At 39.0% G+C, this 144,179-nt stretch overlaps 7 protein-coding genes across 12 annotated transcripts in view; 4 read left to right on the top strand and 3 right to left on the bottom strand.

Moving 5' to 3' along the window:
- Positions 1 to 1,215: 1,215 nt before the first annotated feature.
- Positions 1,216 to 2,358, top strand: LOC307251602 (gonadotropin subunit beta-1-like; the record flags this gene model as incomplete). The annotated part of the gene is made up of 2 exons (XM_080028977.1): positions 1,216 to 1,374; positions 2,155 to 2,358. 2 exons carry the CDS (start codon positions 1,216 to 1,218, stop codon positions 2,356 to 2,358), a joined length of 363 nt encoding a protein of 120 aa, XP_079885103.1.
- A 4,374-nt stretch (positions 2,359 to 6,732) lies between these two features.
- On the bottom strand, positions 6,733 to 10,678 carry arl14ep (ADP-ribosylation factor-like 14 effector protein). The gene is made up of 5 exons (XM_080033901.1): positions 10,519 to 10,678; positions 9,232 to 9,427; positions 8,066 to 8,197; positions 7,579 to 7,619; positions 6,733 to 7,192 (listed from the first exon to the last, which is right to left on the bottom strand). The coding sequence occupies exons 1-5, from the start codon at positions 10,587 to 10,589 to the stop codon at positions 6,964 to 6,966; spliced, it is 669 nt and encodes a 222-aa protein (XP_079890027.1). The 5' UTR covers positions 10,590 to 10,678; the 3' UTR covers positions 6,733 to 6,963.
- A 2,093-nt stretch (positions 10,679 to 12,771) lies between these two features.
- On the top strand, positions 12,772 to 27,357 carry nr1h3 (nuclear receptor subfamily 1, group H, member 3). 3 transcript variants are annotated; one of them, XM_080028034.1, is made up of 11 exons: positions 12,772 to 12,869; positions 18,146 to 18,307; positions 20,465 to 20,547; positions 20,933 to 21,169; positions 22,169 to 22,435; positions 23,091 to 23,296; positions 23,929 to 24,108; positions 24,418 to 24,517; positions 24,913 to 25,026; positions 25,214 to 25,308; positions 25,673 to 27,357. In XM_080028034.1, the coding sequence occupies exons 3-11, from the start codon at positions 20,505 to 20,507 to the stop codon at positions 25,817 to 25,819; spliced, it is 1,389 nt and encodes a 462-aa protein (XP_079884160.1). In that variant the 5' UTR covers positions 12,772 to 12,869; positions 18,146 to 18,307; positions 20,465 to 20,504; the 3' UTR covers positions 25,820 to 27,357. The 3 variants fall into 3 exon arrangements, with proteins under 3 accessions (XP_079884160.1, XP_079884158.1, XP_079884159.1); XM_080028032.1 differs by having other exon boundaries at positions 18,146 to 18,302; positions 25,673 to 27,356; XM_080028033.1 differs by having other exon boundaries at positions 12,790 to 12,878; positions 18,146 to 18,302; positions 25,673 to 27,356.
- A 4,469-nt stretch (positions 27,358 to 31,826) lies between these two features.
- madd (MAP-kinase activating death domain) lies at positions 31,827 to 78,260 on the top strand. 4 transcript variants are annotated; one of them, XM_080027427.1, is made up of 34 exons: positions 31,827 to 32,097; positions 38,009 to 38,219; positions 39,009 to 39,650; positions 42,667 to 42,970; positions 44,559 to 44,690; positions 45,167 to 45,280; positions 45,587 to 45,667; positions 47,123 to 47,179; positions 48,012 to 48,184; positions 48,318 to 48,553; positions 48,659 to 48,815; positions 48,944 to 49,047; positions 49,133 to 49,338; positions 49,549 to 49,685; positions 50,382 to 50,521; positions 51,129 to 51,230; positions 58,279 to 58,387; positions 59,971 to 60,157; positions 61,030 to 61,180; positions 61,546 to 61,749; positions 65,109 to 65,212; positions 65,451 to 65,534; positions 65,758 to 65,916; positions 67,003 to 67,138; positions 69,741 to 69,861; positions 70,023 to 70,128; positions 70,245 to 70,355; positions 70,446 to 70,553; positions 70,748 to 70,912; positions 71,011 to 71,083; positions 71,212 to 71,318; positions 74,169 to 74,238; positions 76,524 to 76,570; positions 77,566 to 78,260. In XM_080027427.1, the coding sequence occupies exons 2-34, from the start codon at positions 38,161 to 38,163 to the stop codon at positions 77,674 to 77,676; spliced, it is 4,797 nt and encodes a 1,598-aa protein (XP_079883553.1). In that variant the 5' UTR covers positions 31,827 to 32,097; positions 38,009 to 38,160; the 3' UTR covers positions 77,677 to 78,260. The 4 variants fall into 4 exon arrangements, with proteins under 4 accessions (XP_079883553.1, XP_079883551.1, XP_079883552.1 ...); XM_080027425.1 differs by having other exon boundaries at positions 49,549 to 49,802; XM_080027426.1 differs by lacking the exon at positions 47,123 to 47,179 and having other exon boundaries at positions 49,549 to 49,802.
- Positions 78,261 to 81,489: 3,229 nt separating this feature from the next.
- bbox1 (butyrobetaine (gamma), 2-oxoglutarate dioxygenase (gamma-butyrobetaine hydroxylase) 1) lies at positions 81,490 to 100,690 on the bottom strand (the record flags this gene model as incomplete). Its single annotated transcript, XM_080028966.1, has 8 exons — positions 100,609 to 100,690; positions 99,183 to 99,649; positions 98,207 to 98,321; positions 85,375 to 85,573; positions 84,413 to 84,518; positions 83,242 to 83,438; positions 82,710 to 82,876; positions 81,490 to 81,650 (listed from the first exon to the last, which is right to left on the bottom strand). The coding sequence occupies exons 2-8, from the start codon at positions 99,591 to 99,593 to the stop codon at positions 81,490 to 81,492; spliced, it is 1,356 nt and encodes a 451-aa protein (XP_079885092.1). The 5' UTR covers positions 99,594 to 99,649; positions 100,609 to 100,690.
- A 2,997-nt stretch (positions 100,691 to 103,687) lies between these two features.
- On the bottom strand, positions 103,688 to 106,679 carry fibinb (fin bud initiation factor b). The gene has a single exon (XM_080026531.1). The coding sequence runs from the start codon at positions 106,247 to 106,249 to the stop codon at positions 105,623 to 105,625; it is 627 nt and encodes a 208-aa protein (XP_079882657.1). The 5' UTR covers positions 106,250 to 106,679; the 3' UTR covers positions 103,688 to 105,622.
- Positions 106,680 to 136,204: 29,525 nt separating this feature from the next.
- LOC307261544 (uncharacterized protein) overlaps positions 136,205 to 144,179 on the top strand; it is a 13,358-nt gene continuing 5,383 nt past the window's right edge. The window contains exons 1-2 of the mRNA XM_080042113.1: positions 136,205 to 136,304; positions 141,056 to 141,931. Coding sequence (XP_079898239.1) covers positions 141,076 to 141,931 — 856 coding nt within the window. The 5' untranslated portion in view covers positions 136,205 to 136,304; positions 141,056 to 141,075. The remainder of the gene's footprint in view (positions 136,305 to 141,055; positions 141,932 to 144,179) is intronic.

Here is a 144,179-nt window from a genome sequence, read left to right as displayed (position 1 = left end):
ACCAATGCTTGATTATTTTCCATCTATGTTCCATCTAATTATGATTATTATTACATGGTCTGTGATCACCTCTATAGTCCAAACAAGATTTCTACAGATAACGACCCACTCCTCCACATCCTCGGTAGGAAAGGCCTTGAGAGGCGAGCCATCTCCGAACTGTTGAGGGAAAAGTAGCACCGAGCCCAAGGCTGAATAGATCAAAAGGATTAATGAGCAGCACTATTTAACTAACAGTGAGGACAGTGTCAGGTCAGAAGCTGCTACAGATGTTTAGCGAGTAACAGAAGAAACCAAGACGTGCAACTGAGGTTCGAAGCAACAGCAGAACTCTACAGGTACATTTTCATTTCATTCAACAAATTGTATTAATATTCTGCCATAATGTTTAAGTAATATATTGAGATGATATATAGACTTATGCTACTGAGTAGAACCTTTAACAGATGTTACAAGTAGAAAAATAATAATGAGTTGAAGCACTCCCTGTAACGAATTTGATCCTGTCATATCAAGTTAAAAAAAAAAAAATGTATATCTTGGTTTAGCCCATGCCGGTAATTTTAATTTCTAATTTCTATCAGGGGTTGGTAGATGTGAGGATGAAAGTCTGCATAGAGGCACAATAAGTCTAACGTGTTAATTTGGCTAATATTGAGGAAGCTGTGGTAATATTAAGGTTTACTTATATTTTAAGATAAATATTTGCTTAATTGAGGTATCATGTAATTATCATAGTGTACTTTATATATTTGTAATCGGTTTAAAATGTGTGTATCAAATATGATACAGTAAGTAGTAGCCTATTCATTTTTTATAATTCCGAAATTATCATTAATGTTTTTGAATGTTGTTTACATTTCTCATACTGTACATTTGAAACAGTTTTTGGATCAAATTATATCTTCTCTATTATATGTTTAATTAAAGTCTATATTCTAATATACAGCACACACACTTCTACCACTACTATTTGTACTGTAATGTACTTTTATAAACATAATTAAAAATATTTGAATTATGTTTCAAGGAAAAATTTAAAGAACTTAAGTGAAACATAAATATCCTTTAGCATTCAAACCACCAACAAACAAACCTCTGCATGACTTAATGCAACTTATGTTGGAAAAAAGTCACTTTAAACCAGTGTTTGAAGTATCAGATGTGATATGTGACGCCCTCTTGTGGCAGCGTCTGTGCTGCACCCAGCAGAGGATGCAGCTGGTTGTCGTGGCAGCAGTGATGGCGCTGGTGGGGGCTGGGCATGGCTGCAACTTCGGCTGTCATCTGACCAAAATCAGCATCGCCATGGAGATGTGTGGCAGCACCGAGCTCATATACACCACCGGATGTGAAGGACAGTGCTACCACGAGGTAACCGACAATTAAACAGTTGATCCACTAATTTGCAAAGAAACTAGTTATTAAATATGTCTGATAAATGTAGGGGAAAAAGTATGCTTTATTTCCTTATGATAATAAAGTACAAATAAAGTAAATTTTCACTACTTGTATGCATAAATATATTGAGCTAAACTCCAGTGTATGAAGTTGTCACCTATAAATGTGGCTATCAAATCAAATCAAATCAATTTTATTTTTATAGCCCAGAATCACAAATTTGCATTTGCCTCAGTGGGCTTCACATTGCATACAATAAAACAAAGTCAAACAGTATGACATAATATAAAAATGAAAATAGTGTGGATGCACGAGGACTTCAGATGCTGAGGGCGGACCAGATCCTCGCCGTCTCGTCTCCACCAGAGAAAACTGGAGGAGGACAGACAAAAGGCTATAGTTTTCAGACAACCTCATTGATTACTTATGTCAAACAAGCTTGAGGGAGTTTTTCCATTGAATCGATTACTCTAAGTTTAGCTTAATATTTGTTTTTATATCAAAATAACTCTAACTTTGTCAAAATCTAACCTTTTTGACATAGACTTTAGGTTTGCTGTTGCGTTTACAAACCAAACTGATGTAAACAAACTTTTGCAGATTTAGATTTGGTCAAGTAACTCAACATTCTCCCTAATTCAAGATCTTGTTCTTTCTAGTTATGTTTTGTCAGATTCTCATGAGAGGGACTGGATTAGTTGCATTTATGAACATGTTTATTTTAACACTGTAATCTGTTTGTGTTTATGACAGGACCCTGTCTACATCGGCTATGATGACTGGGCTGAACAGAGGATCTGTAATGGGGACTGGACCTACGAGGTGAAACACATTGAAGGATGTCCGGAGGGCGTCACTGTCCCTGTAGCTAGAAGCTGTGAGTGCTCGGCCTGTTACGCAGGAAGCACGCACTGCGGGCGCCTTACCGGACACCCAGGTCTCTGCCCTTCTAAATAAACCTCTTTACCTAATATCTCACTTGGTTGTCTTGGTACTAGAATAAACCTGGTATGACTTGAGTTTCTGGGTTGTCAATTATTCTTTCATTGGTTTATATAGTTTTATACAAGGACGTGGCCATGGATTGGACATTAGTGGTGTGGGGGGGGGGGGTCTCCCTCTAGAAGAAATGTATATTTAAAAAAAAAATCAATTCACAAAGGCACCCTAAATGTAACAATAATAATGATTACATCAACAGCTGATGGAACATTAACCCCTTAGACAAACCATACGCAAAAATGCACTAAACAACTGGAACAAGTTCTTATATTTATGATTAAATTTGATAATAATTATTTAGTTATTCGACGTTATGTGCTTGTCTTATTATAGCATTTTTTTCTTTTTATCTTCTATATCAATTTTTTTTGCATATTTGAATGTTGGAGGATATGTCTCCCCTCAATGTATATTATAAAATGGGCCTTGGTTTATTTAATTCAAATCAATTTGTATTCTTACAGCACATTTCGTCCTGGTCCAACCTGCAGCTGTTAACGCCTCTGTCACAGCAAAGTATTATAAGTCGTGCAGAAGACACTGTAGCAGTGAGATGGCAGAGTGAGCATAACCTTCTGAGACATTAAATTGTCCTTACCCGAGCCGCTGACCCTTTACATTCCATAATCCTGCCATTTTAAGTTTTCAGGCTGAGAACCGGAGCTCATCCCCAATGAAAACCTAGATATGTAGTGTGTATCCAAAAAAGTTCCACCAAAGTGTCTGCGGATCAGTGGCTCTCTTTAGTAGGCCGGACTAAATTTAGAAACCGCTCACTAAGCAAAATCTTTCTCTCATCAGAACTCTTACAAAGCATAACATTGTAATTGTAGCAGATACAATAAGGGAGATAATGAAACAGCAAATAATTATATTTAACATGTTTTACTTTTTGTGGCAATGGTTTTATTTTATGCATTAGATGTTAGTTCTACTTCTAGACAGTTTATAAGATACACTATCATATTGTGACTGCTGCAATATGCTATTTCGCAAAATAGAATATGTTGTCTTTGGATATTGTACCAGAAGCCAAAGATGAAATATATTTTGTTTTGGGATGGGATATGGGATGGGATGGGATACTTAGTGGCATGTGACATATACAATCAAATTAAATCAATTCAAATCTGCATTGCTGTCAACTAATTATTAGAAATTCAGGCTAACAGTGTAATGTGTTGTCAGCATTAGTGTGGTGAAGTAAACTCATTGAGAAAATCCTCATGGGAAGATTTATTTTTAGGATTTAATGTTTTGCTCCGAGGCAGTGATGACCCTGGTGTGAGGGAGTGGGAAAAAGGAAAAGAGCAGATCTATGTTGGAATAGTTATTTTGTATTGCCTCAGCCTGTACTGAAACATAAAAGCTGAAATACATTGAAAAAAAAGGTAGAAAACGGACACTGCTGTGATAGTTTATTCACTTTTGAAGGCCTGGAAATGTATTTATGTATATTTTAATGTTTCTTCTTCTTCTCATAAACGGCTACTTTAGCAATTCAGTATTGTATTTTCACAACATATGGGAAACTCACAAGAGAAAGATAGAAGAAAAAATGCTCGTAATAAAGCTGAAGTGAATTAGATATTCTGACGTTTAGTCCTCGATAGCTCCAAGCTCCCTCCAGAGACAAGTGTTGTTTTCCTACTCAGAGAAGTACCCCTTTTAAATGAGGAAACTGAACCTAAAATAGGTCAATTGGCCCTATATATTCCGTCTCAAAAATACCATCTGTATCAGTGTTGTTTCTTAGAAATCAGTGTATAATTGTACTGTTAAGTCTAATCTTGAATGTTTTTTATGTATGTAACTGTAGAACCCTTATATCAATATTCCATCCAGCCAGTAGTGTGAGGTTCAAAGCCATGGTGACCGAACAAGTGAGGCGATCGATTAAAGAAAATGCGGGGAAAAAAGCAATAAGATGTGGGATGATTGCAGAAATATTATTTTTGAACTTTGAGGCAGTATTGATGCAGTTTCAGAAAGGAAATATATGAGAAATGTTTTCAGCTTTTATTCCGGAGGCCAAGGGTAAAGTTACTATAGACGAGATACAGCAATGACCAGCCTTTCGGGCGAAGCTGACCTATGTCACTTGCAGTGGTTGAGTACAAGCTGGCATGTACGGACGTTCAAACTGTGGCCTGAAGGTAGTGTGTGTGAGTCTGCTGCTATTTTAGCCTGTGTGGAATCACGACATCAACATCTTTTACATCAATACCAGCACCCTGAGGCCCACACGCAGCAGAGGGGGGAAAACAGAGGATAAATGTGACATGAAGGAATGGTGATAAAGCCGCTCTCAGCAATGATGTAGGCTAGGCCTTGTTCAACTCTAGAAACATGGCAAATAGAAGGGCACACACTTCCACCACAGCGGAATAGTTCCCCAAAGACATCATTTCTACCACTTACTTTCAACCGCTTTGGTAAAATTTAATTAGTTGATCTCAAACCGTAGAGCTAAACCTGGCTATCGATCTCTGTTTTCGCTGATGTTCCACAGGGGAGAACAATGACAGGAATCCCATGCCTAACTTAAAATCAACCCCCTAATTAATTGTTCTTTGGCCAGAGAACAATTTTTTTAAGGAAGTTCAAACAAATTTTTGGATTTCTGCCTATCTCTAAATAGAGAGCAGTTAACATAAATGTGGTCTCGTCAGCCTTAATGTTTGATAAATGGCTTGAATGATGAATCTATTGTCAAAATTGTGGTAATTCAATTAGCCTATGATTACTTTAAATTAATTGATTTCATGGCCACCCAACCAATAGTTGTATTAGTGGCAGTTCTAGCTTCTGCAGTGCCCTGTGCGAACCACCCTTCAGCTGGTAATAATTGGAACTCACAAACACAGTATATGAAGAAAAAAAAATTGCTTTCTGAGCAAAATGTCTGGAGGCTACATTCAACACAACGTACTGTATTTCTATCAGCAGGTGCAAAATGAATTTTCCCACTGAGAATTGTTTTGAACTTTACCTTAACTTTGACTTAATAAGCTTAATTTATATGTAGCCCTTTGATGACCAACTATAAAATGAAGACACTGGCAATGCAAAACATTGCAAAAGATATAACAGAACAGCAGGCCTACATTTAACACAACATGATTCCAGTGATGTGATGTTATGCTGACGGCACACCATTTAACAAAACAGCAGGACTCACATTTAATTAGCATGCCCTTGAATAACACAAATATTTATCATTGTAATTTTTCAGGCTTTGCTGATGTTGTAGCCTGGACAAAAGCTGATTATATGGAGACAGAGCAACCTTGGATGTGTTAATATGACATATTACTGTCTGAGGCAACTCTTTCTTTTGCTAAAGTGATGAACTGCTGTTTCATGCTGCTCAGTGTGTATCTGTGAGTATGTGTGTATGTGAGTGTGTGTGTGGGGTGGGGGGGGGGGGTCCTCCTGTGTATCCTGTGACCTCATTGAAACAGAAAATAATTACATTTTAATTTAATAGATGGATTACTGAGAAGCATCACAGACACATGAATTAATGTCTTAAAATGTCAAAAGGCCTCTGCATAACATGGTGCTTTTGTATTGCTCACATAATGGAGTTATTCAGAAAAGGATTACGCTCCCCTAGACCACTGCTTATGACATTGGACAGATATAGAGTGGGACACAAGGTTTACTTCTGACCTTCCAACCATTTGCTATTTTTTGTCCCCCTCACAGAGGAGCGCATATTCTGACTAATTGAACTATGTCGTACACAGCAACTACGGATGCAGAACTGGCCATTAAAACAAGAACAATCTTCCTGAACAGTTTCCTTACACAGACAGACAGACTGCGCAATAGCTGCCCTTCCTGACTCTGCTGCTATTTTCACATCCAGGACTCTCATATAATTGTCACTTTAAATGCGATGTTAACATACATATCCAAATGTCTCTTTTAATCCGTCATTGGACACTTTAACAGTTGTTTTGACTGACTCGGGCATATGTTTACTCATGAGGTGCTATTTATTGCCCTGCACAGTTTTGCTGTTTGGTAAGAATGAATAAAGACAAAACATTATGTGTATCTTTGAATGACCTATAGCTGAAAGGTTTTCTTGTGTATGCAAGTCTTTCTCTCATTCGTAAATGTCACACGATTAAACCAACTGATTATACAGAAACCGTTGATTCTGAACAACAACAGCTCGAATTCAGCAACTCATTGGGACAAACTGGAATTTGGGATTTGGACATGAAAAATTCCGGATACTGTATGTTAATAATACCTCTGCATCACATCAACAACGAAGATATTAAGAAAGTAGTTTATTAACACTAAAGGGCACAAACAATATCTTTACTGAAGAACACAACAGAAAATTACTTTTAAGAAAACAGGAACAAAAAGCATATTTTTCTGCCATGGTCAGTAGCTTCGCAGAACTTAAAAAATATCAGATAAAAATGTGAGAAAAACAAAAACACTTCAAATGGTATGAACCGTCAGACTTACAGGGCGAGTTTTGATTCCAAGACTCCCTCAGGAACCATGAATGAAAATTTTAAGAGTCACTGCCAACTAAATAGCAAACTTGTTCCGGATGATTTCTCCTCCTTCCACCTCCACCTGCTCGTAAAGCCACTTCCGGTCACAGCGGCACTCCACTCCGCACTTGCGTGAGCCGCATTCGCGGCAAGGGTAGAAGCAGCCCATACAGTCCACATCCAGACAGTCACACAAGTCTTTGCTGTTTGAGAGCAGCTTGCCTTTGCTGTCGTAAACTCTGCTCTTGGGTCCCGGCGTCTGTCTGTGGGCACCACAATAAAGACGATAGAATGATCACTGCCACTCATTAACTCTCTGTATACATTTACCTATTTCATCATAAACCACTGTCTGGCAATGAAAATACATATGAAGATACACATCACAATCTACTTTATAACCCCAGATTATTATTATTTTTTTGTCCACAAGCAAATATTGTGATGAATTCAGAAGAAGCTACGTTTTCACTTGTTCCATAACAAACCTGACAAGGGCCTGAGTGAAATCAGGGATGGGCTACATAATAAAAAGAGCTGTACAGTGTTTCAAATGGGCCTCATCAAATCACTGAGTGACAAAGATTAAGAAATGAAAACAAAGTAAGACATTTTTATCTTTCGATTCAATCCACACATATCGTCTCACCTGTCAGACATCTGTTTTCCTCCGCGCCCTCCTCGTCCACCCTGTGATCAAATAAATATCCTTAGTGGTTTCTGGGCAGATTAGTCTACTTTTTCTTAAAGAACATAATGTGACTACTGGACTTTGCTTTAACCACAGTCACTACTAATATTACTATTGTTAGTAGAAATAGTTGGAAACCATCAGCAGCATGCAGTTTTGGTTGGAACAATTGTAAATCACAATGGATTTTAAATTATGTAATTTTTTTTCAGCCTCAATTTGTGTAACAATTGTGACACTGATAAAAGTTAAGGATGTAAATGATTATTTACAGTTTTTAGCCCATTTACTACTTGAGATATCTTTCAAATACGAATGTTCAGTAATGTAGATCCAATTTACAAGTTAATGAGCTATCATCAAGTTCAGAACACTGGTGTGATACTTTTAAAAAGATAAACACAACATGATCTACCCACAATACAGCCAACATTAAACTACTCACCCTAGTGCCTCCTCTTCTGTCTCTGCGTAGTAGACCTGCGGCCTCTTTCGCTCTGTCTCTGTCGGCTTGTGTTCCCACTGGATTCGCGAAGGTCGTCTCCTTTGGTGGCACTCCTCTTTTACGAAGTTCAATCTAAGGGGTTGTGATAGAAAAATAGATTTGATATAATCAAATAAACAATCAATATATATATATATATATATTAACTGATAATTTTATGAGATTAACTAAAATTATACCATTGATCTAAATGTTCCTTCACAGATACAAAAACAGGGAAGATAGAGAGGCTCACAGTGAATCACATGTGGGAGAAATTACACCTCGGACAAGAGGAGTAACATTCTTAGCAGAAGGGAGAGAGTTGTGTATCTGCTAACAAAGGAATACTTGTTAAAACCTGAATCATCTGACTCATAGATATAGATACTTCCAAGGCCTCTGAGCTTAGCAAGTCACGGACCTTTGCAACATTTACGGCAAGAAATTTACGGCAAGATAAGAAGAATTCCTGGGACAAGAGGAGGACGCAAGACGCAAACTAATATATTTTCATTTAACTTTTATTTATCCTCGAGAGACCAATTGAGGGGTGGCCCTCATTTACAATGACGTCGAGTTCAAACAAATTCAAAGGAAAAACAACAATACATAAACAATATTCAATGCAAATACATCAAATACACAACAACAGGTGAAGAAAAAAAAACAATTGAAACATTTACACTGTGGTGAAGAGTGGCAGCAATTAAAATTAAATGGGTGAAAGTACAATATAGCCTAATTAAAACCGTTACAGGTAGAGTTTGGCAGATTTAAGATAGTTTGTTTAAATTGGTTAAAGGATATGAAGGTATTTAGTTTAATTTGATATAACTGAGCATCTGTAACCAAGCTCGCTCTCTCACTTTCTCTGAACGATGATGTGATCACATCATCTTGCCTTGTCATTTTACTTAAATAAACTAAGGCCTTGGTTCTGAATTGTTAACATTTTTTCATGGTATTTTTTCCTTCATACATACGGCTAAAGAACACGTTTTTATGTTATTAGTTGGCATGATTATTTATTAAACATGAAAACCAGAACAGGATTACCTTGTTTGGACTCCTAACAAATTGTGAGATACAGAGTAGGCCTACGTATTGTATAGTGAACCTCATACCTTTGACGAATCATGTCCCTGGGTGAATATGGTGGGCACTGCATCCTCCCGAAGAAACTGTTTGCCTTTGTAGTCTCTAAAGCAGTCGGTCCTGAAATGCTCCGAGCAGAGGCATGTGTTGGCGGTCGGGATGAAGTTTTTCATCCCCAGACTGTTCACCCATTTGTTGGCGAGTTGAGGTTTGCTGAGTGGGAACCTGACACACATGAGAGGGAGGAGACCGTTACAAAACAGACAGAAGGTGCAGGTATTTAGCCATCATCAAAACAAACGGTCATTGTAAACTTTCTGTCAAAGCAGAAAGTAAAGTATTTTGTGCAGCTGGATGTAGTTATAAGTCATGCTTTATCAGATATATAAAGTTTTGGAAAGCTGCGTTAGTATATTTATATTTGGGAAGTAAAAGTTAATTGATCTATGAGTGGATAGAGGAGAAGTGAGAAAGTGGTAGGGATTTAAGTAAGGGATAATGTATAGCCAACAGGTCACTATTGAGAAATAAAAAACAACAATGTGAACAGGAGATCGAAACACAGAGGACTGGAGGGATCTTGTCCTATATCAATTACATTTGAATTCCAAAATTACAATATAAATATACAAACGGTGATCCCAAGCTTTAAATAGGTGATAAAGCATGACTTCCTTCCCTATAACTGCGTCCATCTGCACAAAATACTTTTTTACTTGCTTTGACAGAAAGTTTACAAAATTCCTTACTTCAGCTACTATTTTTGTTCCTCTTGTTTTGTTTGTTTTTTTATCTTTAATTTTGATGTTCAAAACTAATAATAGAATCCCTCATTCATAAGGTTATTTATTAAATGCTTTACAAATCTGTAAATAATGCACATTTTTTCTGTATGATGGAAAAATTAAACTATCTGAAGCATAAACTAAAGCACCACATTGACTTGGCTCGTCTTGTTTTCCGTTATCTTGTTATTAATGATATACGATTAGGTTTTTTTATTGTCTTTTATTACTCATCTATGATTCCATCATGAGTATTATTTTACCTTGGCGAGCTTCAGCAAACCAATAACAATTCGAAGGTAACATTAGCTCTGCTGCAGCTCTTATAATAGGTCCATGGCTGCACCACGTTAAGCTATAACAGGATCATGTGAAGCAGCCAATCATGAATTAAGCATATTTTGTTTGTTTAGCGTTATCATAAAACTTGCGTTTATCATGAGTATATTTTATCAGTTAACATAATTCAAAATCAAAGTTATGCCAAAAATGAATTCACCACCAAGCCGGTGAAAAGTAAACGTTACGTACCTGTAAAATCTGATTTCCGACCCTTTGACAAACTTGTTGTTGCACGCGATTGCCGCACATATAACGGGCATGGTGTCCACCTTCTCGAAACAGTGAAATTATGCAGAAAACTGCCCAAAAAGTGCAGGAAAAGGGGACACGAGAGGTTTGTGATTGTTTTTGTGCCTCTTCTTCCTCGGCGAAGATAAAAATGCCGCTCTGTCTACTTCAACTTCCTGTTTTGCCTCGGGAGATGCTGCCCTCAAGCGGTGGCTCAGTGAAGTGACAAGAAAATAGGTGTAATATATTTCTCTGTGAAAGTGAACTGTAGGTATGTGAACAGCTCTACAGATATAGCCTATGTCAGAGATATAAACAACGTTATATAAAACATTATTGAATACTTCCTCTATGACTGATGGTATGAATATGACAACAATTAGAGTATTTTGTCCAAATAATATGTGTCTCCTGGATAAAACAGACAGTTTGACTGTTTTTAAATGTATTTATCAAGTATAATGTATACACTAATGGCTGTAATTTTCAGTAAATCCAAAAAATAAAAGTTTCCCAACTAGGGCAAACTGAGGGTAAATAGTGACAACATACTCCCCGTTTTTATTGTATGCTATGTGGGCGATACAAAAATAAATGCAACAGCGCTAACTATGATAATGTATTTTTTAGTTTCTGCAGGTAATGGTTATTTGGGTAAAACATATGATACCTAGGGGGCAAAGTGATTTTTTGGACATGGGCTGTTGTAAAAGGTTGTTCACCAGAAATTATATATAGGACCTTCAAGGATCACAACCTGGTGGAAAACCTGGTCAACTACCTGCTTGAAAGCTACAGGGGGCCGAAATAGAAACTCGGAACCACGGTTTAATGTGAGGGTAAGATTGAATTTTTTTAACTTATAGATATCATCGTGAAACTTTGCCAGTTGATTACTGACATTAAAACAATGATGTTTTGTATTGAAGTTTTAAAAAAAATGTTTGAATATATATGCAAATGTAGCATATTTCACAAATTATGCACAGATTTGCTGATCTTTAAAAACCAAAAATCTAGATATTGGCTAAAGCAAGAGTTGAAATCTTTATTAAATTTTGACTTTATATAAGTGTGTTAAGTTTCTACATAAGAAACTTCCTCTGTGAGAAATGGTGTGACAATTCTGGTTTGATAGTGTGTGAATAAACGTGATTTGATAGTTTTTTTCATTACTCTGACCCAGAAATCTCAACCTCTAAATCACTTGCATCAACTAAACTTTCCATAATCATTCTTAGCACTATTCTGTAGGTTATTGAAGAAGGAATTTTTCATATGTTGTTCATAGCCTGATTTATGAGACATTTTCTTCTTCATAACATGCCATAATGCATTTTTAAGACCTGTACATAGTATTTTTTGATTTAAAAAATTCAAAAAGGCTGTGTAAAAAAATCCTTCTTTAATAACATTCAGAATAGTGCTGAGAATGATTATGGAAAGTTTAGTTGACGTAAGTGATTTAGAAGTTGAGATTTTTGGGTCAAAGTAGTGAAAAAAACTATCAAATCATGTCAATCTAACCACTATCAAACCAGAATTATCACACCATTTCACAGAGGAAGTTTGTTATGTAGAAACTTAAAACACTTATGTAATGTCAAAATGCAATAAAGATTTTAACTCTGGCTTCATCCAATATCTAGATTTTTGGTTTTTAAAGATGTGCAAATGTGTGCATAATTTGTGAAATATGACAAATTTGCATATATATTCAAACATTTAAAAAAAAAACTTCAATACAAAAAATCATTGTTTTAAAGCCAGTAATCAACTGGCAACGTTTCATTATGATATCTATAAGTACAAAAAAAAGTTTTACCCTCGCATTAACCCTAACCATGGTTCCGATTTTCTATTTCGGCCCCCTGTAGCTTTCCAGCAGGTAGTTGACCAGGTTGTCCACCCAGGTTGTGATCCTTGAAGGTCCCAGATATAATTTCTGGTGAACAACCTTTTACAACAGCCAATGTCTGTTTTCCAAAACAAGAGGGTTTTGCCCCCTGGGTATGAAGCATTTTCTGATCATTGCCACTTGATTGGAGAATATTGTTTTGACTAGAATAGTGGGTCAGGTGTGAACCCTGGTGCCTGTGAGACCAAACACTGGGCCATAAACCACCTCTCTTCCCTCCTGCGCAGCCAGCTTGAGCTCGCGGGGCTGCTCAGTCACATGACATAACTCCGCTGGTTAGCGAGCTAACATGCTAATATGCTAGCTCCGGTTGTCAAAGCCGCTGTCAACAGCCACATACGGACGGAGTAGCCGACCCCTCACTAAACTAGTCGCAAAGCCCGTGAATTCCCTGGCAAGTCAAGTAATGTTGCTCCTTTGTGTCATGTTTGTGGTGTCCGTGATGTGAAGTTAGCTCAGTCAGCTATGTTGAACTTGTTTTAAGGGAGTTTCTGTCGAGCGCGGAGGTGTTAGGCTAACGTAAACCATACTGGCCTTGTTTGGTTTGGATTCGCTATTAAGCTAATCTCACCAAAACGTCTTGTTTTCATATGTATAATGGCAATGTTTAAAATCTAATGAGTTAACAAATAACGCAGATGAGCTATTGTTGTCAGCTGATGTTTACACGCTTAACTTGTAGCTATATGTATTTATTTTCATCCCAGTTCACTGACCGTAAGGCTAGTTAACATTGACTAGCACTAGCTAACTCACTTGGCTAAGGTTAGCAGTAAGTCTTTGGTAAAAACAAGAAAAACAACCACGTTAACACTGTGTTCTTTGTAGTGGTGACTTGCTCTTTCAGGTGTATGCATAACTCCATTGCGAAATAACACTGACGTCAACTCTCAGTGGACAACCACAACTAGATAACTAGCTTCACCAAAGCTAATTTAGCTTGACAAAGGCTGACACAGTTTTGTTTTATATCTCTCCCGTTGATAAGCATGCCTGGTTATAATGTTTTTGGTTTTAACTTAGAGCCCCCAAACATGAATGGTTTTACAGTTAGTCATTGGTGTGGGCGACTGCAGACTTGACACTTTGGCACCTGTTGGAATGATTTACATGTTTATAATTTTTAATAGTTTGGTGAACTAACATGCAGTGTTGGGGAAGCTATACTTTGAAAGCATTGCTTTGCAAATTACCGATTAATTCACACTGGAACATGTTGAACCACAGCAAAGCTACCCTAGGGAGAAATGGCAAACTTACTACTTAAAGGCCTACTCCACCGGTTTGAATATGAAGGTGTATTGAATTCTGAGATCCTATGTAGTATAAATGTGCGAAAAAAATTGAAATCGGTTCATCCTAGCCTGAGAAAAGGCAGAAAGTGTGTTTTTTTTAACCCTATATTTCTCTTTCTCGTGACATCACAGAAAGAGAAATATAGGGTTTAAAAAAAACTTACTTTGTAAATATTACTGTGATGTCTTTTACTGTGACATCACAGTGATATTTACAAAGTACGTTTTTTTTAACCATATATTTCTCTTTCTGTGATTTTTGCACATTTATACTACATAGGATCTCAGAATTCAATACACCTTCATATTCAAACTGGTGAAGTAGGCCTTTAACATTTGTGGTTAAAACTTTGTAAAAAATGATAAAATTAACAATGTACATGTGAATATAATACAAAAAGAGTGTATTGCAGGAACTGTAAAACATTTTTAATGACCTTTTGTTGATGAATAACAAAATAAAACTACAAAAAGATTCAAAACAATAATTTAAATATATTCACAGGTGAGTTGAGCTGAAAATTAAACATGAGGATGAAAGATAAAAGGGGACAGGACTTGTCAATGGGTTCAATTAGAGAAGCAACAGTCAAATACAAATGCATGCCTTTTTCTTTTATGGCCCAAACATGTTAGTAGTTTCAGTAGTCAACTAAACAAAAGACGGCATACAAGTAATTTAACTACTTGAATCACTACGCAGATATGAATGCAGTTGAACTATCGGTATGCTACTGGTAAACTGCTAGTGAAATTACATGGAGTTCACTACTCCCCAACACTGCTAACATAATACCCAGATTAACAGCACCCAACGTTGAAGGTGCTGTAAGCGGAATGGTTCTTTTAGCTAACTTCCTGTCAGTTACTGCAGTTAGCGGTCCCCTCGCTCGTCCCTACGTCACCACATTAATGCACTGCGGTCTTAAAGCAGCAAGTTATCTAGCATCATCTCAGATCCATAAGTGTGATAAAACGTGATAAAAACCATCAAAACAGACATTGGGAAGGATTTTTACCTGCTCCGCCATTGTAGGTGCATACACAGAACCCATCTGTTGCTCTGGCGTGCACCAGCAGTGAGACCATGGAGTGTATATACTATAGGGGAGAGTTGCCTAAGTTGTGCCGGTGGGGAAGTTGTGCCACCCCTTTTTTCTAGAAAACCATAGAAGAAATTGGAAATGTGACCACATATTTAAGAAGAGCCATCCATTTAACTCATCCTGTAAAGTAGGGAGAAACATGGAATAAGATATAAGCACATTTAAGCTCAAAAAACAGTTTTTTGCCTTTCAAAGTAAAATTTCCATGATCAAGGTTTTTTGTTTATTGTGTCTGAACAATTATAAACACGTTTGAAAACATTTGACACATGTTTTAGTGCTTTAGTATGTTACACTTTGTGTCTATATAGTGAGCACAATGTCATCCCTAAACTGCTGCATCATGCTTATTATCCAAAATTATGTGGTTGGGGTGATTTGTGCCAAAGGGCCAAGGTGAGTTATAAGTAAGTAAGTAAAATGTATTTATAAAACCACATTTATAACAGTTTGCGCTTTCCAAAGTGCTGAACATAGTGCATTCAGTAGGTAAAAAATTAAGGTAAAATAACAATAACCAAAATAAAAGTCATAAAGCCCAGACACCCACATATAAACAAAGATAGTAGTGCTGAGGTAAGATAGTTAATGGGGAGGAAACACCAGGGTGTACATACGGGTTTTGAGCCTTGATTTAAAGGCAGAAATGTAGCTAGTGCAAAGTACATTTCTGAGAGTTGTGCCAGTGGCATGGCTGTATACGCTGGTCACCAAAAGAAAGTGATTGTCTACAGTAGCTCAGAAGAGAGTGACATCTCCATTCCACTTAACGCCACCACTGATGAGTTCAGATGGCCAGAAAGATGGCCAGAAAGATGATGATGGTGACTTTGTCATTTTGAGCTTTTGCAGGTAAAACCATTAGATCTGCTAGGCCTTGTTTAAGAAAATTGTCTTCAATCTTTGTAAAATATTTACTTTATTTATAAAAATTTCGGGATACTCCAATAAGTTTATTTGCCGAGTACATGCAAAGCAGCTGACTGAGAGATCAGCTTTATGAAACGCGCACATTATGTAAGTGATCACTGATTTAACACTTATATTAACATAAATAAACCTCTTACTTCACCTTTAACCTGAGCAGAATGTCTGTAGACAGGAGAAGTGAAAACATCTGGGTGGGTCTGCTAGAAGTAGTGCCGCTGCTTGTACTTCTTCTTCCCTTCATTGTGTTGGTGGGAACTTTGATCAATTTCAGAGCTTAAAAGCACTGACTCTTTGCTTTCCCACCAAGTTGTTGCTGAGTGTGGCAGTCCATTTTTGCTTCACCGGAGAGAGTGACATCCGTTGTAACTCTGAGACTTTGAACATTGGAGTTTTCCCATTCAGACATGCTGACTTTATTTGTGCACTAACGTTGGGTAACTGACTGTGAGAAGCATTTATGAACACAGCTTTGTCACTATCACTCTGTAACCCACCAACATGGTCGCTCAGGGGATTCGGGACATTGTTTTGCTATAAGGAGATCAACTGAAAAACATTTTAATTATTCTAACCACAAATCTGCCAATTATGTTCAGAATTGATCCTCTAAAATAGTTATATATGACCATTATAATATCCCAAAGCATATGTTTAGCTTTTTTGGTCCAACCAGTATTTTGAAACCCAAAGGTCTCTGGTTAACATTTATCATATTTTAATTAGAGTGATAGACTGTCAGAATGATTGACTTATTGATTAATACTAATAGATGATATGTTTTAGCTAAAATACATCAAATCAATAGCTCTATTTAGTATTAACGCTCTCTTGTCTAATTTGGGGTGTCAGCAGCAAGATATTTTAAAATCCAGTTGAATTATATTTAAGTCACAAACTGGTCAGGTATTCTTAAGGTAGATGCAACTGTAGTGTTGATATAATACTTATAATACTTGAATTTGTTAGAATCAGAAAGTTATAATATCTTAACCAGGTCCTTTTGTGGTTGAGTCTTGTGGCTTTGTGCAAGTAGATTTTTTTCTGTTCGTGTGAGGTAGAAAAAAGGTGTAAAATATTATAAATAATTTTGGTTTTATTCAGCACTTTATTGATTTTATTTGGTGCTTTCGTTGAAATTTTGGTAGTCTATGAAAACATGGAACTGGCCAAAGGTGACTAGCTGATAAGATCAAGGGACATTGGACTTGAACACGGGGATCGCGGCGGGGATGGCATGAGTTCACAGGCAGAGCAGAAATGTTTCATAACCAAAGAATGTAAATTCACCCAATAAAAGTTGATGCCTTTTTATTACCGGACCTATTGTCTGTAATTCAGATTTGAGAGCTTTTTCTATCAAAAGTCAAATACACCTAGACTTATGATCTACTATGCTGCTGCTTACATGAGTTTCAAAAGAAAGGCTTTGAGTGGTTACATCCTTTTTACAAGGATAGCATTCTGTGGGCCACAATATTGGTTCTATTTGAAAAGAACTAGAGAAAAGATGAGATCATCTTTACTCAGGTGTCTGCTGTTGAAAATGGAATACATTTGGCACTTACTAACTTGAATGAAAATGTAAAAAAAAAAACGAATAATGTAATAGAATGCCCTGACTGATATTGTAATATCAGGGTCTCCAGATAATATAATACATGTTATTATTAAACACATACATTATTAAGTAACACAGGTAAAGTTGGAACACGTGTTGACTAAATGGATGTTATTGAGGGTTTGTTAACAGGCGATAAAACACAAAATGGAGTAAATAAACAAAGCATTAAATAATGATAAAATAAGTTTGGGGAAGAAATGTTCAACCTGAAAGTCTCATAAATTCCTAATAATGTAAAAAGTTGTTTGACATTATCTGGAAAATGCTACAATATCAGTTGGGACATTTAATTATTATGTTTTAGGGCTTTATTAAATTTTCAATCAAATTTAAAGAAAGTGATTCTGGATAGTATTCGTTGTCAAAAATCCACTGTTAATACACATCCTAGACTCTATTGGTATGTAAACAAAGGGTAAAATAACACATTCTCCAGAACCAAATTAATAGAATGTTCAAAAGTTATTACATTTTCTGAAATTATTTTACGTTATATGGTCCCACAAGGCTGTTAGAGTAAAATGGGCTGCTTAGTGCTTATTAAATACTTAAAAAGGAAAATGCTGCCAGGATATCAAAGCCATGAACATGACCAATAGTAACCTCTTGTGTTCCCTCCCTCCCTCCCTCCTCTCTGTCTCTGTCTGTGTTTTCCCTCCCGTCTCCCATTGGGTATTGTAAAGTGACTCGTCTTCTTTCTACTCTCTCTCTCTTCCAGATATCGAGCCATTTAAACCTCCACTCAAAAAGCCTCAGGGGTTTTTGGCCTCCTGAAGGCTCACCAGGTAAGCAATTTGTCCATCTGCCCTGAGATACTGACAGACTGAGGTTGTGGACAAGATGGATAGGCGATAAAGAAGACATCCACTTCAGAGGTAAGGTCAGTCCAACACTGTGCCTGTAATGGAGTCAGTGTGGCAGATCAATTTAAGTTAAATGAGGCTTTGTATGACAATGTTGTGACAAATAAATCTAGTGTATTATTGAGAAAGTCCCATCAGAATGTATTTACATGTGTTATACAGTCTAAACTTCTATAAAACAAACTTAAAGCCAAAAAGATGTCATCATGAATTAATTCTCATATGTGAATGATTTTATCTTGGGACTGATGTAGCGATAAGCGCTTTACTGGTTTACTAAGGTAATTACAAGCTTATCATTGGGGCTTGGAAAATTATTGTTTTGTTTTTTTTTCAAAATGGTTTTCACTTTATTTTCTGCTTAACATAATTTGACGGGAGGCCACATAGTCAAGAAGATGTTTTTACTGAACCAAGTTTACTGAACAGTTGCTTTCGTTAAATAGTTTATAATGGGAGTTCTATTGGGTCCTTTTACCCCATGTTTTAATGACGTAAAAGCGACATCACGAACAGTTACATAAAACAAACTTGTCTTTGGCGCCCTTCCACACACACTCACACTTGACGCACCGCCAGACTCTGATTGAGCTTACTGTCCAGTGTCCACTGTTGCAATGTTATAGCCAAATAGTGCTTCTGACATATTATTGAGAGAGAAAGAGACTGTGCAATACGTTCTCTTTTTACCAAATAAAGAAGTATAGTTTAATGCATGCATCAAACCGGGAGGGTGTTAACATTTCTGGGGTGTCCTCCTTGTAGGCTGGTTAAAAATAGCCAAAAGTCATGCATGTGGGTCTGCTGAATCAGTTTCCTGAAATGCATCCATATATGACACATGACAAACTTTCATTTCTGCTTTTTCAGCCAGCTGGCTTTCCTGTACACGCATGTATGACAGGATGCAAGCTTGATATTCAAGACTTGTAACATTTTTAGATCTTTCTAAGAATGACATTATGCGGTTTATGATCATAAAAACTACCCTGCCGTTGATGTCACATTACCACATCCTTGTTTTGAATGTGTACACAGGCTACAAAGGAATACGTTTTTACCTTCATACCATTTCTACCTTCCCACGTCTGCTTTAATATGTAGATTTGTTACTGGTAACATAACTCTGAAGCCTTGGGAAACACAAGTGTCCCTCTGTGAAATGAATACAAGTTTAAATTGAACTCAGAATTAAGTCGTATAGTACAGCTTGACATGAATCTGAGTCTCACACTCTGAAGTATGTCATTCATTTATTCAATTATAATCTTTATTTTAAAACAAATTTGAGGAACTGTTTATGAAACAGTCTCATATTTCCTCTGTAGATTATAAAGGACCTGTAACAGTAAAAAACCATCAGGCACGGGTCCAACAGACACCAACATACACCAATAAGAATATAGATAACATTGCAATGCAAATAAAGTTGCTAAAAGAACAGAGCGAGTCAATCTAGTAAAACAACAATGGTTAGAAGTGAAATAGGATGCAGTATAACACATGAGGTCAGCACAGTGAGGAAAAACAAATTTTCTGAGTTTTCCTAGTTCGGTAAAAACAGCAGGCCCATGCAATATAATCCAATCATTGGAGCGAGTCATTAAGGACACATATTAAAAGAAAACAATTAGGTCACATGAGGGAGGAAAGGGACAGTGACGGCCTTATAATTAAATAGTACATTTAGTATAGTATATAAGTAAATAGTCTCTCTTCGTCAGACAATATTTGATGACTGACTATTTGAAAAGACGCAGACTGTCTGAAACAAAGTTATTTGACAAAGTTGTGTCTCTTGTCTCATACTAAGCTGAAACCATTTTCCTATAAAAAAAAAGTTCATGAGCAGGCTTTGACCAGGCCTTCTATTTTCTAGATTTAAAGTTTGGGTGAGATAGTTGACTGACCTGAATTAAGCCCCCTGTTAAAGCAAGCACCTTGAAGAACTGCCCTTGAGCTAGACACGGAGTCCCTGTCCTAATCAAGGGAGGTCTTGTATAGATGGATTTCCCTGGAGGGGGATGCAGTCAGAAATGTTGCTTCAGAGAATTTCCTTTTCATTTTGAGGAATGTTTTTTTTTATTATAATTCTAACATTGCCCTCTTAATTGAATATTAATTGTCCGAAAGAATAATAAATAAATAAATATGATTTATATGTTTATGCACAGGTGCACGTTGATTTCGTAATGACAAGCTGCTGTGCAGAAGATGTCCACGCTTTCTGTGACTGATATCCCAGATGTTGGTCATGGTAAGAGGAACCACTTCTGTATTTTTCCACTGTTTAGAGATCAACTGGACAGGGTTCATTTCCTTAAAGAACTCTTTTTTTTTTTGCAATGCCACAAAGTTATATTGTTGTTGTTTTATTACTCTGTTTATTACTCTATTATGTTGTTTCCTAAAACAAAAACATTTTGATTTACAATAATATCGAGATCATGCATGGGTGTCTTTTTAATCAGTTTTTTTTAATTGCGCTTATGTGTCACAAGACTGCTTTGTTTTCTACAGCCTAAAAGAATGGTCTCAGCAGAAATGTTTGGAAGCTAAACATCTCTTTTGAACACATGGCACACGGTGGTTGCTTGTTGTGAGTTGTTTTGAATGTGATTGTGACTGTCTCCTCCTGTCAGATGAGAGAAAGGTGTTTGACGGGGCATCTGAGCTGCAGCTGGACTGCATGGTTGAGGAAGGCAGTGGAACAATGAAGCCTGACGTCCTGCTGTCGCTGGCTGACCTCTCTCAGCCAGACGACTTCCCCGTCCCCCCTAACAATGGCCCCTCACTCACTGAGATCAGCAGCCCTCTGCCCATAGAGCCCGGTGACATTAAGCTGGATCCAGCTGCAGGGGACACATCTGCCAGTGGAGGTGAGTGAAGATGCACTAATTAGCTGTAATGTTTCACACTTTAAACTTGAATGCTCCTTGCATTGAAATACTTAAAATGTTAACCAAAGAAAAGTGAATTAAATACAAGAAGAATGTGTGCTGTTTTTTGTTATTATTGAGGGAGTCCAAAGTTGTGAATCTGTGTAAATCAAAAACAATTCATAAAACACATTGTGCACGTTTTGTAAATGTTGCTGCTAGTAACTACCATTAGTCATTCTTGAGCAAAACAGGACATCACTGAGTTTGCAAAATGCAGTGACATGGAGATATTAGCTGTGTGTGTCTCTAGTGTGGTTCCTAAAGGACATGTGTGTTGTAATTGGACTGGTTTGACAAGTTCCCACGAGACTGACCAGTATTTGTTTTTGCTAAACCCTCCTAATTGCAGACATGACATGCCCATAGTTGCCCTTTTTTAATGCAACAATTGCGACACATAAATTAAATACCTCACTTGAATAAGTATTTCATATTGATTTTTTTATAGTTATACACACTGAAGTAGTAGTTAATATCGTACAACCAGTACGATTCTATCCATTAATCCTGCTATTATGTGTTTATGAAACGTCTGTATAATAGAGAGGTAGCTTTTTGTTTTTATGCACCAAATATCTGGAATAAACTCCCAGAGGACTTGAGGTCTGCTGCAACCTTCAGCTCTTTTAAATCAAATCTGAAGACTGCCTGTATTTGTTCTATGTTTTTGCGATCTCTAAATATGCGATTTCTAATGTCTCATCTTAATGTATTTTTGTTTCTGTCTCTGTAAAGCACTTTGAGTGTCCTTGTGTCTGAATTGTGCTATATACCGGTAAATAAACTTGCCTTGCCTATAATAACAGGGTTGAGAAGTATTAGAAACCAAATGCAGCACACATCAAATAAGTTGCTGCCTCGAAATTTCCTGGACTGAAACTGTTTAAGGTGTTTATTGTGATTTTCCACATCGTCTTCTTTTTCATATGTGTGTAGATGGCCAGCCAGTGAAGAGGAAGAAGGGACCTGCTCCCAAGATGCTTGGCAATGAGGTGTGCAGTGTATGTGGTGACAAGGCCTCTGGTTTCCATTACAACGTGTTGAGCTGCGAGGGCTGCAAGGGCTTCTTCCGACGCAGCGTCATTAAAAGTGCCCAGTACTCCTGCAAGAACAACGGACGATGTGAAATGGACATGTACATGCGCCGCAAGTGCCAACAGTGCCGCCTGCGCAAGTGTCGGGAGGCGGGCATGCTGGAGCAGTGTGAGTGTCTGTTTGTCAAATGTTGATTCCACTGCAATTTGGCGTGTGGGTTTGCAACCTGAGTGAAATTCATGACAATGACATGTAACATCTTGTTAAGGCTAGACACTGAAGGTGAATATGGTGGTAAACATGTTAACTTACAGACATCATTGTGAATCTTTGCCAGTTGATCACTTAAATTAAGACAAAAATTAAGGTTTTTTTTATTAGTTTTTTTCAGAAATTTTTGAATAAATTTGCAAATTTGGCAGTATATAAATAATTTAGTGGAAATTTGCATCTCTTTAAAAAAAACTAAAATCCAGATTGTGGATAAAGCCAAAGTTAAAATCTTTGTTCAATTTTTGTAACATATTATTGTCCAAAGTTTTTACCGAACAGATTTTGGATAAAGCCTTTCTTCCATTTTATAAATCAACGTACATGAAAATAAATCCGACAATTAACAACTTTTGACGACTTTCAAGTGCTAAAAATTATCGAAGTTTAGTTGATGTGAGTGCCTTTCGAAGTAGGTAAAATACTTTAATTGTATTTATTCTAGTATTAGAGAAGCAAAATACCCAGAAATCAAAAAATGTACATGTGATTGAAAAAACAATGTTTTGGCCTGCAGTGTCTGGCATTGATGTCCCTCCTCTTTGCCCTGTAGGCGTTCTCTCTGAGGAACAGATCAGACGGAAGAAGATGAAGAAGCAGCATGAGGATGACACAGCGCACCCGTCCACAGTGGTGACCCCCACCCTGCTGCCGGAGCCAGCCCCACTGGATCCACAGCAGCAGGACATGATAGAGAAGCTGGTGTCCATGCAGAAGCAATGCAACAAGAGGTCCTTTCTAGACCGACCCAAAGTGACTGTAAGTGAATGTCTCAGAGGAGAGGTTGTTTTTGACCAGTTATCTGTCTTTTGTGTAATGTTACCCACATTGTGTCATTGAGTTTTTGTCAACACCCTCTTATTGCTAAAATGTTAAGGTGTTGTCAGCAATTCTGGAGAATGTTCCTTGACAAAATCACCTCTATTCAACTTCTGTGAATATCTCTTGACGACCCGCTATCTGTCCGTACTGTGTGTTCGCTGATAAAAATCCAGTGCTAATACAAAGCTTAAGCTCTGTAAACGGGCATTTTGTTTGCTACGGTTGGCCCCTTTGCTTTGTTCAAACTGTTTGGTCGGTGGCGGTTGTAACAATTAACTGAGACAATAAAATTAGGTTTACCTAAAAAAAAAAAAAAAATGCTAATAAAAGAGCTGTATTTATTCTGTGTATGGCAACACTGCTATGGAGACTTATTGTAGTCATTGTGCGACTGCTGTTGTGTGCAGGTACCATCAGTTTCTGTTCAAAGTGTTCTTGATTTGAACATCTCTGTTGTCCACGGTTGACCTACAATATGCTGTGTCTGCTGCTTTGACAATATCAGGCGAAGGTTGATTCAGTGTGTGTGTGTGTGTGTGTGTGTGTGTTTTGTGTTTTCCATCCAACAGCCCTGGCCACACAGTCAGGACTTGCAGAACCGAGAGGTGCGTCAGCAGAGGTTTGCCCACTTCACTGAGCTAGCAATCATGTCAGTCCAGGAGATTGTGGATTTTGCTAAACAGCTTCCTGGTTTCCTGGAGCTCACAAGGGAGGACCAGATTGCCCTACTCAAGACGTCTACCATTGAGGTTTGTCATCATCTGCTATTAGATAACGATTTTTGTAGCGGCGGCTTTAGCACCTTCCTGAATATGTTACAATTGAACAGAATGCATGAACTTCCTAGAGGAAAGAACAATTAACTTGTATTACAAAATAAGGTAGTAATGTCATGTTCTTTGCTGTTCAAGCATAAATCGGTAGACAGAAAGTATACATTCTACTCCTCAGTTGCTACCCGCATCAATTTATTTGAATATTTCCTCCTATCCGCTTGCCTTACTATGGCTGTATATTAATTATTATTCAGCTAAAAAAAAATTGTTCCTCTTCCTCAGATTATGCTGCTGGAGACATCTCGGCGGTACAACCCTGCTATCGATAGCATAACATTTCTGAAGGATTTCAGCTATAATAAGGAGGACTTCGCCAAAGCAGGTGCATTTGCTCATTTCTGCCTGTCAAATTTTTGTGGAAGATATTAATAACACTTAAGCTGTCTGTTTTCCACCCGTCTTACATGCTGTTTAAAAAAAGCTTTGCTTTAACCAAAACATGCCGTAGCTATTGTAACAACTAGACAGCAACCATTCGATAATTCCATCTATGAAATGCGTAAACGCTGTGTATTCTGTGGGAATGTAACCATTCTGACAAAAGGGTATGTTTGATATGTAATTTATATAGAAAGATATTGCCCTCGTTGGGCTAACTTTCAATGTTTACAGTAATTACAAAAGCCCACAGTGTTTTAATGCATTACATTTCGTTCTTTTAAACAACAATTTGTTTTTTCCTTATCCCTCTCTGTTTCTCAACTCTGTCCTCCTCAGGGCTTCAGTTTGAGTTCATTAACCCCATCTTTGAGTTTTCAAAAGGAATGAATGACCTGCATTTGGACGAGGCCGAATATGCCCTGCTCATCGCTATCAACATCTTTTCTGCAGGTCGGAATTCATAAACTAAATAACTGTAGAAAATCTTAATCATACAGTGGAAATGTTCTTTGGTCTAAAACTGTCTGTGTAAAAAACAAATGGGTTGTTTTGTGTGTTTTTTTCACAAATCTTGAATCACAAAATATATCTGATAATTAAAGAAACTGACATTTTCTTTGTTTTGTAAACTGTTAAGACCGGCCGAATGTGCAGGATCATGAATTGGTGGAGCGGCTGCAGCAGCCCTATGTGGACGCACTGCGCTCTTACATCATGATAAAGAGACCAAATGTAAGTGCCAAGCTGTTGACGTAACCTCTTCTCTTTTGACCGACGGTATGTCAGCATAACCTGGTTGTCGTCATCACAACAAGGACATTGGGTCAGGGCTGAGGTTACATTTTTTTTGTTCAGACCTGTTTTGTACCAAGAACAGTTGTGTGCTAGATTAGAAAGGCAATTAGGATAAACAGTTTTTACTCTTAACGCTTTTAATTGTAAGCCTCCAAAATCTATCTTTATTTTTTGTTTAACTGAAAACAGGGCTACCGTTGAACATTATTTGTCATTGCAGAAGCGGTGTAGGGCAGAAGTTATTCTCTCCTAGTAGTAGTTTTTATAATTGTTTGTAATTTTGTCTCAATGCTTTCTTTAGGATCACTTGATGTTTCCCCGTATGCTGATGAAGCTGGTGAGCCTTCGTACACTAAGTAGCGTCCACTCGGAGCAGGTTTTTGCCCTTCGTCTTCAGGACAAGAAGCTTCCTCCCCTGCTCTCTGAGATCTGGGACGTCAACGAATGACTTTAAAAGGCTTGATACACACAGAACATCAAGCAGGAACACTGACTCCGGTCTGTCCATTTGGTCGGGGATTGGTTACAGCATTGAGATTTGTTCTGGTGGGAGGCGGGCTTCACTGCCCTTTGCGGTCAAACAGACTGCTTAACGTTTTTTTGTTCATGAGGAAAAAACATGGACACCTAGTTTTTTTTCTGGAGCCTTTTCTTGTACTTCTTATTGTGTAGATGCTGACTTGATTATGGCGATATTAAATACCAGCATCAGGCTCTCTAGTCAGTTATCTTTTGATTTTGATATTTGTTGAGTTATTATGATCTGTAGTGCAGTTCTATACTCATCTTCTAACAATTATAATCGAAAAACTCTGAGCAGGTTTTGGCTGTGGCTGTCTCAAACATGGGGATACCAGCTTACCATTCAGCTGAAATTTTGCAGACGTGCAATAGGTGGAAAAGGATACAGAGTTGGGCATGAGCAGTACCATATCTGCTGTTGACTTTATTGATGTTAGGATAACATGGTAGGCCATCTGGTTGGTGTTGATTGTGTTCCTTTTTGGGGTAAGTGCAGAAATCAAAAGGTTGGTGTAGTCGCTCAGGTAAAGTAATGTGAAGTAGACCTCTGTGAACTGGAGGCTTCTTTGATTTCTATTTGGTTTACTTTAGTGTTCTTCCAAGTGCATAAGGGACCCTTTTGGTCATTTGTAGATGCCCATTAACTTTAATGTAAATTGTATATTTATTTTCACAAGAAAAATGTATAGAGCGCACACAGGAAAATAATCCACAAGATAATACAATCACAAACTAACAGAAAAGAAGGTAAACCTCAGCAGGTGACTGTCCCCTCATTTACAGGTGATGCGACTAAATCTTTCTCTTTTCTTTTCTTTTCTACGCAGAGCACTGGTACCTTGAAATAGGTTGTACTAACGTGTCTTCAAATTCCATTTAAAGATGAAATAATTCTTAAAAAAAGGAAGTCAAACTGTTATTTCTATGACCCTCCTTTTGAAATTAATACTGATCCATTCTGACAATATTGTATAAATCAAAATACAAAGGAATGCCTCTATAAACACATTTTTTGTCATTGTATGTATGGTAGTATGAACGGCTTTATTCATTTCATTTCAATTTTTTTTTTAATCTGAAGCATTTATGGGTAAAATAAATGCATGAGAAACATACATTTAGTTTGAAAAGGAAAGATAAAATTGCACAGCTTTTTATTTTTGATAATATACTGTGTGACTGATACTGAGGCCAAGATGTAAAGCAAAATATCCGGTTGAAAACTGGCATGATTTAAAGGTCTACCATGGTCTTGAGTATCTCCCTTGAACTGGTACTCAACGCTAATAGCTTTAACTGGTCGCTAAAAACTGTACCAAAATCTATGTTCACAGGGAGCAGAGAACAATGGAAAATGAGTGGAAACATAACATTTTCATGTTAAAATAAACTTGATAACACATACTTAAATGTTTATGTTCATTCTCTGTTTCCCATGCATTCTACTATTAAGTGTAAACTTGAAATGCGTAAACAGATGATAAAGGATTGTCAAAGAAAAAGAATAATTGTGAATTTTATTCTCTCTGTGTTAGACTTCCATAACCATAAATGTAGTTTGCTATTTTAGCTTTTCAATACTATGAGACACAAGTCAACACAACAGATAATTAATTGAAGTGCCTTCTACCATTTTCAGCTAGAATTGCTTATGTTTTTAATTAATACAATTGCATTTATTGGCTAACATGTTACAGCTAAGATGGGATATTTATTCTTCACAGTAACACAAGAACACATACAGTAACTCAAACTAATAATTATGATAACAAACAGGCAGCGTTTTGATCTTATCCAATTCAGGCAATGTTTTCCAAAAGCACTTGATGATGGAAATTATGTTTTAATAATATGACTTTCAATGCTACAATTGCAGTGGGACTGTTTTTTTTTAATTGATTCATGCTTTTTGTTTAAATCAATGATCCATTGTGTATTTTAAGACCTTTTGACGGCACAGACATTTTTGACCAATAGTGATGGATGGCTTCGTTATATTTAAGTGGCTTGCCGTTTGCCATGTATACAGTGAGCCAACATGCACAAGCAGCTAAATGGGATTTGGCCATCATTAATGAGATTATGTAGCCTACACCTCTTCTTTTCCTACTTGGACATGTTAAAATGCCTTCAGTGAAGAAAATATTACAATACTTATACCGCTCAAAATAACGGTAAAACCATGAATTGGAAAGTTAAATCATGAGGCTGTATTTGTAATTCAATTCAGTTCTATGACAAAAAATTGATTTTGTTAATTAAATTACTAATTTTAGCGGTGGACCATAATTTACTTTCTGCATTTGCATCTTTCACCTATAACCCGAGAGATATGACTGATTAAAGAGAATGTAAATGGACAAAATGCAGCTAGCTCCACCTATTGGTTGTTGGAATTACTACAAACAAATGGATGTTTTTCCCCTTCCGCATTATTCATTGTATTAAAGGTGAAGTAAGCGATTTATTTATGTTAATATAAGTGTTACATCGCTCTTTATTCATACAGTGATCACTTACATAGTGATCACTGCTGCTCTGCATGTAATCGGGGATCCCGAAATGAATATCCAATCACAAGAGAGAAGGCTACAAACCAACACCCGTCTCACTGCCGGTGCACGTGCAGAGCAACAGACGGGTGAATGCATAGACATTATAATGTCTATGGGTGAATGTATGCGCCTACAATGGCGGAGCAGGTAAAAATCCTTCCCACAATCTGTTTTGATGGTTTTTATCATGTTTTTTTTATTTTTTTTTATTATCACACTTACTTATCTGAGAAGGTGCTAGATAACTCACTGTTGAAGACCGCAGTGCATTAATGTGGGGACGAGGGAGCGGACTGCTAACTGCAGTCAGTGACAGGAAGTTAGCTAAACTGACCATTCCGCTTACTGAACCTTTAACAGTGGTAGAGTGTGTTCTTGAGCCTGGAGAATCATCACAGCAACATAAAGTGTTTTCTTCCTCTCCCCAGCAGCACCAGATGTTTGTTTTCTGTGCACTCCAGTTCTGTTGAAGAGTTAAAAGTGTAATCCCCATCTCTAGCTGCATTGTGTTGCATTGCTTATCTGAAAGTTGCCTGAATTGAATGTCAAACATGATATCCATAGCGCTTAAAGTATAAAAGCAAAATTTCCTCAGGCACAGCTCATTCAGCAGGAACACAAAAAGACAAAAATCAATGATGTCCTGGCATTTTGCTGGCTGTGAGGATTGTGTCCAGCTATTTGCCTTCCCTCTCAAAAGTTGAGATAATTGAAGCATGTTTTTGTTATTGAATTTCTTACATCCTTCTAACCCTTTGGTAATGTATTTTATGGTTTTCTCTCAGACAGATGGATGGATATTAAAAACAGGTGTGGGAGTGTGCGGCTTTTTTCAAACTATATAGCCTACCAGTGTTTTTTCAGTTGGCTATGCAAAACTTTCTTGGCCCAACCAAGCCCAAGTTGAATTCTCTGGCAATTTATGGATAGATGTTTTCATAGTGTGCTGTACTAATGAGCAGAATGCATATGTTGTTAGCTCTTAAATCTTTGATTAATGGTGAATGTCATGGTAATGCTATAGGTATCAAGCTTAACTTTAATGTACATACAGTCCCCTCCATAAGTATCGGAACAGTGAGGCCAATTCCTTTATTTTTGCTGTAGACTGGAAACATTTGGGTTTGACACCAACATATGAATATGAGACAATAAGGTCAACATTACAGCTTTCATTTCCAGGTATTCACATCTGGATCTGATACACAACTGAGAAGATAGCATTATTTGTAAAGGAACACCACATTTTTAGGTGAGCAAAAGTATTGGAACAGATAGACTTAAAATAAATTAAAGTGAATAAGACTTAATATTTTGTTGCAAAGCCTTCACTTGCAACAACTGCATCAAGCCTGTGACCCATTGACATCACAAAACTTTTGAATCCTCCTTTTTGATGCTTTTCCAGGCTTTCACCGCAGCCTTATTCAGTTGCAGTTTGTTTACTCTCTTCAGTCTCCTCTTTAGCAGGTAAAGTGCTTGCTCTTTAGGGTTTAGGTCTGGAGATTGACTTGACCAGTCTAAAACCTTCCATTTATTGACCCTGATTAACTCCTTTGTTTTTTTTGCAGTGTGTTTTGGGTCATTATCTTGCTGCATTATGAAGGATCTTCCAATCAGTTTGGTTGCATCTTTCTTTGGCAGACAAAATGTTTGTGTAAACTTCTGAGTTCATTTAGCTGTTGCCATCATGTGTTACATCATCAATGAAGATTAATGAGCCCATCCGAGAAGAAGCCATGCAAGCCTAAGCCATGACATTGCCTCCACCGTGTTTCACAGATGAGCTTGTATGCTTGGGGTCATGAGCAGATCCTTTCTTTCTCCAAACTTTAGCCTTTCCATCACTTTGGTAAAGGTTCATCTTGACAACAACACAGTAACACATGATGACAGCAGCAAAATTAACTTAGAAGTCTACAGAAACATTCTGTTTGCCAATTTAAAGAAATATGCAACCGAACTGATTGGAAAATCCTTCATCATGCAGCAAGGTATTGACCCTAAAAAACTGCAAAAACAACAAAGGAGTTCATCAGGGGCAAGAAATAAGTTTTAGACTGGCCAAGTCAATCTCCAGACTTAAACCCTATAGAGCATGCATTTCTACCTGCTAAAGAGGAGACCGAAGGGTGTAACCCCCCAAAACAAACAGCAACTGAATGAGGCTGCGGTAAAGGCCTGGAAAATCATCACAAAAGAAGAATGCAAAAGTTTTGTTATGTCAATGGGTCACAGGCTTGATGCAGTTATTGCAAGTGAAGGATTTGCAACAAAATATTAAGTCTTATTCACTTTAATTTACTTTAAGTCTATCTGTTCCAATACTTTTGCTCAACTAAAAATGTGGTGTTCCTTTACAAAAAATGCTATCTTCTCAGTTGTGTATCAGATCCAGATGTAAATACCTGGAAATGAAAGCTTAAATGTTGATCTATTGTCTCATATTCATATTTTGGTGTCGAACCCAAATGTTTCCAGTCTACAGCAAAAATAAAGGAATTGGCCTCACTGTTCCGATACTTATGGAGGGGACTGTATGTACTTGTCAACTCTGATCTCATTTAATTAATGCCTTCAAAGGGTGACACTGTAAACAAAAATGTACAGAAATGCGAACCTATTTTAGTACAGTAGCCTTTTAAATTAAAGCTATGCTGTAGTGGTGATATATGTTTGGAATCAGACTCTTTTTTACTGGTGACATGTTTGATGTATGAATCAGGTCATTTATGTCATAATCGGTGTTATTGCCACTGCCAGCCAGGAATATAGGAATTGCTCTAAGGAATTTGCTGTGGTCAGACCATGCACTCATTGAACATAGAATGAACATAAACCTAAATAATATAAGTTACAATAATTAAAGTTTAGCCTACAATAAGATAATCTAAGAGAGAAATGTGCTATATTGTCTATTTACAAAATAGGAGCTATAGTTTTGCATGAATAAGATCATAGACCCTTTACCAAATGTGTCTTACAGTGTCTTAAGTGAATAGAAGTGTTAATAAATAATAATAATAATAAAAGGTAGTATTGATATTTAATTTGGCCAGAGCTTATTTTCCTTCCAGTCATTTGATCAGTCATAAATTCACAGTTCTGGGGTGGTGGGACCGTGGGGGTAGCTCTCAGGTGCTCAAAAAAGCTTTGCTCGGCACTGTCAGGCGACAGAAAAGACCATTAAATACCGCAACCAGCAGTTAATATTGATTGAGTTTACTACAACCAACACCACAGCCAGAACGTTAGTCCCTGTAGGCAGCTGTTTTTCGTGAGGGCTTGTCTGTCGCTCGCTTCCGTTAGCTCTGGCTGGCTGGCTCTCAGTATGCGGAACTCCCTTCTGACGGTGGATGATGAGGAGGATGTTGTGAAGGCAGGTTGTAACTGACCGAGCAGGGAGGCGGACACCACACTCTCGCATAATTTTATTATGCTGTGAACCAGCCACAAGAACTAGCAAGCATTTTCAGTCTTTCGACGTACCCTAATGATAGATTGTAACCTAGGTGAAAACAAGGCTGTATAGAGACGGACACCGCTTCCTCCCTCATTCTGTGACCGAGCACGGAGCTCTCCACCCGGGCCGTCATCAGCAGCTGGCTCCGGGGCGTACGGTTAGCGGCTAACTGGCTAATGTTAGCAGGTGAGCATGTCCTTCACTCAATGTGTGTTTTACCAAAACCACCCCATTGGCTGGTTGCAGTATGTTCTCACGTTTGTTTTGATTTCGCCACTGTTTTGTCATGTTTGAAATGTCACTATTTATGAGAAAAAAATTGGTCAAGCTACTGTTAGCAGCTAGCTAGTTTAGCTCGATAGCTAATAATCCATCCGTGACGTAGGTAACCATGAAACTAGCAGTGTGGAGGTGAAAGGATGCAGAGCAAGGGCCTGACAGCTTGTCATTTATTATATCATACAATATACTTGAATTCAAAATATTGTATTATATTATATAATAAAATATAATATAATATATGGACAACACAGTAGGCGTTGGTAGTGCCTTATTACAGTGCTTATAATGTTATCCTCTCCTCAGTATGTCGTTACTGTAATCTCCAATTATCCTGTTAGGTAGTAAAATTCACCTCGTAACCAACGGTAGCGCATGTGGGATTTGTCCGTAACTACACCCACTCCCTTGGCATCGCGTGTCATTGAAAGTCATCACATCGTTTTGCATTTAAAAAACAGCATCCGACACGACACCACTGATGAGATGAAGAAGTAGCTAGGTTTAACGCTAAATAGATTGAATGACAATGACATTTGGGGTAAAAATCAGAAGGTTGAGAAACAAGGCACTGTAGACATAATTAATTTGCCATTCTGGTGGTAAATATCCTAAAACATTCTGTATTTTAATATGTATTTTAATAGATGCTACACCATATATATTTTAAATCAGGTATTTTCCAAATGATCAGATAGAGTGTAGTAGGCAGCCATAGATGTTGCAGACTTGTTTCATATTTATTACTTATGAAGACGAGATCATGTCAGTTTTATTAATCCTGAAGTAAGATTCATGTTGGATGTCAAAGCCCCAGCACGATTAACAATGACACATGTTTACAAGGAACAAACATGTCCCCTACCATGCACTGCAGTTACCCAGCTGTGGGTCAAGATATCCGGTGTGATCTTTATAATGCAATCCATTTTTAGACAAATGTACTGTTTTATAATTTTATTTATTTTTTAAACAAGGGTGACACTGTAAACAAAAATGTACAGAAATGCGAACCTATTTTAGTACAGTAGCCTTTTAAATGACAAGGTCATTGTTGTTACATACAACACATTAAGCTGAGTTCCTTTTATGTCACTCAAGAGAAAACAATTTTTTTTTCCATAGCTAAGGAGCTACTTACCTACCCAACTACCACTGTTACAAGTCATGAAGAGGGGATCCGTAGGAGTGAATGGACCTTTTTTCAAAACATATAAATACATTTCCTATTGTACAAACAACAGACAAGGGAAAACTGTATGTGCTTTAGTTATGTGCATCAACAATGGGGATTACAGACTGGACAAGGTCTAGAAACCTGTGTGTACGCATCCTCGCTTAAACTGAATTTAATCAGTGTTTGCTGTTAGTTCACTGTGTCTGGCAACAAATGCTGTCCATGTTGGAAGCCTGTGAATCATCTCCATCTCCTCTCTTATATAACCAGTGAGTGAGTGAGTGAGTGGTGCTGCCTGCAGAACACTCTGACTAGGTCTGTCTATTACTAACCTAAATCATGATTTTGCTTTGAAGTTTACACTTGTTGTTGTGGTTTCGTTTATCTCTTTTTATTTATTTTTATTTAATATAATTTTTTTTAGGCAGCGAAACAAGGTTCAAAACCAGGTTCACTCATTTAATACATGAGTGAAGTGGTGTCGTCCTTCCATCCTTATCTAAAAATAATGTTGTGGTGGTTCTGTGTCTTTGTGCAGGATGACTCTGCCTCCAGCTCTGCTGCTTCAATGATATAGCCATTTTGGCCTTGCACCAGGAAGCAGACATACTCGCGAGACGGGCACGTTGACTTGATTCATTGTCTGGTCTTGATGGTTTTGGCTGATAAAAAGGGTTACATCTGTATTCTGCATATGCCTAGACATCACTGTTGAAATTATTTTCCTCCTTTGTCACTTGTCATTGCTGTGAGGAAGGTTCACATTTTTACGACTCTCCAACAGCATCAGAGTTGTGCCATGTATTTAGAAATAGGATTGTGTAAAGAACTTGTTTTGAAAATGTATTGTTTCAACAAAAGGGTTTGTATTTTTACTAATCTCTCAATGCAGATAAAACTCATAAAGTTAAGTGACAGTTAACTTTGGTCTACTTGTCCATTGAAATTAAGAAGCGAGGAGACTATCACGCCTGCACCTTATTTGAATAATTTTACAAAATGTGATAAGGGCTTACTCAACAAAACATGTTTCAGCCCACTATGCAGTGCTGTTGCAACCGTTTCTTCTTATGGCACTGCACACATCATACACTATTGCGTGTGTGACCTGCTTAAATTCTTCAGAAACATGGTACGATGGTATCCAGTAACTTAGGTAGCAATGTTTTGATATAAATGTGTCAGTGACACTGATAGTGTTTTTAGCATTTCCTATTTGGGATCTGTGTGGTAATTAATTGAATTTTCACCATTTTACCATCATGCTCCCTCTAGATTAGTCTACTTCAGATTTGGCTTATGTCCCTCTGTGAATGGCTCCTCTACTCCGATTGGGCTTATTAAGAGATAATTAGACCCATAATGCATCTGAAAGCCCTCTATGATTAAGTCACCCCTAGTGTCCGTTTGCCAGAGCTGAGTCACTCACAGGCTGATGATAGCCTGTGATGTGCCTTCATGACTTGCATGCAGCTTATTTGTACCAAATAATCAATGTAGATAACAATAACACAGTCTCTTTATTTCTGCTGTTATCATTTTCAACAATATAAACAAACCATTTTGTGTAAGGTGGCTTCTTTTTTTTTAACAAGAGGCTTTTTATGGGTCAATTATCTCTTTATAATGTGTACAGTTGAAGCTGTAACTGACTTTTGGCAAGTCAGTAATTGAAAATGAAACTCCAAAAAACATTGAGAGTTTACCAAACCACAATATCTGTTGAGCTTTTTTTAGATGAGCTGCCTCTGAAATCTGCCCAACAGACATTGACACCATAATGGAAACGTGACACTGCAACTGGACAACAATGTCCGATAGACCTACATTTAGAAGCATTTCACATTACAGCACTGAAACATACACCTGTGAAAAAATAGATTATTCATTATTTATTACTTTTTTTTATGTCAAGATAATTATAAATCGTAATTCTTATTGGCTTTTTAGTGGCTCCTTGAATTAATTAAATTCAAAAATAAGCAAATAAAAATCTAGATTTAGGCCAATGCAGACTTCTGTCTTATCTAAATTATTAAAACTTATTCTAAACTTATGACACATCTTCAAGTAGAAAGCACGGTCTAGTCCTTTTCCCCCACATAAAACCATGTGGTATGGCGTGTATATGAACCTCTGCCTAAATTAAAGCTCCATTAGCTTATCAGTACAGTGATAACAGCCTTTAAAAGACAGGGAATACTGCTCTTGGGTACAGTGTTTGTGTTTCAGGGTGGAGTTTCTGAAAGTTGCATTGGAGTAAATGCTGTTGACCATGGCATGACACTCCTGCTACTGTATTTTCTTTGTCACCGGATATGATGTAGTTGCGTATTTGGGCTTGTCCTTTCAGAAATGTTTCAACACATCCCACTTAGCAGTTTTGATGTTGTACCTTAGAATGAAATGGCAGGAACTTTTTTGTACAGATGCCATTTTCTAACATCAATTACCAATCGGGTTGAAATCTGAAAGAGACACAGTTAAAAAAAAAAATTCCCTCTCATTGTAGTTCCTTGTCATGAAAATGTTTGCATTGTTGCCCTTTTGAGGCTATTTATATCGTTGTGTCCGGTGTCAGACTACACGATATCAGCCCCGATTAAGCTTGATTTCGTTTTTGTAGGGCATCCTGTCGTGTTGGGAAGGACGATCAATTGTTTTATGTGTAGTGCGATATAGTGAACGACAACCACTTCTCAGAAAAGACTAGACTTTAAACACAATGGTATTAACTTTAGTTACTGTAACTGATAGATGTAAATGAAACGAGTTTAGTTTCATCCTGATACCCAACCTCCTTTTGTGTTTGTGTGTGTGTGTGTGTGTGTGTGTGTGTGTGTGTGTGTGTGTGTGTGTGTGTGTGTGTGTGTGTGTGTGTGTGTGTGTGTGTGTGTGTGTGTGTGTGTGTGTGTGTGTGTGTGTGTGTGTGTGTGTGTGTGTGTGTGTGTGTGTGTGTGTGTGTGTGTGTGTGTGTGTGTGTGTGTGTGTGTGTGTGTGTGTGTGTGTGTGTGTGTGTGTGTGTGTGTGTGTATGTGACGGGGAGGAATGGCAAGCAAGCTCATTGTGCATAAGTAATGTATCACATTGCAGCTACTAGCATAAGATGAAATATCTGTGAAATGTTTTCCTGTAAAATTATCAGCATTAATCTGTTAAGGGTTCAGCCTAGCATAATCCCCAACCTCTCCCTTTTGGTTTGTTTGTTTTTTTAATTGGTTTGCTGCTTATGCATTCACATCTTACTATTTACAGGACAACTACCAGAGCTTTGTTCCTTAGAGATGATAAAGCACCTGTGTTGTTGGTAAAGCTATTTTGGACTGTTTCACATATCTATTTATTTATACCCATTTGTAAAATGATTTAGCCCTGAAATGTTTATAATTTGATAAACAGTATCTTGTTGCATCCCTACTGTCTGGAATGGAGCTCTTAGTGGCTCCAGGAATGAATGGAGAAGAAGAATGAATGAATGAATGAATGAATTAATTAATAAATGTATTTAAGAAATATCAAAAATACCACTAAAAAATAAATAAAAAGTTAAAAAATAAGCAGATAAAATAAAAAGCATGTTTAGGAAGCACGCAGGAAGAAGTATAAACTTAAAGGGGAATAGCAATATGTAGAGGTGCTGGTTGAGTTTCCTGCTATTAACTAGTCAGTCAAAGTTCTGTAAGGGCCATAGTTCAAGCAATGAAGGGTGCTTATTCCACAAAGGCCTTTAAGCTACTTAAATCAGCAAACCTCCACTTATTAGGGCCTTATCCTCCAACACAAACAACCAGCAAACACATATGTCATAACAGAAAAATGAATGCCAAAACATTACTTATAGGAATTTACACAAATTACCATGCATTTTTTTAGTTCACTGTTGGAGGAATACTTTTATTGCTTGGGGGAAAACACTGTACACAGTAGATACTAATGTAGTCTTGTCACGTCTTACAACTGTTGTACTCCCTAGCTTTGTCTTGTTATCTGCCATGTACTCTGTCTGGTAGAGATGATGGTCACACAATGGGAGTATTGTATGCCAGTTTGATATATTAAAGTTAATTTCTTTTATTTCATGTAAAATACAGATATGTCATTGCAGTGACATTTCCAGCAGGGCTACACTACAGTTTGATACCAAGAAAACACATTTCAAGTTAAATATTGATGTCATGTTCAAGGGCTTCTTCAAAGATGTATTTATTTTACAAATTATTTACAAATCAATTGTAGAAGAAGAAAATATTTCCAGTTTCTTGACTGGCAAGAGCCTTAGTTAACCAGAATTCAATGCAAGTACATTGTGTATCTTTGCTGATCTGCCATTCCAGTTTGTGAATAAAAGCCACTTCCTTGAGGGGTTATTCAATTTAATGACCTTTATTTCAACTCGTGAGACAATGAGGTTGCCCTAATTTACAGGGACAACATATCAACCTGCACGTCAAGCTAATATCATGTGGCTGGTGGTCAGTGTTATGCATTGGAACAGATTTCTTTAGAATGCAACCACATTGTTACTCAATTCAGTAGTTTATTGGTTATTTGTGGTCAAATAAACTTATAAAATACCTACAAATTAATTAATTCCTATTCAGAAAATGTTATATAATTATAATATTTTTGTGTCTTTTAAAGGTTTGACTCTACTGAACCACCACAATGATACCCAAGGAGCTGTGTTTCAACTTTAAACCTGAACATTCCCAGTTGTGATGGAAAGGCAACACTGAATCAAGAGGGAAAATAAATCCTGAATGCCGTGACGTACAGGACGCGCACAATCCAAGATGGAGAAAAAGAAACCGTGCCCTCGCCTCCTCGACTACTTGGTGGTGGTCGGAGCAAGGTAATGTTTATTTTATTTCTCTGAAAATTAATTGAAAGTTTAGTCGAGGGAGGGAATTTTATATTTTTTTTTAGTGACAAGAAGAAGTCTTTAATTACTATGATGCCTTGTGTTGCTGCTATAAACAGTTTTGTTTATGTGTTCCAGCAGAAAAATGCAGGGTTTTGTCGCAATAAATGTATGTCCCAGCCAGGTATACTGCATAGCACAGCACAAGCCAACATCAACACCCACAACTACAACATAAAATGCTGTATGTGAATGTACACTCCCACATGGTTTTGCTTTCATAACGAAGAATAGTAGCACATTGTTTCAAGCACATTAGCCCAAGGGGAAACGGATGATTCACATGAACACAGTGAAATTCTAGAACTGGCCAGTCTGCCCCTGTGTTTGGAGTAAGCAACTGTGTATCTCTACTTGAACACTTAAGGATTTAAGAGTTATGCTTAGGGGCCATGCCAGATTTGTTCTGAAATGGGATGAGTTTTATTCAACCTACCCTGACCAGATTTTCCAAAATGCTCGTCATGGATTTGATTGTGTTGCAATATCAAGTGATAGGGCTTTGATTCCTCCCTTATGAAAAGTTATCTCATCATTTAATGAATCTTTCGAATGGAATTTTAAAACGGTGTTCATACACAAAGGGGAAATTTGATTTGGAGAAACATCGGGTACGAGTTGTAAAACCATATAAAACTAATGACGTGTGCAGCCACTCCAGCAATATAACCTCTGTTGCCGCTTCATAAACTAAACAAATGTTTCCATCTCCCATACCAGGCAACCAAGCAGTGACAATGTGGCCCAGACTCCTCAGCTTCTGCGCCGCTACCCTCTGGAGGACCACCATGACTTCCCTCTCCCGCCTGACGTGGTGTTCTTCTGCCAACCAGAGGGCTGCCTCAGTATACGCCAGCGCAGGGTCAGCCTCCGCGACGACTCCTCCTTCGTCTTCACTCTGACCGACAAAGACTCTGGAACCACACGCTACGGCATCTGCGTCAACTTCTACCGCTCCTTTCAGAAAGGAGGACATCACCGTACCCGCGGGGACAAGAGCGCTCACGCAGAGTCCGCAGCACACGCGGCAGAGACAGGAAGTGAAGGGTCTGATGGCAGCGGAGGAGGCCCACCCTCCACGTTAACTGTACCTAACAATGGAGAGTCAGCGCCTACGGCCTCCGGAGACCAGACTGGACAGGCAGGGGCCGAGCAAAACGCCGGCAAGTCCCCGCAGCACAGACGCAGCGCTGCTAAGATGGCCGCCAGGAACCGCAACAGCACGCTGACCTCGCTGTGCATACTCAGCCACTACCCCTTCTTCTCCACCTTCAGGGAATGCTTATATATTCTCAAGAGGCTGGTGGACTGCTGCAGTCAGAGGCTAACTCAAAGAGCTGGGCTTCCTCGTGCCACCCAGAGGTGAGGCTTTAGATTTGAAAACCTATTTGTTGCTATTATTGCTTATTATTCATTACTTTGGTGTACCAGATTTAGGTCAATTTAAGTGAAGAAAGAAGTTTGATACCACATTAAAACTGATGTTATATTATTGTGGCCCCTGCACATAACTCATCTGGTTTTTATGTGGTATTATTGAACTTCTCAGCCCCATAATCACAACAAACATACTCTTAACCTACTTAAATCTGGTTGATTGCTATTTATTTGCACATTAGTGCTTGCTAGATGATGAACAATAATTGCTTTTGACACTCCATGGCCTTTGAGCTGTTTGTTGTGCCACACGTAGGCCAAATGTCAACTTTTGTTCACAGGATCTCATAATTTCACTGGCACATCGCCATATTACATGGAACCTCTGTTTTAATGAACCCTTGGCATTTCCTTTCAAACATCCAGTTTAAGTCTTTGACTCAATGCGTACAAAGTTTATCACATCTTGTTCAAAGCAATAGCCCCATAATTAACCTATGCTGGTTAGTTATGCAAGAACATCAGGTAAATCCAGCTTGTGCTATATAAACTGTCTTCATCATCTCTAAACTGTTGAATAACATCAGTACATTCAAGCTGATGTTGCTCAAACAGTTGGATCAGTTTTACAGTTTTTCTTCAGTTAAAACATTTAAAAAGACAGAAATCGCTTACATTTGTTGCTTTTTGGTGTGTTCTTCAATGCCTACTAGCTTTCTCTCTCTCCATCTGCTCCTGTCATTGTCCACCTGTTGTGTATATATTTGTGATGCTGGATTAACACAATAGCCTTTGTCTGTGACTCCATGCAGTCTGCAGGCCATCTGCATCTTGTTTCGTTTTCACAATACCTTTATGCTATCATACTCCACCTTCATGTTAAAAATTGGCAGCCACATGCTCTATTGTAGATTTAAAAGGTTTTCTTTTGAATGATTTGTATTACAGCAAATATTGATTTCATCTAGTATTTCAGGTTCAGCTGAAGTACTGAGAAAGATAATAGAGGTGTACCCAACAATGGTGCTGATGAGAGTAGATAAGATTCTTTATTATCATTGTACGAAACATACAACAAAATAGGTTTAGTTGTAATGCCAAATTCTTTGTTCATACTCAAGGTGCTTCTAGTCTGTGCACCCAGTATTTTCTGGTTATTCTGTTGCTATGGGAGACAGAGTAGATTGCAATTTTGACACAGTGATAATTAAGCTGTCACTTCACTCTGGCGAAGTATGATTGTTTGTCATCCAAGATGCACATATTTTCTCCAGTCATCAATTTCTAGCTGTAGAAGCGGTGCATATTTTAACCCTTTATAACATTAGGGGATTGTAGGAATGTTAATCCTTCACAGTTTATCTCATACCTTGACGTTTTGAACATATTGGATTCACATATCATCAGTAGATAGATGATGTGTGTGTTTTTCTGACGACCCTGAAATGGCTATTCAAGCCAAAGGCTGAGCAGATCCATGAGAATATTTCTTCCCGACATTGTTTGTTAAAATGTGGTGTGGCAATGACAGAGAAGGAGGAGAGAGCTCTGGCGTAATGGCTGCGAGGGAGGCTCTGACAGATTGAGGTCTCGGGCTGCCTTAGGGTAGCAGCTGCAGTCGGTGGGAGGGCTCTAAAGGACTAATGATTTATCTCCCACCCTGCCACACACACACACACACACACACTCACACACTCACACACGCACACTGAAGGGGCTTAATGGCACCTTGTGTTTGTAGAGTGGAGGGTTTTCACATCAATATTTCGTCAATTGCTGAAGTGCCTCTCCTGTGTTCTCTATCTCATTTGCTCATCGTATTAGTGATTTCCGTGGGTGTTTGCAGATGCTTCATTGTAGATGTTTGCAGCAATGAAATTAGTAGGGCTGGCCCGAATTATTCGAATATCCAAGTATTCGTTTGTTAAATTAGTATTCGGAGCTCAATTCAGTATTCAGATTTATTTTTTATTTTTTGCAAAAGTAGCTCAAACTGCAACAGATTGTTAGCAAATAATATTTAGATACACAAGTTATACAAAAACTGTAAAATACAAATTAGACGTTAATTTATAATATATTATTGAATTATTTTAACTTTGACCGCTGACCTTTCAAAGCGCTACTGGTGATATCAGCTGTAGGCTGCTATTGCCCATCATCAACAGTGACTTGCTTGTATCATGGGAATACGCGGTCAATAATGGATATAATATGGACACAGAAGAATTTCAATATTGGATCTTCGTATGGATTTATAAATCCCCGAAAAGATGCATGTTACGGGATGAATTGAAAAGCTCCTGTAAGGGTTACGATGGCACAGAGGACAGCTGATTTGGAACAGAACAACAGCTGTTCGCTACGACAGGGAAAAGTAAGGAACTCCGACTTTATTACCGTTAGAAAGTTATTAAAGCATCATCAGACCACGCAGCTTGTTGTTTCGGCTCACACACTCTGTTTCAGTGAGTACATTGGGATTATTAATGTTGGTTTTGATGGTGTGATTTTTAGAACGAGTATTCGAATACTCGCTTGGAAAATCCAACGAATATTCGAAGCCTGTGAAATGAAATTCGTGCCAGCCCTAGAAATTAGTTAATCATTTAGCCTCATCACTTGTGTACCAAAAATGAATGTTGACACTGACAGACATATTAGTATTAGATGTTTTACATGTTTAAATATTTTTTCTCAAAATATATCGAGGCTTATAAGAGTCACTTAATTTGTCACTGAAGTAGCTTGAAACATGTCACACATAAATGAGATAGGCATTACGTCTTGACATTTGTTTGACATTTTATGGATCAACAATGAATGAAATAGAATATATAATGAAAATAATAATTTAAGGTTGAGTCAGTGATTCTGTAGAACGTTTGTAGACAAAATTACTTTGTCAAGATCAGTAATTATGCAAGTTGTACCTTTTTAATGTAAAGGAAATATTGATGTATACAGTGAGAATTAACACTCTTGTTTACGTGCTTCCCAGGGACACCATGTGGCGTGTGTTCACTGGAGCGCTGTCTGTTGAAGAGAAAGGCAGCCAGCTGCTGGCTGACCTGAGGGAGATAGAGTCCTGGGTGTATCGGTTGCTGCGCTCACCGGTACCAGTGGCGGGTCAGAGGCGTGTGGATGTGGAGGTCCTACCCCATGAACTCAAACGGCCACTCACCTTCGCCCTGCCTGACAACTCCCGCTTCTCCATGGTGGACTTCCCCCTGCACCTGCCCCTAGAGCTGCTGGGGGTGGACGCCTGTCTGCAGGTCCTCAGCTGTATCCTGCTAGAGCACAAGGTAATAAGGCCTACAGCAGTGAGCTCAGAATACCACGCTCATCAATCATCGCTTGGACATGTCACTTTGTTTTCCTTTTGTAGTTTTAAAGACCAGAAGGAAATGTCTTGTGTGGTTGTCTTCAACTGCTACCAAATCACATTCTGGATTTTATTAAAGATCAGACTGATTGTTTCAAGAAGATCAAGCAAATCTATATTTAAAGAGACTTTGAGGAACTTTTAAATGATTATGTGTCAACAGTCAAATGTTCTCTGATGAATATAAATTACCTGTTGCAGCAAACGAGACCATCGTTGAAAAGAATGCTTTTGTTATATAGTTATTATTAATACCTTTGCTTGGGTATGATTTCCCACAAACTTAGATAAATCGATTCACAGAAGGCATACAAGAACACCCCTGAATGGTACTAAATCAAAGTTTACTTCCATCATCATACCATTATTAATCCGACACGTTCGCATATAAATACATGACCTCATTGTAATGCATCCTGCATGGCTCTTTCACTTGCTTCCTTAACAAATGCACACAAAGCCGGCACGCTCTAGCAAAGATCCTTAAGACAGCAGGCGCTGGTGTCGTAACATCTCTACCACTTTTGGCCCAAAGGGCCGCTATAATCAACAAAAACTGAAAGTTCCTCATTGCTACTTTATAGTAGTGCAGCTGTGTGTCCCAGCCTGGACAAAGAGGTTTTTCAAAGACCTTGTGAGAAATGCCCTGAGTGACCTTGATCGGACATTTTGTACTAGATGTAGGATCACTGAAGCCCTGTTACTGCACTGTGGACAAAGCATGATGGGTAAAGAGAAGTCTGTATGACTGAAAAAAAGACATTTAATCTCTGTCTCTCCTATCTCCTTCGACACTAGGAACACTAGTAGGGATGTAATATAAATCCTTGTTCGGTGCTGGTGTAGTGTTCTCTTGTGTGTTGTTCTTGATTTAAAGTGTCATTGGTACACGGGTTCTTTGAAATAAGTGTTTTTTACTTTTGACTTGGAACTGCAGATTTATTGAAATGTTTTTTTTTCCGATTGTCTGTCCACGTGCAGTAATGAATGAGCTTTTTCTTTGCAGCCCCCTCACCCTTTTTCCTCCTCCATTGTAAATTTATCTCAACTAGTTTGAAACGCTGACATATTGTATTCATTCATTTTGGTTATTTGAAAATGAATTCAGTGTATCATTAAATTCAGTCAGGCTGAACTAAATGCTGCTGTAAGCTTTCATGGTAAATTTATTTCAAGGATTTTGTGCTACCAAATGAATCTTAAATAACAGATTATAACTAATTCAAGTAAAATTGGGGTGTTCACACAATAACATTTCAGACAAAAAGAGGATGGATAATAGAATATGAATAAATCGGACAAATAATTGTGAGAAAAAGCACCAGAGCAAGAAGTCTTGGTGACTTCTAAGTATGACTGGATGAACATAACAAGGCAATGAAAGCCATCAAAATGTACTGTATAGTGAAATACACAGTAATTGACAAGTGTGAAAGGTTTTCCTTATAAAACACATTGATGTTGTGTTTTTTCAGTCATTTTTCATGTGTCTTTCTTTCTTTCCTCAGGTCATCCTACAATCCAGAGATTACAATGCTTTGTCTATGAGCGTCATGGCCTTTGTGGCCATGATCTACCCTCTGGAGTACATGTTCCCTGTCATCCCCTTACTGCCAACATGCATGGCCTCTGCTGAACAGGTAAAACGCGTCATTTGTTCTAGACACATTTCAAAAAGGTTGTTTTCTTTTTGTGTGTTTTCAAATTTAGAAGGGCTGCACAGTTTGGAAAAAAGATATCTAATTGGGAATATTGTGACTGATATTGCAATTTACGATATGATTAGCCATATTAGACAGAATGATTACTTTACATTATTATTCTCATTTGTATTGAAAAACATATTAAAATTATTATGGTGTAATTTTGTGGGAATCTGTGTAGACTGGACAACTCATGCAGTATGCCAATACGTAATTTAAAATGCTATTTTGACATATTTAGTCTTAAACAAATATGCACTTTCCTGCGATGTGAAAATTGCAGTAGGTCATATTACGATTTCGAATTAATTTAGATACATTTGCCGTCCTAAAATGTAGGCTTTAATTGCAAATGCTGTCCTTCGGGGTTACATGGAATTGTGAGTGACTTGTATGTTTTCTTCTCCCCACAGCTCCTTCTTGCCCCCACTCCTTACATCATAGGTGTACCGGCCAGCTTCTTCCTCTACAAAGCAGGTTTCAAAATACCAGACGATCTGTGGCTTGTTGACCTTGACAGCAGCAAGGTCAGTTCATCAACATGGCGTTCTCTTCCTCCTTCCAAACCAGTTTCTTCTGTTTTCATGTTCTGTTTCATGTTTGAATGTCCAGATTATTCTAATAAGTTATTTCTACTGGGCTGGGCATGCTAATGCATGACACAATAATAAAATATTCAATCAATCAATCTACTTATTACATTTTAAAAGGATTTTTAAAAACCCGGGCAATAATGTAATGTACATTATGGTCAAACAGTTATTTTTAATACCTTCATTGCTGCTACCTACTGAATTTTCTAATCTACTTTCAATTGTTGTATTTGTCTACAGGTTACAGCCCCCACCAATGCAGAGATTCTTCCACCTCTTCCAGAGCCTGAAGCACTCGAGCTTAAGAAACATCTGAAACAGGTACTGCAACTGATTTGTCCGATAACTCCTTTCATTTTCTGATTCTGGTGCATTATGGCAACCCAAAACCAGTGGGCCCAATGGCACATATGACGCAGGTTCTGCTACGGAGCGCCTTGTTAGTTAATTCACTCTTCAATACATGTTAACCTTCTCTTTCAGCAGTGTGAAGAATAGGCTTCCTTCTCCCACAGAGTTGTATGTATTGTAGATGAATGTGCGAGCATTGGAAATGAGTTTTGAAGTGCACTAACGTACATAAATGTTTTTCTTTCTTTTTTTTTCTGTTCTTGTTGCATGCTCTAGCTCTTGGAGGTAAAACCAGATCCTAGGTCCCTGCTCCCCAAACTAAACCTTTAGTGATGCTGTACTGGTAGTAAATACATTGCTCCCCCTAACCCAATTATCTAACCCAAAGTCAGAATCTGGTTCTGATTCATGCCGTGTGTGTGTGTGTGATTAGCAACTCTCTCCCCCGTGTGCAGACGTGTGACTCGAGAGGCTGTTGAGTAGGAGTGTGAGAAACCCTCAGTTTAGCGGTTGCGTGTTTGGAAACAAGCACACAATATTGAAACTAACTGTGAATGGAGATAATGTCACTGAGGACGGCTTAACTGATTATCTGAAGACTGTGATACCAAAGCAGAGTGCTGCTGATGTGAGAGCCGCTGAAAATACTTGCACTTAACACTGGATAACTCAAATGAATTAGTCTCCAATCAGGGACTGATTTATTTACTTTTTACCAAAATGATTGCATTTTTTTCCCTGAACAATTAGACAAGGCTTTTGTTTTTCCGCAGGTGCTTGATTGTGCAAGTATTTTATCTATGTTACTGAAAAGATCTGTTTTTGTTTCTGTCACTCACCACAACTCCATTGTGACCACTGGTTTGTCCCAGTTGGTCACCATGGATATCCTTCATGTGTCTTTGAGTGTCTGGATTGTGTAGTTGAAGTCTGGTTATGTTTTGTCTGTGTTTCTCACTGTCTTCCCCTGTTAAGCATAAAATCATCTCTTATATCCTTTTCTTTGTCTTCACTTTCACCAAGTCTTGCCAATTCTCTCTACACACACACTCCATTCACCTTTTCAAATTGAACACAAATGTATCTTTTCTTATCTCCTTTCTTCAGAGAATTTAATTTGAAATGGTCCTGATAACACGTCAAGACATCTTTGATTGCCCAAAGGAATCAGAAATAGCATCAGCATTTTTTTCATGAAGATCTATATGAATCAAGTTCGGCTATAAACCATATATCTAATATATTCATATTTGCTGTCAGCAAAAAAAAAGAAAAGACAAATAGGGAAGTTCTGTTGAAAGGAGACAAAGAAAAGAAACGGAAAGGGCAATGGTTGTGACCCTTCCATCATGTGCTGTGTCCAGTGTCAGTCACGAAGTAATCACCCCAGGCCTTCATGTGATTCTCCCCGCATCTCTTTCCTAGTGTCTGGTTAGGTTGACCGTGATCACCCAAAAGCAGATCTTCTCCTCTGAGCATAAGGTTACCGATTTCTCCTCCTGTGGAATGTGTAATGCCCCTGCACGGATATATCTCTTCTCTCTCACATTATTTTGCTTGTCACTACTACTGGTCTCCTACTCTTCGGGACGTGGATAAATAAATGCATAACAGTGCCACAGAATGTTGCAGACCAGTTTTTTGATACACTGCTTAGCTCTGGCTTTAGCATGACTGAATGTGCGCGCATCTATCTTGGCATCAGTGAGTTTTCCTTTAACCAAAACAACGATACGATGAAGCTTATCCCTTTGACAAATTTAACATTCATCCAGACCCAGCAACTAAATGTTCCATTATGCTAAGCTAAACACTGACACTTCAGTCTGCAGCAGTTTCTTCAAAGCAAACCATGCATAGTGACTTACTTCCCTTGTGCCCTTCCTATCCAAAGCGACACACCCACTACAGGCATCAACATGCAAAAAGCTGACCCTGCGCCTCAGTATTTGTTAAAGAGTCAAATTAAATTGGACCCTATAGTTTATGATCTCTTAACACACTTGATCATACAGTACTACTAGGTAGCAGAGATGCTTGGTAGTAAGAAGGATCAATAGTATTTTATTATAAAATAATTCTAATATTTCATTGGATCATCCCATAAAATCCCCCTTCAACCATTTCCATTTTGTAGTCCCTTTGGCCCCAATTGTTTCCCCTAATGTTAAGTTAATATAGCATTAGGTGTATACATTTATATTTTTACCAAAATGTTGATGCCAATCGTGGGAGTGGTCCATCACAGCACTGTTTTATTGTATGCCGATCCACTGTTATGTGTGTAATTTGTGTGACTTGTCACCTGTTGTAGGCCTTGGCCAGTATGAGTTTGAACACGCAGCCCATTCTGAACCTGGAGAAGTTCCAGGAAGGTAACGAGATGCCCCTGCTCCCACCGGGCCGAGACAAAGCTTCGCCGTCCTCCACAGAGTTCAACCCGCTCATTTACGGCAATGACGTTGATTCGGTGGATGTAGCCACCAGGTAACCTTCTTTCCACTGTCCATTTGTCTGAAAAGGGGGGGAAAATTACAAAAGTATAATTATTAGAGATACTGCTTATCTCAGCCACACACAGTAACTTATAACTAACTTAACATATGCTATTCTCTTAAAGGGTTGCCATGGTACGGTTCTTCAACTCCCCAAATGTTCTCCAGGGGTTCCAGATGCACACTCGCACATTGCGGCTCTTCCCCCGGCCTGTGGTGGCTTTTCAGTCATCCTCTTTCCTTCAATCTCGGCCACGACGCTCTAGTTTTGCAGATAAACTCTCTCACACCCAGGCGGTGGAATACTACGGGGAATGGGCTCTCAATCCTACCAACCTTGCCTTTCAGAGGATACATAACAGTAAGGCACATTAAAGATGATAGCGGTCTGTATCTGGTAAAATATGCATTATGGAAAATGTGTTAAAGTGTTATAAAGATTAAACTCTGCACGCTTTCGTTTCAGATATGTTTGACCCCTCTTTAATCGGAGACAAGCCTAAGTGGTACGCCCACCAGCTCCAGCCTGTGTCCTATCGAGTGTATGATGGAAGCTCCCAGCTAGTGGAAGCCATGGCTGGTCCCTTGGAGGAAGAGGCCAACGATTCTGACCCCACGGACAGGTAAGAAAGAACAACTTTTCAGTGTAACAGTCCAATTTATTCTTCTTAGTTTAGTACTTGGTTTATTTAAGTTGTTGCTGTAGATATTTGTTTAGTCAGCTCTTAGAAATGCATTTTATGTGTTGCAGTGGTAGTGACAGTGAGGGATGCGATGACTCCAGCTCATCCTATTCCTCTCTTGGAGACCTTGTGAGCGAGATGATCCAAGGAGACATCCAGGGAGACACACCAAGTAAGACCTTGTTTCATAACAAGATAGGCATTGATCATACTTGCACCGTTTCCTTCCTTATAATTTTTTTACCTTGATGTCCTAGGCTTGGACCCGCCTACCCACGCTGCACTGGGCGACGCTAGTGAGGTGGAGATTCAAGACTTCGAGGACTTTAAGGAAGTCCGGGGCTCTGAGGGTCCACCGAGCGGGGACGCACCTGCAGAACCCACTGATGGACAACCTCTCCGTTCAAGCTCCAGCACTACGGCAAGCTCTAGTCCCAACACTGTCATCCAGGGAGTCAACCAGGTGTGTGATCATTCCAATTAAAGCTTAATTTCCCTTTTGGAATCTATTTTTCTTCCTTGTCTTCTTTTTCCTTTTTAAGAAACTAAATGTCATAAGAATAATTGATATGACCATGAATATTAACATGAAATGAAGCAGAATAATATTTAATTGGTCATATTAAGAGCAAATTTACACAGTTCCCATTAATCTGTGTGTTCATTTTTCCAGGAGCAGGTGGAAATACCTGAAATTGAAGCATCAGCAGGTGCCGCTTTACAGAACCCTGTCCCTGCTTTGGGCAGCCAGCCCTTCCTCAGACCTGCAGCCGATGCTGGCCTAGTGGAGCACAGCAACAAAAAGCAGGAGTATGATAACCCATACTTTGAACCCCAGTACGGCTTCCCCACAGAAGATGACCCTGATGCAGAAGAGCAAGTGGAGTCATACACCCCTCGATTCAACCAGAACCTCAATGGCAACAAGTGTGTTAAACTTGTTCATAACTTGAATGACCGCATTATCATCATTCAAATGGGCTCTCTGACCAACCATGCAATGTTCTTCTGTGCTCTATCCAAATCCAGCATGTCAAATCAATCTCTTCATTCATGGTGGTCTTGAATCTTTGGTGGTGTTATGTCATGAGATGGTGTGAATGCTTGACAGTTTCCCATTTTGTATGCATGTGTTCCTGTTTTCCTGTATTAGTAAGAAGTAGTAGTAAGAAATGTGTTTCAGTCCATGAAAGCAAAGCAGAGTACATTCATTGCAGGCATAGCAATAGAACATTGATCATAAAGGTGTGGGCTCAAGCCGAGGCTTATAATGCCTACCCTATGAACATTCAATTTAAATATTAAAACAAAAACAGTCTCAGAACCTGACTTAAAAAAACATGGAACTATAGTTCATACAATTTAAAAAAAACATTAAATGAAAAACTTACATAAATGATAGAATATAGTTTGGATTATAGTTATACTATTATTATTATATGGCAGACTTTATACTTACTATACGTTTATGTATTATATTTGTATATGTCGTGTTTGTCTCTTTAGGTTACAGCGTCCTTTACGTCCTAGTAGCCTGAGGCTTCCAGGAGAGTCTGACGGGGAGGGAGACTCCCGGAACAGCTCGCCAAACTCCACCATCTCCAATAACAGCAATGATGGATTTGGAGGACTCATGTCTTTTGCCAGTAAGCATATTTGAATTTCATTGGGTTTCTTTCAAGCTAGGCCCAAAATGTAAATCATTTCAAAGAAGGCTGATGTATGTGGGCGATGATGAATTTGAAAAGCCAAAACCAATAGCACTTGTCAGATCTAGTTCACCCATTCTTAAATACTTATAACCTTGTGTAAGCTAGAACATGCACCCTCACAAATTCAAAAAGGCATTCGTATGCAGGGTGTACATGATGTTGCCTTGTCACAGTGAACTTTCTGTTTTGTCTAGAGAACAAAATGAGTTGGTTTTCTCTTAAGCAAAACACTGCCATTGCATTGAACAGAATTAATGGATACTATTATAAACACAAACTATTTGATGTTGTGTTATTTTATTCTTAAAAGTACCTACAGTACATCTGTTTTCTATAATAACAGTAGATTAATGTGTAGCGTCGTGAAAGCGGTCATTCATAATGAACAACAAACAATTGCCACCCCATTTAGCAGATTCCCTAAGCTCTGTTAAGAGGTTTAGCATCTTTAAGCACATTGTAATGTTTTTTTGGCCCGCAATTGTACTGTTTTGGTTCTGTTTTCTGTTATCTGATTATATTATTATCACTCCCACCCCAGGCAATCTTTACAAGAACCACGGCACCAGCTTCAGTCTGTCCAATATTGCTATTCCCAACAAGGCAGCAAGGGAGAAAGCAACGCCTTTCCCCAGTCTCAAAGGTAAGAGCTAACCTGACTATGTTTTGATGTGTTTGATGATTATCTTATTGTCTGTACCAGTTGTTCAGGGGCAAAAATAAACATTATTATAACATTTCTTGGTCATACTGGTACAATAGGGAGAGTTTACCAAAACAATAAAAAGGTTTAGTGTCAACATTTTTGTTTTTCTAAACCACTCATGTATAATTTTACAAAGTCACTGGCTTCATGTTTGCATTATATATGTATATGTTTATACCATTCTTATAATAAACAAGCCCTGACTTTTCATTGATATGTCTAAGGCCAGCATTGCTTTCCCACAAAAAATAAACCATTACTATTTTATACTAGTCCAAACAGGCAGGCGTTTTTCTTCTTAGTGTTCTTTTTTAAATAATTTGACTTTTCTTCTTTGCCTTTTTGTTTTGTTTTTGTTTTGTAAATTAATTTTTGCTTTAAAAGAATATTTCACTATTGATATTGAGGAGGAAATGGATCAAGCAGGTTTGTAGAGCTCTTTTTATAGCCTGACTTTCTTCCTGCTGGTTTGCCAGACAGATATGGCACTATTTTAAAGGAGAATATTGAGGATATATCAAAAAAGGTTTTTCTCTCAAGAGTAACAGGAAAATCCATCTTAAAAATCACTTCACGGTTGTTGCTGCCACCATGGTCTTGCACGTTTTGCTCCTCATTTGCGGGGATGATCAAGTATTTCTCATGTGAATGTTTTCTTAGCCTATATTCAACTATACCTCAGCCTTTGTATTTGACTTTTTTCACAGTACTTGTAACTGATTAAGCATGTTTGAAGTAGTTCATATAAACTTTGTTACAAAGCCACGGATCATTTAAAGCGGATAAATGTGGCATGGCAGGTTTCAATCTTTGTCCCAGCAAACAGAGAATGAGTAAACAATCCAAGCCTTCTGCAGCAGTATATGGTTTTATGGATTTATGATCAGAAGATATGAGATTACGTGCAGTCACACATGAATGGAAACCTAAACATAACACAATGAATTCAACGGCACTGGCAGCTGGTGCTCATATTCAGATTTTTTTTATAGAGTCTTAACTGAGATAGTAAATTATGTTTACAACACACACGCCTTTCCTGAAGTTATACTAACTGAAATTGCCTGTGGGAATAGAGTTATCAAACCTGACAAATTATATTTTTTTAAGTTGAATTGGCTCGTATGAATTATGTTTAGGCTGGATTTTCACTTTAATTGAGATAAAAACCAGATGCAGCATGGTAATGTAACTCAATAGCTCCACTCCATGTGGAATAGCTGCCATGGAAAATGTTCTGTTGATTATTGTGTGTTTTGTCTTTGTTGTTCAGATTCCCCTGACAGCCCGGGTATGTTATGTCTGGTGTGATAGTTTGTTCTAGCCCCCTGACTAGGCATTTCTTTGTACTTGAAGTGACCTATACCTATCTTACACCCTGTTTCTCAGCATAGGCCTAAGATAGAAGACACACCTTTTAATGTGGTTCATGTTTATCCATGCCTTCCCCTTTATTCCTTTGCCATTCTGCTGTGTGTGACTGGTGGGAGTCTTTTTGATGCGCTATGATGCACACATTCATAGCCTAGAGATTTCTTCTGTTATTGGTGTGGCATCTGCACAAGAATGATTCTCAGTCCTCAATAAAGTGCATTTACCTAGTTAATGTCTGGATGTAGTTATATCTAAGTTCTTTTAACCTTGCTTGCTTGTTTGATGAATTTCCATTGATGAGTGTTTCCATAGGCTTTTGAGGTCGATCACTATTTTAACAATAGCATTGAAGACTCTTTTATTATTATTTTATGTCCTAATGAAGTTTTAATGTGCATTATTATTATTATTACATCATGCAAAAACAAGTAAATCAACTCCATCCATTGGTCTAGGTTTACATTTTCATTGTCCAACTGGACTGTTCATCATTATACACATCGTTCAGGCACTGATGTATATGAAACAGAGTATGAGCTATACACAGCTCCTACTCAGTAGACTAATGTCATTAGTCATCTTATCGAACACTTTCAGAGGTGATGCCATGCCATCATCAGAACATGTTGTCTCCTTATCTTTTCTGTCTGCCCTTTCCTCATTTACTTTTTATATTCTTTTTTTGGAGCATGTCTGTAGTGTTATGGGTTGATGTTCAGACTGGTTGTGTCTGGGTCGGTGTCCCTCTCTCTGTTCTTCTTTTCGTGGGACTAATTCTGGGTTTTGTTGTGCAGTATTTGGGCTAAATTCTCTAATGGAGATAATTACAGAGGCCGGCCCGGGGAACGGAGAAGGTGGGTTCTGCCCTTTTATTGAGTTAGCTGCATGTTTCTCCAAGCCAGTCAACTACATCTCCCAGCATCCCTCTCTGTCTATCCTAATCTCAGTCATCGTTTGTGTCATCAAAGATCCAGTGCAGCATTGAGTCTGTTGTCTTACCTCGCCACCATCCATAGTGACTAACTGTTATTTCACTCCATAGTATTTATGATTTTATTCATTGAACTAGCTCTATCACAAACAATTTTCAAAGGATTTATAAGAAAAGAATACCTAAATAAAATATTCACAGGAATAAGTTCAACGGTATACTGCAAGGAATGGCCTCAAGGAAACAAATGAGGCACAAGACAAAATATGTATGAGGTACAATTTAAGAATGGAATAGACTAAGCTAATCTACTCATTCATTGTTTTCTTGTCCCTCTGCTCCCGTGCTCTATGGGATTAATGGGGGTTGGGCCCAAACAAACTAACACAGTAGAAATATGGGAATTTTGAATGTAAGTGGGGAAAACGTTTTCTTTAACTTTCAGTTAACTAAGTTCATGCTTTTACAATTTTTTTTTATATAGTTTTGGCTAGATAGTGTGTATGTCACTTAAAGTACAACCTGGCAGATAAATTCAATTTCATCAATGTGCCAACTGAGGCCAAGAACGATCTGCCGATGTTGCAGATTGGCATATTTAACAGGTTTTCAAACTTTTTTTGCAAGCTGCCCTTTTTGCTGACCCAGACCTGGGAATCAGATTGGTTTGACTACCCTCTCCCTTGCTACTCAGGTTGACACATCAATGACCCCTAGGATCAAGTGCCATTTAAAAATACTGCTGTCTCAAAGTTTCCCCCATTGATAAACTGCAACTAAAAAGTATAAAATCACAGTTAAAAGCTGTGGTCTGTCCAAGACCTGCAAATATTGATAATGGCCTCAAGTCTATCCAACTTTTTCATTTAACCCAAAACATTTCTGGGCATACTAATGTTACACAAATCCAAAAGTTTTCTCCAGCATCTCTGTGCAGTAATGTTTATCATACCGAAGAGCCTTTGTATTTCAAATGCTGTTTTTATCGAAATGACTCCTAGATTAAATTTAAAGAACAGCTTTGCAGTGTTGGTTTCCAAGCCTTCTGCTTGTGTTATTGTATGTTTTGGAAGAATACACCCAATTTCTGATACCCCTTGACAGAAACCATCATGAACAATGAGTCCCCGCTTTTAAATTACACTGACAATAAAGCAGCCTAGAGCCTATAATTATACAGTATTTGTCGGACCAGAACGCTCTCTGTCTCTGAGAATGTGCTCCTCCTCTATCCTTTCATGCCTTAGAAACAGACTCAGTGTGATGAAAATGAGATATTGTCAGCTTGAGTCACTTTGAGACTTTTCTCTGTATTTGTGGTCTTTGTCTATCTCAGGACAGATTTACTTAATGCAGTGTAGATCTTAGTGTGGATCAGTTCAGTTGTGAGTTGCTGTAGTTGGATCAACCCTTAAAATGTTTTATGATTTATAGTATTGCAATGAATGTGAAATGGTCTTCAGAAAATTGCGGGCACTTGATGCAGTTAAACATGCTACATTAAAATACGATATTTGGTTGCAAAAACAATATTGTGATGATGTCACACATCCAATATGTTTTATTGTACATGTTTCCTCCAACTTTGAATCATCCTTTACCCGATAAGGCTTGACCAATTGAGCTCCAGATTGGTTATTGTTCAAAGTGCTGTCTGAGGAGGTTCACGTCATTTGTTTGAGTACCTGAAATTCATAGCTGTTGGACTATTGGTTGGAATTTCGGCAGGTCAGAAATGTTGGTTGGCAGTTTGAGCACCTCAACTGATAATTTTCCCTCATGGTTGCCACACCATTACAAACTGTAGTGAGCTTGTTTCCATATAACTGGAGAAGTATTTTGCATGCGTGATATATCGGTGCTATCAAACTTCAGTACAGACACTGTATTGTCTGCATCTCAGAGCTATCTTGCAGCTGCATATTTTTCTTTTATCTTTTTACTTTCTGTTCATAGAAACACACAGAGATATGTTGCATTTCTCCCCTCTTGTCAACATTTTTGAAGATGCTTATTTATCCATGGACATAACTTGCTTGGGGTTCCTAGTTTATATTCAGTGTTTGCAACCCATGCCGTGGCCAGTCAACTGATCCGTACATTGAGAATGTAGAAGATGCATATTCAGACTGTGCAGAAAGGCTGATAAGAACGTGCTATGTGTACTTACCCTCCCAGCTTGAGACAGAATTATACCATTCTCATCAGGGGAATGTATTATGTCCTGATATGATGTCCTTTGAATAATAGCAGTGCTAAAAATCTAAGAGACAAAGAACAAACTTCTGCAACAAGATATACAGTGGAGGAAATAAGTATTTGATCCCTCACTGATTTTGTAAGTTTGCCCACTTACAATGAAATGAACGGTCTATAAATGTAATGCTAGGTTTATTTTAACAGTGATAGACAGAATATCAAAAAGAAAATTCAGAAAATCACATAAAAAAGATAGAAATTATTTTGCATTTCATTGATAACACAATGATTTGATCCCCTATCAAAACATTGCTTAGTACTTGGTGGAGAAACCCTTGTTGGCAAGTGCAGAGGTCAGACGTGTCTTGTAGTTGATGACGAGGTTTGCACACATCTCAGGAGGATATTTGGACCACTCCTCTTTGCAGATCCTCTCCTAATCTTTAAGGTTTTGAGGCTGTCACTTGAGCTTCAGTTCCCTCCACAGATCTATTGGATTAAGGTCCGGAGACTGGCTAGGCCACTCCATGACCTTAATGTGCTTCTTCTTGAGCCACTCCTTTGTTGCCTTTGCTGTATTTTTAGGGTCATTGACGTGCTTGAAGACCCATCCACGACCCATTTTTACGGACGTGGCTGAGCGAAAGAGGTTGTCACCTAGTATTTCATGGTACATGGCCCCATCCATAGTTCCCTCGATGCAGTGAAGTCCAACTGTCCACTTAGAAGAGAAACACCCCCAAAGCATAATGCTTCAACCTCCATGCTTGACTGTGGGGATGGTGTTCTTGGGGTCATAGTCAGAACTCCTCTTCATCCAAGCATGGCGAGTCACTATGATACCAAAGAACTTGATTTTGTTTTAATCTGACCACATCACCTTCTCCCAAGCATTCTCTGAGTCGTTAAGGTGTTCATTGGCAAACTTCAGACGGTTCCCTTCTTGAGCAGGGGGACCTTTCGGGCACTACATGGTTTCAATCCATTACTGCATAGTGTGTTACCAATGGTTTTCTTGGTGACTGTGGTCCCAGCTGCCTTGGGATCATAAACAAGCTCCTCCCGTGTAGATCTGGGCTGATCCCTCACCTTTCTCATGATCATTGATTCCCCACAAGGGGAGATCTTGCATGGAGCCCCAGATCGAGGGAGATTGATGGTTATTTTGTGTTTCTTTTATTTTCAAATAATCGCACCTACAGTTGTCTCCTTCTCACCCAGCTCCTCGCCAATGGTCTTATAGTCTATTCTGGCCTTGCGCAGGTCTACAATCTTGTCCCTGATGTCCTTAGACAGCTCTTTGGTCTTGCCCATGATGGAGATGTTGGAGTTTGATTTATTGACTCTGTGGACAGGTGTCTTTTTATACAGGTAACAAGTTGAGACAGGTGTGTTTTATAGAGGAAACTAGTTGAGATTAGGAACACTTTTTTTTAAAGTACGAGAACTAATCTGTGGGAGCCAGAATTCTTTATAATTGGTAGGGGATCAAATACTTTTTTCACTCAATGAAATGCAAAATAATTTATATCTTTTTTTTTTATGTGATTTTCTGGATTTTCTTTTTGATATTCTGTCTAACACTGTTAAAATAAACCTAGCTTTAAAATTATAGACCGCTCATTTCTTTGTAAGTGGGCACATTTACAAAATCAGTGAGGGATCAAATACTTATTTCCTCCACTGTAACACTAATTATTCACCAGTTACACCACATCACATGCTGCAATGGTTTGGACTTGGGTCATGTCCCATTGTAATTTATTCAGTCGAGTCAATTAAATGAGAAACAAAATACACTTGCCTAATATTTTAAGCCTCTATATTATAAATATAATATAATGATCAAATGATTGAGCCACCCAACACAACAATGTATAACAATTAGTGCAGCTCCTTTACCTTGCCATCTACACATTCCTTAATTTTATTTTCATGCATGTCATCATTGATCTCTGTACACACTATCCTCTGTCTGACCTTACATCTCTATGCTGCTAATGTGTGATGCCACCAAGAGCACTATTTGGACTCCTGTGTATGTGCGCGTGCGCGTGTCTCTCTGTCTGTATGTCTGTCTGTCTGTCTGTCTGTCTGTCTGTCTGTCTGTGTACCATGTCTGTGTTTGGTTTGTCCTTCACCTTTCTTGATGTAATAATAGACTAGGAGCTCCATTAATTTGTCTGTTCAGCAGTAGATAACCTTCAGTAGATTCAAGGTGTGTCCCTCCTATCCACAAATGATGCAAACTGCTTTTTTTTCTATTTAATGTGGGAGCTTTAAAAAAAAAAAAAGAAGTTTGAAGGATGTCTCCTGTCCTGGTTTACAGTTCCTAGTGAGCAGTTGCCTCTGTGTGTGCCCAGTCCACTTCTACTGAGTGCTCCTCTGTCTAGTGACCTAGTAGTTTGCAGTGTTTGTTTTGTTATTTTGTTTTTTTTTATCTGTGGTTCTGAAACCTCATTGCTTTGGTTCTTCTTCCAGGCGCACGTGCACCTCGAGCACTTGTGGACCAGAAGTCATCAGTAATCAAACACAGTCCAACAGTAAAGAGAGAACCGCCTTCTCCGCAGGGTCGAATCAACAACACAAGGTGAGGAATTCTTTCAAATGTAAAAGATCAGTCAACATGGCTACATGAAGGATAATAGCATATTGTCAAAACATAGATTTAATTTAATTATACTATATCTGTTGCAAATGTTAAAAACACTGTCAGTATCAAGTGTATGAAGGTACAGTTGTTGCATAATCTTTATTTTATTTGACAGGGATAGGGAATTGTTCTCATTTGTTATTATTTACCGTACTTTTCGGCCTACAAGCCGCGACTTTTTCCCCGTTTTTCGACCCTGTTATTACACAGCACAGTATATATTCTGTAGCTACTGGGGATGGGCGTTAGTAATCGAGTACTCGAGTACTCCTCGTTTCAAATGATCTCGATTGGTGGATGAGGAAAATCGTTTTTTGTTTTTTTTAGTGTTTGTAGCCTTTAGGCCGGCCGGCGGGCCGCCCCTATTTTAAAATGTTATATACGTGTACAAAACGGCACAAAACGGATATAAAGTTTAACAAAATTAAATATTTTGATCCAAGTTAAATAAACTAAGCGTTGTGTCAAACAGACACCTCCGTGCAGCGCAGCCAGTGTGTGGTCTCCACAGCACCGCGGAGCTGAATGCGGTGCTGGAAAACTTGGAAAGAAGCCAGGCTGACTTCGGGCACATTCGAGCAAACGACATTTAAGAAGCCTTTATTATGGAATATAGGATTGAGATTCAAAAGCCGACGGTGTAACGTTCCGTTAACGAGGAATTAGTCGCGGTAATTAGTCACGGACAGGAGTGAGCATTACGTGGTTGGATATACTAGCCTACTACTTCTACTGCTTTGGTGAGTTATTTAGCCTATCTATGTGTTTAAATTGTAGGACAATAATTTTATTGTATTTGCTGCCCTTCTTATTTTAAATGTCTATTTTGAATGTTAGCCAACTACAGCCCATGCTTTTTTTCTCTCTCTTTTTTCTCTCTCCACCGCAGACCTACTTGATCGGTTTAAATTGTGGCCCGCTTATTTAATTACTTTCAGTTAGGAAAATGTGTTTTAAACTTGTGGAAAATAAATCCTTAATATCATATGGCAACTGTGACTGTTTGACATAAGCATTGAGCGCTTTATTGCGGTCAACCGTTGTTCTGTAGACATATGCGTTGCGTCCTAAAAATAGAAAAAAGTTTAACGAGGAATCGATTGATCCTCGAGGATTGCAAGCGATCACACGAGTAGCGAAAACACTCGTGCCCATCCCTAATAGCTACTATTGCACAAAATGGTAACACTTACGTACGTTATGCAAATATGCAACTTGTTTGTTGAAATGTGGGAGCTTCCTCAAGCAGCCATCTCTTTCCCGACAATCCCCTCTGTGCACGAACTCTTACATATGGTAATTAAACATTATAACACCTGCGGCTTATTGTCCAGTGCGGCATATAGTACGGAAAGTACGGTACACAAATACACGTCAGTTCCTGCAACTGCTTAAATGGGCTACTGAAACACATGACTATTTTCTACTACTATTTTACACGTTAGTTATTCACCATATCCACCTCCATGCAAGTGGTGTTTATTTACTTGAATGTGACTGAAATGATTGTTATTCTTCAGTGAGAACCAGCAGTTCTTGAAGGAAGTCGTGCAGAGTGTTCTGGATGGTCAGGGAGTCGGCTGGCTCAACATGAAGAAAGTGCGCCGCCTGCTGGAGAACGAGCAGCTCCGTGTGTTTGTGCTGAGTAAGCTGAACAGAGCCATCCAGTCGGAGGAAGATGCCAGACAAGAGATAATACGTGATGTGGTGAGATACTTGTTTCTGCCCTCCCCACCTTCAACGGATGTGCTAAGACATACTCAATATTCCTTATAATATGAAAAGCTTGAATATAATAGTGTAGTGAGTGCCATAGATCAGTGGTTTTCAAACTGTGGGGCCGCGGGGTTATGGCAGGGGGGGCGCGGATGAATATGAATAGTTTGTGTTTTTTATATTAAGATCACGGCATAGCTGGACAAGAGTTCTTCTGCTTCGTTCCTCTCACTGCATTTAAATGCATTCATTATATTACAGAGAAATAGGTCTCGTTAAAGAAAAAGAGCACCAAGCCCAACCCAGAGGACCCTGCATACATTTTTATTTTTTATTTTAAATTAATATTTTTATGGGAAATCCATGTGTCTTTCTTCAATAGCGTCTAATTCATCAGACCCGGAGGGGCTCCGCTGAAATTTGTTCTCTGAGGGGGGGCTCACTCTCTCACACTTTGAAAACCCCTGCCAAAGAGTGTGTCAATTTAGTCGGAATGTGCATACAATTATGTTTTGCAGGTGTAGTTTTCTTGATGATAAACATATAAACCACACCATCACAAATTTCTCTGAGGACATTTAAATCCGTGTAACATCACACCCTTTATCCTTTATACCATGGGGCTTGCAGTGTCCTGCTTGTATTTTTCTGTCGTGGTGAAATCATTATAAACTTTTTTTTATTTATTTTTTACACAATATTTTTTTGACATTTTGTATGCTTTATTGATAGTGAGAAGAGACAGAGGTGAAATGGGGCAGAGAGGGGAGTGACATGCAGAGAACGACCGCGGGGGGGACGCCCTACCAACTGAGCTAAGGGCGCCCAAGTCATTATAAACTTTATCACTGTTTTGTTTCCAGGAGGTGAGCAGAAAGGTGTACAAAGGCATGCTGGACATCTTGAAGTGCACCGTTTCCAGTCTGGAGCACTCGTACACTAACGCCGGCCTGGGAGGAATGGCCAGTGTCTTCAGCCTTTTGGAAATAGCACGCACACACTATCAAACCAAAGGTACATTCCATACGTTTGGCTCAGGAATGCTTCAATTTAACGCTTGATTGCTTAATTTATGGAAACTAAATTAAAAGAACATATGTTTTTTTTTATGACTGTGCTACTAACTCTTGTCCTTGTCTTAGCATTGTTTGTTTTATATTAAGCTTTAAGCGGCATGCTAGACGTCGACTCACTAAAACATTAACCTGTAATTGTTAAGTTTAGATCATTTTACTCCTTGGTCTAACACTGTTAATCCTCTTCCACTTCAAACCTCCAAGTTTTTTCTTTTTCTGCAAATTTCAAATATTTTATTTTTTCTGCAATTTTCTTCAACTCTGTCTTTGGCCCCCCCACCCTTAATTTTGATAACTTGGTAGACCCAGAAAAACGCAAGCGAAGCCCCACAGACAGTGCTGGCAGCCCGGGGAGTAAAGAGAGCCCTACTGGTCGCATGGAGATGGCCAGACCTCAAGGCCTTCTGAATGTTCCCCACCTGCAGCTGCCGCACCACCCAACCAGCAAAGGAGCCCGCCCCTTTGATTCCCGGAGTCTAAACGAGGAGAACTTTATTGCCTCGATTGGTGTGTACACCACTCCAGCCCCGGTTGCATGTGCACTGTTAGATCCCCCTACCCCCGTGCCCTACAAGCTCATCACCCTTAATACCCAGTACCCCTCCTCCCCCCTGCTACAACCCTACAACCATCTCAAAGAAAGATCCCCTCACCTGTCCCGAAAGATTCTTACAGGTGTTCTAATATTCCACACACTTTGATCGGAAATACTGGTGATTATTGCTGAAATCAATTTCGTTTATATTTTTTTATAATTCCACTAATTTGATCAAATTCTTTAGTGGTAATGATTTTCAAAATAAGAATGTATTTTAAACTCTAAATTCAGAATTCAGCCCTGGTTAAAATTGTCCTATTGTGGATGTAGATTCACCTTGAAAAGTGTCTGGAATATTTCCCTGTGTTCCCCAGGCTGGACTGCGTGTGTTTGTCTCCCCTTCCTTAAACATCTGTGCTCGTTTGCCTCTTCTCTGGAGTTCTGTTGTAAGCCTCTTAGCACCTTGAATGCATGTTCTTTGTTTTGGTCTTCCAATACCTAAATCTGCAGTAGTGGACGAGGGAAACCAGAGGTATGTTTGCGCATCGATAGTCAAATTGGTGCTCGTCTTTGCCTTTACTGCAGGTTTCTGCAAGGCGTGCTGTAGTAAACGGCAGCTGCCTTTGCTCTCAGCATGGAGGGTGGAAGAATCACTCCCCAGTAAACAGTCCCAGGAAAGAGAGATAAAAAAGTTTTCCATTGGTTGCTAAAGAACCAACTAATTTAGAAAATCCTATATAATCTCTAGCACTTAATTTTTACAAGACTGATTCTGGGTCTGTATACGGGGGACACTTTCAGTCAACCACCCTGACACCTTTCCTACCCGCACCCCTTATTTTCCTGTGAGAAGTTGCACCTTCAATTCTACAGAATGCTGTGAGACGTGCATCCCGGCTTCTGCAACTGCTCCATTTCACCTGCTGGCTAGTCGGCATCTCAACCCCATTCCATGCTCTTTTCCGAATCAACCATCTCTCTCTCTCTCCCTCTGTCTCTCTCTCTCTCACCTTTGCTCTGGAGAGCCAGACTAATGCAGTCGATGAGATCGTTGGCCTATGGTCAGCACTAAAGCTCATTCTGACATCACTGTGTGGCTCTCCAGGACTTTGGTTCCAGGAGCTCTGGGTGTGTTGTAATGTTACCTTAGTAGCTGTCCCACACGGTGGGTCCACAAATGACTTCTTTTGAATTTTGCCCAGATTAAGGCACAGCTACATGCAAGCATTACAACACAACCTTGTTCAGTAATAATGACTTCTTCTCAATGCTTAATTTGTTTTTGTTGATTTTAATGCTCATCCACCATACATGCCCTTTCAACCAGCTCTCTGACTCTCTCTCTGTCTTTCTCTCCTTGCTTGCAATGCATCTTGGGTAGAATTGTGGAGCAAGCACCAGGATAAGCAAAAAGCTATGGAAAAACCACAGAGTAAGAGACTTTTCACACACCAAAAAAAAAATAAACAGGATTTCTTGGGGTGTTCAGCTGTTGACCTTTTCTCCACCTTTTGATACTCACTCTTTGTCTTTGTCCGTGAATAGTAAGACTGCCAGAATAATTTACAGAAATAAATAGAGGCATGAGAGTCTTGATGTGAGATTATAAAATCAAGATTTTAACATTGGATTGATTATGTAATATAAGTGAGATTTGGATCAGGGTCGTTTCAGCTGATAACAAGAATGACTTTTTTCTAAGTGGAGATACTTTGTATCTAGTTGTACCTACTGTACGCTGTAGTGGTATTACATTTTCAAAATGTTCTATAATATCAACTAGGGTCAGAGAAGAAATTACACTTGTTTTAATTACAAAAACATTTCATTTTAATGACCGCTTGAGGTGGCAATCATTCTTGGGATGTTTTGTTAAGTTATTCCATACAGTATGTGCTAGATGTTGTACAATACAGTATCTAGAGTAAATAATAACATTATCTTTGTTAACCTTATAGCTATATCTCACAAGTTGTGATGCAGAATATACTGAAGAAGCCAACACTCACGGGAATGTAATATTGTATAGTATTTGTTCAATGCAATGTTTTTCACTGCTATACAGTTAAGACATTACATTATATAGTTCAAATAAGATTACAAATGTTTATTGATATAGATATCTATCCCAATCGACTTTGGACTCAGGGCCCTTGATACTGTGTATTTTTGTTATAAGCACTGGCTCAACAATGTGTAATTTTGTTTACCAGTGTATTTTTTGCATTTACACCATGAAATCAGATGAGCCGATATTATTACCTGCTTCTGCTCTGTCCTGCTCTTTTAACTGTATTTTTTTCCAGTTTCAAGTGGCTTGCTTCAAACTGTTTATTCATTTTTGGGCGTTTTATAAAATGGTTTGCAAACGTTTAGTTTCACACAAACACTAAAAAATAAACTAAAGGAGGTTCCACAGGTCACCATGTTTGCACCTACTGAGATGATGAATAACAAAATCACACTTCAAAAAGAAATGTCTCCCTTACCGTCCACCAGTTTGTCTGCAATGCATGCCTAACTGCCTGTGTCTGTTTATTGTTTTTGGTCTAACTTTGGCCCCATTTGCAGCATTGACTGAAAAATAATGTTGTGCTTGTGCAGTTTTGTTTGCGGTCAACTTTTCCCCTAACTGTTAATGGCACAATCCGCTTGCCCCTTTTTTAACTTCTCTGTCTGCTCTTTAATAAAACCATGTGACTTACTACTCAGTTAAAGGTAGAGTTAAAAGTGATTTTGGAGAATGCTGGTTGGTTGTCAAAACACTTTTTGTCAAAATCAGTGAAACATCTCACAATCCACCACCTGTCCATATTGTGTATGTGCTGACAATCTGAAAAATCCAGTGTTAATACACAGCCTTGGCATGTTTCTAATTATGGTGGACCCCGTTTGTTTACATATCCTTTGTTTACATACAAGTTTACAGAGCCTAAGCTCTGTATTAACACATATTTTCTCAGCGCACACATGGGCACGGACAGGTAGTGCATCGTGGGGATATATTCACTGAATTTAACAAAAAGTGACACCTTTATGCACAGAAAAAGCTGTATTATGGTCACCCTTTATTCTTAGCTAGAGGATGTTTAAGGCTCTGAGCCAATATTGAAATAGTTTCTCAATCATGAATAAGATGGCCTTACACGGTTTGCTTTGCTGTGTCACAAGTGTAATGCCGTGTTTAAATAGAGGCTTTGGCACTTAAGCTGGACGTACCGTCAGTGTTGCTGTGCTGTGGTGGCTTTGGGTTAAGTCAACTCTAGGTAAGGCAAGAAGATAAAGTCAAATTCACAAATATGTGCTGATAACCGTGTGTGTCCTGCAGGGTCTGACGGAGCAAAGCAGCAGCGCCCTCAGGTGACTGATGCAGAAGAGAAGAAATCCCAAATCAGTGCTGACAGTGGCCTCAGTGTCACATCTGGATCTCAGGTTGGTTCCTAGAGAATTGTGGTGTGAAAACTTGTTGTTGCTGTCAAGTACAGAATGAAATTAATGTACAAATGATACCTGGATGTGATTCACCATTTATTAATTTTTTCAGATGCTAAACATTCAAAACATACTCTTATGGTGTTGGTCTTCGATTGCTAAAACAGCTAGCGCTGTGCAGATAATTTTTACCGTCTTCTAAAGTGTAACTTTTTTTTTTCTTTCTTCGGGTTCACAGAAGAGCGACACAGAGTCTGTAACGAGCTCAGAGCCACCGATCCTGACAAGAAGCACCAGCCAGGACTCGGAGGCTAGCACAGTGGTAGGGCATGGCCAACTTACATATTATACACCTTTTTCCTGTTCATTTCATTACTTCACACTGTCAGCCTGTGTTGGATGATTGAATTAATCAACTTTTCTTTTTTCTTTACCTAATGATTACCATGAATATGAACGCTAGAAGCTCCCTTAATGCCAAGCCTTGTGCCTGTGAAACCACTCCACTTATGTGTTTTTCTAACAGCCGTCTTTTTGTTTTTCAGATAAGCAATAGCTCTGGAGAGACTCTTGGAGCCGACAGTGACCTGAGCAGCACAGCAGGCGATGGCCTCGGTGGGAGAATGCCTGCGCATCTAACTCAGTCCAGAGGGACTCTTTCTGACAGCGAGATTGAAACCAATCCGGCCACCAGCACAGTGTTTGTAAGTATAAAACCCCACCTCACTATAAGTGAAATATAAAGGTCTTACTTTTTTTGAACTAATGGATTACTTGCAAAGCTCCACAGAAAGTGCCGGGAGTGATGCATTGCTGACTAGTTTTCCACTTTTTAAAAACACCTGAAAGTCAGAGGACGTTTAATGTCCAGCAACTGCCAGCAACTTCAAGTTCAAATGGTGGTTAACAAGTGCCAGTACTTTAAGTGGGAAGTATTTGTTTTAATTTCAATGCACCCATTGGTCTGGAAAACTGCATGTGGAAAATTCCCTCCCACTCCAACCTCCCACTACCTGGCTTAAGACCATCATGTTGATCAGGAAGACGTCTTAAGATCAGTTGTACAGTCTGCCTTTGTAGACAGCTGTCTGCAGGGTTTAAACAGACCAGGGGTCTCCTTGACTGTTGGCTTTGAGATCTGATGGACACATAAGACAGTGATTAGTTATGTTCCCTTAGTGGTTCAACTTCCAACCAAAGACCATATCGACCGTGCATTTCTGGATCCAAAGAACAACATCATTCATAAAGTTACACACCAGACTTTTCCTGCCCTCCGGGCAGAGGGTCTCTCTGGTGTCTGAAACAAGCCGTTAGGAAACACTGATATTCTCTCTAGCATGTAAAGAAATGGATGGGCAAATCCACAGATGCCTCGGATGACTTGCTGCCATCTGGCCTGCGCTTCTTCAAGACTCCTTTCTGTTCTACGGGGAGGGACTGCTTCGGCCCTTTGCTCGTTAAAGTTAGCCACCGACAAAAAAAGAGATGGGGAATACTTTTTTAATGTCATCCATCAAGAGTTTCTATCCAGCCGTGACACTGATAGTTTCCCCAAAAAAATGTCTGGTGCTTTTTGCTCAGAACCACCAGCAGTGTCTTTTCTTGGTACCAACTTCATAGAGGGGGAGACAGACTTGCACAAGGTCTTTGATCAGTTGATCCCTGCCAATAGCACACATTGATGTTCAAAATAGAGCAGAAACCGATAAATCAATACTCAATCAAAATGTATTTTGGTCAATGTACTCGCTGTTGATTCACAAACAAGACCTTAACTGTTTCCGCAGGGAAAGACCCACACTCTGAAACCAGGGGCAAAAGATCAGCTAAATGCTTTGAAAAAGGGTCCGATGTCAAAGGGGTCGCCAGCTCAGCCCATGGAGGACATCAGTATGAGGATTTACCTTTGTGAAGGCCTGCTGGGTATGTTCTACTCTCTAGTTTTATTACTGCCTCTTACATTTAGCTCAAACCGCTGACTTCTTATCTAACATTTTAAGAAAACGCTATTCACTCATTTTCCTGTCAATGTAGATTGTCCTGCTTTGCTTTGCTAACATTATCTCTGTTTGTCAAGGGAAATCTTTTAAAATTTGAAACCTTAAGGTATTTCCACTAATGCAAATCAACTGTTGCTAGATGTAATGACCTTTCACTCACTACAAATTATGCAAGCTCTTACTTTTCCTTTTAATGAAACCAAAGTGAACTTTCACTGATCAGTGAAAGTTCACTTTAAGTAATTTTTAAGAGACAAAAGCAGAAGTCGGACATGTGATTACATAGAAGTGGTGAAATGTTAATGTTTTTATTGGGAAAAAGGAAACTGAACTCAAGGTGAGAGGTTATACACTGATATTGTTTTTTTTTTATCTATTGTAAGCATAGTGATTATCCAGTTTGAAATAATAAACTACTGAGTGAAGTGGGAAGTATTCACTGCTTTCTGAGAGTTTCGGAAAGAAATTTAAGCAATTTAGGTAAATGCATCTAAAACCATCTAACATTAAAGGAATATAAAAAAATAAAGAATGACGGTAAGTCAAGACCACAGCTACTCCAAATGAATTGCTGTACATTTTAATTTGTCTTTCAACCTTTATGTATAGAGATAATCTCATGAGACACGGGCTCTCATTCTCAAGAGAGACCTGTTGGACAACAACCATAGAACATAAAGTTTCAGACAGACAGGACATTAAGTACAAAGGCAATCAATCAACTATGTAAACATAATACAAAAATAATGAATTTGACCTGTAGTTAAGCTACATTATTTAAATATGTTAAAAAAAAACAATAAGACACAATTTGTACATTATATTTAAACGGATCATAAACCCACTGCCTCATCACCATTAATAATCATCACCAAAAAATGAGTGAGTACCGGTAGTTTAATTTGTGAGGCTATAAATGAGTGAGTGAACAATAAAACACTTTTAATATGTTGCGTCATACATATCAGTCTAAGCTAAAGGCTATAAATTAGTGATTAAATGAGCGTGGTATGTCTTTTGTCCTTGTCTTTGTGGCTCTGTCTGGTGTGGTCTCTCTCGGGTCTGCTCTTGTTTTGCCACTAAACCCACTCACCTCTTGGCCTAACCCCTTCCTGCTCTCGCTGCTTCTCGTCCCTCCTGCTGCTCCTTCTGGGAAACTCTTCCAGGCCGTGATAAGAGCTCCGTTTGGGATCAACTAGAGGATGCTGCAATGGAAACCTTTTCTCTAAGTAGGGCTAATCTCTTGCCTTTGCCCCTTTTCCTAAGTGTGTGTGTGTGTGTGTGTGTGTGTGTGTGTGTGTGTGTGTGTGTGTGGTGGAAGGGTGTCACATGGAATAGCTCTTTGTTTAATTTGTGATCTGTTGCGGGTTATACCTTCCTGTGTGCTGCACATCTGTGTGTTTTCTAAACAGAAGACGGAGGTGGTCAATATAAGCAGTGCTGAAGAATTTGGCAGCAATTTCCCCTCACAGAGATAAAAGGAAGCAAGAAGTCTGATTTCCATTCACTTTTAAAGCTAGAGTGTGTAAACTTTTCATATAAATGTCGGTTACATTCAAGCCATCGCCAAAGGAGTTGACACAAAGTTGATTAAGCCCTTCAGCTCCAGAAAACTCTGTATTTTTCAGTATGGCAGCAGTCACAAACTGGGGTCGCACTGGCACAGGAGCTTAAAAAAATCCAGAAAAGGGCACAATAAATGTTAAATTAATGATTCTACTGCTAAGAAAAAACCTTTGCGTACAGTAGAAAGTATAAAATGCATGCACGATCAACATAACCTCATATAGATGTGCAGACAGTGTTGTAATTACTCAGAATTCCTCATGGGGGTGACAGACTATAGCTTTAACATTTAATTCTCATCACTTACATTTTCACCAAGTTTCCTCACTAACATTCAAGTAAATGATCAACATTTCGTGGGGTTGCAGATTGGGTGCATGTTGCCTTCAAGTGCTGTCAGAGATGTAATTATGAGTTGAGCGCTCTCAAGATGAGCCACCAGTTGGTAAATTAGATTGGGAAATGTCAAGCATTCCAATGAGTAACCACCGTGTGATTGGGGTGCCTAAAATTGAAATTGGATTGGTCACTGAAATATTTTATACATCTTTTGCATCCTGTGTAAATTATTAGAGTTCAATTTCTCCCCTTAAAGTTGTCATGCATTTTGTTTGTTTTGTGGCTTTTTGGAACTCACTTTCTAAATTTAAAAAGCAGCCAACATAATAAGGAAATGGGAAATAAAAATGTAATTTCCTCAGTTAATATTTACTCTGAAATGATTAACAGTGCAATAGTCAGATATGCTGTATAATAATGTAAATTGAATAGTGTGCCTATAAAATGTTACCTTTTTAATTCAAAAACGTATAGGACTCATGATTTTGTTCATAATGTGTGTGTCAGAGTAGGGCCTTGTTTGTGGCTGCATATAGTATGACGTTGTGTGTTTGAATGGAAGTTGCCCAGCATTGCACATTTTCGGAGCCCCATGATGTGTACTGTGGACATGTGTTCAGGTAAGGAGCGCTCCACGCTGTGGGACCAGCTGCAGTTCTGGGAGGACGCCTACCTAGATGCTGTGATGTTGGAGCGTGAGGGAATGGGTATGGACCAGGGCCCTCAGGAGATGATTGAAAGGTGAAGCTTTATTCCACCTGTGTGTCATTAATTCATGCTGCCTTATTTTCAAATGAACTCTTTTGAAGCATCAAATTGTTTCCAGTTACACTTCAATACGTTTTTAATACTGCTTTGGTCTCTTAATATTTAGCTTTTCTGTGTTTTGTTTGCCAACACAGATACTTGTCACTTGGAGACCACGACCGTAAACGTCTGGAGGATGATGAAGACAGACTTCTAGCCACCCTGCTGCACAATATGGTTGCATACATGCTAATGATGAAAGTACGGAGGCCTGTTCCCAACATAGTTCTTTGTTGATCTATACCATACTATTGATTTTATTTATTCATTTAATCTCCTATATATCTTCAGCATGTTGATTTTTTGTGTGTGTTTAGTTGGAGAAAAATGACATCAGGAAGAAAGTGAGGCGTTTGATGGGAAAGTCCCACATCGGCCTGACGTACAGCCAAGAGATCAACGAGTTACTGGACAAACTGAACAACCTGGTGAACATCTCAATTTAAAAAAGAAAATCAGTAACCTACATTTCTGTTTATTGTTTTTTCAATTATTTGCACTGAACTATTTATTTTCAGAACGGCCGTGAGCTGCCAATCAGACCCAGTGGAAGCCGTCACATCAAGAAGCAAACCTTTGTAGTACATGCTGGCACTGATACCACAGGAGACATCTTTTTCATGGAGGTAGGCAAAAGGGCTTGACTGAAGTTAGTAACTAGCTTCTTGTCCTTGAAGGCCACCGTAGCTCCAGTAAAATTCTCTATATTTTAGGGGTAGACGAAGCATTGCAATCTATAAATGTTCACTACTACAGTAGATGACGCCAAATATAAGTTATGACACACTGCACCTTTAAACTTCCCTCATGGCTGTTTCAGGTTTGTGACGACTGTATAGTCCTGCGCAGCAACATCGGCACAGTGTACGAGCGCTGGTGGTACGAGAAGCTCATCAACATGACGTACTGCCCCAAGACCAAGGTGCTGTGTCTGTGGAGACGCAACGGCCAAGAGACACAGCTCAACAAGTTCTATACCAAAAAGGTTAGAAATGGCATCATTGTCCCAAATGTCCCATTTATTTGATTCACCTCAGAATATCCATGAGAAAAATTCAAATAACTCTCTTCTTTGCCTTCTAGTGTCGTGAACTCTACTACTGTGTTAAAGACAGTATGGAAAGAGCAGCAGCAAGACAGCAGAGCATTAAACCAGGTATGATATGATGCATCCCAGGAGTTTGTTATTTTTCTTTCTTCTTAAGCCTTTTGAGATTTGAGTTGTATTTTTGGGGAAATGTACTATCCCTACTTAGCTCTAAATTCCTATGTGGTTTCCTTCAGGTCCAGAGCTTGGCGGAGAGTTCCCCGTCCAGGACATGAAAACGGGTGAAGGTGGTCTGCTGCAGGTCACACTGGAAGGAATTAACCTCAAATTCATGCACAACCAGGTAAGAGGGCAACACCAGAGCAGAGAAACATCTTCTCATCTCACACACACAGGCATGTTCTCACACACGTCCTTCTGTCTCTCCCGTTTTCCTCATGTCCTTTCATCTTGTGATATCTTCCTCTATTGTCATTAAGATTAAATCAAAGGCAAAATGTTTGCAATGACTGACTACAGGTCAGATTGGCATTTACTTGTACCTAATATTTTCCCTTAGAGGAAGAATTCCTGTTTGTGCTTTTGCTTTTTTTGGATTTGCTCAGTTTGTGTTTGTGTGTGTGTGTATTCATATGCATGCGTTTCCTAAAACAATATTAACACATCCTACAACAATTTTTTTTTTTTTTTTTTTTTACATCCGTGGTGCTCAAACCTCATTGTTCATTTACTGTGTGGGAGGAGGTGAAGTGTTACTTTGTGTGTGTGTGTGTGTGTGTGTGTGTGTGTGTGTGTGTGTGTGTGTGTGTGTGTGTGTGTTGTCCATCAGTGGGAAGACTGATGACCTTGAGCAAAGACTTTTCATTAATAATTGGCTATTGAATAGCAACTTTTACATCTAAGTGTGGACCCTTGAACATCGTCATGTGTTGTCTTCTCATCTGCGCTGTTAGTCCTAGGTCGGGTTTTCTGTATTTCTCCAGGTTCATTAGAATGTGAACAACGTACTGTGGCTGAATAGTCTGAGACGTGACCGTGCTGATAGATCAGGGAGTCATTGCAGCTGACAGAGAGACACCTACATGACACAGCAATATTCCTCATCAGACATTCTCGTCTTCAAACTGTTTTGAAAAAATAAAATAAAATAAATTTTAGTTGTCAGTTCACCCAACTTACAAGATATAGCCTACATCTTTGCGTACTCTACCACAACCTTGTATCTTCTCTGTACATTTTCTCTCAACTGAGTAACAGACCGACCCCTTGTCTCAGCGCAGTTGAACTCCCCAGCCACTTATATTTCATTGTTTCAACTCTCAGGCCCTTATATTTCTTTCGGTTCCCTCTTCACAAAACCCTCTGTCGATACCAATCCAGAACTGACTGTCAGACAGGAAAAATTAAGCAATTAGCTGTTGGAACATATTGGAGCATTTAACAGCTAAACAGCCCACTATTTCCCTCAAGAGTCGGTAGACAGCAAAACTAGAGCTAAAAGATGGATGAATACTGGACTTTCATTCATCTGGCGGACAGAAACAACAATCCAAATGAATAATAATGTTGCCATTATGTGGTCGCCATGTTTGGCATATTAAATTCAGTGTTGTGGGTGTAGCTTGTTTCTGATTTCCTTTCAAGTGGCCGAAAAGTCAGTCACTGCCGCACATTTTCATGGCAGTGAGCATCTCAAATAAAACGACATTAATCTTGGTTGTTAATCCAAAACTTTCTGCTCGGCCAGATAATTTTTTATTATAATGGGGTGAACTGACCCTTCTGATTTGGATGTTGCTACACCGAGTCACTGTTATAATTGATGCCTGCTTTTCCTGACTGTGTCTGCGTTTTCTAGCCCCAGGCTCTTTGGTTCAGGTTAAGTTTTGGGGCTGTATATTGCAGGAGGTAGGAGTTTTTTCATTACTTAAAATTGGAATACAATTAACTTCAGATATGAGTTTCTCAAAGGTGCTTAATACACCATATTGCTACAGCACTTAGAGTGTGAGCAGATCAGCATAGCCATGGATACTTCCATGTGTTTTGAATAAAGCAGTTTCACCACATTATTTACTGGAGCTTTGATTAGCACCGGATGCCTTTTCCATACTTTTTATTTTTATTTTTAGTTACTAAATACAACATTGTTGTAATAAGTCAGCTCTGCAGTGGCATGGTGTTGGAGATGACATCTTACATCGTATTGGGCCTTATGGTCCGTCAGTGACTTGCCCTCACCTGTCTGTTCTGCTGTGTGAGCATGTGGTGTTGGTGCCAGCCCTTGTTGCTGGAGGAGGAGGCATGGAGGGCTCTGGGGGACTGACATGTTTAAAGTCCGGGGAAACAAAAGGTGAATCCAGCTCTCAACACTAGTCAAATCTTTAGCTGTATTTTTTATTATTTTTTTACTAGTTTTTGGGGCTGATTCCTCTTGTGGCATTTTATTTATTTATTTATTTCATATTGGTAACTTCATAGCTAGATTCTTGATTTTGAATTGGTACAAAGCTTCTGCGGATAGCGCCCTCTTGGGAGTGTCGTCGAGTATTTGTGCTCTTCTGTCCGATAATAATCCAAACCATTTCTCTCCCATGCTCTCTCCCCCTGCAAGGAGCGGAAGGTACACAACCTCTGCTGTGTTTGCTTTTTAGCAGTTACATCTTAATGGGTTCCTTTTTTGTTTTCTCTATCTTTTTCTTTTAACTGTTGTAGCTGTGTGGCAAATCTAATTTTGTGTCCTAAACTACATTTTTATATGGAACTTCCATGTATGCATCATATGGGCCATATTGCATCTCTGAGCTTAAAAAGAAATGTGTGTTTTTTTAAAACTACCTATGCTGTTTTGACATCAAATTAAAACTATCATATAATATTCACACTTCATTGAGGAAACAAGTTATGTTGAATTGGTTTTGAGCATTGAGCAGACTAAATGCATTTCTCCTCATTTAACCGTCGCCCATGTATGCGTTTGCTCATGGAAACTTCTCATATGTGCTTTTCTTTTGGTTGGTTAGCTGTTAAAAGCTTGCACCCCATGTGTTGTTGTTTTATTTTAACCCTTCATACTGAATAAAACAAGTTCAACATGGTTCATTTTTTAAATATGAAGTGTTTACTTTTCATCCAGTGTTGTTGAGTTAATAATGTTCTGTCTTGTTTTGTTTGTTTTTTTGTTTGTTTTTAGGTTTTCATAGAGCTGAGTCACATTAAAAAGTGCAATACAGTGAAGGGAGTCTTTGTCCTGGAGGAATTTGGTAATTACACCATCTATTGATTCTAGGCCTGTACTCGGCACGGCAGTAACTCAGCAACATGGCAAATGTTTTGACCAGAGTTAATAAGGGCTTTAGTTAATTGGATATGCGGTCTCCCCAAAGAACACTGGGACTCTGATGACTGTAGGTGATTGACTGAGTGATTTGAATCACACGTTAGCACTGACGTTTAGCAAGTAGCAGTCATTAAGTTGATAAAAAAGGGCCGCAGTTAGTGAGAGAAACATAATACGTCTGTACACTGTTAACGGAAGTGGGAGGAAAGAAAGTCAAGCTGTGTATTTGAACTATTTTTGTATTTTCAAACAAATAGGCCCAAGTACAATATTAAAACTAAAATGTTCCACCATAGCGAAACAATGTCCATTCTCGTGGTACAGTTAGATGTTTTTACTTATATGTTTACAAATATAATTGCTGAAAAGAGAAAGAGAAACATTGAAAAAGATATGTTTTCTAATATTCTTTATTGTACTGTTTTTTTTTCATACTATTAGACCAGAACCAATGTGTGTGTGTATTTAAACCTCAATATATCTTATCTATATCCCTCTGTGACATAATGCACCATTGTTGTCTTATTAAAAACACCCCAATTATATATTTTTACCCTTTGAAAAACTAAACTATATATTTGTGATCTGTTTTGAAAATGAAAGACAATTGTAAGCAGAGACTAAGCTGTAGTTTTAGCTTTTAAACAGCCTTAATTGCGCAGATAGAACATGACTCACAGGATGACAGTGCAGTACACGATCGTTAGATGTTAAAGTTGAGTGCCAGGCTGGGTTACTGTCGTGTCTCTGTGCTGCTTTTGTAATGTTACCCTCATCTTTGCCACTATGAAAACCTTCATTCTCCAGCAGGTAAAGTGTTGTCACCTTTCTCCTTTTCTTACTCAAGTAATTCCGTGCAGAATATTTCCTCACTCCATCCATTCCATTCATTTGTTTGTCTTTCCTTGTGCCATGAGTTTTCCCTCTTTTCCCTTCATCACTTACTTTTCATTTACGGAGATCACCAACAGACCCCATCTCTCATTATCTGATAGTCTGCCTGTGGATCTCACACAGTGGAGATCTTTGGTGTTTTTTTGGGGGGGGGAGATTTACATTTCCCAGTCCCTTCATTTTTGTCTGGATCTCAGCCTCCTCATCTCTGCTATGGGTTCACAGTTACTAATGAAAAGTCAATATGTCCTGTGGCCAGTGCGATGGTTCTGTGTCAAAAGATTTTGGCCTCTTCTAGCTGCTTCTCTGTGATTGTCTTTTACATTTTTTTAATTTGAGTTCTCTCGGGTGGAAAAGTTTGGGGAGGGGAGGTTGTCCTCCTTTCTTTCTCTCTCTCTCGCTCTCTCTCTCTCTCTCTCTCTCTCTCTCTCTCTCTCTCTCTCTCTCTCTCTCTCTCCCTTTGTGATTTTAATATACGAAGCCTTACAACCTCTGAAGTCTCCTGTTCTAAGACATCTGTGTTTTACTTTGTTCATTCTGTGGGCCATGAACATCTCACCAACAGTCACATACTCAGATGCAATGCTTTGCCTTCCCAATCAGTAGGGTGAATCTGATCATTTAAATGTATTACAAATATTAATATTCTTAAACATAACCAGGACTTACCTTAAAAGAAAAGTTATTTTAAAAAAAAAACTTTTAGCTTGTTGCCTTACTCTCAGGTTCAAGACAAGTCCGCAGCATCCATTCCTTTTAACTGTATGCATTTATGAAGAAGAAATAGGCAAAGGTTGCTCATTGCTAGTTAGCTTAGCTCAAATACTGGTAGTAAATGCCTCCGCCGAGAGTCAGAGGATAAACTTTACAACATCACTAAACGGTCCTGTGTGCTTGTTTGGACTTGACTATTTACCACGTTGTATTGCTCTCTATATTTTTTGCACTTTATGTTGCTCTTCTACTTGTCAGCACAGATGTTTTATTTTGTTGAGCTACTGACAAACACATCTGGGTTTCTTTGAGGACCGCGTGGTATGTATTTGATTCTAAAATAACAAAAGTGCAAAAATGATAGAGTGCAACCCGAGAGGGAGGCAACAAGATGACAAAAAATCAAAGTTGAACTATTCCTTTAAACCTGAATAAGACGGGCCACAGTCAATGTACTCCTGACTGTTGTGTGGGATCCTTCATGGCCCACATCTCATTTTACACCTTGTTGAAAGTCCACCCCGTAACCCTGACAGCCCCTAAAGATTGGGGGTTCCTGCTGCCTTTGAATTCTCTGTTTTGTCTCTTGCATCGGCATAGTTCCTGAAACTAAAGAAGTGGTGATCCACAAGTACAAGACCCCCATGGTGAGTTCTCGCTTATTTACGCAGTTCGTATTAGTGGTTCATGCAGAGAACTCGTGTCATGAGGTGTACACAGCAGAAATGTGCCATTTGGATCTGTAACCATGACGAAACTTCTGTGGAGTTACACTCTGAATGAATCACCCTTCCCCTGGGAAAACTAACATGATGTTAAGTCTTAAAACTGGAGCCATAATCTCAAAGGAAGCACTTACCACTTTGTAAAAATGTTAATCACTATGAGCAAAGCAATTTGACTCATTCTGTCATTAAAGGATTACAGCACCTTATGAGAGTTTGGCCCTTAAGTCATCTTACTAAGTGTAATGTTTTATCTTTACACTTAATCTCATGGGGCTTATTCACACCGAAAGTGGAAAGTTTTTCAAAAGAACTCTACTAAATAAATAACTTGACATGAAACAGAAGTCACCAGCCGAAAGCGAACCAGTTATGTTGAGATTTCGAAGCTATCCCAGTGACCGCACGGCCACCAAGGCACTTCTTGAAAAAAGCATTTTAAAACTCCACCTATCACACTGACAATCATTTAATCATATGTCTCGACAATCACAAGGTAAACTGCAGAATTGCACCTTTCAGGAGAGGCTTTCCCAACGCAGCGCTTTGTTGCAGAGTTGGTTGAGCCAGCCCCTTTGTTGTTATTTAGCTTTGATTACATTACAAAGCAATTCAAATGCAGTGCTCATCAGTAGTTTTTATCAGTTGAGTTCAAGCAAAACTGCAACTGTTGGCTGTATTACAGGTGCCCTGTTCAGCTTTGCTCTAAACAAACGTTTACACTCAGTGTTACTCACCACAACAGACATAATTGTATCCTTGGAGTCCAACAAACATGATGAATGCATTATTTTCTATATACAGCAGTCCATATTCCTACAGTATTTAGAGGGGAGCTCCTTGTTTATCTTTATCCCCAAAGATGTTACGTTACACCCAACCATTATCTTCCTCATGGTTATTTTTTCCTCCTGCAGGCTCATCAGATCTGTTACTCGGTCCTCTGCCTTTTCTCCTACGTGGCGGCAGTGAAGGGGAAGGAGGAAGGAAAACCCAAGATGCTGTCACCGAGACCCCTTGCTAGCTAGTATCTACCCTGTCCCCCTCTGTACCTCCGCTGGCCGCGCTGTGCCTCTCTGCTCTAAGACCACTGACTTCTGACAATCCCTACCTTAACTCTAAGCACACAATTCCATCTCCCTCCTCCTGTATATACAAGCCTAAGACCCTTTTTAGACCCTGTTGTGTAGACGTGTTTGGTCTGTGATGTTGTGTAAATACTACTCATGGCTGTTGTCCTGATGATCATAATAGCAACTAGCTAAATGTTAGCCTGTGACTCCCCCAAGCTCTTCTCAGTGTGAAGGTCTTCTATTGCTCTGTTTGAACCAATAGGAGACGTTAGCCCCCCGAGGCACAGAGTGCATGCAGGTCCCGTGCACAGCCTTGAAAATCCACTCCAGAGTTAGCTTACCCCCTTCTCATTACCGTATCCATTCCACCGTGTGAGTTATTCTGTGATATGTGATTACTGTTAAAGTTCCAGTCTGTCCAAGTTTAACTGGTGAAACATCCAGAAACCCTCTTGTTGTGCAGGGCGTCCCCTACAGAAATATGCTACTGTATCATGCACCAGAGCACCGCATGTAAACGCTTGTTAAAAGTGTTTGAACCCTAAAATAATGTGAGTGTTCTCAGATGTGTTCTCTTGCCCTGTATCGGCCTGCCAGGCTGAATTGCTGTTCTAGTTCTACTGTAAAACTTCTCGTCTGTGGTCTGCTGTTATCAATTGCATGTTACTATGAGGATGGAAAAATAAATATTATATATATATATTTCTATATATAGTATTTATTTAATATATACATATATTGACTGTACATTTCTCTGGAAAAAAAGAAAATAATGTTACAAATTTTTGATTTGCTAGATGTGCAATACATAAGTAGTTAGCCATTGCCAAAGCCAGTTAACTGGCTTCCACAGGGCGAGGAATGTAAGAAAGACATTTTGTTTTCTATATATAGTTTATTTTGGTAAAGATGATGACTTCAGTTTGTCATGACTGAGTTTGTCTTCTGAACTCCGAATCACACACAGAAAATAAACTGCTGCTGTGTTTCCCGCTTTGGGCGCAAACTTTGGGGCATTTTGCACTCTGGCCTCATCCACAATCCGTGATGTCACGACGGGTATTCTTAAACATTCTGAGACATTGCTGTCATCTTCTCAAAGGTTTTAAGTGGTAGTAGAAATGCGATAGAATCTCCTTCCATTTTAAATTCAGATGCAACAAGCCATGTGAAACAGGTCCTTGCTCATGTTGTCATAAGCAGTGTGTGCTGTTCCTGTGCTGAACTGACACCACTGTGTAATCTGTGATTGTATTAATGTTATTCAATAAGGGTGTCAGGATTCTCCAAATCGTCGAAGAAGAAATACACAGCGGATTGGAGTTCGGCTCCGGCCAGTTTACTGCACGTCTTCCCCTTCTCTCTCTCTATTTCAGCAAAAGAAAAACTCTTGTTTCTACATCACAGACTGGGTTGTGATTAAAGTACAAAATCCTCCAAACTCACAGCAGCAGTTTTCCATGGTGTGACCAGTCTTTTAGATGTGTTGAAGCCTGTGGTCATCTGCTCACCAAGGAGTTCATCTTAAAGTCTTAATGTTGTTTCTGTCTCGTGGTAGTAAAGAACGTTTGAATCTGGTCCCATTGCTGGCCCATTAACTTTCACAGTGAGAAAGTGTGTGTTTGTGTGTGCGCATTTATGTGGTGAACAGTTTCTCCAGATCAGCAATATATTGGTACAGCTATATCACTGGATAATGGATTTTCTTTTCCTTCTTTTTTTTTATTCTGAAATGCTTGTATTTTTTGGGTAATTTAAGAAAATAAAATAACCAGTAGGATATAAAAAAAAATGCTGTTCCATTACACAACACCACACATGTTGGTGCAGAAAAAAAGGCAAAATTTGATCTAAATCATTTCAAATATTGAGGACACAGCTTTTTCTGCTTTAATCAAAAGGATGTTTTTTTTCTGGATTATTACAAGTCATCTCTTTCATTGTATTAGCCAGCTGCTGTAATGATGGAATAAATGTACTGAGATGCCAGGTGTAAGTATTCCAGTATTTGAGAAAGTATTTATAGAATATGTACAGCTTCGGCAATAAAATAAAGTTGTCGCAAATAAAGTGGTTTAGTTCATTCTTTTCATGAAGAAACTAAAATATGATCATTAAAAGTAAACAAGTGGAAGACAGAAATTAAGATTTTTTTAACATTCATTTTAAGTTTCCTGAATACTTGAGTCACAATTGAACACCTGTACAACCATTACAAGTGTTAAGACTGAAGGGAAAACAAATAGGCACATTATTTAGTGTCCACAGAGGCCAGACTACCTAATTGTTTTTTGGCTGCAGGAAAATATTTGAATCTTGAAATAAACATGCGGATTAATTTCAGTAAAAGCAGAGTAAGCTTGAGCAAATGAATAGATGACAAACTCTGAAACATGAGCACTATGTGCTTTTTAATAACAAAATAAAGGCAGGTCATGGGTATATCTGAAGGATCAGTTTACTGACATTACAAAAAAGTGCTTTATCATTTAACCAAGTTAGTTTTGGGTGACGGATGCCCAAGAAGATCCATTTGAAACTTCTGCCACGTCCCAGTACAATATGTGAGAAAGAAAGTCGAGGTTTGCTGCTAAAACATTGATACATTTATACTTGGAAGAACAGCATTGTTTCTTTGTAGAAACAGTTCCTGCTTCTCTGGATAATCCTGAGCTTTCTGTCCATGGGTTTAACAGGGACTGTTTCTTTGATAAAAACCAGTTCCACTGGGAGATCTGTGGTATATCCAGATAAACAGAAGGTGGTCATTTTGTGTAAAGTGTATTGTGTTTTACACAGGTTATTCAGCTGTACCATTTAAAAAAAAAAAAAAAAAAACAATACTCAATCCTTAAGTTTGTCAAATACACTTTAAAATCACAGAATTAGGAAAAACATGGTTTTCACTGGAGAGTTCTGTTACTTCAGACACCACTCGAGTTAAGAAAACTACAAATGTTTTTAAATTTTCATTTTTGAAAGGGGCTTCACACTGCTACTTCTAGTACAGCCATTGTACTTTAAGGCAAGATTGAGAGAAGCTCTACAGAATGAAGTCTAGGACACCACATCTGTTGTGAAGGCACAGGGTTAAACAGTAGAGGTAGCAGGATACTGTAGCAGGCAAGTAATAAGAAACACACTCTTAAGACAATTTAAATCAGGTATGCGTCTGGTTCACTACTCCCTATATACAGTAACAGACACTCAACGGTTAACTTTATACTGTAGTGAGCAGTAGTGAATAACTAGTTTTTTTTTGACTTTTCATCAAGCAACATGGAGGACAATAAATACAGAGCATGTTGATATTGTAAATGTGAATTGATTGTTGAAAACAGCCAGGCTGTCTTGAGCAAGATATTTAACCAGAGAACACGGAATGATGCATCAGCTTACAAAAATGATTAATTACACAATATCATAATCGTAATGTGGCGTACCCAGGAGACTGTATAAAACTTAAGTTTATAAAAAAACTTGTCACTATGACTAATCCAAACACACCTTAAACTAGAAAGGTGTTTTTCTGAATCCTTGCATTACAGAGTTGCACCGTCATAATTTAAACTTTGCAGATTTCTTTTTTACTCATTTAAAATGGAAAGCATCAGAGTCAAAAAACTAAACCTGTTATCAGAAAAGTCAATGTCTTTGCACTTTGCCCTCCCCCCTAGTCATCGCAGCATTTTTTAAAGGCTACATTTAGCCGTTCCTACCAAAGGCTTTAAAGCTATCTTATTTAAAAGTTGTCTGTGTTCCCGGCCCTCATAAGTGCCCATGGACTGAGTTGCGGAGAACCCGGAGGCGAGACATGATTTCGTCCCAGTCCAGGTAGGCTCCCTCCAGGAGTCGCAGCTTTCCTGGCCCGCTGATGTAGCTCCTCCTCCCGTGCAGCAGGCGCCAGTTATCAAAGGTTACTATGTCGCCTGAAATACAACAACAAAAGATGAGGTTAAACTTTACGTACATTTCTTTTACTTAGAAATTTTAATTTAAATTAAATACAGAGTCATATTTGAATATATAGCCGCACTTAGCGACGAGTGTCTAGATTGCAACGCTCCCTTGCTAACCGCTCTCGGATAATTTATAGAAGCTACGTTGATCTCCAAGGACAAGAAGCTTGTTGCTGAAGATGGCATCATCCTCCACTGCCTGAAGTCTTTACGCAATATCAAGTGAGGCGGTGAAGATGTATTTAGTTATTTATTAGGACTTATTCTTAGTCTTCCAAGGTGCATTTCAGGTCGGACACCTACTATATTTAAAAATGAATAAGGCCATTAAGTTTGTATACTTTCTGTGCTACTGTAGAAACATGGCAGAGCGCCCGCTCCTATGTAGATATAAAGGTTATTCTGAGGCTATAAAACAAAGAACTTTTGTTTTATTAAAACATACTTACAAATATTATATTCCGTATCTACCAAGTCTGTTCTGATAAAATGGCAATACATTCTACACATTGCACCTTTAAATGTGACTGTCCTGTCGTGCCTAGTTACAGTGGCTAAGCTATGATTGGACAACAGGTATTCAGGTGAGGGGTAGTGAGGGGTAAAGCAAACACTTCAAGGACGCGTCATGAGGATGGATTATTTCCAAAATGGAGGTTTAAACATTGGGTGCTGCTGTCCCTACTAATGGCACCTTAATGTCTTGTACGATATCATTACTCATTGATGCGTGGGACTCTTTGCTAAGCAGTGATTATTTAAAGAGGGTTACTCTGTACTTGGGTAATTTGATTTTGGTCTACAGTCAGTGACAGATATAACATAGACTTTGATGTCACTGTGCCCTTCATGATGACAGAGATGTTGTTGTACATCACGGTGCACAGTTCATGTTGTGTTTACTAAAAGCCTGATATTATCCTGCCAAGAGGATCTCTCTCTCTCTCTCTCTCTCTCTCTCTCTCTCTCTCTCTCTCTCTCTCACTGACATTTTAACTATATTTTCGTCCTTTTTGGGATCACACTGACCTGGCTCCATTCTGTAGGTGACCACGTTCTCCGGTCGGTTCAGGATGTCCACATAGGCCCTCAGAGCTCTGTAGAAGGGCTGGACCTGGTGTAACGGCAGGTCCAGCACTGAGTCTCTGGTGGCATTGTTGTAGTTTATTCTCGCTACTCGGCCCTCTGCGTCAACACTGCTCAGAGAGAAGGAGAAAGGACAATGTCAAAATCACCATGAATCGTGAGTTTTAGGGCTGAAGTGCTGAATTAAGAGACAAGACAATCAACAATAGATTAATTGGCAATCATTTTTATAATTGATGATTAATCTTTCATGTCAAGTATCAAGCAATTGTTTCACATTCACTAATGGAGCTGAAGGCCAAACTGAGTTTGTTTGGACACTTTTAATTCTGAACAGCAGATGGCAGTGTATCATTTCAAATCACACAGAGCCTCAAACGTGGGAGATGTACCACTGCACTTGTTTTTTAAGTGCATGTCATTCAAATCATGCCATCATACAGAGACAGTGAGTTTGTGGCATGTCTTCACTTACTCTATGATGCATTTCTTGGACTGCAGGCTGAAGTCGCAGTAGTCTGTCCCTGTGTCGGTGAAGTCGACCTGCAGTGAGCTGAGGGTCCTGAAGGCCTCTGGGTCTTCTCTCTGCAGCAGCCCCGCCATGTGGAAGCCGTCCACCACCTCGCTCTCCCCTCCCTCCATAGCCTGGTTGATGCAGTGCAGAAACTGCACCTAGAGCATCCAAACACAAACGCTTGTTTTACAACTCTTTACAACATAAAAAGCCAAATACCAAGCAGTTGAAACAAACGTATAAAAGCACCACATGAATTTAGGAGTGATACCATAACTATTAAGTGCAGTTTATTATGTCAGGGATTCAGGAGAACGCTTGTCAAAGTAACTTTTCGTCAAAATCAGTGAATATCTCCTGACAATCGTTACCTGTCCGTACTGTGTGCACTGAAACAAATCCAGTGTTAATACTGCGCAGTCGGCTCACTTTGTTTACAAGTTTACAGAGACTACTCGGCTGTGTATTAACACCAGATCTTTTTTCAGCGCACACACATGGAGTATAGCGAAAGTACAGACTGGAAGACTGACTATCTGCACCGTCTTCTTTATTTTCAGACCCCTCAGTTAATTCACGGTCTCGCCTAGTTGCTGCTTCAGCTCATCATGGGAGGTTCCCTTTATTAGGTTTAACTTATCACATTCACCTTATCATACGTGAGCCAATCACCTTGTTCCCGTCAACGTCTAAAACAGCCCTCAACATGCTGTCAGTTGTCATTTCAGCAATCGATGCAATTTCTATGATGGATGCAACCCTCCTCCACCCCATTCACCTCCAGTCCTCATCACATCATCATCAGCATCATCCAGACCTTCACTGCCACCAGTGTCTAGGCTCCATCGGGTGGGTATTTTGATGAGCCCAGGATTTCGCTGCCCCCTTCATATGATTTCGCTATGGGGTCTAATCGCCAAAGACTCTTTTAATATCTCCAGCACATTTCAATACATTAATTGTTCATTCTTAACCTTTTTTGTTTATGAAGTCTCTCATGATTGAAATATGTACAGGCAGCGGATCCTAAGAGATATTCACTGATTTTGACAAAAAGTTATTTTGTAAACAAGCATTCTCCAGATTGACTTATGCCAACTTAAATAGATGATACAAATCAGAGTATACTCACTCCAGGTGCAAAGTGTAATGCAGGATAGTCCGTGTGTAGACTGAGCCTTCCTGAAGTGTAGGCTACGTTGTTTGCCATGTATTTGTCCTGGACCTGCCATGTGTGCCTGGGGACAGTGAAGATAACGTTCATTTGATAAACTTCTCATTAATTATTTAACTTTAGCCTTTGAAGATTAGCAGCAACAATTAGCTTGTTAGGAGAAAAGGAAGAGATGAGATGAACTTTGCGGGGGATCCCGCAGGGGGAAACTGGGCCGCTTGGAAAGAAAAAGACTGCTGCCTTTAAAGTATACACACTTCATTGAGATGCAGCAGGAGTGGAGCGCTAATGAGCTAAAGTTATCTTGCGTGTTCTGTTTGCATGCCTCGTTTAGATGCCCGAGTCGTAAAGCTAGTCTAGTTCCTCTGATGCTGGGCCTTCAGCTTCAGTCTGCACTCACTTTACATCCAGATGTATGAGCTCATCTGCTGGCAATGGAAACGCTTTCCGCTCCAAGCCCTCGGTTCTGACTGAGTGCATCAGGTAATTCCTCTGGTTTAAAGAACTTGGAATCTTTTAAGGTTGTTTTCCACGCCTCTGTCCTCAAGTTATCAGCACGGCAGTTAGTCAAAATGATGGACGAAGGGACTGACAGACTCTCTAAGTTTCCATACAACCGAAATGAATCAAAGCTGCCGATAATTGACGAGCGGACACACTTTCCTAAACATTAATGTTGTAAAGTGAGAATCTGATGACTTCTTTCATCAAATTATCGAGCTGCTTCCCCCACCGATACCCTGAAAAGGAGATGTAAATAAAAGATTCTTTGTATTTCATTTTACTAATAACACTTCCTGGGCTGTTCTCCAGCTAAAATATGATCGGTGGAAAATTCGGCAGCTCAACACATTTAGTGGGGATTTATATTATTAAACATTGGCTTGGCTGTGGAGGTCTAGAGCGTCAAGGAGTCTTACCCGTAGAATGTGAGCCTGAGGTAGCCGATCCTCTCTGCCAGTCTGGCCACTTGGCCCCGCTCTACCGGCGCCCCCTTCAGGTAGACCATGCCCACACGGCGCAGGGCCGACAGCCAGGCCAGAGCCGCCTTATCGTCATGCAGGACTTCCTGGTAGTCAGCTGTGGGAATACGCAGTGTGGAGTCCCAATAATAGCGCTCTAATATGAAAAAAAAGGGACATGGACGGATTGTTAGTTCATCTTTTGCAGAGATTTACTTTTAAGTGGTTACTAGGAACTTTCAGTTTTTGTTGATTCTAGCGTCCTCTTTGGACAAAAGCACTAGTGCTTGTGTTTTTATGACACCAGTGCCTGCAGTCCTAAATATCTTTGCTAGTGTCTGCCGGCGGCGCATGCATTTCTTTTGGAAGGGAGTGAAAGAGAGGCAGCAGGATGAATCGTGATGACGAGGCAATGTATTTATATGTGACTGTCAGATTAATAATGATCAGTGTTGGGAACGTTACTTTAAAAAAGTAATTAGTTATAGTTACTCACTACTTGTTCCAAAAAGTAACTGAGTTAGTAACTGAATTATTTTATAATAGAAGTAACTAGTTAACAGGGAAAGTAACTATTTGCGTTAGCCTACTGTAAAAAAAAAAGTTGCTGTATGTCAACAAATTTGGATTTTTCTGAGCAATTTTCACAAGTCAGTTGAAATGAGTAGAACAGACAGGTAGGCCTACTTGTAGGCTACATAACCTTCAATATGTATTGCACATCAACAGACAGCAAGAGGTTTATCCTGCACTTCAAGTATTTGTTCTCAACAAAAGTAGTAGAGGAAACTGCTGAATGTACCGTGCTGATCTGCTATCACTGGATTCACTTCAGGGGTGTCAGCTAAAACACCACTTAAGGCCAAAAACGTCAGACTATGAAGCATGAGACGATGAGAGGAGGAGTAAGGATTTATCCTATGTTTATTTCCTTCTTTAACATGCACAGCAGCATACAGATCCCAGGAAAATAACAGTAGCAATATTCGGCTCATGATGACACGCTAAACAGCTGTTGCAACCGGCGAATCGCGGCTGTTTAATAACGTGCATAAATTATAATTTATAGAGATCGGAAAACTCCATGCACTTACTCACAAGGGCGATGCAAACAAACTCAGGGAGAGCACGTTTCAACCGTGGATTGATAGGTGGTTACTGCGGCAACGCGCACGCTCACACAACAGAGAGAGAAAGAAAAATAAACTTTACTAAACAGGCGCTCTGGCTGACTAACGTGACGGCGCTAACTGAAAGTTATAATGTCATCCACACTGAATAAAACACAATTTAAAACAGTATAAGAAATAACAATTAACCCACCGGTCTCCTTACTAGCAGTTTGTGTAGTATGGAGCCAGGGGTGCTTTCGGATTACACAGTTTATTCAATCAATTCATAGTAACGCACCGCATTTAACGTTCAGTAACGATAACGGCGTTGTAACGACGGAAAAAGTAATTAGTTAGATTACGCCGTTATGAAAAAAGAACGGCGTTACCTAACGCCGTTATTTTAAACGCCGTTATTCCCAACACTGATAATGATAATATGACGATGGTGGAGCAGATTTGATTAAAGAGGACCTATTATACTACTTTTCTGGTCTTAATTTCTTGTTTTACACTGCTATAGAGCAACCTGACACGAATCACATCACAAAAAACTATGTAGATTTTCTGGAAGCTCTTTCTCTTATTTTGGCGATCCAGCACGTCCTGTCAACACTTGAGTGTGTGTGCTTCGGCAATCTCCGCTCCCTCCGCCTGTGCATCGGCCATCTCCGCTACCCTCCCCCCCCTCCTGCAAACCCCACTCCGTTGTGATTGGTTACCTTCCTTCCGGAACACTTTCAGTGGCGGGAAGCGCAAGCATGGACCTATAAGGGCGCGAGGCAGACGCGAGGCAGACGCGAACAGGGAAGTGACAGCATTACCATACATGGAAACATCCGCGTGGTGACTTCACAAAGTTACATGCGACGTCACAAAGTTACAAAGGGTAGACCGCTTTGAAGACGTGACTTCTCGACTGGCTAGAATAGTGTTTAGTGCTCTGCACAGACACCCCAGACGGTCAGCAGGGAATACGTCGAAATGCATGTAAGTCATTATTTGATAATTTAGTATGGTTAAGCATGACTATGAATCATCATAACAACGTTTATAGGTCATAAAAGTCAAAAAGCATCATAGGTCCTCTTTAAGTAGCGTTCAAGAAACATAGGATGGGCAGAATTCACTGATGTAAGCTTTGATTCATAAATATGTTTGAATCAACATACATAGTTTCTTTCAGAGATGAAGAGAAAAAAAAATTGAATCATTTGTGGAAAGTGCTGCGCGGTGTCTTAAGGGCGATGGAAATCAAGTCAACACCTTCTAATAAACAACACATTCTCAATGTGTAGCTGCAAAGTCATTTAAAAAAAACTATATGACATGCGGCTAGCAGTATGCAAGTTGTAATGCTTTGTTACAAAAACCAACCATTGTTAGTCTCCTATGTTTTTTTTCCATTAAAAAATCTTGTAGCTTGCCACTGCGTACGATAGTATGCACAGTTCAAGATGAATAGCTCGCTGAGGAAAATCACTTTGTCTCCGTCAGACTGACAGAAGTGGAAAAAATCCTCTCACTGTTCTCCACCCAGCTGGCTGGACTTAGTTTTCCATTCAGAATGTCTCCAGTGACTTCCACAGAAACAGCTGCTAAGTGCATTCCCTCTCAGGAGGAAGAGGACAAGGGTTTAGCTGAAGAGGTTGTGTACCTGTCTTTAATGTTTGACTTCGCCTCGTGTCTCCTTTTCAGAACCCAACCACTTCAAAACAACTTTCCAGCGGGCCGCATCACAAACAGAATACAAGGCAAAAGCCTGCAGCAGATAGCCACTGAACTTCATATATATTTTATCACTCTCCAAAATGTCTAAAACAGTAAAAAGACAACGTGTCAGTTGTTCACTCCGAAGGCCATAAAGATTTACAGTTGCTACACGCAGACTAACTGGTGACAAGGAATTTCAGCGCTTTGTTGTTTTTTAAAGGTCGTAAAAAACAATGCAACATCAGTCAGATTGAAACCCAGTGATCATCATGACTTGCAGACCTCCCTCCAGGCTGTTGTCACAAATAATCAGCCTCTGCCCGCACAGTTAAAAGGGTCGGGAACCCGTTGCTTGTTAAAACCTGTCAAGATGGTGGAGGGAAACTAGACACAGAACGAGAAACCAGGGCAAAGGTCAAGCCTGAATGCTACAATGACTCTTGTATAACTGGCCCTTGATGTCTTGTACAGGCAGAGCGGTGTGTCAGCGGTTTAGGGTGCAACCTGTGACAAAGAGGCTCCAGCGCTGGTTAACAGTCTGCATTCACATCAGCTGTGCAGTCTGGGCTGCAGTCCAGATCTAATCTCATTTTGAACACTTCCATTGTTGCGGCTGCCGAGTGAGTTCACACTGTAGCAGCCGGGCTGAACAAAAGATGACAACTTTGTATGAATATCTGCCTCCTAATCATGTAGTCAGAGCCTGGAATGGGCCGGTTTTAGATTGGGAACTTGGCTTATGACAAACCTCATGGGGTGGATCACAAGGAAGTATTTTGTTAGTCCTTTCAATGATGCTGTACCATCTTGCATGTGACTTGATGTTTTGACTCTGATTTCTATTTATAAAAATGCAGTCCGTGTGTAATAATGTTTATTTTAAGAGGTGCATTTCCACGGACTACATCTAAAAAATGAGTAAGGCCATTACGTTTGTCCTTTCCTTTTTAGCCAACAAGCTCCAAAAAAGACTGTGCACACAGAAAACAAACAATGTTAGCAAATAGACGGTGAAACTAGTGAGGCATTTAGTAGCAAAACAGTCAGACATGTTCCACATCAGTTGATAGGGACCAAACAACAAAGCTAAAGAAAGTGAATAGGAGACAAGCATTCACCTGGTCATAGACAGATCTAAATTAATGATGTTGATTCTCCTAGCTGCTGGATGTGTTAGTTTGCCAACTTGAAAATATGTTGATGTTTACATGTTGCTATCAGTAGCTCAAAGTGGTAAAAAAACAGCTGTTGCAGGTTCTAAGTGTATTTACTCATGTGTGTAAAATCACTGCTGTCCTGTGCTTGAAGAGTTTGACCTCTGACAGTCTGACAAGATAGCCTATGGACATACTCCCCTCTCCTGTTTCCCTCTCGGTCGTGGTCTGCTACAGAGGCTTTTCCAGATGAGGAAATCTGAAGCCGCTGCTCCTGTGGCTGTCAGGAACTCATGGCCGTTTGCCTCTGCCCTCACTGCGCTCTGTTAAAGCTCAGAGAGTGGTTCTGCTGCTTTTCACTGCTCTCTGTTCAAGCTCACTGCAGTTTTCCAGAGAGCTTTTTGTTTTGACTTGGTAAAGTTTTATCACAGAGTTTGGATCTGCTCACTTCAACGGCCCGCCTGTGGAATGCATAACGAAGGCTTCACAGACAGACGGGTATTAACAACCTTTTCTTAGAAAGAACAGGCTTTTATAAACTAGATTTAAGCTGTCGGTTACATTAAAAGTACATTTTAGAGATTTTAATGATATTTAATAAAATAAGATTTTCCTATTTCAGCATCATTTTGATCCCTATTATCCAACGTATTTATTTTAATTGATGTGTCAGTACCAATAAAGCTAGTGGTGTGATGAAACCAACTGCATTTACTAAAGTACTTTGGGTCCTTATGCTATGTTAACTTTAATGCTGTTTTTAACTTATACTCCACAAGAGTTCAGCGGGAAATACTGTATTTGACAGCTGCAATTATAATTACTTAAATTCAGATTTTCATCTCAGAAATGTACTTGTCTGTTAATTTGTGTGTAAGTGAAAACTGACCAAGTCTTATTTAAACCAGGTTTACACTCCCAAACTCAGCCTGTAAACAGCTGCAAGAAGAAAGTCTGCTAAATGATTAATGATTAGTGTTCTTGGGAAGACATATCACCCAGTACATTAGCATACTGCCAACAGTTTGTGCATTCATTAGTGTTAATTTGTTGCACAAATTGCTCATCTAAATTAGCCTAAAACAAGTACATTTTCTTTTTGTTTTAAAGAGGGAATAGCAAGCAACACATTTTGATTATTTCTATCTATAGTGAAAAAGGTCAAATGTTTTTTCCGATAACATAATCTCCATTAGCCACAAATATTAATTTTGAGACTTTCTTTCTCTAGATTAGACAACGTATTGAAGTAACTAAAGAAGGTGGCATTGCTAATACAACAGGAAATGTTGAAGCAGTCGTGGTATAACTTCATAAAGGTTTTAAATTGTGAGAAGTTTAAATATAGTGTTACGCTTACCAGACCAGACATTTGAAAAACAAGAGAGAAACGGTGTTCTCAGTTATATTTAATTCAACAATTAACAAGTGTGTGTGTGTGTGTGTGTTGCTGCTGCTGCAAGAAACTCGCTCCACCCTCCACTAACTCAACAAGCACACCTTTATCTAAACATACCTGGAAGCCAGAGCGGCCAACCCCTGCAGTCCTGGTTTGAAGGACACAGTGAGCAGTGTTTTTCTGACTCATGAGAGTCAGGCCTTCCACACACCAATCCAAACTCAACTTTTTCTACAACAAGTTTAGGTTCCTAAAATTATACTGAGTCTTGCAGTAGTTTGTCAGATTAAGTCATCCTGCCACCTTATATGAAATGCTTTAAGTATTATTTAAAATGCCAAGACGGAAGTCTGGAGAATTAGAAAATCCAGTCACTATAATTGAGTTTTCCATGCAGGCTGATGTTAATGTGTTGAAATTATAAGAGATGCCAAAGATAATGGATTCAAATATACTTGATCCGTGAAGGATACAGAAATAATACAGAAATGTGTTGAAAGGAGGCCCAACTTCTCTTGGAAGACATCAAATATGTGGATGGTTTGGCTGACCACTTTTTTTTTTTCTTTTTTTTTTTAAGATATGTTTTGGGCATTTTTATGCTTTATTGATAGTGCAGAGAGACAGAGGTGAAATGGGGCAGAGAGGGGAGTGACATGCAGAGAACAACCGTGGGTGGGAATCGAACCCGGGTCTGCTGCTGGGCCCGGCCCGGGAGGGGGACGCCTTACCAACTGAGCTAAAGGCGCCCCGACTGACCACTTTTTTTGACAAATCCGAGTAGTCGAAACCCTTAGCAGTCCATTATAGCACACTGCACAGTAATAAAAGATGCTTATGACAAATGATAACAAATTAATAAGAATTAGCAGTTTATGTTCCTTTCAGGTGAATACAATAGCTTGATCACGTGTACGTGTGCATGTGTTCGAAAAGTCAGTTCTGCTGGAATGGCAGTGAAGTGATGGTCAGGTTTGGAAAAATAGAAGATTTTCCATGGATGGACCTCTGCAGCTATGTTTCCAGGAGCCGTTTGTCAGCTAACAAGTGATGACATTAGAAGGCTAAATTCAGACCAGATGGCAAAGCCAGGGAATTGACTAATCAGCTGCTACTTGGCTGAGTTATACAGTTAAGTCCATTAAGTCAGTCTGAAGTCAAGAGTCTGTTTATAACAGCCTCAGGACAGCGATAATGATCCGATCCATATGAAATACTAATTGATGTATACTGCACATATTGAAAACGGGAAATGAAAGAAAAATAAACACAATACCTCAAGCCTACTACTGCCAAGGGAACTACGAATGAAAATGGTCAGACATTGACACATTTATTATATAAGCAGTTAAATAATGTGAGAATACTTTGAATTAAATTACAAAACTGAAAATGTAGAAGGTAAGAATAAAAGTGTTAATTCAAAAGTGAATAAGAAAAATGTGTTTTGTTTTTTTAAACATCTTGAAACATACCAAGATAAAGCCAACTGCTGCCTAAAAAAATCTTGTCCTGCAAAACTCCTGTTTCCCATGTAAAACAAGCAACAACAAAAAAGGCCTTTGAAATGGGTGAGATGTTGGCTCATCTTCTGGTCCACTTAGGCAGTAGATGTATGGATCAACTTTAATTTGATTGATGATGATTTTGGTAGACAAGACAGAAGCATTACACTTGTGAAGAGATCATACATGTGTACTGGTATCTACATTTACTAACAAGCACTCAAATAGTACCACTGTCTCCTATGGTACACAATGATGGGAATGTTTCCCACCTTTTATATTTGGCATGTATGGCCTTTATCAGACTTTTGACAGCTCCACTGAGATTTATAGAATTATAAATCAATCAGACCTTACAGTTAAGGAAAGACAAGGTGAAGTGCAAGGGAGGTCTGAACGACAATCTATAGCTGAAGGTTAGAATGTAACAGTTCTGGCTGCAATGAGTAGTTAGGGACTTTTTCGGGGCAAGCCCGAGGAAATATAATGGGGACAGTGGTTACATTAAGAATTACATCGCACCTTTAGTGTCACTGTTTACTGTCAAACACACTCTTGAGAGATTTTTCCAACTATAAAATTCAAGGACAATAAAATAGACTATTAATAATATAGCTGTTTCCCAACTAAAGGTCTGCATCCTCTGAAAAGGTTAGGTGAGAGCTAGGTGAATGCACTGCATGTTATGGTTAAATGAGTCTTCTTTGTGATTAAGGGAATTTTTGTGTGTTTGTCATACCCCACATCTATTTAAATACATTGATAAACTTACATTGAACTAAAAGGTACCACAGATTGTCAAACTCCTCTGTCCAAGAACTTTATAGTTTCTTATTTAAAGTGTATTGTTCTTTCGTGTTTTGCTTTTTACAGATGCTAATTCCAATTAATCTTGTAACGCTTTATTATAATCGTGTAGCGTGTCAACTCTGTTTTTGTTCCGTTACTAAAATATGAAATTAGCAATCAACTGGGGAGTACAAGAGGAACAAAAACAATCTGCAAATGATTAAAGTAAGCAGAACAGATGCAAAAATTTATTTTGTTTCTCAACTCCACATAGTCAAACTACTATTCAATGTGTGATTATAGTTAGACCAGCAGAACTTTATGAAATAAGGCTGGCCAAAGGTGGCCAGGCAATGCTACTTACTTGCTATTAGTACAACTTGATACAGTTATGCTGAATGATCACAGCCATTATACTTAAGGGCAAGCAATTCAAACAGTTCGAGAATGAAACCTTGGAAAGATGACGGACTCCTATTACAAACTACTGATGTGAGCTGGTGTGAAAAATGGTCGTGAGCTGTGTGTTTTGGCAGATTTTGACTTTTCAAAAAATCACTTCAACCCGTTTCAAGTCCATCTTTTAAATACTAGTGACATGAAATTAGTCATGATCCCCACCCCGACTAAGTGAACATGACAAGCGCAAAATGGAAGGCATGGGAGACGGTGACATGGTTCAAATATTAAAAGCATCTGGCAGCCGTCTGAATAAGTCACTGACAGATTTATCGGTGAGAGGAAGAGTCATTGCAGATAAGGTTGTGAGTGGCATAAAGCTTCTGGCTTTCTCGAGAGCAAGTCAGCATCATCACACTAGTTCCAGTGAACTGAAAGGTTCAAAGTGCACACACGCCAGCAGGAGAAAACACAACGTGTGGATTCCAAAGGTCCTGAACATGTTTATGAATGAGATGTCAATAACTGTGTTGATGATAACAAAGAAATAAATCTGCCAGCACACATAGTAGTTGGTTTAATATTTGACCAAAGAAGCCAACTACTGAGTCGCCCATAAAATAGAGTCTGTCCAAGGAAATAGAAACCAAACAAACCTGTGGTGACATTTCAAAGCACATTAACTTTATGGACAAAAATTGTGTTCAAAGAAAATGCTGGAAAATAGGGCTGTCAGATCTGCCTGTTCAATACAGATAATTGACTATTAGCCGTACTGTTTGGCAATCAGAAAAGTACATAGGAATTAGATATTTGGCCTTGGAAAATAGAGTATTAGTATTATAATCAGTGATCTTTGAAAACTCAGTTTTTCCTGTGTTTGTGTTTATTGGTGAAATTGAGTCATGAACCTCATAGAGCCAGTGCAGACAGTTGCACTGATTCAAATGAGAGGGTTTTTTGTCTTGTGAGATGCGGAAGTAAAAACTAGATTCTTGCGGTCTGGACGGGTTAATTGTTTACGAATCAACTTAGCTTCGTAAAAACATTACTACGCCTGACTCCACTTGAAGAATCTACATCGACTGCAGGAATTCTGACTGCTGATTCCAATCATCGACTTTCAGGGAGCAGACCTACTGGGATATTATACATTTTGTGAGAAAATGTCTGTAAGCACTCCGTCTCGAATGCCACGCAGTGCAACTTCAAATTCCTGGTAACACATATCGACGTGCTCAGGGATTTGTCCTTTCCCAAGGAAGGAAATACTGACAACGGTTAACTTGTATTTTGTAAGAACATGCAGATTTTTTACTTGAGCCACACACAAAATCAGTTTTCCATATGGCGGAGGCAGAAGGGGGTCTGAATGAGGTTCACATTCATACATACGTCAGCTGTACAGAATGTGCGCTGCCTTATGCTGTTTCTCATGCACAGATACTACGCGTCGGATCAGTTCTGTCTGGAGCAGACATTTGAGAATAAATAAGACCTGTCTGAAACACTGACAGCTGTTGCATGGAGCATCCTTTACGGGAAAAGTCGCCGTCTTAAAATGATGTAAAACAGCAATCTGTTCACTCATCAAACTCGACTCTAAAGTGTCCCTGAATTTTGCCTCCTCCATCAAAAACTATAACGGCTATGTGAGAAGCATTGATTGATATGATATCTTGAACTGTACTGTATAATACATGGATGAATGTAATGAGTGGCCCTGAATAGTACAACTTCCATGTCTCACTCCAATAAAAACTCCTGATGAAATGCTGCGGTTTTGAGTTGCAAAAACTCCATAGAAACGGTAAAAGCAGACAAAAAACATTACTCCAGACATGAAAGCAGGAGGTGTAGTACAGGGTGAATAATATCCCCAGAGCGCCAATTTTCATATTGACCTAACAGTGTCCCGTGTGTGCTTAACTTACACTGTTGAGAGCACTTTAACAGGCGTGCTTGGGCCTGTTAAATCTAGGTGCTCTGCGTGAAAAAGGAAACAGGAATAACAGTGGACTACGCTTCAGTGAGTGAACATCATGAAGAAGTAAAGAGTAAGAAAAATCCTCTGAGGTGAATGCTGTTCATCATCAATCTTTTGAGATTTGTTCCAGTATTTTCCGGCGCAAGGAATTTCAGACTTGCACTCAGGAGGAAATAATTGATCCCAGAGTGTGTGTGTGTGTGTGTGTGTGTGTGTGTGTGTGTGTGTGTGTGTGTCTGTACTTGCACATGTATTTTCGTGAGAACCAATTTAAGTTTTAGACCTTAGGACATTTTGGGCGGTTCTCACTTCGGGAAAATGGTTAGAGTAAAGGGCTAGGGAATGATTTATGTAAGGGAATGTACTCACCTGCAAACATTTGTGTGTGTGTGTTGTTTTGTGTTTTGGTTGTATGAGCCTAGCAGTGTCTTCCAGTAGCTGTTGCCTTAATGCGGAGTGAACTACAAAATTAGTTCAGTAAATTGCTATGAGGGGGATCTGTTTACACTAGAACATGAGTACAGGAGTTCTGCCACACACACACACACACACACACACACACACACACACACACACACACACACACACACACACACACACACACACACACACACACACACACACACACACACACACACACACACACACACACACACACACACACACACACACACACACACACACACACACACACACACAGTGTGGAGCAGAGCAGGAGCCACTCAGCCCTGTGGGTCCTTCAGGACCACGTGTGTGTTCACAAACCGACTCCAGGCTATCCCCCACTCCACTGAAATACAGCTACCTTCTTCCAGAGCTAAACTTTCTCTCCTCTGCTGTCTGGCACCTTGTAAAGTGTATTGGGCCATTCTTAATGTACTGTAAAATGACTTCTCTTTCCAGTCTCTTGTAACACCCTTACAACAACCCTGTTATGTAACTGAGAAAAAAAGTTTAAATCCCCTGGAAAGGGTAGCAGAGAAAGTCCACTAATTGTTTATTAAAGCAGCTACACACATCAGAGAGAACTGCTTAATTGCATAATGGATGAGAACAAGCACTGAATTCACAAGCTGTGAAGCTGTTGTTGCCACATGCCAAGTGTTAGCCTGTTAACTTTCAATTCAAATAGTAGGCGTTAAACACGGATACTGAATACAATTTCAATTCTGTCCATTTCAAGAAAGGCTCACTATTGTCAGAAAATCTGATTTTCTAGAGATTTTAATAAACCAGTATCACAGCAGTAAAACTAACACATAGTAGTAAACACAGATAAGTGGTGATGGAACAATGCCTCTGAAGTGCATAAAAAAACACACTAAACAAATCCAGAAAGAAAACACAAACTACACTTTGTCATTTTAACAATAAATTCAGAGTGCCATTTCAGCTGAGTAACCCTGAAATATTTCCAGAACCAACAATAGGGATAAGACATCAAAGAATTAGACATCAAGACATAGGGGGGAGAAGAATATTTGTTTGAGCATTATTTTCTTCAGACAGGGGGGTTAAGCAAAGTGCATCCATTCAAATGTATTATTAACAGCCCAGTTGTTTAAGAGAGGGGAATACAGATACTTTTCAAGTTTGCAATATGGGTATTGGACATTAAAAAGTGGTATCGAGCCATCCTTACTATTACATCACATTTCTACATTACAAAAAGGGTTGAAATCTGTATCGCCAGATAATCTAAACTGAGTTTTTAGTTTTCACAAACATTTTGGGGGGATTTTGAGAGGATATACAATGGTTTGTATCTGATGTGAAATATGAGGTTCATAATGGCTTGTGGTGACAGTATGAAAAGTTTGCCGTTTATGAACAGGCAGTTAACTCTCTGTTTGGCAAATTACTGTACTAAGATACCGCTTTGAGAATGCAGTAAATCATGAGAGTGTTTGTTCATCTTGTTATTTCTAAGACAGCTGCGTTGTGATTTATGGCCTGCTCTAAAAAATTTCTTGGCCATTTACATCAACACAAAGGGTAATCAATTAGAAAGTAATCATTAGTTTCAGGCCCATGCAGTCAAATCAGTACATTCCTTTCTTGTCAGCAGTTTACACCCTCTATGTATTTTGTTTTTTATAAACTTATCAGGGCGATACCATTGACTTGCTGTGTGCATACAAATAGTGAATACCTGTATATTTGGGAAGAGATTGTAGTTTTCCAGGATATCCCAAATTTAACTGAAAATTATACATTAAAAAGCCTGACACACATTAAACATACACTTAGTTGTCAGTTTGGACATATACGTATAATATAACAGTCTTGTAATGAATCCTACAATCATTAAGATTATAATGTTCAGTTTTTAGTTGAACTGTTGATTCAGAGGTAATGATTAATTTTGTTGGCTGTAGTTTGGGCTGCGGTTTAACTGTATTGGAGATATGAGAAACCCAAAGAGATGTGTTATCATTGATCAAATTAGTTAGCAGGAATAGTAGCACAACACACTACATCCTGAAACAGCATAATCAGTTCGCAATCCATTTCTTTTACAGTATCAATAATAAACAACATTACTATCTACATAAGGGTAATTTATTGCAGGAGAGTTGGAAATTGTTTTAAATAGGTGTACCTAATAAACTGGTAACAGAGAATTTTTCTATTGGACAAATTCCTGTGTACCAGTCATTCATTTGCAAATCTACTACAAATGAAGACGTATGCTTTAAAACTTAAATGTGAAATATAAAAGCGAGACTCACCGTTGAGGAAAAACTCTTCTTGCATTGCCTGTCTGGACGCAGGAGAGAAACAGCGTTTCTTCAGCCACTCAGCGTCAAACACACTGGTGTGCTGGTCGGGCCACACAACGGACACCTGGGAAGAAGAGAGAATAAGCTTATTGATTTAAAAGTTTTAGCCCATTTTCCATGTCTCCCACTTTTAAAACTTTGTTGTGAAAAGCCATCAGCTGAAAGTGCACTGTTTCTACGTAAGGCTACGGATGTGTTCAAAATATTTTGGGTATTCTGTTTTGAAATTAATATATGATTTTATTTAGGTAATGTTTCACACATTTTCGATAAGAAGATTGGTCTATCCCTTGAAAGTTCAGCATTGAAGGTGCTCTTTTGGTTCATACAGTAAAGCTGAGAATGAAATGCATAAAAATACAATACTGGAAACTTTGAGGGAATTAGATTTTTTCAGAAAATGGCAAATGATAGCTTGGCAGCACGTCAGGTCAAAGCAATCTGTTTGGTGCCCCCCAGGGTCCAAAGCCTCTGAAGGACACAACTCAAGAAGGCAGTTCCCTTGGAGGACTTAAAGGTCAGGCTGAGCGTGTGCTTCTGCCAAAATTAGACCATCTACCTTCACATGAACTCACAGTGTATCACCAGGCAGTTGCCCTGAAACAGTCAATGTAGTGTGTTTAAATGCACTTCCATAGGTCCACGATACCAAAAGTACACTACCAGTTGTTGTTTGACTTACACACGTGATTATGAAGTTAGGTTTGTCTCAAATAATGCAATGTTTACTACAAAAATAATACATCAAATGAATATTTATGAATGTGATATTAGATTTTACAGGTTTATATGGTGACGGGCTACGATTATACCTTGACCTCTGCTGTGCATTCTCTCGCCGAAGCAATCTCCAATGGTGCCGTGCAACGTTATGACATCTTCAAAACTCAATTTTTATGTTATTGTATATGGCAGCCTAGCCTACCTTGTTGTCATTGGTGACCTCCACAGCGTCGACTCCTGTGTGGATATCCAGATCGGTCATCAACAGTTTGCGGGCCTGGGCCGACTCCAGGGTGCACAGCGGACACTGGCAGTTGTCTCTCAGCCAGATGAAGGGATACATGCTACTGCCTCCATCTTCCCATTCCACCTCCAGCAGCCTCTCCTCATCCAGAGCCCTGACCTGCCTCACAGCATGCTGGTTGGCCAGAGGGAGGGAGGCAGAGTCCAGTGTGTGCTGCCCACGATGCTGCACTGAAGTCAGGCTAGACGGTGATGGACGTGCAGCCGACCCAGGTCTTAGACAAGCCTTCAGAGCCTGACAGGCCGTGGCAGAGGTGGTGCTCCTCCTCAGGGCCGGTAGGGCCAATCGTGAAAACGTACTCATCCACATCGCTGAATGGTTACCTCCAGGCAGCTATAGCACCAAGTCAGAAAAGGCCACCAACTCTGTAGTTAATGAAAAGGGAAGCAATAAGACAGCAATAAGGTGGAAATTAGATCTTACATCATTATCTACAAAATCGTGGTGCTAACAGTTCATCTGATACAGTTCAAAATGAGAGCTTATTCAAGGGGATATGGAAGTTGTGAATGGTCGCTTTGCCAACTGCCAACCAGAGCTTTTTTCTTTTTGTAAGCCCAGTCTGCTGACTTTGTGGGTGTAAGATATGGGCAGAGTTGCGATGCAAAACAGCATATTTATTTACCAAACGCTATACAATGTGATCCTGTGGTCCAAAAAACACCTATATTAAGACAAGGATAAGTCAAATATTGTGAGATTTGAGAACCTGGAACTGTCAAAACAAGTTTGTTGATAATATTCTGTCAGATTATCTGCTTTGCTCTTGCCAACAAACAAGGTTATTGAGGAGCCTTTTCTATTCAACACTGGTCTACCTTCCTCTTTGTTGAAGGATGGAGGCTTGTTTGCTAACGTTTGAAGGTAAGTATAGACTTCAGCAGCCTCCCCTGTCTCTTTAAAACTGCTTCACTAATTCTGGTTTCTTTTAATAGCAGACACTGTAGGCGATTTACGATTTGACATCACTATAGCAACAGTTGGATGTAGGCTACGTTTGATTAACACACACAACATAACGTTACATTCACTGAATACAACCAAGCATGTGCAGGTAAATCTATAGGCCTATACAGAGTGGGTGAACCTATAACCTAATAGTCCTGCCTTGTGTTATTTTACTTTCGCTTTGCAGAAGGGGGCTAACAACACTGTGATCAGCTAGCTAGTATAACTGACACCCACCAGTTTACATCCTCGTTTCCGATTCATAGCTTACTAACCACAAGGCTAACTTTCACCTCTGGGTTCTTCACCGGTTTGCTTTAAAGTTAATATATAAAAAATAAATAAATAAAACAAAGTATTTGGCAGGAACAGTTACCTTACAGACGTTATTTTTACGAAGGTTCCTCTGCCGCACGAGCGCTGGCTCCGTCCACACAAATGCCGGTGGCTGACACTGTGTGTGTGTGAGAGAGAAAGTAGGTGAAAGGTGACCGGGAGGCTGAGCATGATGATATAATCAGCAAGTGCATTGCCTTTGCCCTATTTTAAAATCCTAATCGATTGGACAGTCCTGAGCGAATATGGGAGGGATTTAGGGATATAATCTTTGATTTGATTTGATCTTGAATTATTGATTTGAACAAATTCAAGTAGCCTAACCTACAAAAAAAAAAGCCTGCATTAACCTATAAAAAACAAAACATAGTGCACATAGCCTATGTTGACTGGCCTATTTCATATGGAAAGAGAAAATAAATTGTGCTACAACAACTAAATTATGATTTTAAAACATTCACTTCAAATCAAAAATGTCAACCTGGTGTTGGGGCTTTAAGAAAAGTCAGGGGATCCCCAGAGTCAGAAGCAGTAATGTTGTTACAAAATTGCATATCAATCCATTCAAAAGTTGTTGATATAAGGGATTTTAAAGTTGTCAATTCACCATCATGGAACCATGCTGCCGATGTAAAATGTAATGAAATGTGGCTTTTCAAATGTTCCAGAATTGAAACAATTAGCAAACTATTCAAAACCACAGAAGAATACTGTAGGTAGGCTACTGTTGCAAACTTGCGATGATCAGTTCATCAGTTTTGTTGCTTATCTTGCAAACATTCAAAACATTTGCAGGTCCTAGCTGCCTTTAACATGTGACGACTGACTTGATGCTTTGCTTTGTCATATATTACAGCGATTTGCATAGCCTATATTTGGGTTTCAGACTTGTGATTGGATCAAACAAGGTATTTAAGGACACCGCCTTGGGCTCTGGGGGAAAAGAATTCAGCATTGTTCATTATTTTTTTACATTGTATAGACCAAACATTGCTCAATTAAAGCTATTGTGTGTGATTTTTTCTAATAAATGGATGTCAGTTACATTCAAGCCCTCACCAAACAAGTTGATTTAGGCGATATCAGCTCAGAAAAATCTGAGCAGAAGGAATAAAATCAGTGGGTCATCACCGAAAGCTTACCTCATGTAGATGCGCCGACAGTGTTGTTGTAATTACTCAGAATTACTCATGGGGGCAAAAAAGGTTACACACTATAGCTTAAATAAATAAAAACTCATCGATGCCTAAATAAACTACGAAGATACAGTATGTTTTTTTCTGTGTTCAGTACCTCTATCAGTCTTTAGACTTTCCAAGTTCTTTGCAAGATCAGGGAAGATGGCCAGCATCTGGTTGATGTGCAGAACATGCAACTTAAGCCAAGTCACACCTGCTAACACTTTTAAAAGCTTCATTTGGCATTACTTAACCCAGGATTGCTGTTTCAAAGGGTAAGTGATGATTACGACTCAAGTCACCTTTGCCACAGACAGACATCAATGCACACGTGTTAAATAACAACAACTAGCGGACTTTGTGGTTTTGGACGAAGCATAACTTTCAGTGCACCTGCAAAAAGCGCCTATAAAAATCAATTGATTGATGAATTCTAAACTTATACAAATACAATACAATGTACAATACAATACACCCTGAATACAATCCGCAGTCTTTATTTATAAAATTAATGTAGAATAGAAGAATATACTGTAATAATGATATGACACAGCAGACTTTGATTAGATTTAAAGTCTTATGGTCATGTCTATCAGGGAAACTGACTTTAAGCCTTCTTGGATGATAAGGTACACAATGTGTGTTTAGTGTCAGCCAGTAAATTGCACAATAAAATGAATGATTTATATCAAAATAATTTAGTTGTTAGCATACAAGGGGTATGCACAATACTGGAACTTATATCACAAAATCAAATGCAATATATCTTAAGATGTATGTTTAAGAAGTGTGATACATTATTTTTTTTCTCTTGTATAATACCAATAACCTGTTAACTTCAATGAGATAAACCAGACAAACCTTTCCTCTCACAATGTAGGCTAAAGGTTTATGGGCTATGTGTTGGCTGTATGTACTCTCTCCATTATGTTGACTCATCGTGAGTGTAATCAGTAAGTCAATAGTATACGTGACTATGCGACCAAAAGTCAAACTGTTCTACGGTACTTTATAATGTTACGTAATATATTGTACATCTGTCTGCAGTTGTGTACACCCATGACCTTGAAAATCCCCTAGACTCAAAACCTCCAATTATTTGCACAGGCTGTAATATTACAAAAAAAATGTGTTGTCAGCAGACCGTAGCATATGGTCAAACAGGAACAAACAGGCTGTTTGTCAGGCCCACTATACCACTCAAAACGCCATCAACAAAAGTTCCTTACATCTCTTCTCCTCATAAATACGAACTACCAGCCTCTGAATTCAAAGCAGTCATAGGGGGGCAATGTCTTGAGTGTATAATTTACAGCAGACCTCAAAACCTTGTAAAGCAAACAGAGAGAGGAACTTAGCTATTTTGAAGCATGTGCCAATACAGTGTGCAGCCCTAATGGTTATAGTGCTACTGCCACATTGTGTGGTCTGCTAAATGCATTGTGGATATAGCTCCACAGGGACATGAGGAAATATTTAATCTTATTTTTTTTTACTTTTTTGGAGTCAGCGATTCTTGAGAACGCTTGTTTTTTAAATCAGTGAGTATTTCTTCACAATCAGCTACCTGAACGTACTGTGTGTGAGCTGAAAAAAAGATCTGGGGTTAATTCATAGCCCTAAATTCTGTAAATGGGTATGTAAACAAAGGGGCTCGGACCAACCCACTGTAGCTATAGCAACATGCCCTTTAATAGAGCATAGGCTGTTTATAAACAACTGTTTTTTTCAGCACACACAGTAGGTAGGTTTCAGATCGCGAGGAGATATTCACTGATTTTGATAACAGCCACCTGAAGAGACCAATAATAGTGGAAAGGGGGAATGTTTAACCAAAGTGACAACTGCTGCCGGAGAACCTTGTTCAGCACAGCATGGTTTCAATTGAATCTTGTAAAACAGTTCTGCCATAAATAAAACACACTCTTTGCAACAACGCTGTACTTCAAACACAACCTCTTTATTTTGAGAAGACACAACACAATCCGTTAAGAACTTCACACAGTTTCATGTTTGACATTGAAGTCCTCGAGTGCTGCCTGCAGTCTTATCCATCAAAAGTATCATATCTCACCATATCTGTTATAAACTTAAACAAGAATAGATATACGCAGCTCAATTTCAAAACTTCTATATAAACAATGGATACATATCAAGGTGTTTTTTGTAATAGAGATATTGGCACTCACAGTATTTACTTACTTCTGATAATACACTGTACATTCTCCAAGATTAAAATGCTTGTGCTAAACTGCACAGCAAAGGCCTTGCATGTCACAATCTTTAGCACCAGGACAGTAAAGAATTGTGCAAAGTCTGCTGGCCTATAAAGCATCACCAATACAACAGATAAATGTCCCTATGTAAACATTCTTTGATATTCTTAAAGACATTCATCTGAAGTAACTTCACTGCTATATGAAGGGCTTTCCGAAACTCTAACTTCTGAAACAGACGCATAGTATGCATTAGTGAATATGGACACTGACATAAGCTGTCCAACAATCCAAATATGTGAATCTGTATATCTGCAATGAATGAACAAGTTGAATGAGTTTTGGAAAGCCCTTCATCTGCTGACAGTGCTTATGTTCTGGAAACTTCCCGTTCTTACTCTGTTTGAATGGCCGACTCATGTTCAAAGTCATTGTTTTACATGTAACACATACACACACACACACACACACACACACACACACACACACACACACACACACACACACACAAACACATGTTCACACACAAGTCATTTTAATGCACTAACCAAAAATTACCACATACCAAAAATAGAGGCCGTCTTGGGGTATTGACTAGTGGACGGATAATGTTGAACTAACAAATAGATTGTATTCAGCTATTTTAAATATTGTGATGTAAGCACCGCGATGTGTTTTTATTTGCAAGTCACAATCAAATTGAAGTGGAGCAATATGACATCATACTCAATCAGATGTGTATGAAATTTGAATTGTTTTGTAACTTTATTGAGCACATAGTGAATGCAGGGCTTTTGGGGGCCCAGGGGGTCTGGGGCCTTGGGGCAGTTGCCTTCTTTGAATGTTCGGTAATTCTTTGGCTTTGGAGACAGATATCACAAAACCAGGGCTCAATCCAACCAAATCTATCTGCATGGCTACATTAGCTCAAGAGCAGCATCGGAGACCGATTTCTCTTCCAACCCGCTGGGAATTTTTCAGCAACAACAAAAGTTAAAATATATATATATATATTTACCAAAAAAAACTTTACTTGTAGGCTATGTTGTTGGTCAATTTTGTTTTTATAGCCTACTTAAAACCAACCTTAATGTTTTGTTTATTTATTTTATAGCCAATACTGCTTTGTTGTCATAGCTTTTAGCTTACTGAAGGTCTAGGATATTTCCATCTTCCCTTACATGGGGTTAGTGTAGTGAGAGTGATTAAAGCAAGTCCAATTCCTTGTACCTCTACACACAGATGTCCAATAAAGATTTTGACCTAGATAGCCTACTCATAACCTGTGACTCAGTAGAGTTTCTGACTTCTTCTTAGCCCTTGCATGCACATAATTATTTTAGTTGATTATTTGTTGTTTATATGTTGCTGATGGCTTGTTTTTCTTTTTATTGCTAAGACGATTTACTTTGGATTTTAACATGTTAAATTAATTGACAAAACTAGACTAAAACAAGACCTCCTGGAGGGGTCCTAACCCCAAGTTGGGATCCACTGCTCTAGAGTTGAACTGAGTTTTTTTTTTGGTTTAATTTAACAGACACTTTATCCTTGATATAGCCTACATGCTTAATGCCTCAGTCTGGTCACACTCATCCACAAAACAAATAAAAAAATAAAAAAGTCGGCTACTATAATGGGACATGGGAACTACTTTCTATCAAAACTTCAAGTATTCATTTTTCAGTCTGCTCAGTCTCGTGCCGTGGCTGCGGATGACCAGCGATAGGAGCTCGTGCTTGTCCCTGAGACCCAGAGAAATGTCCAACGTGTCCTTCATGACGTCCCGTGTGTGCACTACCATGCTCAGAAAGTCGTCGTTGAGCCGGTGCTCCTCTTTCAACTCGCTCTCCTGGCTCTGTTTGAATTTCACCTCGAGCTCCAGCAGAGATTTCTCCGAGTTTGTGAACGCCTCGCTGATCTGCGTCGTCTCCCTCCGAAGATACTTGCCGTAGCTGTCCTCTCCGTCCAGGTCGTACGAGATGCTTTTTCCGATGCCTTCCAGCACACGGGCTGAGTCCTCTATCTGTCTCTTGATGATGGTGAAATCATCCTTTATGACGGCGTCTTGGTCCTCCGCGAGACCGCACTTTCTCTCGTCCGTCATTTTGAAAAGCATCTGGCATTTCTCCGGGTCGTCGTTGTCTTCATAGTCTCCATCCGGCACGAAATAATGATGAAAAGTGCCGTTTGACATCTCCGGATGTAACGGTCCAGCGAAAAAAGCTCCACGCGCTACAGAGTGCAGCAACATCCCAGCACACACGAGTAAGTGAAGAAAAGCCATGATGTCCCACTCGTCCACAAACACACTCACAGATAGGAAATATCAGAGTCTAAAAGGTTATTTCAGCGTAAGTGTCAGCCTAAGTGGTGGACTATTTAATTCCGACCCGGAACATAAACATTTCAATCAGCTTTGAACGTCCAAACTGCGCAGTTAGTTCTGAGGCTTTTGTTGTAGCTTTTCACGCCGTCCTCCTCAATGCCCCCCTTTGTTTCAAACAGAAGTGGTGTGTTAAATGTTTTAACAAGTCTCACTTCTCTACTTCTAAACTATAGCCTGCAAGCTTCCATCACTCCCGGCGGACAAGGAAAACGCATTTAAGTTTCTTTCAGCGTGGAAAAGTTGTAGGCTACAGCCGACTTCACTTTGTGCCTCAAACGCAACATCTGGATGTCTCGAGTGTGCGTGCTTGGGCTTTTAGCTAATAATAACCTCTGTGCTACTCTCAGATTACAAGCCCCTCCGTCTCTTTTAAAAGGCTGCTTTCAGACGTCAGCGGGGCCAAGCCAGGAAAGACGGAGTTTGTGTAAATTCAAATAACCGTGAGAAGTTGGCTAGATGGTTAAAAAAAAGTTATTAGACTACTGAGAAGTGACCACACATAAAACTCCAAACCCAATCCAACTCAACTGTCCAAAACCCTATCACTGTTATACAACCTTTAATAGGCTGATGACATATGGCAGAAATGTGTAGCCTATATGAAGCCTAATATTTTTAGACTTTTGTGTGATTTAATTATAGCCTACTACTGTTAAATGTTTTCTAGAAGTTCTGTTCCAAGGATAGTGTGGACACAATGTCAAAAACAACTCTATTAACGATCGGATAGTAGCCTACAAAGATCATTCTGCTGCTGACTACTTTTGATACTTTTAAGCACGTTTTGCTGATATTCCTGCCTACTAATATAATCCTGATAATACTGCTTTAATGATGCATTTAAAGTAGCTGATATAGTTGGATTTTAGTAAATCAGAATATTCCTTCTTCCAATGCCTTTACTGGTTTTAGAGGCTACATTGTTTTTTCACTATAATAAATAGAACTAAACCTATTTTCAAATTATTATTATCTACGATTGATATTAATTTGTATCTAGCAGTGTAAAAATAATGATCTCAATCCAGAAGTGACTCAAACTATACACTCCTGTGAAGACAGGATGCATAAAAAGTTAAGAACGTGTTCACTGAGTTTACGACAGTGACCACCTGCTGGCATCAAATGACAAGTCAAGCTGAGTTCAAAGGGACAAAGAATACATGTGATGGTCACCTGTTGAGTAATGACAGCCAAAAAGCTTCACGACAGCTTAAACCTATACTTCCTCACTGATTATGGCTCTACGCATTTACATTAAATCTTTTGAAATATGTTCCAGTATTGAAACAACATGCCAGCAGTGTTTAAAGTAATTATGCAAAAAATATATACCACTTTTTTTTCCAGTAAGCTCAAGCCAATAGTTACAAATTAAAAATGCCCAAAGGCAAGACGTTTAAAAAAAAAAGCGTATCTTATATGTCAAGAACTAACATGTTAGGAGTGATCTAATTTGCTGAACTCACATTTCCATTCAATGTGCACATATATTTCCAGTGGAAACAGCCCACGTTACTCCACCGCCTACCTCTATGGCACCCTGCTTTGATTTTTTCCACTGCATGAATGATTATTCAGGGTTGTGACCTGCACAAATCAAACTTGAGCAGGACAGCTTTTAAACGGTAAACCCATTGTCAAAAAGAAGATTTACAGTATATATCTACCAAATTATTCATTAAATAACACATTCCATAATGATACCAAAACAGAAAGTGAATGGCCGCTGTGTTACATAAGCCTTACGTAATCCAGGGTCTGGAATGTGCATCACCCTGATTTACGATGTGGAGAAATGTCTCACTGCTCATCGTGTCCCTGTCTCAACTCAATAGTTATAACACTGAGGAATTGTAAGAACATCACTTTCCAATGTCTGTCACCAAGTCCCTGTCTCAGGGTCTCTTTCTCAGCCTCCAACGGTAATAAGATGCACCGGCATGTGTGCAACTCATCTTTTATTAGACACCTGCAGTGCTAAGTCCTCTAACAAAGAAGGAATATACTATCAGCGCAGAGTGAGTGGCGACCTGGAGAAGCATAACATTGGCTGCCCAGGAATTTCAATGTGGTGTCAGACAAAAAGGAAAATAAAGAAATGTTATGGCTTCAGGGTGTGTCGCTCGGATTTGATTTGAAGTATTTTGCATTTACATTAAATCATTTTGAGGAAGGGAAGAACTCCACATGGGACAATCACATTATAATAAAAAAGCCCAGATTGGAGTTATTGGTGACCTTCCTTTTTTCGCACTAAACTTGGAGCACAAAACACAATCCAAAGATTGTCTTTCTCTTACGAGTTCTTAGCTGTGAGAGCTGCCATCTGCTTTAATCCTTGCACTCTGAAAATTGGACAACACATTTTTTTAATGCGATTTTCATTGTGTGCAGTTTTTCCATGCTTTATTGTAGAGTTTAGAGACAAATAGGAAACGGGGTCGAGAGGGGGATGACATGCAGCAAAAGTGTCCGGGCTGGAGTCCACTGGGATGCCCCACATTGGACAACATTTAAATTTAACAAAACTTGCCAACATTTAACAACCCAATTTGTGATAAAGTGCCTCCTACTTTGTTCTCCTAAATTGAGCAAATTAGGGTTAGATTCCAGATTAGATTTGCAAACAATTCAAAATTCTGCTTCCCAAACTGAGCTTGACTCAAAAGTATTTAGCATTCAGGTTCAATTGGCCTCCAGTAACTTGAGTAAAAAGAGTTTATTAATTTAATGTTTTTGCAACCAACTGAGACTGACTTCTGCACTGAACTGTATTATGTTTTCTGGAAACCTTGTTAACAGATGGTTATATTTCAGTCAGCATGTTCATTAATGGAACAGAAAGGCATTGAAGGCAGTCAGTGAAAGGCAAACGAGTCCAAATAGTAGCAGGTAAAACAAGCAGAACAGGAATGCTGGCCTAAGCACAATGGCATAAAGCTGCATAGAACGATCCGGCAAAGGGACCGCGTCTGTTGGCAGTTACGCATACCATATGCCTGTTAACAAGGAATGGGGATCAGGTGTGCTGGCAGGTGATGGTAAGAGGACTGGGGACCGACTACTGCTGGTCATGCAGAGTACTACACCGTCTGAAATGGCAGAAAATTGCTGCTTTGAGTCTGACTCTGCATAGAGGTCAAGCCAGGAGAGACGGGGTTTGTGTTAATTCACATAACCCTGACAAGTTGGCTAGATGGTTAAAAGGATTAAAAGTTATAAGACTACTGAGAAGTGACCGCACATAAAACTCAAAAAAGCAATCCAACTCAATACTGATTCTGTATAAAGAAATGTAATTTCTTGAGACTTTTGTTTGATTTGATTATACTGTAAAGTGTTTTCTAGTAGTTTAGCTCCACTGCTTAGGTGGATAAAAGATCAGAAACAGCTCATAATGTCATGAAGTAGACCATAAACATGTAAAAACAACAGAAACATTACAAGGTGTTCCCTGAATTTTAGGGGGGACAACTACAGTATATAGTCAATGTATAATGATGCACACAAACAACATCTACAATTACCCATTACCACAAGGTTTTCCTATGACAAATTTAAATGATTGTAGTATCGCATATCAGATTAAAGTATTAAAATTATGACAATAAAAATCTAAATTCAAAGATAAAGCCCACATCTTACTGATTTGAAATGTGGGCTTTGTTAACTTAAGCCCAGACCCTGAGTTGTTTGTATAAAACATTGTACCGTAATGCAACACAATCCTGCTACACGCATTCAGTCCTAACCAATTAGACATACTGAAAATGTCCAATGAAAAAGTCTAATGAAAACTGTTTTGGCGGCACTTCTTGCAACATTGCTTACTTGAGCCCTTATGTCACAGTTGGCTTCCATAACCCTCTGGCAGTCTGCTGCGTAGCCCCTAGCCAGAGAAACCCAGTGACTATACAGGAAGGTGGCCGTGACATCATACATCATGTGGATTTTTAGGAGTCTGTCTGTGCAGCCACTCCGACCCCGCAGAATGTAATACAAAGAGAAGTTCCAATTTTTACTCTTATCCTTTTTCATTATCAGTTGTTCCTCTGAGTCAGCAAATCTATTGTATCTCCCGACAGATTGTGGGCCAAGGAGGATTTAGATAATACAGCAGGGGAGACAGCCAATGCTGAAGATGCATGGCTTTGTCTGTGGAGCCTAGAATTATATAGCTATGTGCAAAGCCAAATGTCCTCTGTATCTGTGAAGTCGACTCTCCAACAATCTTTGGTGCATAAAAGTGTCTCCTTGCTTTGGTGCGTGTGCGGCTTTCTCCTTACAGCTGTAATGCACATCGGCCATTCTGTTGCTCTTGTGTATGTCTTTTATGTTAATGTAAGGCTCCACCAGGCTTGTATAACTCAAAAAATCATATACCTTAATCGCATATAAACAGATGTGTTAGGTCATGTTTTGTGATTTTTCCAAACTTTTTTCTATAGGAAAATCCAGCTGTGCAGATGCCATTGGTTGTCTCACACAGGAGGCAGCTGTCCACAACATGATATGCTGCAGTGCACGTCGGCTACACGTTGTTATTAGTCATCTCCCTGCTCAGCTTAATGCACTTTGGGGGAGCATGTGCACTGCAACTTTAGTGCAGTTTTAACAATGCTCACATTTACAGTAAATTCTGCAGGCATTTGTTGTCCCCAGACAATGAATTCTATTGACTCTGGTGGTGATTACCAGACTTTTCCTCTAGCACAGTCATCATCGGGTCAAATGTTTACTTTGGTTTTATGACTGTATACATGCAGAGTTAATGACCTTTCCATCAACCACAGTTCTACTTAGGGAAAAGGTTAGCAAATGATAACATGCTGTACATGCTTTATATGTTAAAATGTTCATTGTGAGCACGTTAGCACGCTGACTTTATCATTGAGCTAAAGACAAAGCTTGGCTTGTTTGACTATTTTCTGTAAGATTTAATACTGAATATTCACAATACCGTGAATTTTGGGAATCAGTAGAACATCAGTTGGCTATTACATCTTAAGTCTCCATAGTTTGCCGTGTTTACACACTACATACAGGCCTTTTTAATTATATCTTACTATGACAACTGCTGTTTGTGTTTTGTTTTGTTCCACCAAATTAATTCCATCCCTATTTATTAATCTCTTCTTTTCCATTCCTTGTGTCCATCCTCTTTTGTGCGAGCAACCCAGGCCCCCAGCCCTCCTCCCCCTCCCCCTCCCCCTGCCCCTCCACAAACACACACACACACCCCTCTAAAAAAAGCAATTTCATTTCAGCCTGAGATAATGGCCCGAGAACAAATCCTTTTGTCTGCACACTCGATGTCTGTGTCAATTCAAAAGACTTTTCAAGATGGCTCGTGATTCAGTATTACTTCAGAAAATTGCAAAATATATGTAATGTGTTCTATTTCGCTGTGGTTTCACTGTGTATGAGCCTCATGTGAACTTCTGCTAATGTGGAGCCACTGTTGATGTCTTTCACATATTTTATATTTTATGAGACATTTCCTCTCCGGGGAGGTTTAGTGCCAGTTTAACTTTAACTATAGGATACATTTAGCAAGTTTGTTTTTCAAAACATTAATTACTGTCCCCGAGAGATGTGTAGAACTAAGATAACATGTTTGTTTCCTGGTATGCCATTTTGTTTTGCTGTTAATCAATGTGAACACAGCATGCGGTTAATTAATAGGACTTGCGATTGGTAAGTGGATGTCCCATTGCCTTTTTTGTCTTTAAATAGTTGGTCAATGTAATTGTATATTTCTTCTGATTGTATTATAAATATTGATATACGGTCGTTGTTTGCAGAAATGTGCCTATATCCTGAGCCTCTAAAACATTTAAAAAAAACGTTTTCACAGACATCAGCCACCATCCAAGCAGTTTTATTGGTAAATGAGAGGAACGCTGCAAGTAAATAGTAGTGGTCATACATCATTACAATGATATGATCTATTTATTTGAAGAGTTTATTTCAAATCTTTTACAGACCTTTATATTTAGAGATTTCATGCACAAATGTTTTTGGATGTCCACTATCTGGATTTCTACTTAAAATCTTAAAAAAACTGACAGTCTATGATTGCTTTTGAGTGCTTTTGCTTGAAAGTTTCCAATTTCTTGTCTGTTTCAAATCATGGTCTTCTCCCCTAAAGCTACTGGCAGTCTCGAGCTGTTGCTTTTCAGGCTAGCTCATATCCTTTGACTCCCTTTGTGTAAAATAAGGATAGCTCTGACAAATGGACAGCTAAGCATTGAAGTGTACTGGCGCTGTGTCAGTGCACATGTGTGACTCAATTGATCTTTGAGAGAGAGTGAATACTTAATCTCTGTGAACCTCATGTAATCTTGTCTTCACATCGGACAAGCACTGGATTCGGGACAGTGAGCGCTGTGTCCAGAGACCAATAAGAAATTAAATGCATTCAGATTTTTCGGGGAAAAGTTTTCTGTTTGCACAAGGCAATGTCTTTCCAAGTGCCGTATAATGTTTACTGGCAAAATCCGCAGATGCCAAAAATGATTCACCCCATATAAAACCGCAATGAAAAGCAGACACTGGATTTCAATTATATACTTTTTCAGAAGGAATGACTTCAGTCTGAACATAATATTGCACATTTGGTTCTTTATGAGATCAATAACTTAACAGCCACATGCAGTAGCTAGCATAGCATCAGGGCAAGTTTGACATTTTGATATATACTTGTCTGCTTCCTGGGGGAGAAATTCATATCGCTCTCATATCTGTCCAGACATCAAGCCACTAGCAGCTGACTCGCTTAGCATAGTAGGGGAGAACGGGGGAATTTGTCACGCGGGTTGGTTGTCACAATCGTTATATCTCGGAACCAGAAGGCGCTGTCTGTGAAATTTTGGTATGTAAATATCCAGAATTGGGATCAGAGGCCACCTACATAGTCTTCCTTGGAGTTAGACTGCTGAATTTGAGGTGAGACGACTGTTTGTGTTTTTCATGTCAAATTGAAAATGTTTAGCTCCTCAGTATTTTTCTTCTAGGCTTTTACACAATGGGTTTATAACAAAACACTTGTTACCCATACAAAGTGTGAAGGGTAAACTATATTTTAGATTGTGGTTAGCAAGCTAATTAGTTGTCAGATGGTTGTTGGCCTTGATGTTAGCAAGAAATTCAAGTTGGGGTTGGTCGTCAAATTTTTTGGGGGGTTGGTTGTCACATGTTATCTCAAGGCTGCAGCTAGAAAAGGAACCCAACAACAAAATAAATTGTCAAGCTGTATCCTCACTGACACCCCAGAGAAGGAAAGAATAGAGCAGGAAAAGGCAGCTAGCATGCAAAAGAAAAAAGGGCAACAAAATCAAAACAACCCAGTGCATCCCAAACTAGACCAGCTGCCAAGGCTACAGTAAGTTATGTAGGCCTATTTGTCAACTTGACAATGCAATTAAACTTTCTAATTTAGTGCTACTTGCTTGCCTTCTTTTTAAGATTATTCCCATTAAAATAACATTGTGACAAACAACCCCATAGTGTTTGACAACCGACCCCTTGATGGGGTTGGTTGTCACAATGTGTAAGGGTGTCTTTGATGATTAATTTCTTCTTTATTACAATAAGATAGAAAAAGTGAGGGGTACACATTTCAAGCCAACACCTTAAGCTTCAATTTAATGTAGGAATGACTATTGAAAGATGTTAAGGTGATAAGCAATTCTCACTAGAGTAAAAAGTGTGCCTACTTACCCCATTCTCCCCTACAATGGAAACAAAATTCACCTACCAGCAACTTAAAAAACACATGAAATAACGCTTTAAATCTCAATTATTTAATCCGTATCCTAATAAAAAGTGTAGAAAAGGCCTATCCTTGTTCTACAGGAGATTATGTGAAGAACCACTTGTTGTCTCCAACAGGAATTGGGTAGTTCAATGTTGCAATCTCAGTTTCACAATATGACACTAGAATTACTTGTTTTTTCTAAATAATGAGGCAGGAATTTCTTCGACAATAGCCTGACAAGCAGTGTCTACGTTTTGCGTGTTTATGTTCTAACAACAATTTATCTTAATCAGAGGGCCTCTTTAGAATTAATTTAAGTTTGGCCACCAATTACCCCTATTGCAAGTCCAGCCATAGCAGAGTAGCAGTTTAAAAAAAAATCTGTGAGTAGTTTAGCAGTTTTTCCTTATGATGTACTGTATGTAACAGAGAAAGTGTATCACAACGAACCAAAATTAACTTTGGGGAGAACTGAATTGAAATTGCTTGTTAATAGGTCCAGTAGAGCTCAGCAAACTGCACCATAAATTGAATAAGACAACCGCATTTAACAAAGACAAATCTACTCAGTTAAATGAGCTACTGAAGAAATAGCTGAAAAACCTGCACAAACTTCTTCATTAAGAGACTTTGAAGCTTGGCTGCAGTCCTGCGTCACTTGTCTTCCTCGGAGGGATCGGAGACATAATGCCCCTTGTACTCCGTCCAGTGGTGACTTCAACGATTTAACTACGCAATTACTGCTCTACAAGATACAACAATGACTGAAAGGATCTTTACTGAGACTTTGTATGGAGGAACTTTTAAAGTTCAATTAGTAGCAGCTTTGGAATATATCCCTGGTAAACGAATAGACGTCAGAATTTTACTAAAGTTCATTTGTATCATAGTACCCTCAGTTTATCTAAATATTCTTGTATTGTAAGGGAGGACGTATTCGTTCACTGGAAGTCTTGTGGTGGCAAATAGGTATCTTGTACTTGCAAAAACCTAATATTACTTATATTATTAATACTGTTTTATTCTGTTCACAGAAGGTCAAACATTTAGAGGCCAAGCTCACCTCAGATCAGAATGTGCTGATGGCGAATGAGGTTGCATACATACTGAGTTAATGAAAATACGTAATGATCAAACTTAATCAAGAACAGGAAATTTGCTTAATTCTGATTCACATTGCAAGAAGATGTACTGTTGGACTGGATCAATAATAATCAAATTGCACTTGTTGTTTGAGTGTATGCATGGCCAATGAACAGATAGGAATAAGAATGTAACTAGCCAGAAGAGGAAATTATGAGATGTGTGGAGTTTAACATCATTTGAAAACTGTATAAAAGACTTGATGGTGAATGTACAAGATGGCATGGAACCAGTTTTGTATGAATGAATTAAGCTGTGATTTTCTTCTTGAAACTCTTCCCTCCTTATGTCTTTGTATCCAGCTCTGAATAGCCACAACAAAAGTAACACAAGCAGACGAAGAATGAACAGAAGGCAAGGTGTGAAAGGAAAAGATATATGCGTAGAGTAGACCTTAGGCGTGACCCCATTTGCATCACAAACCCACGCTATGTAACATCAGGAAAACTACAATAATGCCTTGCACAGAGGTGGCGTCATTGACTACATGTCTCATTCAGTAGATAATGACTTTAGGGAATATGTGGTATTTGAACTTTGGAAGCATAAATAATGCACTCCTTCATTCACTACACAGCAAGGGAAATTTGGGAAAAGAAACAAACAAAGCCGTCAGTTAATTCTGCACAAATCAATTTTACGATGCCGTTCTGATCAAAACCGTTAACCAGCGAGACTCGAGAGCCAAATTTGCTGATTGCGGTTTTATGCACACCAGCAGGATTGGCACGGGTCCAACTCTACAAATGTTACTGAGGGGAGTTGTTTTAAGCGTCTGTTGAAGGCTGCAGTTATTGGAGCATGTGTGTGATTAGTTTGACTGTTTTGTTGTTGTTTGTTTGGTTGTTGTTGCTCAGATAAAGTGGCATCGCAAATTTCCATTTTGAGAACGGGATCTAAAACGCCAGCAGATATGTTAACGAAGACTTGATAGTGAAAGTTCAAGTTGCTAAATCAGGTTGAAGGACAGGTCATAACAATGATTGAATGATTTCTCTGAAACAGCAACAACACATATTAAAGCCCTTAAGTATGTTTTATTGAGAAGATCCCATGAAAGCTTGAGGAATTAATGTTTTTTCGACATGTCTAACTGTAAAACAAGATGTTTTGTTCAGCTGCTATGAGAGTTCCAATGTAGGAGTGAAACATTGTGCTAAAAGGACAACAGTGTTTACACTTGTTTGGGTTGGTCCCCCAGGGGTTTCTCATCTCTCAACTGGCTTCTTCTGCCCGGTGATCATCAAAGTGAAAGAAGCCATGCACTAAAAGGACCAGAGAAAAAGAAACTAAAAGAGAGTGGTAAATAGAGAGAACCTAGGTGAAGTTCCGAGAATTAATAAAACTCTTAAGCTACCTGTTTTCCACCCTCTGCTGTATTGAGGTAGCAGTAGCAGTAGCAAACTGTTCCAAAATTGTAAGAAAAATGGATACAATTGCAAAAAACCACATAGCAGTGTTGTTGACCAAGGCTTGGACAATTGGTTTGGAGAGGTTTGGGATACACAGCACTGAAGCCACACAAATTCAATTGCTCACAGTTTGAAGTGAAGGATGACACACATAAGAGAGACAGACAGACCAGTGATTCAGAATGAGAACAACCACATTGCCACACAGGGTTTTATCCATACACTCATCATTCCCATTAGTAGAAAACATAGGCTGAATGTGAGCAACAGCAACACTCAGCCATCTTTGCAAACAATTGGATCGATCCAAACTGTGGACAGATGGACATTTGTTTTTCCTGTTTTAACAAAGAGACGAGTCACAATGTACAACACACACACACACACACACACACACACACACACACACACACACACACACACACACACACACACACACACACACACACACACACACACACACACACACACACACACACACACACACACACACACACACACACACACACACACACACACACACACACACACACACACACCGTTTCAAAGAGAAGAGCCAAACAGGAATCTGTTTAACTGAGAGATGATTTATTTAACTGCAGTGAATCAGCCTGGCAGTGTGTTGGGAGAATTGATACGAACCATAGAATCACTTGGACACAAACTGAAATGACTCACACAGCATAGTCAATCGAGGGCCGTGTGTAAATCACAGGCAGTGAAAGGGACAGGCATACAAATCTCTAAAGCTACAGTGTGTCCAGATTGCCCGGCCAAATCCAGGCCAGACTGCTTTTTACTGAGGCTTGGCATGAGGAAACACACATGGATACAGACTTTTTGCAAATCAGGTTCAAACCCCATTCATAGATGACTGAAAACCAATTGACATCAAAGTAGAGGTGTGTCTCTCAGTTTGCCCTCAAGAGTTCAAAATGCTATTTATTACACATGATGACACATGTTGGCGCCAAATCCACAGTGCAAACGGGAGTAACTGCAGCATGAAAACATGGCGGCGCGTCAACATCAGCATATCGGATGTGAACCAGTAGTTAAGCACCGCAGCTAAACGCTATGGCCTCCAGTGCAGCAGGATACATCTGTATTCCTCATCTAGCCTGCAGCTCTATGTTCTGCTTTTATTTGTAAGAATACTGTGCACACTCATGCTGTTACCACGGCAACCATTGCATATATAAGATAATTATTCCTGAAGCCAGAAAATGGACACAATCACTTATAATTAACAACACGCTCTAAAGAATACATTTAATCTTTGTAAAGTCTGCTTTGCCTCCGAGCTGAAGATGCAGTGTAACATTCACAGAAGTGCTATGACAGAGTATGGGCACCTGAGAAGAAAACTGCTGGTAGCTGGTAGCACTGAAGGAATAGTTAAACGTTGTGGGAAATACACACATTTGATCTCCTGCCGAGAGTTGGATGGGGGCCATTATGCGATTAGCCCAGCTAAACATAAAGACTGGGGGTAACAGCCAAACTTAATAACATATGCCTACCATTATCTAAAGGTCATTGATTTAAAACAAATGTTATTCACAACAAATAGTTTACAGCAACTCCTCTCTACAAATTCTTACTGTTTAATTGGTTTGCCAATAAAAGCAAGATGTAGAGACTTTTGAGCAATATTCATCCTCAATTTGGTCACGTCTTACTAACCCTCATTTCCAAAAAGTGGTATTTTTTTGCATTTTTTATCAGAGTTCTGTCAGTCATCATATGAAAGGAACCAACATCTTTGCAGTTCAGTTTTTACCTGGAGTGTAGCCCATTCAACATGTCTTCAACACTCTGAACAGGGGTACTTTTGTCATACAGGCAAGTCATTACCTGCACAAAAGTCTAAAAATGTGCTCCATATCAATGACACTGTTCTGCAGAGCACACTCTTACAAATGCCCCATCATTACCAAAGGCTCCATGGTTGAGAGCTGTCCACCCCGTGAGTGGACACTGGGTCAGTAAAACCGTCGAATGAAATTCAATGGGTACTTCTTCTCGACCCTGCTGAAGTGTGCATGATTTATTTGACCTCAGAGAAATCAAACCGGCTCTCTGACAGGGATTATATCTGCCTGTGTCCTTCTCATTTTCAGACGTTGACCTTACAAAGCATTGTTCCCATTTAGCTTTTTATAGGCTATGTAAAGCCATGCTGTGGGGTCACCAGGGCAGAAGGTGTTAACCTGCACTGTGGGCTCGGCCTCTGGAGTTGACTGTTGTCATTATTCTGAGCACAGTTTCTGAGTTTATTCACTGCAAAGACACCAGTCGTATATTGTGACCTTGGAAATAGTAGCTGTAAAGTCAGAAATATACGGTTTTTCAGGGTTATGGTTCTTGGTTGATTGGTCCTAAATTAAATTGGATATTTGTGCATCTGAACAGAAGTGACTTGTGCAATGCCTAAATATACAACCTAAATAACCTCAGGCATACAGATATTGCTGAGGGAATGTGGAGTTTTCTAAATAAAATTCCCCTGCTGACTGAGTCACGTAATCGTATGCAAATCTGTGTGACTTCTCGAAAGAATTAGATCCATAAAGAATCCCTGACGATAAGAGCTGGAAGTCCTCCCCTTTATATTGGGCATTCACATATTTGCTGGAATAGAGGATGAACTGTTTGCCACGCAAAAAAACCCAAAAAAAAACACGACTATGGATGCTGTCAAAGGAATCATTGTCTAGACAACATAAGTGGAAAGAAGGCACGAGTCAAGTTGGTGCTAAGAAGTCTTGCAAGAAACAATGGCTGCCCTTTAACGAAGCTTATGCTTTTATTGCCTCAGCCCAGGGGTCTGCAGTGGGTAATTACACAAGAGCATTTAATAGCCCCAGGTAAAGGTCACAGACGACAGGGGTCTGAGCAAAGAGCTTCACTGTTACACTTCTGACTCATTTACACTTGAGTGAGTGCACTTACAGCTCGCTAATTGATTCCCTAAGTTACAATCAAAGAGTCATTTAGATGAAGAACAAAATAATATGTTTTATGAACTTTAAATGCTCACATTTTGACTCATTTTGTCTCCTCTTTAAGTAGGAAAGTAATATTTAAAATTATAAATTGTGGCTTTGGCTGACCATATTCCCTTTTTTTTTGTTTTTCCATAAAGATTTTTTTTGAAATTTTTCTTTTTTAACAAACATACAAAACATTTAGAACCCCACCCACCCCGCAACCCAAACAATCCTTGGAAAGATGACATAAAATGACATAAAAAAAACATTAAAACAGTTACAAAAGAGACAACTACATGCAGTGTGTAATATGACACATCAATAAAGTTCTAGAATGCAACATTCCCTGGGCAACCCCACTCCTTACAGATAATAACAGAGGTACAGTGGCCCTTTAAGGAGCACCATGCAACATGACATCATCAAGAAAGTTCTAGAATGTAACGCTCCCTGGGTAACCCCACCCCTTTTGAATAATAACAGAAGCTACAGTGGCCTTCAAGGACAAGAACAATTCTAAATTTTAAACAATGCACCTGATGACATTCCAAAAACATGGATGCCTCCATAAGAACTGCCTGCTCAATGTACAAAATATAATACTAATATTTGTAATTCTCCGCTCAGGATAATTCAGATAATTGGCAGAGGTGATTTTACACCAATGAGGACATATTTATGAATGAGGATATTGCTTGTAGCTAGGGTTGCAAAATTCCGGGAATTTTTAAAGTTGGAAACTTTCCATGGGAATTAACGGGAATTTATGGGAATTAACGGGAATTTTGGGAATTAACGAGAATAAACGGGAATTTACTAAATTTAAAGCAACCCAATGCACTAAATTCTCCTAACTATGTTATTTCAGTCCAGGCAAACATTCTAGACTGTAAAAATCAGTTTTTTCAACTAAATTTTAATATATTTATGAACATTTAATTTCAAATCAGATTTTTTTTTAAGTTTATTGAGACACCCAACTTGATATCATATAAGAACAGGTTTACAGAGGCTTAAACTGTGATTTTAAATATAGTTGGGGACAATATATTTTAGCATAATCTTGACTAAAACAACCAGATTTCATGCAAGTAGACTTGGCAAATTGCACATAGCACACATCCTACTGCAGGGGTACTGAGGCCACGCCCCTTACATGCACCGTCTATTCCTCCATCACATGGGGGGCATTTGACTGTATTTATTGAATGGGTGGGGTCAGACAGATGAAAAATATTTTACTCAACATTCCTATTTTTTCAGTGAAATTATTGATTGTTCATAAAATAATCAAAACTTGATAAAGTTTACTAAAAATGTAGTTAATTCCTATAATTTCCAATTTTGAATATTCCCAAAATTCCCGAGCGAAAGTTCCCGTGGAAACTTTCCGGAAACTTTCCGGTAATTTACCGGAAACTTTCCACCCCTTTGCAACCCTACTTGTAGCTAATAAATTACTTAAAATGTTACACAGTGTCCCCTCAAGGACAAAAACAGTTCCAAATTCCAAACAATGCACCTGAAGACATTCCAACCATGACGCCTCAAACAAGGGGGCGCATAGGCTGTGACACATGATATGGAGAAATATGGAGACATAAGAGACCCTTTCTAAGGGGGAAACTAAAAAAAATAAAAAATAATAAAAATATAATCATTGGGAAGCAACTTAAGTTTATTAAAATGAGAAATTAAGGGGCGCCACCTATGAGCGAATTTGTACAGAGAACCTCTCAGGGAATATTTAATTTTTTCTACCTTAACAAAGAACATAACATCATTCAACCATGAAGATGAGAGGGGAGGCTTTGGAGCATATTCCCTTTTTAAAGCTTGAGGAGATGATTAAGAAATGTGTCTGACCCCAGATCAGAATTTAAGGGTTCAAGGTCACCTGGTGCAACTTAAATACTTTAAGAGTGACTAATAAAACCTTGCAGCTACTGAACATTTAGGGCTGTTTATACTGTGTGTATGCATACATATACTGTCGATATTAAAAACGTATATTCAAACAGAGCACAATGGAGTTGTTAAGTGCCACTTGAGACTTCCCTATGTGGTTTATTCTAGCTGTGCGTGCATGCTTTCCACATGCTGTAAGCAATTTGTGTGGCAGCTGGCAAGCCAGCTGAAACAGTGCGGTAATCGTTGGACCGTGCTGCTAACTGAATGGTGGCTGAGGCTCTGTTGAGTATCCTGACTGTCTGCCTGGATGCCAGGCAGGGGGAATGAACCTATCCCCACCGTCTGCCTGCGAACGACATCGTTAATGCCCTCATTGTACTCCACTGAGGCAGACATTTCTGCTGGGTGCAAGACTCGGCTTTCTAAAGTATTGAACTTGTTAATTTCTGCAGACATTTTTCTCCAACAAATTGACATTCCAGGGAGGATGCAATTGAAATGACCCCTAAGGCTAGGTGGCATTGTTTGTGATGTGCTTATCACCTTTGCTTTGCAATATATTAAACCATAAACTATATCAGCTCTGCTTACTATTTCAACCCATCAAGATTCCTGTTTCTTACACAGCACGACACATCCTTACCAGTTGATGATACCATACACAAAGCATTTGTCTTGTTCGGCATGTGTGTTTAATCCATTCCTTACCGGTTTCCTCTTAATGGTCTTTGGGTTTGGAAAAGCTAAATAAAGACACCGCCATCCAAACTCTGAATCCAAACTATTTGAATGTCAAGTATCAACCTCACTACAGCCCAATGCAAACCACACACACATAACATGTGGAGAAATCCTGTTTCGGGGTTTCAGCAAACCAAGCACTGACTACTTTTCCGTTCAACAGTTACATAAGATCTGTGTGAAAAAAGCTGTCCTTTGATTTTCCACAATCCTCAGGATGTAGCTCCATCTGGACTTTTTGTTTTGTGCAGTTTTAAATGTTAACACTTTCTCTAACATCTGGTGCAGTTCTTACCAGTTTTCTCAGAACACACTTCAAAACATGCCCATTGCCTACACCTTATTAAACTCATTTTTAATTTGTGGTCGTCCAGTATTAAGTCTCTATTTTCTATTTTGTTCTATTGTTCCAAATTATATGGTCGACTTTGTTGAGATTGTGGTCCTTTTTTGTTTTTTAGATATTTTATCAGAGGAAGTAACTTCCCCACTATAAAAAAGAGCTCAAGGGAAAATACCAACCTCAGTTGTAAACACTCCTTGATAGTCAAACGCGCTGTCAGTGACTCGCTGTTCATCCAAATGACGTGGACTATGATTACCAAGATAATCATAAAAAGGAGCGCATTAGGTAATCGTTGTGGTTATGGTGTCCTGGAACAAAATTTTACAATTCTGTTCTCCTACAATGAACTTGAAGAGGTGCTGAATACGCAACTCTTTCCACGTGTCACCAAAATACTGAATGACTCCAGATTGTCAAGTCCAATTGAGCCTTGAAGACATTTCCTAGGTTGTGGCAGGGCTTGTCAAAATGACATTTATGGAGAATGATCTAATCAGTGGGAAAATGTTGCTTGAAGTGAACATTGAGGTATTGTAGGAAGATCAAAGATTACAGTGAGGTTAGCCAATGGCCTTTCTGTTCCACAATGCTGTGTTTCTACAAAAGCTGGCAGCTTTACCACTGACCCCTAACACCTATTAAATGCTAATGTCGGCTCAGACTAAAAAGAAAATCATGAATTTCTCAAACAGGGCCAATGTTGCTTGAGGCAAGTGGCAGATTTTCCCTTCTACCCAAAATAGTACATTTCACTGGTAGCAATAACACTAATCCACAGATTGCCACAGAAAAGTATTATTGGGTTATTTTTATTTTATTTTAAAAGATTTTTTGTGGCATTTTTCGCTTTATTAGACATATTTGGAGACATTATTGGATAATTTTAACAAACATATGAAACTCTAACTTTTGTACATATCAGCAAACACTGGATTTTTGTTCTTACCCATCCTGGGAGGAGTAATATTATAATTTGTGAAAAAATTAGGATTTTGTTTTTCCCTGACATATACTTTTGATTATATGTGTATTTTTGGATTGAATTGAAATTAACGTACACATTTTTAATATACGTATAAATGTGGTAGCCTTGCAAGTATTTCTGGCCTATTTATGAAAGTTCTGGATAATCTTGCATTGCATATTTGAAGATGTGAGACTGCCTATGCAGTTTAGTATCACAACACAATTGTACATTTGGAGCTTGTGATCACGGGATTAGGGTCGACTTCATCACACCTAATGATTTGCTCCCCTAACTGACAAACAAGCCTGATGAGGCATATGTTTCCTCTTCCATTTGAGAAAATGTTAAAGGAGATGTCACTTGCTCTTAAATCAGTCCAGAGCTGAATCTTTTGCTGTGTGTTAATCCTCTTCTCCATTTCAGTCTGAGACTTGCTTCGGATAATGGAAAGTCACTGAGAGTGATTGCATTTGGCACAGGGCCTTCCATCCAGATTTGCACGTGCACCAATCCTACCAATCCTGCATTATGTTGTGTTGATATTTAACACTGAAATGCCAGAATCAATGTACTGTAACAGAACATTCAATCAGAACTTTCCTTTTTGCAAACCACACAACTGTGAAAGGGTTTGTTTGCTTAAATCCAGGCTTCAAAAATAAATAGTGTCAGGCATGTGTAGCCAAGATTAACAGCCCAATCTTATAGGAATAAATGCTGGCTCAGTGACAGTAAAAATAAAAAAGGATTCCTCAGATGCATAGAGAATCAATAAAATAAGCTTTTATGTACAAAAGGTGATAAAAGAAAAAAATGAACCATTCTCAGCACAACTTACAGACCGTGTAATTGGTGTTGGTGGCTTTCTGCAAACCAAACTGCAGCGCAGTCAAAAAATGCAATATGATTTTTACTTTCATTATTTACCAGATTATTCACAGAAAAGATAAACTGGTCCATTCTAATTGAGTTCAAACGGTTTTGTTGCGCATAGAGAAACACACACACTGTGAAAAATCTCACAGATTACATCAAGGCCCTCAATCAACCATGAACCCTTTCCAACACCGATTGGACACACTGTGCTTCCAAAGAAATGTCAAATGAGCAACAATGGAATAAAAGCCAATGAAATCCTTTGTGCATCTTTCAAGTTATTTCTCTCCTAGGCCTGATGATCCCTGTGTGTGTGTGTGTGTTTGTGATGTGTTATTCCTGTGCTGGCTCCCTCTGTCTCGCTGTCTGTGTGTGGCTCTGGGATTTCGGGGAAGCAGCAGACACTTCAGCTCATGACTGGATGGTGATGTCATCTTTGTGGAAGGTCTCAGTTTCTCTGCTTTGAGCCAACACAGGCCGAGCGAGGCTGTTTTGAAACGGCTGGGGCAAAGTTATATAATAATGGTAACAGCCCTGCACAGTAAAGTTTAGTTTGTATTTATGCATGAAAAACTATACAGAAACAATTATATGATTAATGCCAGTCCACTTCATATTTTATGTCAAGTATATGTGTCAGTAGCAAAATTGCAAACAGAAGTTATTCATTCAGTATTTTTAGCAGTAGGCTATTTGAATACCTTTTCTAACCCATCATCTCCCAGAAAGCAGCCGGTATTGTTCAAGATTGGATTTTAAACTATGCTCTTGATCCGCTATGACTTGATGTTGAAAAATGTGCTCAGTTCTTCCTCAGCGCAGTCTTTCTGCAAACATCCTGCTCCACCGTAAACTGTCAGATGGGTTTTTATCTGGGTCTGGCTTAAGCCAAAACACTCTGTAATGTTCCTGGAGTCATTGAGATAATCATTATGTGCACACGTGTCAAGAAGCGTGAAGCAATGGAGCTGCTGCTGCACAAACACAAAGAGACATTGTTTTTCAAAAAGCTGTTGGCAGTTTGAGCTCTTCATCTTTTCTACACAGGGCACACTCAGCTTTGGAAAGGAAGCAGCAAACTCCGTCATACCGTCTGCGTACCATTGTAGAACTGTCTTGTCCTTGGAGTTCGTCCCAAACCCTAACACACAGAATCTACGAAGAAGTCTCTGTCACTGGGGGCTACAAACTGAGTGGGACACAATTCTTGGTTTGTATTTGTTTATATATTTATTCTTGACAATAACTGTTAGATTGCAGTCTCCAAGTGTTGAGCATTATATGCGGTTGTATGGGTCATTATAAAGGCTTCAAAGAAACACCCAATTTTCATAAATGACCTTTATTTTCAGAATCATTCAAACATTTATGAAAACAAGGCGAGATATGTTGCAGGGTAACAGTGAGTACCATAAACCAGTGTGTAATTTCAGAGTATTTATAGCCTATCTTTAGCTGTGTTGTGCTTACATTGGGGGGTTGGCCCTTCACTGGTGGTACATTGTTTCATTCTGTCATGAAGATCAATTTATCCATTATACTTAAGCCATACTCTTTTTTGTAACTGTACCATTTTTAAATAGCTACCACTTACTTTCTGTTTGGAGACAACAACAGTTTTGCTGCTATATGCTGGGTAAAGCCCTGCCTGCCTCAGTCTTTAATGTTGAGTCTCTTTCTGTTTCTAAATCTGAACCTAACCTCTTTTTAACAAAACCTTTTTTGAGAGGTGCTTGAAATCAAATGCATCATTAATACCCTTGAAAAACTCTATATGAGCCTGTTCTGATAAACCGTAACCGCTATCATTGGTGGTTTTATCCAACACTGTTCTCACAGTCAGTGTCAAAACTGATTGTGCATTCTTGTCTTCAACGTTAATTGAAAGTGTGTTTACCTCGCTGCAAAGATGTGCCTCTACAATACACACGCACACACCGAGGGCAGAAGAACTCTATCTGTTAAGGGAATATTTGTAAGTGCAAAATCTATTTGTTGTACTGCCCTCGTCAGTACTGCGGCCACTTTGCAAACAGCTGCTATATTTTATTTATACATGGAGTCCTCTGTGGGACAGTATATTTTAGCCCTGCTACCTCACAGCTTCAGACTGTGTACCACCATTCTGTGTTTCTAGTACTTTGCAGTGCTGCAACTGTGCAGTTCTTTGTAAACTGTATGTGTAATTTTTTCCTGGTAATGTTTTTAGTCAGTGATTCAACTTGTGTTATAACAATGCCATTGTGCCATTCAGAGGGTCAGTCTATCATTATCAAGCATCTGTCGGCTGATCACAGGTGAAGGTATTGGTTGATGCTGACATCTAGTGGTGGGAAATTCACCAGCACCAATCTTGGCACTGCTGGAGGGGGAAACAATAATATAATAAATACATATATCACAATAAATGATCCAGAATGAACGTCATATTGTGAGATACCGACTTTTCCTACTCCCCTTGAACGAGTCTTTGAATTGGTGCTGCATGGATGTGTCACTTCACACAGAGCCGATCACCTTTATTGGTTTATCCCTTGAGTTGAGTTACAAAGACACCACTTTGCATTATTCATTGGTCATTTAGTTACAGTGACACTTCATCCAGAAAACACATCATAATTTATTTGATATTTGTGTTGCATTTCAATTTGAATGCGGAACCCCCGGATGGCTTGATTAAATAAACATGTCAAATAAGATCATGCATTTCATGTGAAAATGAAGCAGAATGAACGTCTGATCCCGAAAGATTATTTAAAACTTGTATTTCACAAATTAAGTTCCTTTAAAAAACACTTTGTTGCTATATATATGATCAAATAAATACAAAGTGTAGCACAGTCACGCCAGTGAGGTCTCTGATATGTGAAATCATGAAAGCACATTAGCCACTTTCATATTTTAAAAGCAAATCTTGTGATTGTCCGTTTTTGTTTTTATACATTTATGATTAAGATATGATCAGACAAGCTCATATCAAATAATGCACACCAAACGTTTTGTTGAAAGCCTCTGCCTGTTATCTGAACTATAAGACCTGCAGACTTGGTCCTCAAAGGAATCAAACTTGGCTCAACATTCCATTTGTCACATGTTAATAATCTGAAAGCTGCTTGTTTCTCTGATATGATGTGTTATCCTGATATTTTAGCCTTTCTTAAGTCACATCAAAAACCATCAAAGTGACAGAAAGCACTTTCAGTTCTGTGCTTTTTAAAAGTCAGTGGATTTCTTTTGGATTGTGACAACCCAGTAGCTGTGAGAGTTTCTTTTAAAGTGTCCAGGATGTCTCCTTGATCATTTCTCTCTTTGAATTATAGTACAAAACAGCATTTGCCGCCATCACTCAGAAAAAAAAGAGATTGCTGTTTGGGAAGAATCTTCAGATACAGTACATGGAGTGGAGCCTTTATGAGTGCTGGTTGGCCACAGCAATTCAAAGCCATTATGTTTGTTGTTGCCGGTTGAACAATCTCCAAAAGAGGGAAAAAAAGATGAACAAATATGAAAGAATAATTTTAGCCGCTGACGCTTGGAGCCTGAGATGACGAAGATATCAGCTGACCACGTGCGAATGGATTTAATTTTGCAATACAAAAGCATTGAAGTGTTGAGTCATCGTTCTGGTATTTGTTTTTCATGTTGTACATGTAGAGACCCATCAGTGGTATTAGTCATCCTGTTCAGCTGGAAGGAACATGTGACATGATATGACGTCCAAACAAGCTCTTAATCCAAGCCATTCTTTTCTTTGACTCATACACAGCCTCCGATTTGAAGGGAACCCACGTTTTCTCATCCAAATAAACTCAAAGTGTAACAGAAAACTTGTGGAGTAACTCAACTGCCCTTACAAAGAGGTCAGCATTTTTTATATCAACAGTGGATCGGTGTAAACAGGGTAGCACTTTGTGAAAAAACAAACAAACAAGTATGGCCCAACTCTGCAGCTCTGTGAAGCTTTCAAAACTCTTTTAGACCGTTGTGGTAGTTTTAAAGCACATTTACTGTAATGTTTAGTCCAATAATCAACCGTGTCTTCAGCAGCGAAAATCTCATGAACTGTTATAAACCCAGAAAGGTACATTGCCATACACATTGACACTGGAGTAAGGCAGTGTGTCTAGTTGTCTAGTTTTATCCCCACACAGGTTCAACAGCAGCTTGGCTTCTTATATAGTGTTCCGTGCTGTCACCCAAGAGGAGCCAGTCACCCGTGGGAGCTGTCAGTCAGTTTGACTATGTCGTCTTTGCAGTCTGGTAAACAGCTGTTTAAACACAAGCTCAGACAGGCACACACCTGGCACACGTCTTGCCTAAACATTTACGCTGATATAGAGAACGCATATTGACTACTTGTATTATTAGAGTAAGGGCCAGTTTCACAGACATGGATTAAGCCCAGTCCTGGACTAAATGGAATTTTGAATGGAGATTGTCCATTGAAAGTACAATTTAGTCCAGAACTAGGCTTAATCCATGTCTGCAAAACCGGCCCTTAATCTATTAGTGTTCATACAAACTTGGCATTTGGCTCCATGTTGAGAGTAACAAAAAGATTTTAAAGCCCTGCAGGTTTTTTTTTGTTTACTCTTACATTGGATGAAATTAATACAAATAATGTATATAACATTTTCAGCAAAAAAAAAAAAGTTTTGGTGAAATTATTATGTACACTACCTGCCCTTCACCACTAGATGTTGAACCAAATTGACTATTGAGCAGCTAAAGAGCCTACTATTTTTTTATCAAAAGTTGGTGGGGACCAAAGCAGAGCTAAAAGAAGAGTAATTAAACATGTGCGAATAAAGGCTAAAGTTGCTCTGTTTTTGCGGAATGTCTATTCTTCTTCTATTACTCAACATTTGTGCCATAGTGCCTTTACAAGCTGATACCAGAGATGTGTTTTCTGCTGGTTGCAGAACTCTTAGTCTCCCTGGGGGCAAAACACAAGCAAACAAAAAACTATTAATTCAGCTTTAATGATATAGGAATTTCATGTAACACAAGGAACAAAAAAACAAAACAACAACAATGAAACTGAGGTGATTGCATGCCTATTTCTGCTGCATTATTAGCTTGAATAATAAGTGTGCATACAAACCCGTCCTCTGGCTCCATGCAGAGAATAACCTTGCTACTGGCTGCATTCCAGTTAAGCTGTTTACATGCACCTTCAACACCCTGTAACTGAGTCTCTCAGCGTCCATTAATAAAACTGATTATTCTTGTCCTGCCTGAGGTGTGCACCTGCCCACAGACAGACCCAACACTTCATCTGAAAGAAGGATGGAAAAACCCACAGTAATGAGCTTCGTAATTTGAAGAAATCATTATCTTGTCCGAAATGGCTTTTGGTTGACATCCAAATCTACCTTTGACGCCATAAAAGACACATTGCGCACATTAAGGGAATTCTATTTGAAAGGAATAAGATGTTCTATGTCACAGTGACCATGTTTGGATCACAGTAACCAGAACATCTTAACCAGATGTCTCAGCATGCAACTTAATGAACTGTTCAACACACTAATGTCAGCCTTTTATTACTAACAACATATTGTACTCTTATACCTCACCACTTTCCGCTGACACAGTTAAACACAAATATCTTTAATTGAAATCTTGAAAATCAAACAAAGCTTGCGAGCCGCTTACTTCCGTGATTATAAACATAGTCTCGGGGAAAGAGCGATCCAGGAAGCTCCAAAATAGGCTCATAAAGTCTTTATTGACTATTCATAATGAAAAGCTGATAAGCTGCAGCCAATGCATTTATAGGACTGTGTCCTTTATGGAGACCACAAAGCTGATATATGTTAGAGTCAGAACATAGTCAAGCGGAATTAAATAATTTCAAACTATTTTGGAGTGCACTTCTTAAAACCCCTTCAAACACATTGACCTGTCGATAGGCCGATGTGCAAAACACAGCAAGATTGTTCTGTGCACCCAACTTCAATGTGATGTATTTCATCAAGAGAATACCCTCAGTTTCAATTCTGCTATTTAGTGCCACATGTATTGGAGAAAACCATTAAAATGAACGAAACAGCAGTGACAGATCCAGAGTCTGTTGGTCAAGAGGGACACTTTGTTCCCTTAAAAACCTGCTTCCAGACAGTGACGTTATGCTTCTGCCGGCTGTTTTCAACAACCTTGAAACCAATTAAATTGGGGTAGAAGTAGAATGAAAGTGGTCTGAAAATATGAAGTCTTAGATTTTGTACAGTGTGTACAAGGGTTAAACCAAAAAGATAACAGGGCAGAGCATTCAGCTGACTCTCTCTCCTGCCTCCTGGCTGGACCCAAACCTGAAAAAGATAATTCAGCTCTAACATTGAAGTATCCCTGGACGTACACAGACAGACAGACAGACAGACAGATGCACGCACGCACAAACGCACGCATACACAAAATCTTGTTTGAAGAGGGAATAATTAACCCTCCTGTTATCCTCAATTTCACTATTACTGTTTGTCCTTGGGCATATATTTGACCCCAGCAATTTAAATCCTCACAAAAACATTATGATCCAAATTTCTTATGTGTCGGTGACTGTTTGTCTTTTGTTTTTGACCTAAATAGCCTTTTTAAATGAAAAACAAGACCTCATCAACCTTCTTATACATCCAGAATACCTTTATTTATTTGACTATTGATTGACTCAAAGATTTACCAAAAATTAGAAAGACTTAACATTGAATGGGGTCAAATTGACCCCAAGGATAATAGGAGGCTTACTGTTAAGGTGGAGTCAGCGATTCTGGAGAAGGATTGTTGTCCAAAAATGTCTTTTGTCAAAATCAGTGAATATCTCCGCACACTCTGCTAACTGTCCATACTTTGCATGTGCTGAAAAACAATCCAATGTTACACACACAGCATATGCTTTGTAAACAGGTATTTTGCTAGCGAGGGTTGCCCCCTTTCTTCACATACCCGTTTACAGAGCCCAGGCTGTGTATTAACACCAGTTTTTTTCTGTTAGCGCACACAAAGTACAGACATCTTGAGCAGATACTCACTGATTTTGACAAAAAGTGATTTTGAGAAGCCCAGAGAGAAAGCTCAAATCACAGGAAAATATAAAGCCACAACCTGTCTGAAAAACAGCATTTATTTTCCTGAAAGTCGACTTGATCAGTATGCGAGGATGTGTCACGGCAGCTGTTATGTAAATGTCAGAAGCATGTTATGAAATAGAGAACACCTTGACTGCAAATAGATGTTGTTACCTCTGGTGAATGCGTCTTCTAGAGGCAATTTACTGCTAGATTTAATTTTCCCTGACTCACTGACTCTTAAAGATCTCCAGAGGAAGACGCACAGCATTTGACTTGGTAGAAATTATGAACCTTTTACGATCAACTGAGGAAATAAGCAAGAGCAAAGCACAGTTAGGGGTTTTTCATTATTTCCCTCTAAAGGTTTTGCTAAGTGTTTTTGGTTCAGACTGAGCCGCAGCATCTTCAGCAGACAGGGAAAACACTCATTGCATCTGATGCTTATCCGGAGCATCTGAAAGCTGGATCTTGGAGGGAAAAAAATCATTGGAAAATTCTCAATTCTCCACATCACAGTAAACTTTAATTACAAAAATATTGATGTGAAATTGAAAAGTACCAGCTTTAATTTCCTGTTAAAAGTTTTATAATACATGTTTGAAAAACATTTCAAGTTTGAAACCAGGCTCAGAAATACACCCAAAGTGCACAGTCCTGTTTTTTTCCCCTCAGCGTGATATAACTTTAAATACAATATTTGTCCAAATGATGCATCATAATAACACTCATTGTGACAGTTGACATTTTGACAGCCATTTCCCAAACTGTTTATTACACATAGACTGCAAACTTACTGCAAGCTTGCATATGAAAATGTTGTCAATATCCTTTACTGCATATATAACAGCATATCTTCTCTACCAGGTACCAGCTTATCTCAATACTACTAAATTATGAATCATACATTGGTAAATGATATCACTGAATGATCAAACTCAGCATTTTTCAGTTGCTGACAGAAAACCTCATATTTTTTGTGATTTTAATGTATTTACTTAAGTTCTGGTCTGGAAAACCTCTCTCTCCATCCATCTATCTATCTATCTATCTATCTATCTATCTATCTATCTATCTATCTATCTATCTATCTATCTATCTATCTATCTATCTATCTATCTATCTATCTATCTATCTATCTATCTATCTATCTATCTATCTATCTATCTATCTATCTATCTATCTATCTATCTATCTATCTATCCAGTGATAAAAAGGCATTCAAGATCTGAGAGATACAACAGCCTCAGTGTATTACTTCTTCCACATTGTGAATCTTTCTTGAATGTGAATACACTGTAAGTTTGACTCTACAGTCAAACATTTGAGCTATGCAGCGTGTGCAGACAGCAATTATGTAGCTATTCAACAACATCACACAGAATTTATGCAAAAAAACGGTATGCATCGGATGAATGAGTGAATGTTGTAATCCATGTTACACACATTTGAGTGAATAAATGAATAAACCAGATTTAAGGGGAAATCCTTTCTCCATTCAACTTATTCACTCCACAGCGGGTGTTTCATACATGCCTTTTCAAAGGAAGTTTCTAAAATAATTTATTTACAGTACATACATACATACATACATAAGTATATCGGCAGTACCTGGCTGTCAAGATAAGCTGGTATAAAGCTCCAGATGGAGATAAGCATCTTCAGTGCGAGTGAAAAACACATGGTGTCCTTTACTTAGCCTACATTTTCATTCACATACATTGTATATGTCACAACTTCAGCCAGTATTTAGTTTGTTTTCATATGTCTGTTTTCCTGGTTTCCTTTCTAACTCTCATGTCATTTCAGACCCGGCCACTCCCTCCTGCTCTGCACTCCCTGTTAATTACATTCACCTGGTCTGCCCCACACTCACCTGCTCCTCATCAGTTAATCAGCCCCAGTATATATCTTTGTTCAGTTCCCTCAGTCAGTTGCCAGATTGTCTGATGTCCTAGTGTGTTCACCCAGCTTTCCAGCATTCGGATTTCATCCTGTGTTCCGATCCTGCTTGCCTGTTTGTGTTTCGACCTGTCTTTGGACTTTCCCTTTTGCCTGCCCCAACTGGACTTGTTTGCCATGCTGTCTTACTACCTGGTTTGTCATCCACTTCATTAAAATCTATTTTTGAATCTGAACTGTTTCCTGTGTCCTGCAATTGGGTTCTTGTCTGTCTTTCCTGGAAACCTGACAGTACAATCTGGCCAAAAATGAACCCAGCAGACACACACTTTGCACTGGAGTTGAGGGCGGTGACGTGTATATTCTCACCTGGGACACAGTTCAGTTCTGTCTTTCCTGGAAACCTGACAGTATAAGTGTTTCCGCGCAACATAATACATGAATGTTGCATAGTCTGGTTTTGTCTTAGCACTGAGGCGGTCTCTCGCCCTGAAAATATTTTCGGCAGAGTTCAAAGAAAAGTGTTCTCCAGAGGACAATGGATGTTCTAGTATTTGTAACTATATGGCTCCAGTTACAGGGGATTACATAAGGGATTGTGTAATATATGATGCATGCTAATTTGTATGCCTGCCATTTCTGTAATCTGGACAATGACCTCAATCATCTCCTTTGGCTGCACAGTATCCCTGCCAAAGACAAACCAAAACCAAAACCTTCTTTCACACTGAGTCATAAAACTTGAATCAGTGATCATAAATGTGCCATGTGACTGTTATGAAGCTTCTTCATAATGTATTTACCAGGCTTCAAAGTGCCAAGGCTTTTTACTTGTTAATGGCTTTTGTACACTTTTTGTTTTTTTACACTGAGGTCTAAAGTCTGTTTATCCTCTCGTCAAGATTTGGACATTTCTTTTATTCACGTCCCTGATGAGGCTCCACAGTCCCATTAACTTTGAACATTGGCAGGGCACAGGGGTCACAAGCTGTTTGTTTGCTTGGTCCAGTAAAAGCGACGGTTAAACCTCATTTATGGCATTACATCAACAGCTGCCCCTCCAAACAATGATGTCCTTACTGCACTATTTTGAATACACGTCATTTGGTCATGATAAGAAAGCAAATGTATATCTGGACAAGAACATACAGGGTTAATATTTAACCATCGGTAATGACATGTGAAAATGTTCTGGAGTCAGGGCAGAAGCTGCCATTAAGGTCATGTCGTCTGTTTTTTTTATTTTTTATTCATACATTTAAATTTCCTTGGTCATTTATGTGGTAATTTCACAATTTTAGGATTATATACTAACTAAAACATACTTGTGACTTTTTAAATTTTATTTCCACCCAGTCGGTTCTGAAAAATTCCAGTAAATTATACATACTTGACCTTTAAGTTCAGAAAGGTTTTTGCATTGCTTCCCTGAAGGCTTTCATATCTCATATATTTCATATCTTCAAGTTGAGAGTTAAAACTGATAGAAAGCATTTCTGAAAAAATGGAGGTCGAATTTCTGGTCAAAATTCGATGAGAATGGTGAGGACTAATTACCTACCTTGGTATTTCTAAAAGAAATCCAGGCTAACGGTCTCTCTGTGGTCATGAGACTAAAGGCCAACTGGAAACACTGACTGAAATTCTTCATGTCAAAAAAATTAATTAGTGCAAAACATTCAACAGAAAAATGTAAAAAAAAAATTTTTACTGAGGCTTTTCAAATTGCCTCACCGCCTTTTTTCACTGACATTTTCACATTTCTGAGTATGAAAAGCACAGGTTTACATAACTACAATGACGGCTGAAGTCCATTTACCTGCTTGAGTTTCAAGCTTTTGGTTTTGTGTGTTCTGGCTCATTGTCCCACTGTCATGCCATGTTATTATGAACAGCTCTCTTTTTTTTCCTTCAACGACAAGTCAACATTTCTGTCGTCGAAAATTGCCTCTCGTCCCATGTACTGCTAGTTTCTGGAGGTTTTAACTTTGAAACTTTCATAAACATCTCAAAGGAATTTAAATTGTTTTTCAGTTCCAATACCCAAACAAGTACTAGCCTAACACGCCTTGTTCCTGACTCTAAAAACACAAGTGTGACTCTGCTGGCCATGCTCGGCCCACTGTGTGACTCGCTTAACTGAGCAATGACAACAAAAACAATCCCTGCCCATTTGATGCAAAACACCTGAAGAGTTCACAGAGTCACGCACATGTCAACTGGTAGCCTGATATAGACCAAACCTAGAGACAAAGGCGTGGATGAAACCCAAGCTTGCCAGTCTCCTTTTTGTTGCCATGACAACAACAGCCATTTCCAATACCCCAGTGAGGGGGGAGAGAGAGAGAGAGAGCGAGAGAGAGAAGGCTCAGAGGGACCGGTTACCAGAGGCTCCACCCACTGTGGAATTGAACTTGGCAACACTGAAACCTGGCAACCAAGAATGAATTAAGATAAGTAAAAATTAATTTATTATTACTTATTATGGGGACATGAAATGAGGCATTTATACCTCAAACCCCAGTTCAACCGAGGTCTCCTTCCCTAGTCCATTTTCTGTCAGTGGTTCCCATCCCTGTCCTGCACGGCCGTCTCACAGCGTGACACTAGATGCTGTTCAGGGTGTGTTGCTGGCAGGTGAATAAGCAGGTTGAGCAGGTTGTTCCCAGAATGCCACTCTATTGGGCCCTCCTCCCTCCCTCCTCCCCCGGTTCTCTCTCTCTCTCTCTCTCTCAGGGCCGATTGCTTATTCACTCTCACACATTGGCAGCTCAGTGAAGAGATTTTGTTGCCTATGCACCTGTTCTCATCTGATATAGCCTAAGAAAAGAATAAGGTAAGGATTTAACTGAGGACGGATTTAATCCTCTGCCTCATCTTTCTCGGGGAATGTGTTGGGCTATAATTTCTTGTTTGAATACGTTTAACAAGAGGAGTTTTTTTTAAAGAGTGTAAAGACTCCTTTCACGGGAACGTTGTTATTTGGCCACTGTGGCGTGAATAAGAGATGTGTGAAATGTTTCATATTTGGCTGTACCTGGCAGTTTTCGATAAGAATATAAATACAGTATCAAAAACAGATACTGTATGTGTTATTTTCAATGTGAAAGTGTGAAAGTGTATTTTTGATGGCAAGAAATTTGAAGTGACACACATTCTGGAGGAACCTAACATAACCTCGACTAGGGCAATACATACACTGCAGTTACACAAGTTTGAGTGAGCTTTGAAGTGACAAAAAGAACCCTTGAGCACATTCGCTGATGAACTAAGTGGTGGAACTGCTGGAACACAACACTTTACTGTGAAAATACCTAACGACAAGCAAAAGCCCTGAATTCAAAATCAAAAGTACATAAATATTGTCAACAAAGTCTACCATGTAGTTTGAAAAGTAATACTACAGTCATATTATATTACTGGTAAGGATGGCATTCATTTTTATTTCATATGCTTTTAGAAAGGGTTATCTATAATAGTATATTTTAAAGGGATCATATGTTTCATACGTGAAATCTTCATCTACAAAGTTACCAGTGCTCCTGAATAACTGTAGTGAATGTTTCTCTCTGAACGTGGTGGACTATGTATGGAGATGTGAGGAAGACAATAATTAAATAAAAACTTCCTCAAAGTTGTACTGTCATTTACCGACACACCTACGAACAAATGACTTGCTCAGTACAGTGGGCAGGTTGCTGGTGTAATTCCTTTAAAGAAGTCATTGTTTCGTTTCTTCTACCCAGCTCAGCTATGTTTCATGTTTTATGTGATGACAGATGAAAGGCTATTTTTATTAAGTGACGCGTTGGGATCGTACAAAACAGGAATCGCTGGTTTTAAATTCAATGGTCCGCTTACAGTATGCTGTGCAAACAGACAATAGAGGTGAAATTTGTCTTTCAGATATAAGACTATAAAGGTCACCTGTGAAATTTTTTAGAAAAGTTTGACGAAATTGATTATACTCTAGTCTTTGTTTAATCTTAAATCTTGTCCGTGCCAAGTTTACATTTACACTTCATAAATCGACAGTGGTGGAAGAAGTATTCTTTACATCAGTAAAAGTACAATGACACTTTATTAAAGCATTCCTAACCATCCACGAGTCATTAAGGCTAAAGTCACCGTAGTATCAAAAGTGAATATATTCCTTTCTTACTTGTACAGTGACATTGTTAAATTGTCTCTGTCAATGTTTACTTTGAACTTTATTTAGTTTAAGAAGTAGAATCATTTTCTCAACCCATGATGAAACACTTAATCCTTCGGTTTATCAGAAAAATGTCATTTAAAAAGAACAACATTTGGAGATACATGGTTTACAACGGGGAAGATTGTGAAACATTTTACTCTAAAAGGTTGTTGAGCTGTCAAACTAATGCAGTGGGGTTAAACGTACAACATTTGTCTTAAAGAAGTTCAAGTTGTTGTTGTGTTTGTTGTGCGCTCGTCGGCGTTGTAAATGAGGGGAACCTCAATGCCTTTTGAGTTTGTATAAATAAAGGTTTTTCATTCAAGTAGAAAGTAGCACAACAAAAATGTTACCTCTTTAAAACAAAACAAACCAGTGGCTCTGCTGAACAGCCCGTTGTACTGGTTTGGACAATCAAGTTATGTCAAGCAATTGTCATTTAAATAATTTGCTTCACGGGGGCAATCTGTCTAACAATCTGTACCATACAGTAAACAACACCCTTTTTCCTTAGACACCTAATAAGGAAAAACGGCCTAAAACCCCCCTTGATGGGTAAAGAGTGCAATAACTTATTTTAATCATATCTGATTCTCAGCAACCTGCAGTATAATTGCACTTTTACACACAACGTGCAAAGTCACTGTACCGGCAATACTGACATTTAGGCTTTACAAAATGTCAATGTGGGTTTTCTTTTGATTGTATCCTCAATGTTCAAACATTAAAGTATTCTGGATGATCAAGAAATTCTAAAAGCTATTTCAATGACCAGAACTTTTTTTATGATTTCAACTTTGTTTATGAGAAATTCTGTGTTTTCTTTCCCACTTTTTATATGGTTAGCTGCTGTCTCTAAGACTATTACGCCAGTGTAAGGCTTGAATTAGAACTGTGGCAAATAGCCAAATGACACAAACAGCACCACAGTAACCAAATTAACCCACAATTGACCCATTATCTGAATCTGAAGTGGTTTAGATGGTTGAATGTCGGATCTGGTCTCTATAGAGTGCAATCTGTAGCTTCTGCTCACCATTTCTTTATGCACCCAACATAATTGCAAGCTCTGTGATTTTGTGTTTCTTCTCACCTTGCAAACTCTGATTTGTCGGGTGACAATTTGGCAGGTGAGACAAAACACTAACCTTTAACTTGGGAGCGCTGAAGATGCTAAAAAGCAATTTTCAGCCAGGCGCGCAGGTGCCAACTTTAATCTCTAGGTGCAAATGAACCGGTCAGCTTAATCCAGTTAATTATTTTCACTGCCACAGTGTTATAAGCGCTAAATTGTTCGCCCTCCGCCCCCAATCTTGGTGGATAGAGCAATTTTCTTTAATTATGTGCTCTAAGTGTTGTATAATCAGCAAACTTGAGCCGTTTGATTGATCCTGGGTTCAAACAGCAAGCGGCCTCATCAACAGCACACACAGGTTTCCCTGAGACTAGAAAGAACACATACAGCAGAAACATACAGCGGCTGATGCGTGAACGATAAACAAGCTTGTTGAGAAGCCGAGCACAAATGAAAATTCCTGGCTCGTTGGTCATTGACAATCAATACGGTGGCAAGTTTCCATTTCTACAGTATTTAACGGCAGTTTAATCATTTGGTGTGCTTGGCGTTGCATACACCCGTTTAAAACTCCCATATTTCATTTTCAAAAAAGACTATTGGCATATAAGATTTTTTTTCTTTGCACGAAGAATGAACAATCCATTGGGATCAATTTGTTTAAAATGGCATTAATTATTTTAAATGTATTTTCAGATATTCAGTAGTGCCCTCCTTGACTAGTTGAAATAGTAGGTAATTTTGTGTTATGTCATGTTACAGTCATATGTTTTATGTTGACAGGTAGAAAAACAGAAATGTGAAATCTCCAGATTTGCCTGTTCAGAGTCAAACCTCTTTTGCTGCAGGACACTATATTACATAATGTAGACTCAGCATTCTGCAGTGCTTATACAGTACAAAGAATCAGCTCAGAAAAAAAGCTAACCCATTGACAAAGTGACATTGCTGGCACCCGTTTTAATCCCATATTTAATTTTCAAAAGACTACATAAAACGTTTTTCTTTGCAGAAAGGATAAACAAACCTTTGAGATCAATAAATACAAAGATACATTGATTCTTTGCTATTCATTTTCAGTGGTGAGGGAGCCCTTCTTTTTTTTAAATATAATTCTTTGGCGTTTTTTGCTTTTATTAGACTGATTTGGAGAGACAGCGTTTAAATGGGGCAAATGACAATTTAGCCTCTAGGGATGCTCTAACCACTACACCACGTGATGCCCTTCTTTACTTGTTAAAATACTAGGTCATTTTGTATGTCACGTTACAGTCATATGTTACATGTTGACAGCTAAAACCAGAAATGATAAAATCTCCAGATTTGCATGTTCAAACCTCTGTTGCTGCAGGCCACAATACCACACATTGTAGTCTCAGCCTCCTCCACTGCTTATACGAAGAATCTGAACAAAGCTAACCCATCGACAAAGTGTCTGGGAGTAAGAGTGCCCTGTGGGGAATAACTGGAGCTGCAGTCATTTGGGTATTGGAGCGAAGCTGAGGGGGGAGAACACATTCAGTAGCTTACATGGCACCTGTGTAAATTCAGCCTGCCAACAAGTTACAGGCCTCACTGGAGATTGTGTTGGGACTACTGTATATGTATGTTGAACTCACAAGCTCCAGGGTTGACATGTTTGTGATGTTGTGTGCGCCAGTGTTCACCGAAACAGGAACTTAGCCTTAGCCGTTCACTGAAAGACAGGAGGTGCGAAAGGATTAGACGTTCCAAGGATTTTTCATTATGACTCACGCTGTCGGAGCAGGTGCTTTTGGTGCTTCTGGATACAGTTGCACATAGAGAGATGTCCTTGTGTACGCTGAGTCTGTGCGTGTGGTCAGGCAGAATTAAAAGGCTTGTGATAGAAAAACAAGTTTAACACCTGTGGCTCCTTCCCGGTGGTGCAAGAGTCTTTGACCACTAAAGAGGAAACAGCCAAAAAAAGAAACTGACTTTCTCTGCCTTTTGGTCTCTTGGAACACACAGTAAACACATCTTTGCATGGTTATGAAAGTTGCCTCTAATACGCTTGTTGCAGATTTTTTTTTTTGAATAGCTGTTGTGAACTGGAGCTCTTCTTCTTTGTCTGTGTTTTGTGTAGCTCAGTTTCTGAGTGTATAATTTCCCTGCCTGTTGACAAAAAGCAATTTTGACACATCATGGAGATTGTTTTGTAAACAGCTGTTGTTTCAGGATGAACCGTGAAGCCCAACAGATTTCAAGGCAATAAAACGATGAAATGATAAACAATGATATTTGCTGCGTTGTTGAGCATTCACATTTATAATGTTATATTCTCTCTTGTTTTTTTCAGAGTGAAACCAAAGGGAGACAATGGAACTGTACTTCAAAATTGTAGTGGGCCTCCTCCTGCTCGTCCAGGCCTGTCACCTGGCGTCACTCCAAGACCCTACTGACTCTCCGGGGCGGACCATTGATAAAAGCTGGTTACGTGAACTAGTCAAAAACGCAGCTAGCAATGCCCTTGCCGAAGAGAAAAAGGAAAGAAATGATCAGGAGGCTAACTCCACCTCTATCGAGACGAGTAATGAATACAGTGGGATAGCATCTGGCTCAATGGTAGCAAATAATAGAGACGAGGAGGAGAATGTGGCCCGCCAAGATAAGGGCCAAAGGGAATCTGATGATCTGAGTGATGTCAACAACAACACGGCTGCAGTGCCTCGTGAATCGCAAGATGACATTGCTTTTACGACGAACGGAACTAGCGACCCCACTAACTCAAGCCAGGTCAACATGACTGAAACTGGGGAGGAATTCAACTCGACAACAACCCCCCAAAACTCCACAACTCTTCTCCCCATTGCCCAAAGCTCCACCGCCTTTCCAGAAGATAACTCAAATCACACTGATTTATTGGCCACAACTTTGGCTCCAGAGGGCAATAACGCTACACAGGAATCTACGACAACAGCACAGGCAGAAGATACAGGGTCAGCTAACGAAACAAAATCTACCAACACTACAACTCTAACAACCACAGTGACACCGGAGACAAACGAGACATCTACGGCGGCGGCTTTGTCCACAGCAGTGTTCCCATCACAGAGCACAACAGACACAGAAACTAGCCCGGTGCCTCCAACTACTGTGGATGCAGCTCCGGACACACCTGAGAACGCCACCGACACAGACAAAGCTGCAGCCTCAGGGAGCAGCTCAGAGAGAGGTATACCGCTGCCGTTTCAGGTGTCAGGAGTCTATAGTGCACATTAACTGTCTGTATGTGTCCGGAAAACCAACAACCATGTGTGTGTGTGTCTTCCCATAGCATCACAGCTTCACTTGATATACACAGTCAATTCCCCAGTGTTAAATATGCAGTGTCAAAGAAGTGCACAAACTCAGTCGGAGTTATTACATTATTATTACAAGAGCGGGGAGAAGAATCCCCCCTAGTGTAGGTGAAACTTTCTGGAGTTAGAAGAGGGGGTGTAAAAAGTAAAGCGCCACTCACCCCTTCCCAATTCAAAACCAACCCGAATCTTCACACCATTTTCACTTCTTGTGTTTTTGACTCTATTTAGAGATAATTTAACTCTAAAAGTTTATTTAATAGCAATTCTGACAGCGAACAAAATATACCCAGAAATTGTTTTGAAATGTTCCTCTTCTAGTGTTACTTTGACAATTCAAAATGTACCGTGTAGACAGATACCAGTAGAAAATACCATTCCAAGCCCTTCTGACTGACTTGTGGAAGGTCTGAGCCGTAAGGCAACAGAACAGGCACCAAATCTTTTACAGATCACCTTTTTAGGAATTTGGTTTAAAAGTAACACTATACTCATTGCTCAAGAGCATTTATCACTCTTGCTTATTTTACTGTAGCTTTTGTCCGCCCTTTCTACGTCCCACATTCGCCTGCATCTATTTTCCCACTGGCAAAGAGGACAAACGGCCCTTCTTTCAGAGGAAAAGGTTAGATTGGGTTTCAGGCACTATCAATGTGGCTGCTATGAGTGAGGAGGGTCTGTTACAGCCACCTTCTAAGCAGGACAACGAAAGCCTGTTTTAGTGGCATAAATAACTGAAAGAGGTGGCCAGGTACTGAGGTCAGAGATACCTACTTATGCAGCCTCTGTGCAGGGGCTTGAGACTAGGCTTTGGTGTCGACCATAAGAGGAAGGAAATAGGACTAGAAAGGCTGCTTGTGCACACAAAAGCATATCTATGTATCTATGTATCTATCTATGTATCTATCTATCTATGTATCTATCTATGTATCTATCTATCTATCTATCTATCTATCTATCTATCTATCTATCTATCTATCTATCTATCTATCTATCTATCTATCTATCTATCTATCTATCTATCTATCTATCTATCTATCTATCTATCTCAAGCAACTTGCAAAGTCCTATATAGAGCTGGTGCAAGGTCGGAATTAAAATAATGTTCACGTCACATTGACAGATGTAACAGCAGGACATAACACTAACAGATGATGGCAATAACCAGTGGGAAAACAGTTCTGAAACTGCGGGAAACAGAGAAAAGACAAAAACTCCTCCACAGTTACAGTTTTTCTCAGTCGCTTTGGTGCTTTTCTCACATCACTATTAACATTTGCACAGCAGTTAGTGCATTTCTCAAAACAATTAGTGCAAACTGCAAAATCTAGTGGATAACCTGCAAAAGTACGTCACTTGCTCAAAATGGATAGTCTATTCCTCAAAAGCAAGTATTCATGTCAATGAAACTGCCAGTGTCATCAAAATGAGAAGTCTTGCCACCATCGTTTATAAACAAGATAGTCAAATGGCTTTGTCATGTTTTCATTACGACAGTTATTCTCTCAGTGTTTTCCAATGCAAAAAAAAGGTCAGAACTCGGTGACACTACCTGAAAATGCACAAGACAGCACTATACACTACTTGTACAGCCATTTGAAAACTACAGTAAAGTTACACATTGCTGTAGTTAGGGGAGTAAGTGAGTACAAGACACTGAATACGTATGTTTCACATTTTTACTGTATATGCTCTTAGCAATTCTACAGCATTGTGCAAAAGAAAAATACACTTCATTCACTTATTTAGAACAAACATAAAAAAACACCCTTTTGGTAGAGCTGTGCACAAATGTAAACAATATAACAGGACATATTGTAACTGAACATATATAGGTAAATCATTCTGGCACATCCAGACGTTCCTGTCTGTCTGGCCACATATTTTCATCTACATCACAACGGATATTATCCCTTGCAATGCAGCGAGGAAAGTATCTATGATAAAGAAAAGGTATAAAATTTGCCTGACAGAATTTGATAACTAGTTCAAGAATTTTGTGTGTAATGACTCAAGCAATGAAATGAAGACTATTAGTTTTATTGGGAACGACTATTCACCATCCATAAGTATAGTTCATTTTAACTGACATGACATAAGCAAATGACAATGTTATAAAAC

Source organism: Ammodytes marinus, assembly GCF_949987685.1.
Source record: "Ammodytes marinus genome assembly, chromosome: 1".
NCBI classification, from domain to species: Eukaryota; Metazoa; Chordata; class Actinopteri; order Uranoscopiformes; family Ammodytidae; genus Ammodytes; species Ammodytes marinus.
The sequence above is the reverse complement of the archived record's forward strand: the minus strand, read 5'-3'. Positions and strand labels throughout refer to the sequence as shown.

Bases quoted from the DNA above. Each gene is read 5' to 3' on its own strand.
- nr1h3 (XM_080028034.1), top strand. From the start codon at position 20,505: ATGTCCACGCTTTCTGTGACTGATATCCCAGATGTTGGTCATG. The intron at 24,518-24,912 runs GTGCATTTGCTC...TGTCCTCCTCAG, and splicing joins GGAGGACTTCGCCAAAGCAG to GGCTTCAGTTTGAGTTCATT. The intron at 25,309-25,672 runs GTAAGTGCCAAG...TGCTTTCTTTAG, and splicing joins TCATGATAAAGAGACCAAAT to GATCACTTGATGTTTCCCCG.
- arl14ep (XM_080033901.1), bottom strand. From the start codon at position 10,589: ATGCCCGTTATATGTGCGGCAATCGCGTGCAACAACAAGTTTGTCAAA. The intron at 7,620-8,065 runs GTGAGTAGTTTA...ATTTGATCACAG, and splicing joins ACAGAAGAGGAGGCACTAGG to GGTGGACGAGGAGGGCGCGG. The intron at 7,193-7,578 runs GTGAGACGATAT...TGGTGCCCACAG, and splicing joins GGAAAACAGATGTCTGACAG to ACAGACGCCGGGACCCAAGA.
- fibinb (XM_080026531.1), bottom strand. From the start codon at position 106,249: ATGGCTTTTCTTCACTTACTCGTGTGTGCTGGGATGTTGCTGCACTCT.
- madd (XM_080027425.1), top strand. From the start codon at position 38,161: ATGGAGAAAAAGAAACCGTGCCCTCGCCTCCTCGACTACTTGGTGGTG. The intron at 39,651-42,666 runs GTGAGGCTTTAG...CGTGCTTCCCAG, and splicing joins CTTCCTCGTGCCACCCAGAG to GGACACCATGTGGCGTGTGT. The intron at 70,356-70,445 runs GTGAACATCTCA...ATTTATTTTCAG, and splicing joins TGGACAAACTGAACAACCTG to AACGGCCGTGAGCTGCCAAT.